This window comes from Oryctolagus cuniculus, unplaced genomic scaffold (genome assembly GCF_964237555.1).
Source record: "Oryctolagus cuniculus unplaced genomic scaffold, mOryCun1.1 SCAFFOLD_43, whole genome shotgun sequence".
NCBI lineage: Eukaryota > Metazoa > Chordata > Mammalia > Lagomorpha > Leporidae > Oryctolagus > Oryctolagus cuniculus.
Genome location: NW_027208207.1, coordinates 928688 through 1072866, shown reverse-complemented (window position 1 = coordinate 1072866; position 144179 = coordinate 928688).

Sequence of the window (144179 nt, the reverse complement as noted above, 5' to 3'; positions counted from 1 at the left end):
GTGCTTTTCTCCAAAAGCACTTTCACGGTGATTTTTGGTTAAATTATCCCCGAAATCCACAACAATTTTTCCTGATACTCCTTGATGAAAATAAAATAATCTGGTGTGTTGTGGCTATCTCAATCCCAGATCTTGCTACAGCCTCTGTGTGTGTTTGTGTTTTATGGACATTCTCTATGGACTTGAAAGTTTTGAATGCATTTTAGCAGGGACTTTTTGTTTTCTCCTGGCAAACGCTAATTGGTTCCACCTGGAGTCAAATCCGCCACACAGTCGAGTTTTCTAGGAAGAAAGCTCCAGAAACCTGAGAAAACATGATATTTCTTTCTGTAAAGATGACATTGGATGCATTTTCCGAACAGGAAGATTGTGCTTTTCACCAAAACCACTTTCACGGTGATTTTTTGGTTACATTTCACTTCAAAACTACAACAATTTGTCCAGATTCTCCTGGATGAAAACAAAACTATCTGGTGTGTTGTGGCTATCTCAATCCCAGATCTTGCTACAGCCTCTGTGTGTTTTTGTGTTTTATGAACATTCTCTATGGACTTGAAAGTTTTGAATGCATTTTAGCATGTAAGTTTTTGTTTTTAGCTGCCAAACGCTAATTGGTTCCACCTGGAGTCAAATCCTCCACTCATTCGAGTTTTCTAGGAAGAAAGCTTCAGAAACCTGAGAAAACATGATATTTGTATTTGTAAACATGACATTGGATGCATTTGCTAAACAGGAAGATTGTGCTTTTCTCTAAAACCTCTTTCACGGTGATTTTTGGTTACATTTCACTTCAAAACTACAACAATTTGTCCAGATACTCCTGGATGAAAACAAAACTATCTGGTGTGTTGTGGCTATCTCAATCCCAGATCTTGCTACAGCCTCTGTGTGTGTTTGTGTTTTCTGGACATTCTCTATGGACTTTACGGTTTTGAATGCATTTTAGCATGTAAGTTCATTGTTTTCTGCTGCCAAACGCTAATTGGTTCCACCTGGAGTCAAATCCTCCACTCATTCGAGTTTTCTAGGAAGAAAGCTCCAGAAACCTGAGAAAACATGATATTTCTTTCTGTAAACATGACATTGGATGCATTTGCCGAAGAGGAAGATTGTGCTTTTCTCCAAAAGCACTTTCACGGTGATTTTTGGTTAAATTATCCCCGAAATCCACAACAATTTGTCCTGATACTCCTTGATGAAAACAAAATTATCTGGTGTGTTGTGGTTATCTCAATCCCAGATCTTGCTACAGCCTCTGTGTGTTTTTGTGTTTTATGAACATTCTCTATGGAATTGAAAGTTTTGAATGCATTTTAGCAGGGCCCTTTTTGTTTTCTCCTGGCAAACGCTAATTGGTTCCACCTGGAGTCAAATCCGCCACACAGTCGAGTTTTCTAGGAAGAAAGCTCCAGAAACCTGAGAAAACATGATATTTCTTTCTGTAAAGATGACATTGGATGCGTTTTCCGAACAGGAAGATTGTGCTTTTCTCTAAAAGCACTTTCACGGTGATTTTTTGGTTACATTTCACTTCAAAACTACAACAATTTGTCCAGATACTCCTGGATGAAAACAAAACTATCTGGTGTGTTGTGGCTATCTCAATCCCAGATCTTGCTACAGCCTCTGTGTGTGTTTGTGTTTTCTGGACATTCTCTATAGACTTGAAAGTTTTGAATGCATTTTAGCATGTAAGTTTTTGTTTTCAGCTGCCAAACGCTAATTGGTTCCACCTGGAGTCAAATACTCCACACTTTCGAGTTTTCTAGGAAGAAAGCTTCAGAAACCTGAGAAAACATGATATTTGTATTTGTAAACATGACATTGGATGCATTTGCCGAACAGGAAGATTGTGCTTTTCTCCAAAAGCACTTTCACGGTGATTTTTTGTTAAATTATCCCCGAAATCCACAACAATTTGTCCTGATACTCCTTGATGAAAACAAAACTATCTGGTGTGTTGTGGCTATCTCAATCCCAGATCTTGCTACAGCCTCTGTGTGTGTTTGTGTTTTATGGACATTCTCTATGGACTTGAAAGTTTTGAATGCATTTTAGCAGGGCCCTTTTTGTTTTCTCCTGGCAAACGCTAATTGGTTCCACCTGGAGTCAAATGCGCCACACAGTCGAGTTTTCTAGGAAGAAAGCTCCAGAAACCTGAGAAAACATGATATTTCTTTCTGTAAACATGACATTGGATGCATTTTCCGAACAGGAAGATTGTGCTTTTCTCCAAAACCACTTTCACGGTGATTTTTTGGTTACATTTCACTTCAAAACTACAACAATTTGTCCAGATACTCCTGGATTAAAACAAAACTATCTGGTGTGTTGTGCCTATCTCAATCCCAGATCTTGCTACAGCCTCTGTGTGTGTTTGTGTTTTCTGGACATTCTCTATGGACTTTACGGTTTTGAATGCATTTTAGCATGTAAATTTTTGTTTTCAGCTGCCAAACGCTAATTGGTGCCACCTGGAGTCAAATCCTCCACACATTCGAGTTTTCTAGGAAGAAAGCTGCAGAAACCTGAGAAAACATGATATTTCTTTGTGTAAACATGGCATTGGATGCATTTGCCAAACAGGAAGATTGTGCTTTTCTCTAAAACCACTTTCACGGTGATTTTTTGGTTAAATTTCTCTTCAAAAGTACAACAATTTGTCCAGATACTCCTGGATGAAAACAAAAATATCTGGTGTGTTATGCCTATCTGAATACCAGATCTTGCTACAGCCTCTGTGTGTGTTTGTGTTTTCTGGACATTCTCTATGGACTTCAAGATTTTGAATGCATTTTAGCAGGACTCTTTTTGTTTTCCGCTGGAAAACGCTAATTGGTTCCACCTGCAGGGAAATACTCCACACATTCGAGTTTTCTAGGAAGAAAGCTTCAGAAACCTGAGAAAACATGATATTTCTTTCTGTAAACATGACATTGGATGCATTTGCCGAACATGAAGATTGTGCTTTTCTCCAAAACCACTTTCACCGTTATTTTTGGGTTAAATTTCACTTCAAAAGTACAACAATTTGTCCAGATACTCCTGGATGAAAACAAAATAAAATGGTGTGTTGTGCCTATCTCAATCCCAGATCTTGCTACAGCCTCTGTGTGTGTTTGTGTTTTCTGGACATTCTCTATGGACTTCAAGATTTTGAATGCATTTTAGCAGGACTCTTTTTGTTTTCTGCTGGAAAACGCTAATTGGTTCCACCTGGAGTCAAATCCTCCACACATTCGAGTTTTCTAGGAAGAAAGCTTCAGAAACCTGAGAAAACATGATATTTCTTTCTGTAAACATGACATAGGATGCAATTGCCGAACAGGAATATTGTGCTTTTCTCCAAAACCACGTTCACGGTGATTTTTTGGTTAAATTTCACTTCAAAACTACAACAATTTGTCCAGATACTCCTGGATGAAAACAAAACTATTTGGTGATATTTAGCTATCTCAATCCCAGATCTTGCTACAGCCTCTGTGTGTGTTTGTGTTTTTTGGAGATTCTCTATGGACTTTAAGGTTTTGAATGCATTTTAGCAGGACTCTTTTTCTTTTCTGCTGGCAAACGCTAATTGGTTCGACCTGGAGTCAAATCCTCCACACATTCGAGTTTTCTAGGAAGAAAGCTCCAGAAACCTGAGAAAACAAGATATTTCTTTCTGAAAACATGGCATTGGATGCATTTGCCAAACAGGAAGATTGTGCTTTTCTCCAAAACCACTTTCACGGTGATTTTTTGGTTAAATTTCACTTCAAAAGTACAACAATTTGTCCAGATACTCCTGGATGAAAACAAAACTATCTGGTGTGTTATGGCTATCTCAATACCAGATCTTGCTACAGCCTCTGTGTGTGTTTGTGTTTTCTTGACATTCTCTATGGACTTCAAGATTTTGAATGCATTTTAGCAGGACTCTTTTTGTTTTCTGCTGGAAAACGCTAATTGGTTCTACCTGGAGTCAAATCCTCCACACATTCGAGTTTTCTAGGAAGAAAGCTTCAGAAACCTGAGAAAACATGATATTTCTTTCTGTAAACATGACATTGGATGCATTTGCCGAACAGGAAGATTGTGCATTTCCCCAAAACCACTTTCACGGTGATTTTTTGGTTAAATTTCACTTCAAAATACAACAATTTGTCCACATACTCCTGGATGAAAACAAAACTATCTGGTGTGTTGTGGCTATCTCAATCCCAGATCTTGCTACAGCCTCTGTGTTTGTTTGTGTTTTCTGGACATTCTCTATGGACTTTACGGTTTGGAATGCATTTTAGCTTGTAAGTTTTTGTTTTTGCTACCAAACGCTAATTGGTTCCCCCTGGAGTCAAATCCTCCACACTTTCGAGTTTTCTAGGAAGAAAGCTCCAGAAACCTGAGAAAACATGATATTTCTTTCTGTAAACATGACATTGGATGCATTTGCCGAACAGGAATATTGTGCTTTTCTCCAAAACCACTTTTACGGTGATTTTTTCGTTAAATTTCACTTCAAAACGACAACAATTTGTCCAGATACTCCTGGATGAAAACAAAACTATCTGGTGATTTTTAGCTATCCCAATCCCAGATCTTGCTACAGCCTCTGTGTGTGTTTGTGTTTTCTGGACATTCTCTATGGACTTTACAGTTTTGTATGCATTTCAGCATGTAAGGTTTTGTTTTTAGCTGCCAAACGCTAATTGGTTCCACCTGGAGTCAAATCCTCCACACATTCGAGTTTTCTAGGAAGAAAGCTTCAGAAACCTGAGAAAACATGATATTTCTTTCTGTAAACATGACATAGGATGCAATTGCCAAACAGGAAGATTGTGCTTTTCTCCAAAACCACTTTCACGGTGATTTTTTGGTTACATTTCACTTCAAAACTACAACAATTTGTCCAGATACTCCTGGATGAAAACAAAACTATCTGGTGAGTTATGGCTATCTCAATCCCAGATCTTGCTACAGCCTCTGTGTGTGTTTGTGTTTTCTGGACATTCTCTATGGACTTTACGGTTTTGAATGCATTTTAGCAGGACCCATTTGTTTTCTGCTGGAAAACGCTAATTGGTTCGACCTGGAGTCAAATCCTCCACACATTCGAGTTTTCTAGGAAGAAAGCTTCAGAAACCTGAGAAAACATGACATTTGTATTTGTTAACTTGACATTGGATGCATTTGACGAACAGGAAGATTGTGCTTTTCTCCAAAACCACTTTCACCGTTATTTTTTGGTTACATTTCACTTCAAAACTACAACAATTTGTCCAGATACTCCTGGATGAAAACAAAACTATCTTGTGATTTTTAGCTGTCTCAATCCCAGATCTTGCTACAGCCTCTGTGTGTGTTTGTGTTTTCTGGACATTCTCTATGGACTTTACGGTTTTGAATGCATTTCAGCATGTAAGTTTTTGTTTTTAGCTGCCAAAAGCTAATTGGTTCCACCTGGAGTCAGATACTCCGCACATTCGAGTTTTCTAGGAAGAAAGCTTCAGAAACCTGAGGAAACATGATATTTCTTTCTGTAAACATGACATTGGATGCCTTTGCCGAACAGGAAGATTGTGCTTTTCTCCAAAACCACTTTCACGATGATTTTTTGGTTGAATTTCACTTCAAAACTACAACAATTTGTCCAGATACTCCCGGATGAAAACAAAACTATCTGGTGTGTTGTGGCTATCTCTATCCGATATCTTGCTAGAGCCTCTGTGATTGTTTGTGTTTTCTGGATATTCTCTATGGACTTTACAGTTTTGAATGCATTTTAGCATATAAGTTTTTGTTTTAGCTGCCAAACATTAATTGGTTCCACCTGGAGTCAAATCCTCCACACATTCGAGTTTTCTAGGAAGAAAGCTTCAGAAACCTGAGAAAACATGATATTTGTATTTGTAAACATGACACTGGAGGCATTTGCCGAACAGGAAGATTGTGCTTTTCTCCAAAACAACTTTCATGGTGATTTTTGGTTAAATTTTACTTCAAAACTACAACAATTTGTCCAGATACTCCTGGATGAAAACAAAACTATCTGGTGTGTTGTGGCTATCTCAATCCCAGATCTTGCTACAGCCTCTGTGTGTGTTTGTGTTTTCTGGACATTCTCTGTGGACTTTACGGTTTTGAATGCATTTTAGCATGTAAGTTTTGTTTTTAGCTGGCAAACGCTAATTGGTTCCACCTGGAGTAAAATCCTCCACACATTCAAGTTTTCTAGGAAGAAAGCTCCAGAAACCTGAGAAAACATGATATTTCTTCTTGTAAACATGACATTGTATGCATTTGCCGAACAGGAAGATTGTGCTTTTCTCCAAAACCACTTTCACGGTGATTTTTTGGTTAAATTTCACTTCAAAACTACAACAATTTGTCCAGATACTCCTGGATGAAAACAAAACTATCTGGTGATTTTTAGCTATCTCAATCCCAGATCTTGCTACAGCCTCTGTGTGTGTTTGTGTTTTCTGGACATTCTCTATGGACTTTACGGTTTTGTATGCATTTCAGCATGTAAGGTTTTGTTTTTAGCTGCCAAACGCTAATTGGTTCGACCTGGAGCCAAATCCTCCACACATTCGAGTTTTCTAGGAAGAATGCTTCAGAAACCTGAGAAAACATGATATTTGTATTTGGAAACATGACATTGGATGCATTTGCCGAACAGGAAGATTGTGCTTTTCTCCAAAACCACTTTCACGGTGATTTTTTGGTTAAATTTCACTTCAAAACTACAACAATTTGTCCAGATACTCCTGGATGAAAACAAAAGTATCTGGTGATTTTTAGCTATCTCAATCCCAGATCTTGCTACAACCTCTGTGTTTGTTTGTGTTTTCTGGACATTCTCCATGGACTTTAAGGTTTTGAATGCATTTTAGCAGGACTCTTTTTGTTTTCTGCTGGCAAACGCTAATTGGTTCGACCTGGAGGCAAATCCTCCACACATTCGAGTTTTCTAGGAAGAAAGCTCCAGAAACCTGAGAAAACATGATATTTCTTTCTGTAAACATGGCATTGGATTCATTTACCAAACTGGAAGATTGTGCTTTTCTCCAAAACCACTTTCACGGTGATTTTTTGGTTACATTTCACTTCAAAACTACAACAATTTGTCCAGATACTCCTGGATGAAAACAAAACTATCTGGTGATTTTTAGCTATCTCAATCCCACATCTTGCTACAGCCTCTGTGTGTGTTTGTGTTTTCTGGACATTCTCTATGGACTTTACAGTTTTGTATGCATTTCAGCATGAAGGTTTTGTTTTTAGCTGCCAAACGCTAATTGGTTCCACCTGGAGACAAATCCTCCACACATTCGAGTTTTCTAGGAAGAAAGCTTCAGAAACCTGAGAAAACATGATATTTCTTTCTGTAAACATGACATTGGATGCATTTGCCGAACAGGAAGATTGTGCTTTTCTCCAAAACCACTTTCACGGTGATTTTTGGGTTAAATTTCACTTCAAAACTACAACAATTTTTCCAGATACTCCTGGATGAAAACAAAACTATCTGGTGATTTTTAGCTATCTCAATCCCAGATCTTGCTACAGCCTCTGTGTGTGTTTGTGTTTTCTTGACATTCGCTATGGACTTTAAGGTTTTGAATGCATTTTAGCATGTAAGTTTTTGTTTTTAGCTGCCAAACGGTAATTGGTTCCACCTGGAGTCAAATCCTCCACACATTCGAGTTTTCTAGGAAGAAAGCTTCAGAAACCTGAGAAAACATGATATTTCTTTCTGTCAACATGACATTGGATGCATTTGCCAAACAGGAAGATTGTGCTTTTCTCCAAAACCACTTTCACGGTGATTTTTTGGTTAAATTTCATTTCAAAGTTCAACAATTTGTCCAGATACTCCTGGATGAAAACAAAACTATCTGGTGATTTTTAGCTATCTCAATCCCACATCTTGCTACAGCCTCTGTGTGTGTTTGTGTTTTCTGGACATTCTCTATGGACTTTACAGTTTTGTATGCATTTCAGCATGTATGGTTTTGTTTTTAGCTGCCAAACGCTAATTGGTTCCACCTGCAGGGAAATACCCAACACATTCGAGGTTTCTAGGAAGAAAGCTTCAGAAACCTGAGAAAACATGATATTTCTTTCTGTAAACATGACATAGGATGCAATTGCCGAACAGGAAGATTGTGCTTTTCTCCAAAACCACTTTCACGGTGATTTTTTGGTTAAATTTCACTTCAAAAGTACAACAATTTGTCCAGATACTCCTGGATGAAAAAAAAAAAACTATCTGGTGTGTTATGGCTATCTCAATACCAGGTCTTGCTACAGCCTCTGTGTGTGTTTGTGTTTTCTGGACATTCTCTATGGACCTTAAGGTTTTGAATGCATTTTAGCAGGACTCTTTTTATTTTGTGCTGGAAAACGCTAATTGGTTCCACCTGGAGTCAAATCCTCCACACATTCGAGTTTTCTAGGAGGAAAGCTCCAGAAACCTGAGAAAACATGATATTTCTTTCTGTAAACATGACATTGGATGCATTTGCCGAACAGGAAGATTGTGCTTTTCTCCAAAACCACTTTCACGGTGATTTTTTGGTTAAATTTCACTTCAAAATACAATTTATCCAGATACTCCTGGATGAAAACAAAACTATCTGGTGTGTTGTGGCTACCTCAATCCCAGATCTTGCTACAGCCTCTGTGTTTGTTTGTGTTTTCTGGACATTCTCTATGGGCTTTACGGATTGGAATGCATTTTAGCTTGTAAGTTTTTGTTTTTGCTACCAAACGCTAATTGGTACCACCTGGAGTCAAATCCTCCACACATTCGAGTTTTCTAGGAAGAAAGCTCCAGAAACCTGAGAAAACATGATATTTCTTTCTGTAAACATGACATTGGATGCATTTGCCGAACAGGAATATTATGCTTTTCTCCAAAACCACTTTCACGGTGATTTTTTGGTTAAATTTCACTTCAAAACTACAACAATTTGTCCAGATACGACTGGAGGACAACAAAGATTTCTGTTGATTTTTAGCTATCTCAATCCCAGATCTTGCTACAGCCTCTGTGTGTGTTTGTGTTTTCTGGACATTCTCTATGGACTTTACAGTTTTGTATGCATTTCAGCATGAAGGTTTTGTTTTTAGCTGCCAAACGCTAATTGGTTCCACCTGGAGACAAATCCTCCACACATTCGAGGTTTCTAGGAAGAAAGCTTCAGAAACCTGAGAAAACATGATATTTCTTTCTGTAAACATGACATTCAATGCATTTGCCTAACATGAAGATTGTGCTTTTCTCCAAAACCACTTTCACTGTGATTTTTTGGCTAAATTTGACTTCAAAGTTCAACAATTTGTCCAGATACTCCTGGATGAAAACAAAGATATCTGGTGATTTTTAGCTATCTCAATCCCAGATCTTGCTACAGCCTCTTTGCGTGATTGTGTTTTCTGGACATTCTCTATGGACTTTAAGGTTTCGAATGCATTTTAGCAGGACTCTTTTTGTTTTCAGCTGGCAAACGCTAATTGGTTCCACCTGGAGTCAAATCCTCCACACATTCGAGTTTTCTAGGAAGAAAGCTTCAGAAACCTGAGAAAACATGATATTTCTTTCTGTAAACATGACATTGGATGCATTTGCCGAACAGGAAGATTGAGCTTTTCTCCAAAACCACTTTTACGGTGATTTTTTCGTTAAATTTCACTTCAAAACTACAACAATTTGTGCAGATACTCCTGGATGAAAACAAAACTATCTGGTGATTTTTAGCTATCTCAATCCCAGATCTTGCTACAGCCTCTGTGTGTGTTTGTGTTTTCTGGACATTCTCTATGGACTTTACAGTTTTGTATGCATTTCAGCATGAAGGTTTTGCTTTTAGCTGCCAAACGCTAATTGGTTCCACCTGGAGACAAATCCTCCACACATTCGAGTTTTCTAGGAAGAAAGCTTCAGAAACCTGAGAAAACATGATATTTCTTTCTGTAAACATGACATTCAATGCATTTGCCGAACATGAAGATTGTGCTTTTCTCCAAAACCACTTTCACGGTGATTTTTTGGCTAAATTTCACTTCAAAGTTCAACAATTTGTCCAGATACTCCTGGATGAAAACAAAGATATCTGGTGATTTTTAGCTACCTCAATCTCAGTTCTTGCTACAGCCTCTGTGTGTGTTTGTGTTTTCTGGACATTCTCTATGGACTTTAAGGTTTTGAATGCATTTTAGCATGTAGGTTTTTGTTTTTAGCTGCCAAACGCTAATTGGTTCCACCTGGAGTCAAATCGTCCACACATTCGAGTTTTCTAGGAAGAAAGCTTCAGAAACCTGAGAAAACATGATATTTCTTTCTGTAAACATGACATTGGATGCATTTGCCAAACAGGAAGATTGTGCTTTTCTCCAAAACCACTTTCACGGTGATTTTTTGGTTAAATTTCACTTCAAAACTACAACAATTTGTCCAGATACTCCTGGATGAAAACAAAACTATTTGGTGATATTTAGCTATCTCAATCCCAGATCTTGCTACAGCCTCTGTGTGTGTTTGTGTTTTCTGGACATTCTCTATGGACTTTAAGGTTTTGAATGCATTTTAGCAGGACCCATTTTGTTTTCTGCTGGCAAACGCTAATTGGTTCCACCTGGTGCCAAATCCTCCACACATTTTAGTTTTCTAGGAAGAAAGATCGATAAACCAGAGAAAACATGATATTTCTTTCTGTAAACATGGCATTGGATGCATTTGCCAAACAGGAAGATTGTGCTTTTCTCCAAAACCACTTTCACGGTGATTTTTTGGTTAAATTTCACTTGAAAACTACAACAATTTGTCCAGATACTCCTGGATGAAAACAAAACTATCTGGTGTGTTATGGCTATCTCAATACCAGATCTTGCTACAGCCTCTGTGTGTGTTTGTGTTTTCTGGACATTCTCTATGGACTTCAAGGTTTTGAATGCATATTAGCAGGACTCTTTTTGTTTTCTGCTGGCAAACGCTAATTGGTTCCACCTGGAGTCAAATCCTCCACACATTCGAGTTTTCTAGGAGGAAAGCTCCAGAAACCTGAGAAAACATGATATTTCTTTCTGTAAACATGACATTGGATGCATTTGCCGAACAGGAAGATTGTGCATTTCCCCATAACCACTTTCACGGTGATTTTTTGGTTATATTTCACTTCAAAATACAATTTGTCCAGATACTCCTGGATGAAAACAAAACTATCTGGTGTGTTGTGCCTATCTCAATCCCAGATCTTGCTACAGCCTCTGTGTGTGTTTGTGTTTTCTGGACATTCTCTATGGACTTTACGGATTGGAATGCATTTTAGCTTGTAAGTTTTTGTTTTTGCTACCAAACGCTAATTGGTTCCACCTGGAGTCAAATCCTCCACGCATTCGAGTTTTCTAGGAAGAAAGCTCCAGAAACCTGAGAAAACATGATATTTCTTTCTGTAAACATGACATTGGATGCATTTGCCGAACAGGAATATTATGCTTTTCTCCAAAACCACTTTCACGGTGATTTTTTGGTTAAATTTCACTTCAAAACTACAACAATTTGTCCAGATACGCCTGGAGGACAACAAAGATTTCTGGTGATTTTTAGCTATCTCAATCCCAGATCTTGCTACAGCCTCTGTGTGTGTTTGTGTTTTCTGGACATTCTCTATGGACTTTACAATTTTGTATGCATTTCAGCATGAAGGTTTTGTTTTTAGCTGCCAAACGCTAATTGGTTCCACCTGGAGACAAATCCTCCACACATTCGAGTTTTCTAGGAAGAAAGCTTCAGAAACCTGAGAAAACATGATATTTCTTTCTGTAAACATGACATTCAATGCATTTGCCGAACATGAAGATTGTGCTTTTCTCCAAAACCACTTTCACGGTGAATTTTTGGCTAAATTTCACTTCAAAGTTCAACAATTTGTCCAGATACTCCTGGATGAAAACAAAGATATCTGGTGATTTTTAGCTATCTCAATCCCAGATCTTGCTACAGCCTCTTTGCGTGATTGTGTTTTCTGGACATTCTCTATGGACTTTAAGGTTTCGAATACATTTTAGCAGGATTCTTTTTGTTTTCTGCTGGCAACCGCTAATTGGTTCCACCTGGAGTCAAATCCTCCACACATTCGAGTTTTCCAGGAAGAAAGCTTCAGAAACCTGAGATAACATGATATTTCTTTCTGTAAACATGACATTGGATGCATTTGCCGAACAGGAAGATTGTGCTTTTCTCCAAAACCACTTTCACCGTGATTTTTGGGTTAAATTTCACTTCAAAACTACAACAATATGTGCAGATACTCCTGGATGAAAACAAAGATACCTGGTGATTTTTAGCTATCTCCATCCCAGATCTTGCTACAGCCTCTGTCTGTGTTTGTGTTTTCTGGACATTCTGTATGGACTTTAAGGTTTTCAACGCATTTTAGCAGGACCCTTTTTGTTTTTAGCTGCCAAACGCTAATTGATTCCACCTGGAGTCAAATCCTCCACACATTCGAGTTTTCTAGGAAGAAAGCTTCAGAAACCTGAGAAAACATGATATTTCTTTCTGTAAACATGACATTGGATGCATTTGCCAAACAGGAAGATTGTGCTTTTCTCCAAAACCACTTTCACGGTGATTTTTTGGTTAAATTTCACTTCAAAACTACAACAATTGGTCCAGATACTCCTGGGTGAAAACAGAACTATCTGGTGTGTTTTGGCTATCTCAATCCCAGATCTTGCTACAGCCTCTGTGTGTGTTTGTGTTTTCTGGACATTCTCTATGGACTTTACGGTTTTGAATGCATTTTAGCATGTAAGTTTTTGTTTTTAGCTGCCAAACGCTAATTGGTTCCACCTGGAGTCAAATCCTCCACACATTCGAGTTTTCTAGGAAGAAAGCTTCAGAAACCTGAGAAAACATGATATTTCTTTCTGTAAACTTGACATTCGACGCATTTGCCGAACAGGAAGATTGTGCTTTTCTCCAAAACCACTTTCACGAGGATTTTTTGGTTAAATTTCATTTCAAAGTTCAACAATTTGTCCAGATACTCCTGGATGAAAACAAAACTATCTGGTGATTTTTAGCTATCTCAATCCCAGATCTTGCTAGAGCCTCTGTGATTGTTTGTGTTTTTTGCATATTCTCTATGGACTTTACAGTTTTGAATGCAGTTTAGCATGTAAGTTTTTGCTTTTAGCTTCCAAACGCTAATTGGTTCGACCTGGAGTCAAATCCGCCATACATTCGAGTTTTCTAGGAAGAAAGCTTCAGAAACCTGAGATAACATGATATTTCTTTCTGTAAACATGACATTGGATGAATTTGCCAAACAAGAAGATTGGGCTTTTCTCCAAAATCACTTTCACGGTGTTTATTTGATTAAATTTCACTTCAAAACTACAACAATTTGTCCAGGTACTCCTGGATGAAAACAAAACTATCTGGTGTGTTGTGGCTATCTCAATCCCAGATCTTGCTACAGCATCTGTGTGTGTTTGTGTTTTCTGGACATTCTCTATGGACTTTACGGTTTTGAATGCATTTCAGCATGTAAGTTTTTGTTTTTAGCTGCCAAACGCTGATTGGTTCCACCTGGAGTCAAATCCTACACACATTCGATTTTTCTAGGAAGAAAGCTTCAGAAACCTGAGAAAACATGATATTTCTTTCTGTAAACATGACATTGGATGCATTTGTCGAACAGTAAGATGGTGCTTTTCTCCAAAACCACTTTCACGGTGATTGTTGGTTAAATTTCACCCAAAATCCACAACAAATTGTCCAGATGCTACTGGATGTCAACAAAACTATCTGGTGTGTTGTGGCTATCTCAATCTCAGATCTTGCTACAGCCTCTGTGTTTGTTTGTGTTTTCTGGACATTCTCTATGGACTTTAAGGTTTTGAATGCAGTTTAGCATGTAAGTTTTTGTTTTTAGCTGCCTAACACTAATTGGTTCCACCTGGAGTCAAATCCTCCACACATTCGAGTTTTCTAGGAAGAAAGCTTCAGAAACCTGAGAAAACATGATATTTCTTTCTGTAAACATGACATTGGATGCATTAGCCCAACAGGAAGATTGTGCTTTTCTCCAAAACCACTTTCACTGTGATTTTTGGTTGAATTTCACCCGAAATCCACAAGAATTTGTCCAGATACTCCAGGATGAAATCAAAACTATCTGGTGATTTTTAGCTATCTCAATCCCAGATTGTGCTACAGCCTCTGTGTTTGTTTGTGTTTTCTGGACATTCTCTATGGACTTTACGGTTTTGAATGCATTTTAGCATGTAAGTTTTTGTTTTTAGCTGCCAAACACTAATTGGTTCCACCTGGAGTCAAATCCTCCACACATTCGAGTTTTCTAGGAAGACAGCTCCAGAAACCTGAGAAAACATGATATTTCTTTCTGTAAACATGACATTGGATGCATTTGCCGAACAGGAAGATTATGCTTTTCCCCAAAACCACTTTCACGGTGATTTTTTGGTTAAATTTCACTACAAAGTACAACAATTCGTCCAGATACTCCTGGATGAAAACAAAACTATCTCTTGTGTTATGGCTATCTCAATCCCAGATCTTGCTACAGCCTCTGTGTTTGTTTGTGTTTTCTGGACATTCTCTATGGACTTTACGGTTTTGAACGTATTTTAGCATGTAAGGTTTTGTTTTATCTGCCAAACGCTAATTGGTTCCACCTGGAGTCAAATCCTCCACACATTCGAGTTTTCTAGGAAGAAAGCTTCAGAAACCTGAGAAAACATGATATTTCTTTCTGTAAACATGACATTGGATGCATTTGCCGAACAGGAAGATTGTGCTTTTCTCCAAAACCACTTTCACGGTGATTTTTGGGTTAAATTTCACTTCAAAACTACAACAATTTGACCAGATACTCCTGGATGAAAGCAAAGATATCTGGTGATTTTTAGCTATCTCAATCCCAGATATTGCTACAGCCTCTGTGTGTGTTTGTGTTTTCTGGACATTCTGTATGGACTTTAAGGTTTTCAACGCATTTTAGCAGGACCCTTTTTGTTTTCTGCTGACAAACGCTAATTGGGTCCACCTGGAGTCAAATCCTCCACACATTCGAGTTTTCTAGGAAGAAAGCTTCAGAAACCTGAGAAAACATGATATTTCTTTCTGTAAACATGACATTGGATGCATTTGCCGAACAGGAAGATTGTGCTTTTCTCCAAAACCACTTTCACGGTGATTTTTTGGTTAAATTTCATTTCAAAGTTCAACAATTTGTCCAGATACTCCCGGATGAAAACAAAACTATCTGGTGATTTTTAGCTATCTCAATCCCAGATCTTGCTAGAGCCTCTGTGATTGTTTGTGTTTTTTGCATATTCTCTATGGACTTTACAGTTTTGAATGCAGCTTAGCATGTAAGTTTTTGCTTTTAGCTTCCAAACGCTAATTGGTTCGACCTGGAGTCAAATCCGCCATACATTTGAGTTTTCTAAGAAGAAAGCTCAGAAACCTGAGAAAACATGATATTTCTTTCTGTAAACATGACATTGGATGCATTTGCCGAACAGGAAGATTGTGCTTTTCTCCAAAACCACTTTCACGGTGATTTTTGGTTAAATTTCACCCGAAATCCACAAGAATTTGTCCAGATACTCCTGGATGAAATCAAAACTATCTGGTGATTTTTAGCTATCTCAATCCCAGATCGTGCTACAGCCTCTGTGTGTGTTTGTGTTTTCTGGACATTCTCTATGGACTTTAAGGTTTTGAATGCATTTTAGCATGTAAGTTTTTGTTTTTAGCTGCCAAACACTAATTGGTTCCACCTGGAGTCAAATCCTCCACACATTCGAGTTTTCTAGGAAGACAGCTCCAGAAACCTGAGAAAACATGATATTTCTTTCTGTAAACATGACATTGGATGAATTTGCCACACAAGAAGATTGTGCTTTTCTCCAAAATCACTTTCACGGTGATTATTTGATTAAATTTCACTTCAAAACTACAACAATTTGTCCAGATACTCCTGGATGAAAACAAAACTATCTGGTGTGTTGTGGCTATCTCAATCCCAGATCTTGCTACAGCATCTGTGTGTGTTTGTGTTTTCTGGACATTCTCTATGGACTTTACGGTTTTGAATGCATTTCAGCATGTAAGTTTTTGTTTTTAGCTGCCAAACGCTGATTGGTTCCACCTGGAGTCAAATCCTACACACATTCGAGTTTTCTAGGAAGAAAGCTTCAGAAACCTGAGAAAACATGATATCTCTTTCTGTAAACATGACATTGGATGCATTTGTCGAACAGTAAGATGGTGCTTTTCTCCAAAACCACTTTCACGGTGATTGTTGGTTAAATTTCACCCAAAATCCACAACAAATTGTCCAGATGCTACTGGATGTCAACAAAACTATCTGGTGTGTTGTGGCTATCTCAATCCCAGATCTTGCTACAGCCTCTGTGTTTGTTTGTGTTTTCTGGACATTCTCTATGGACTTTAAGGTTTTGAATGCAGTTTAGCATGTAAGTTTTTGTTTTTAGCTGCCTAACATTAATTGGTTCCACCTGGAGTCAAATCCTCCACACATTCGAGTTTTCTAGGAAGAAAGCTTCAGAAACCTGAGAAAACATGATATTTCTTTCTGTAAACATGACATTGGATGCATTAGCCCAACAGGAAGATTGTGCTTTTCTCCAAAACCACTTTCACTGTGATTTTTGGTTGAATTTCACCCGAAATCCACAAGAATTTGTCCTGATACTCCAGGATGAAATCAAAACTATCTGGTGATTTTTAGCTAACTCAATCCCAGATCGTGCTACAGCCTCTGTGTTTGTTTGTGTTTTCTGGACATTCTCTATGGACTTTACGGTTTTGAACGTATTTTAGCATGTAAGGTTTTGTTTTATATGCCAAACGCTAATTGGTTCCACCTGGAGTCAAATCCTCCACACATTCGAGTTTTCTAGGAAGAAAGCTTCAGAAACCTGAGAAAACATGATATTTCTTTCTGTAAACATGACATTGGATGCATTTGCCGAACAGGAAGATTGTGCTTTTCTCCAAAACCACTTTCACGGTGATTTTTGGGTTAAATTTCACTTCAAAACTACAACAATTTGACCAGATACTCCTGGATGAAAACAAGATATCTGGTGATTTTTAGCTATCTCAATCCCAGATATTGCTACAGCCTCTGTGTGTGTTTGTGTTTTCTGGACATTCTGTATGGACTTTAAGGTTTTCAACGCATTTTAGCAGGACCCTTTTTGTTTTCTGCTGACAAACGCTAATTGGTTCCACCTGGAGTCAAATCCTCCACACATTCGAGTTTTCTAGGAAGAAAGCTTCAGAAACCTGAGAAAACATGATATTTCTTTCTGTAAACATGACATTGGATGCATTTGCCGAACAGGAAGATTGTGCTTTTCTCCAAAACCACTTTCACGGTGATTTTTGGGTTAAATTTCACTTCAAAACTACAAGAATTTGTCCAGATACTCCTGGATGAAAACAAAGATATCTGGTGATTTGGACATTCTGTATGGACTTTTTTTTTTCTGCATTTGCCGAACAGGAAGATTGTGCTTTTCTCCAAAACCACTTTCACGGTGATTTTTGGTTACATTTCACTTCAAAACTACAACAATTTGTCCAGATACTCCTGGATGAAAACAAAACTATCTGGTGTGTTGTGGATATCTCAATCCCAGATCTTGCTACAGCCTCTGTGTGTGTTTGTGTTTTCTGGACATTCTGTATGGACTTTAAGGTTTTCAACGCATTTTAGCAGGAACCTTTTTGTTTTCTGTTGACAAACGCTAATTGGGTCAACCTGGAGTCAAATCCTCCACACATACGAGTTTTCTAGGAAGAAAGCTTCAGAAACCTGAGAAAACATGATATTTCTTTCTGTAAACATGACATTGGATGCATTTGCCGAACAGGTAGATTGTGCTTTTCTCCAAAACCACTTTCACGGTGATTTTTGGTTAAATTTCACCCGAAATCCACAAGAATTTGTCCAGATACTCCTGGATGAAATCAAAACTATCCGGTGATTTTTAGCTATCTCAATCCCAGATCGTGCTACAGCCCCTGTGTTTGTTTGTGTTTTCTGTACATTCTCTATGGACTTTAAGGTTTTGAATGCATTTTAGCATGTAAGTTTTTGTTTTTAGCTGCCAAACACTAATTGGGTCCACCTGGAGTCAAATCCTCCACACATTCGAGTTTTCTAGGAAGAAAGCTTCAGAAACCTGAGAAAACATGATATTTCTTTCTGTAAACATGACATTGGATGCATTAGTCCAACAGGAAGATTGTGCTTTTCTCCAAAACCACTTTCACTGTGATTTTTGGTTAAATTTCACCCGAAATCCACAACAATTTGTCCAGATACTCCTGGATGAAATCAAAACTATCTGGTGATTTTTAGCTATCTCAATCCCAGATCGTGCTACAGCCTCTGTGTTTGTTTGTGTTTTCTGGACATTCTCTATGGACTTTAAGGTTTTCAACGCATTTTAGCAGGACCCTTTTTGTTTTCTGCTGAAAAACGCTAATTGGGTCCACCTGGAGTCAAATCCTCCACACATTCGAGTTTTCTAGGAAGAAAGCTTCAGAAACCTGAGAAAACATGATATTTCTTTCTGTAAACATGACATTGGATGCATTTTCCGAACAGGCTACAGCCTCTGTGTGTGTTTGTGTTTTCTGGACATTCTCTATGGACTTTACAGTTTTGTATGCATTTCAGCATGAAGGTTTTGTTTTTACCTGCCAAACGCTAATTGGTTCCAACTGGAGACAAATCCTCCACACATTCGAGTTTTCTAGGAAGAAAGCTGCAGAAACCTGAGAAAACATGATATTTGTATTTGTAAACATGACATTGGATGCATTTGCCGAACAGGAAGATTGTGCTTTTCTCCAAAACCACTTTCACGGTGATTTTTGGGTTAAATTTCATTTCAAAACTAAAACAATGTGTCCAGATACTCCTAGATGAAAACAAAGATATCTGGTGATTTTTAGCTATCTCAATCCCAGATCTTGCTACAGCCTCTGTGTGTGTTTGTGTTTTCTGGACATTCTCTATGAACTTTACGGTTTTGAATGCATTTTAGCAGGACCGTTTTTGTTTTCTGCTGGCAAACGCTAATTGGTTCCACCTGGAGTCAAATCCTCCACACATTCGAGTTTTCTAGGAAGAAAGCTTCAGAAACCTGAGAAAACATGATATTTCTTTCTGTAAACATGACATTGGATGCATTTGCCGAACAGGAAGATTGTGCTTTTCTCCAAAACCACTTTCACGGTGATTTTTTGGCTAAATTTCACTTCAAAACTATAACAATTTTTCCAGATACTCCTGGATGAAAACAAAACTATCTGGTGATTTTTAGGTATCTCAATCCCAGATCTTGCTACAGCCTCTGTGTGTGTTTGTGTTTTCTGGACATTCTCTATGGACTTTAAGGTTTTGAATGCATTTTAGCATGTAGGTTTTTGTTTTTAGCTGCCAAACGCTAATTGGTTCCACCTGGAGTCAAATCCTCCACACATTCGAGTTTTCTAGGAAGAAAGCTTCAGAAACCTGAGAAAACATGATATTTCTTTCTGTAAACATGACATTGGATGCATTTGCCGAACAGGAAGATTGTGCTTTTCTCCAAAACCACTTTCACGGTGATTTTTTGGTTAAATTTCACTTCAAAACTACAACAATTTGTCCAGATACTCCTGGATGAAAACAAAAATATCTGGTGATTTTTAGCTATCTCAATCCCAGATCTTGCTACAGCCTCTGTGTGTGTTTGTGTTTTCTGGACATTCTCTATGGACTTTACAGTTTTGTATGCATTTCAGCATGTATGGTTTTGTTTTTAGCTGCCAAACGCTAATTGGTTCCACCTGGAGTCAAATCCTCCACACATTCGAGTTTTCTAGGAAGAAAGCTTCAGAAACCTGAGAAAACATGATATTTCTTTCTGTAAACATGACATAGGATGCAATTGCCGAACAGGAAGATTGTGCTTTTCTCCAAAACCACTTTCACGGTGATTTTTTGGTTAAATTTCACTTCAAAACTACAACAATTTGTCCAGATACTCCTGGATGAAAACAAAACTATTTGGTGATATTTAGCTATCTCAATCCCAGATCTTGCTACAGCCTCTGTGTGTGTTTGTGTTTTCTGGACATTCTCTATGGACTTTACGGTTTTGAATGCATTTTAGCAGGACTCTTTTTGTTTTCTGCTGGCAAACGCTAATTGGTTCCACCTGGAGCCAAATCCTCCACACATTTTAGTTTTCTAGGAAGAAAGATCCAGAAACCAGAGAAAACATGATATTTCTTTCTGTAAACATGGCATTGGATGCATTTGCCAAACAGGAAGATTGTGCTTTTCTCCAAAACCACTTTCACGGTGATTTTTTGGTTAAATTTCACTTCAAAAGTACAACAATTTGTCCAGATACTCCTGGATGAAAACAAAAGTATCTGGTGTGTTATGGCTATCTCAATACCAGATCTTGCTACAGCCTCTGTGTGTGTTTGTGTTTTCTGGACATTCTCTATGGACTTTAAGGTTTTGAATGCATTTTAGCCTGTAAGTTTTTGTTTTTAGCTGCCTAACACTAATTGGTTCCACCTGGAGTCAAATCCTCCACACATTCGAGTTTTGCAGGAAGAAAGCTTCAGAAACCTGAGAAAACATGATATTTCTTTCTGTAAACATGACATTGGATGCATTAGCCCAACAGGAAGATTGTGCTTTTCTCCAAAACCACTTTCACTGTGATTTTTGTTGAATTTCACCCGAAATCCACAAGAATTTGTCCAGATACTCCAGAATGAAATCAAAACTATCTGGTGATTTTTAGCTATCTCAATCCCACATCGTGCTACAGCCTCTGTGTTTGTTTGTGTTTTCTGGACATTCTCTATGGACTTTAAGATTTTGAATGCATTTTAGCATGTAAGTATTTGTTTTTAGCTGCCAAACACTAATTGGTTCCACCTGGAGTCAAATCCTCCACACATTCGAGTTTTCTAGGAAGACAGCTCCAGAAACCTGAGAAAACATGATATTTCTTTCTGTAAACATGGCATTGGATGCATTTGCCAAACAGGAAGATTGTGCTTTTCCCCAAAACCACTTTCACGGTGATTTTTTGGTTAAATTTCACTTCAAAGTGCAAGAATTCGTCCAGATACTCCTGGATGAAAACAAAACTATCTCTTGTGTTATGGCTATCTCAATCCCAGATCTTGCTTCAGCCTCTTTGCGTAATTGTGTTTTCTGGACATTCTCTATGGACTTTAAGGTTTTCAACGCATTTTAGCAGGACCCTTTTTGTTTTCTGCTGAAAAACGCTAATTGGGTCCACCTGGAGTCAAATCCTCCACACATTCGAGTTTTCTAGGAAGAAAGCTTCAGAAACCTGAGAAAACATGATATTTCTTTCTGTAAACATGACATTGGATGCATTTTCCGAACAGGAAGATTGTGCTTTTCTCCAAAACCACTTTCACGGTGATTTTTTGGTTAAATTTCACTTCAAAACTACAACAATTGGTCCAGATACTCCTGCGTGAAAGCAAAACTATCTGGTGTGTTGTGGCTATCTCAATCCCAGATCTTGCTACAGCCTCTGTGTGTGTTTGTGTTTTCTGGACATTCTCTATGGACTTTACGGTTTTGAATGCATTTTAGCATGTAAGTTTTTGTTTTTAGCTGCCAAACGCTAATTGGTTCCACCTGGAGTCAAATCCTCCACACATTCGAGATTTCTAGGAAGAAAGCTTCAGAAACCTGAGAAAACATGATATTTCTTTCTGTAAACATGACATTGGATGCATTTGCCGAACAGGAAGATTGTGCTTTTCTCCAAAACCACTTTCACGCGGATTTTTTGGTTAAATTTCATTTCAAAGTTCAACAATTTGTCCAGATACTCCTGGATGAAAACAAAACTATCTCGTGATTTTTAGCTATCTCAATCCCAGATCTTGCTAGAGCCTCTGTGATTGTTTGTGTTTTTTGCATATTCTCTATGGACTTTAGAGTTTTGAATGCAGTTTAGCATGTAAGTTTTTGCTTTTAGCTTCCAAACGCTAATTGGTTCGACCTGGAGTCAAATCCGCCATACATTTGAGTTTTCTAGGAAGAAAGCTTCAGGAACCTGAGAAAACATGATATTTCTTTCTGTAAACATGACATTGGATGCATTTGCCGAACAGAAAGATGGTGCTTTTCCCCAAAATAACTTTCACAGTGATTTTTGGATAAATTTCACCCGAAATCCACAACAATTTGTCCAGATACTCCTGGATGAAAATAAAACTATCCGGTGTGTTGTAGCTATCTGAATCCCAGATCTTGCTATAGCCTCTGTCTTCGTTTGTGTTTTCTGGACATTCTCTATGGACTTTACAGTTTTGAATGAATTTTAGCATGTAAGGTTTTGTTTTTAGCGGCCAAACGCTAATTGGTTCCACGTGGAGTCAAATCCTCCACACATTCGAGTTTTCTAGGAAGAAAGCTTCAGAATCCTGAGAAAACATGATATTTCTTTCTGTAAACATGACATTGGATGCATTTGCCGAACAGGAAGATTGTGCTTTTCTCCAAAACCACTTTCACGGTTATTTTTTGTTAAATTTCACTTCAGATCCAAAACAATTTGTCCAGATACTCCTGGATGAAAACAAAACTATCTGGTGTGTTGTGGCTATCTCAATCCCAGATCTTGCTACAGCCTCTGTGTGTGTTTGTGTTTTCTGGACATTCTCTATGGACTTTACTGTTTTGAATACATTTTAGCATGTAAGTTTTTGTTTTTAGCTGGCAAACGCTAATTGGTTCCACCTGGAGTCAAATCCTCCACACATTCGAGTTTTCTAGGAAGAAAGCTTCAGAATCCTGAGAAAACATGACGTTTGTATTGTAAACATGACATTGGATGCATTTGACGAACAGGATGATTCTGCTTTTCTCCAAAATCACTTTCACGATGATTTTTGTTAAATTTCACCCGAAATCCACAAGAATTTGTCCAGATACTCCTGGATGAAACAAAAACTCTCCGGTGATTTTTAGCTATCTCAATCCCAGATCGTGCTACAGCCTCTGTGTGTGTTTGTGTTTTCTGGACATTCTCTATGGACTTTACGGTTTTGAATGCATTTTAGCATGTAAGTTTTTGTTTTTAGCTGCCAAACGATAATTGGGTCCACCTGGTGTCAAATCCTCCACACATTCGAGTTTTCTAGGAAGAAAGCTTCAGAAACCTGAGAAAACATGATATTTCTTTCTGTAAACATGACATTGGATGCATTTGCCGAACAGGAAGATTGTGCTTTTCTCCAAAACCACTTTCACGGTGATTTTTGGGTTAAATTTCACTGCAAATCTACAACAATGTGTCCATATACTCCTGGATGAAAACAAAACTATCTGGTGTGTTGTGGCTATCTCAATCCCAGATCTTGCTACAGCCTCTGTGTGTGTTTGTGTTTTCTGGACATTCTCTATGGACTTTACGGTTTTGAATGCATTTTAGCATGTAAGGTTTTGTTTTTAGCTGGCAAACGCTAATTGGTTCCACCTGGAGTCAAATCCTCCACACATTCGAGTTTTCTAGGAAGAAAGCTTCAGAATCCTGAGAAAACATGACGTTTGCAATTGTAAACATGACATTGGATGCATTTGCCGAACAGGAAGATTGTGCATTTCCCCAGAACCACTTTCACGGTGATTTTTGGTTAAATTTCACCCGAAATCCACAACAATTTGTCCAGATACTCCTGGATGAAAACAAAACTCTCTGGTGATTTTTAGCTATCTCAATCCCAGATCGTGCTACAGCCTCTGTGTTTGTTTGTGTTTTCTGGACATTCTCTATGGACTTTACGGTTTTGAATGCATTTTAGCATGTAAGTTTTTGTTTTTAGCTGCCAAACGCTGATTGGTTCCACCTGGAGTCAAATCCTCCACACATTCGAGTTTTCTAGGAAGAAAGCTTCAGAAACCTGAGAAAACATGATATTTCTTTCTGTAAACATGACATTGGATGCATTTGCCGAACAGAAAGATGGTGCTTTTCCCCAAAATAACTTTCACAGTGATTTTTGGATAAATTTCACCCGAAATCCATAACAATTTGTCCAGATACTCCTGGATGAAAACAAAACTATCCGGTGTGTTGTAGCTATCAAAATCCCAGATCTTGCTATAGCCTCTGTGTTCGTTTGTGTTTTCTGGACATTCTCTATGGACTTTACGGTTTTGAATGCATTTTAGCAAGGATCCTTTTTGTTTTCTGCTGGCAAACGCTAATTGGTTCCACCTGGAGTCAAATCCTCCACACATTCGAGTTTTCTAGGGAGAAAGCTTCAGAAACCTGAGAAAACCTGATATTTCTTTCTGTAAACATGACATTGGATGCATTTGCCGAACAGGAAGATTGTGCTTTTCTCCAAAACCACTTTCACGGTTATTTTTTGTTAAATTTCACTTCAGATCCAAAACAATTTGTCCAGATACTCCTGGATGAAAACAAAACTATCTGGTGTGTTGTGGCTATCTCAATCCCAGATCTTGCTACAGCCTCTGTGTGTGTTTGTGTTTTCTGGACATTCTCTATGGACTTTACTGTTTTGAATGCATTTTAGCATGTAAGTTTTTGTTTTTAGCTGGCAAACGCTAATTGGTTCCACCTGGAGTCAAATCCTCCACACATTCGAGTTTTCTAGGAAGAAAGCTTCAGAATCCTGAGAAAACATGACGTTTGTATTGTAAACATGACATTGGATGCATTTGACGAACAGGATGATTCTGCTTTTCTCCAAAATCACTTTCACGGTGATTTTTGTTAAATTTCACCCGAAATCCACAAGAATTTGTCCAGATACTCCTGGATGAAACAAAAACTCTCTGGTGATTTTTAGCTATCTCAATCCCAGATCGTGCTACAGCCTCTGTGTGTGTTTGTGTTTTCTGGACATTCTCTATGGACTTTACGGTTTTGAATGCATTTTAGCATGTAAGTTTTTGTTTTTAGCTGCCAAACGCTAATTGGTTCCACCTGGAGTCAAATCCTCCACACATTCGAGTTTTCTAGGAAGAAAGCTTCAGAAACCTGAGAAAACATGATATTTCTTTCTGTAAACATGACATTGGATGCATTTGCCGAACAGGAAGATTGTGCTTTTCTCCAAAACCACTTTCACGGTGATTTTTGGGTTAAATTTCACTGCAAAACTACAACAATGTGTCCAGATACTCCTGGATGAAAACAAAACTATCTGGTGTGTTGTGGCTATCTCAATCCCAGATCTTGCTACAGCCTCTGTGTGTGTTTGTGTTTTCTGGACATTCTCTATGGACTTTACGGTTTTGAATGCATTTTAGCATGTAAGGTTTTGTTTTTAGCTGCCAAACGCTAATTGGTTCCACCTGGAGTCAAATCCTCCACACATTCGAGTTTTCTAGGAAGAAAGCTTCAGAATCCTGAGAAAACATGAAGTTTGCAATTGTAAACATGACATTGGATGCATTTGACGAACAGGATGATTCTGCTTTTCTCCAAAATCACTTACACGGTGATTTTTGTTAAATTTCACCCGAAATCCACAAGAATTTGTCCAGATACTCCTGGATGAAAACAAAACTCTCTGGTGATTTTTAGCTATCTCAATCCCAGATCGTGCTACAGCCTCTGTGTTTGTTTGTGTTTTCTGGACATTCTCTATGGACTTTACGGTTTTGAATGCATTTTAGCATGTAAGTTTTTGTTTTTAGCAGCCAAACGCTAATTGGTTCCACCTGGAGTCAAATCCTCCACTCATTCGAGTTTTCTAGGAAGAAAGCTTCAGAAACCTGAGAAAACATGATATTTCTTTCTGTAAACATGGCACTGGATGCATTTGCCGAACAGAAAGTTTGTGCTTTTCTCCAAAACAACTTTCACGGTGATTTTTTGGTTAAATTTCACTTCAAAGTTCAACATTTTGTCCAGATACTCCTGGATGAAAACAATACTGTCTGGTATGTCGTGGGTATCTCAATCCCAGATCTTGCTACAGCCTCTGTGTGTGTTTGTGTTTTCTGGACATTCTCTATGGACTTTACGGTTATGAATGCATTTTAGCATGTAAGGTTTTGTTTTTAGCTGCCAAACGCTAATTGGTTCCACCTGGATTCAAATCCTCCACACATTCGAGTTTTCTAGGAAGAAAGCTTCAGAAACCTGAGAAAACATGATATTTGTATTTGGAAACATGACATTGGATGCATTTGACGAACAGGAAGATTGTGCTTTTCTCCAAAATTACTTTCACTGGGTTTTTTGGTTAATTTACACTTCAAATCTACAACAATTTGTCCAGATACTCCTGGATGAAAACAAAACTATCTGGTGTGTTGTGGCTATCTCAATCCCAGATCTTGCTACAGCCTCTGTGTGTGTTTGTGTTTTCTGGACATTCTCTATGGACTTTACGGTTTTGAATGCATTTTAGCATGTAAGTTTTTGTTTTTAGCTGCCAAACGCTAATTGGTTCCACCTGGAGTCAAATCCTCCACACATTCGAGTTTTGTAGGAAGAAAGCTTCAGAATCCTGAGAAAACATGACGTTTGCATTTGTAAACATGACATTGGATGCATTTGACGAACAGGATGATTCTGCTTTTCTCCAAAATCACTTTCACGGTGATTTTTGTTAAATTTCACCCGAAATCCACAAGAATTTGTCTAGATTCTCCTGGATCACAACAAAACTATCTGGTGTGTTGTGGCTATCTCAATCCCAGATCTTGCTACAGCCTCTGTGTGTGTTTGTGTTTTCTGGACATTCTCTATGGAATTTACGGTTTTGAATGCATTTTAGCATGTAAGGTTTTGTTTTTAGCTGCCAAACGCTAATTGGTTCCACCTGGAGTCAAATCCTCCACACATTCGTGTTTTGTAGGAAGAAAGCTTCAGAATCCTGAGAAAACATGACAGTTGCATTTGTAAACATGACATTGGATGCATTTGACGAACAGGATGATTCTGCTTTTCTCCAAAATCACTTTCACGGTGATTTTTGTTAAATTTCACCCGAAATCCACAAGAATTTGTCTAGATTCTCCTGGATCACAACAAAACTATCTGGTGTGTTGTGGCTATCTCAATCCCAGATCTTGCTACAGCCTCTGTGTGTGTTTGTGTTTTCTGGACATTCTCTATGGACTTTACGGTTTTGAATGCATTTTAGCATGTAAGGTTTTGTTTTTAGCTGCCAAACGCTAATTGGTTCCACCTGGAGTCAAATCCTCCACACATTCGAGTTTTGTAGGAAGAAAGCTTCAGAATCCTGAGAAAACATGACGTTTGCATTTGTAAACATGACATTGGATGCATTTGACGAACAGGATGATTCTGCTTTTCTCCAAAATCACTTTCACGGTGATTTTTGTTAAATTCCACCCGAAGTCCACAAGAATTTGTCCAGATACTCCTGGATGAAAACAAAACGCTCTGGTGATTTTTAGCTATCTCAATCCCAGATCGTACTACAGCCTCTGTGTTTGTTTGTGTTTTCTGGACATTCTCTATGGACTTTACGGTTTTGAATGCATTTTAGCATTTAAGTTTTTGTTTTTAGCTGCCAAACGCTGATTGGTTCCACCTGGAGTCAAATCCTCCACACATTCGAGTTTTCTAGGAAGAAAGCTCAAGAAACTTGAGAAAACATGATATTTCTTTCTGTAAACATGACATTGGATGCATTTGCCGAACAGGAAGATTGTGCTTTTCTCCAAAACCACTTTCACGGTGATTTTTTGGTTAAATTTCACTTCAAAACTACAACAATTCGTCCAGAAACTCCTGGATGAAAACAAAACTATCTCTTGTGTGATGGCTATCTCAATCCCAGATCTTGCTACAGCCTCTGTGTGTGTTTGTGTTTTCTGGACATTCTCTATGGACTTTACGGTTTTGAATGCATTTTAGCATGTAAGTTTTTGTTTTTAGCTGCCAAACGCTAATTGGTTCCACCTGGAGTCAAATCCTCCACACATTCGAGTTTTCTTGGAAGAAAGCTCCAGAAACTTGAGAAAACATGATATTTGTATTTGTAAACATGACATTGGATGCATTTGCCGAACAGGAAGATTGTGCTTTTCTCCAAAACCACATTCACGGTGATTTTTGGTTAAATTTCACCTGAAATCCACAACAATTTTTCCAGATACTCCTGGATGAAAACAAAACTATCTGGTGTGTTGTGGCTATCTCAATCCCACATGTTGCTACAGCCTCTGTGTGTGTTTGTGTTTTCTGGACATTCTCTATGGACTTTACGGTTTTGAATGCATTTTAGCATGTAAGTTTTTGTTTTTAGCTGCCAAACGCTAATTGGTTCCACCTGGATTCAAATCCTCCACACATTCGAATTTTCTAGGAAGAAAGCTCCAGAAACCTGAGAAAACATGATATTTCTTTCTGTAAACATGACATTGGATGCATTTGCCGAACAGGAAGATTGTGCTTTTCCCCAAAACCACTTTCACGGTGATTTTTGGTTACATTTCACCCAAAATCCACAACAATTTGTCCAGATACTCCTGGATGAACACAAAACTATCTGGTGATTTTTAGCTATCTCAATCCCAGATCTTGCTACAGCCTCTGTGTTTGTTTGTGTTTTCTGGACATTCTCTATGGTCTTTAAGGTTTTGAATGCATTTTAGCTTGTAATTTTTTTTTTTTTAGCAGCCAAACTATATTTGGTTCCACCTGGAGTCAAATCCTCCACACATTCGGGTGTTCTAGGATGAAAGCTTCAGAAACCTGAGAAAACATGATATTTGTATTTGTAAACATGACATTGGATACATTTGCCAAACAGGAAGATTGTGCTTTTCTCCAAAACCACTTTCACGGTGATTTTTGTTAAATTTCACTTCAAAACTACAACAATTCAAATTTTCTAGGAAGAAAGCTTCATAAACCCCAGAAAACATGATATTTCTTTCTGTAAACATGACATTGGATGCATTTGCCGAACAGGAAGATTGTGCTTTTCTCCAAAACCACTTTCACGGTGATTTTTGGTTAAATTTCACCGGGATACTACAACAATTTGTCCAGATACTCCTGGATGAAAACAAAACTATCTGGTGATTTGCAGCTATCTCACTCCCAGATCTTGCTACAGCCTCTGTGTGTGTTTGTGTTTTCTGTACATTCTCTATGAACTTTACGGTTTTGAATGCATTTTAGCATGTAAGTTTTTGTTTTTAGCAGCCAAACGCTAATTGGTTCCACCTGGAGTCAAATCCTCCACTCATTCGAGTTTTCTAGGAAGAAAGCTCCAGAAACCTGAGAAAACATGATATTTGTTTTTGTAAACATGACATTGGATTCATTTGCTGAACAGGAAGATTGTGCTTTTCTCCAAAACCACTTTCACGGCGATTTTTGGTTAAATTTCACCAAGATACTGCAACATTTTGTCCAGATACTCTGGATGAAAACAAAACTATCTGGTGTGTTGTGGCTATCTTAATCCCAGATCTTGCTATAGTCTCTGTGTTTGTTTGTGTTTTCTGGACATTCTCTATGGACTTTACGGTTTTGAATGCATTTTAGCATGTATGTTTTGTTTTCTTCTGGCCAACGCTAATTGGTTCCACCTGGAGTCAAATCCCCCACACATTGGAGTTTTCTGGGAAGAAAGCTCCAGAAACCTGAGAAAACATGATATTTATATTTGTAAACATGACATTGGATGCATTTGCTGAACAGAAAGATTGTGCTTTTCTCCAAAACCACTTTCACGGTGATTTTTGTTAAATTTCACTTCAAAACTACAACAATTTTCTAGATACTCCTGGAAGAAAACAAAACTATCTGGTGTGTGGTGGCTATCTCAATCCCAGACCTTGCTACAGCCTCTGTGTGTGTTTGTGTTTTCTGGACATTCTCTATGAACTTTACGGTTTTGAATGCATTTTAGCAGGACCGTTTTTGTTTTCTGCTGGCAAACGCTAATTGGTTCCACCTGGAGTCAAATCCTCCACACATTCGAGTTTTCTAGGAAGAAAGCTCCAGAATCCTGAGAAAACATGATATTTGTATTTGTAAACATGACATTGGATTCATTTGCTGAACAGAGAGATTGTGGTTTTCTCCAAACCACTTAAACGGTGATTTTTGGTTAAATTTCACTTCAAAACTACAACAATTTGTTCATATACTGCTGAATGAAAATAAAACTATCTGGTGATTTGTAGCTATCTCAATCCCAGATCTTGCTACAGCCTCTGTGTGTGTTTGTGTTTTCTGGACATTCTCTATGGACTTTAAATTTTTGAATGCGTTTTAGCGGGACCCTTTTTGTTTTCTGCTGGAAAACGCTAATTGGTTCCACCTGGAGTCAAATCCTCCACACATTCGAGTTTTCTAGGAAGAAAGCTCCAGAAACCTGAGAAAATATGATATTTCTTTCCGTAAACCTGACATTGGATTCATTTGCCGAATAGAAAGATTGTGCTTTTCTCCAAAAGCACTTTCAAGGTGATTTTTGGTTAAATTTCACCCGAAATCCACAACAATTTGTCCAGATACTCCTGGATGAAAACTAAACTATCTGGTGATTTGCAGCTATCTCAATCCCAGATCTTGCTACAGCCTCTGTGTGTGTTTGTGTTTTCTGTACATTCTCTATGAACTTTACGGTTTTGAATGCATTTTAGCAGGATCCTTTTTGTTTTCTGCTGGGAAACGCTAATTGGTTCCACCTGGAGTCAAATACTCCACACATTCGAGTTTTCTATGAAGAAAGCTTCAGAAACCTGAGAAAACATGATATTTGTATTCGTAAACATGACATTGGATTCACTTGCTGAACAGGAAGATTGTGCTTTTCTCCAAAACCACTTTCACGGCGATTTTTGGTAAATTTCTCCAAGATACTGCAACATTTTGTCCAGATACTCTGGATGAAAACAAAACTATCTGGTGTGTTGTGGCTACCTTAATCCCAGATCTTGCTATAGTCTCTGTGTTTGTTTGTGTTTTCTGGACATTCTCTATGGACTTTACGGTTTTGAATGCATTTTAGCATGTAAGTTTTTGTTTTCTTCTGGTCAACGCTAATTGGTTCCACCTGGAGTCAAATCCTCCACACATTCGAGTTTTCTAGGAGGAAAGCTCCAGAAACCTGAGAAAACATGATATTTCTTTCTGTAAACATGACATTGGATGCATTTGCTGAACAGAAAGATTGTGCTTTTCTCCAAAACCACTTTCACGGCGATTTTTGGTTAAATTTCACTTCAAAACTACAACAAATTGTCCAGATACTCCTGGATGAAAACAAAACTATCTGGTGATTTGCAGCTATCTCAATCCCAGATCTTGCTACAGCCTCTGTGTGTGTTTGTGTTTTCTGGACATTCTCTATGAAATTTACCGTTTTGAATGCATTTTAGCAGGACCCTTTTTGTTTTCTGCTGGCAAACGCTAATTGGTTCCACCTGGAGTCAAATACTCCACACATTCGAGTTTTCTAGGAGGAAAGCTCCAGAATCCTGAGAAAACATGATATTTGTATTTGTAAACATGACATTGGATACATTGGCTGAACAGAAAGTTTGTGCTTTTCTCCAAAACCACTTTCAAGGTGATTTTTGGTTAAATTTCACCCAAAATCCACAACAATTTGTCCAGATACTCCTGGATGAAAACTAAACTGTCTGGTGATTTTTAGCTATCTCAATCCCAGATCTTCCTACAGCCTCTGTGTGTGTGTTTGGGTTTTCTGGACATTCTCTATGCACTTTACGGTTTTGAATGCATTTTAGCATGTAAGTTTTTGTTTTCAGCTGACAAACGCTAATTGGTTCTACCTGGAGTCAAAACCTCCACACATTCGAGTTTTCTAGGAAGAAAGCTCCAGAATCCTGAGAAAGCATTATATTTGTATTTGTAAACATGACATTTTATTCATTTGCTGAACAGAAAGATTGTGCTTTTCTCCAAAACCACTTTCAAGGTGATTTTTGGTTAAATTTCACCCGGATACTACAACAATTTTTCCAGCTACTCCTGGAAGAAAACAAAACTACCTGGTGATTTTTAGCTATCTCAATCCCAGATGTTGCTACAGCCTCTGTGTGTGTTTGTGTTTTCTGTACATTCTCTATGAACTTTACGGTTTTGAATGCATTTTAGCAGGATCCTTTTTGTTTTCAGCTGGCAAACGCTAATTGGTTCCACCTGGAGTCAAATCCTCCACACATTCGAGTTTGCCAGGAAGAAAGCTCCAGAAACCTGAAAAAACATGATATTTGTATTTGTAAACATGAAATTGGATTCATTTGCTGAACAGGAAGATTGTGCTTTTCTCCAAAACCACTTTCACGGTGATTTTTGGTTAAATTTCACCCGAAATCCACAACAATTTGTCCAGATACTCTGGATGAAAACAAAACTATCTGGTGTGTTGTGCCTATCTCAATCCCAGATCTTGCTATAGCCTCTGTGTGTGTTTATGTTTTCTGGACATTCTCTATGGACTTTACGGTTTTGAATGCATTTTAGCATGTAAGTTTTTGTTTTCAGCTGGCAAACGCTAATTGGTTCCACCTGGAGTCAAATCCTCCACACATTCGAGTTTTCTAGGAAGAAAGCTTCAGAAACCTGAGAAAACATGATATTTGTATTCGTAAACATGACATTGGATTCACTTGCTGAACAGGAAGATTGTGCTTTTATCCAAAACCAGTTTCACGGTGATTTTTTGGTTAAATTTCACTTCAAACTACAACAATTTGTCCATATACTCCTGGATGAAAACAAAACTATCTGGTGATTTTTAGCTATCTCAATCCCAGATCTTGCTACAGCCTCTGAGTGTGTTTGTGTTTTCTGGACATTCTCTATGGACTTTACGGTTTTGAATGCATTTTAGCATGTAAGTTTTTCTTTTCAGCTGGGAAACGCTAATTGGTTCCACCTGGAGTCAAAACCTCCACACATTCGAGTTTTCTAGGAAGAAAGCTCCAGAATCCTGAGAAAACATGATATTTGTATTTGTAAACATGACATTGGATTCATTTGCTGAACAGAAAGATTGTGCTTTTCCCAAAAACCACTTTCACAGTGATTTTTGGTTAAATTTCAACCGGATACTACAACATTTTGTCCAGATACTCTGGATGAAAACAAAACTATCTGGTGATTTTTAGCTATCTCAGTCCCAGATCTTGATACAGCCTCTGTGTGTGTTTGTGTTTTCTGGACATTCTCTATGGACTTTACGGTTTTGAATGCATTTTAGCAGGACCCTGTTTCTTTTCTACTGGCAAACGCTAATTGGTTCCACCTGGAGTCAAATCCTCCACACATTTGAGTTTTCTAGGAAGAAAGCTCCACTAATCTCAGAAAACATGCTATTTGTATTTCTGAACAACATTGGATGCATTTGCTGAAGAGAAAGATTGTGCTTTTCTCCAAAACCACTTTTACCCTTATTTTTTGGTTATATTTCACTTCAAAACTACAACAATTTGTCCAGATACTCCTGGATGAAAGCAAAATTATCTGGTGTGTTGTGGCTATTTCAATCCCAGATCTTGCTACAGCCTCTGTGTGTGTTTGTGTTTTCTGGACATTCTCTATGGACTTTACGGTTTTGAATGCATTTTAGCAGGACCCTTTTTGTTTTCTGCTGACCAACGCTAATTGGTTCCACCTGGAGTCAAATACTCCACACATTCAAGTTTTCTAGGTAGAAAGCTTCAGAAACCTGAGAAAACATGATATTTCTTTCTGTAAAGCTGACATTGGATGCATTTGCCGAACAGGGAGAGTGTGCTTTTCTCCAAAACCAGTTTCAAGGTGATTTTTGGTTAAATTTCACTTCAAAACTGCAACAATTTGTCCAGATATCCCTGGATGAAAACAAAACTATCTGGTGATTTGTAGCTATCTCAATCCCAGATCTTGCTACAGCCTCTGTGTGTGTTTGTGTTTTCTGGACATTCTCTATGGACTTCACGGTTTTGAATGCATTTTAGCAGGACCCTGTTTCTTTTCTGCTGGCAAACGCTAATTGGTTCCACCTGGAGTCAAATCCTCCACACATTCGAGTTTTCTAGGAAGAAAGCTCCAGAAACCTGAGAAAACATGATATTTCTTTCTGTAAACATGACATTGGATGCATTTGCCGAACAGGAAGATTGTGCTTTTCTCCAAAACCTCTTGCACGGTGATTTTTGTTAAATTTCACCCGAAAACTACAACAATTTGTCAAGATTCTCCTGGATGAAAACCAAACTATCGGTGTGTTGTGGCTATCTCAATCCCAGATCTTGCTACAGCCTCTGTGTGTGTTTGTGTTTTCTCGTCATTCTCTGTGGACTTTACGGTTCTGAATGCATTTTAGCATGTAAGTTTTTGTTTATAGCTGCCAAACGCTAATTGGTTCACCTGGAGTCAAATACTCCACACATTCGAGTTTTCTAGGAAGAAAGCTTCAGAAACCTGAGAAAACATGATATTTTTATTTGTAAACATGACATTGGAGGCATTTGCCGAACAGGAAGATGGTGCTTTTCTCCAAAACCACTTTCACGGTGATTTTTGGTTAAATTTAACCCAGAGACTGCAACATATTCTCCAGATACTCTGGATGACAACAAAACTATCTGGTGTGTTATGTCTATCTCAATTCCAGATCTGGCTACAGACTCTGTGTTTGTTTGTGTTTTCTGTACAGTCTCTAAGGACTTTACAGTTTTGAATACATTTTCACATGTAAGTTTTTGTTTTTAGCTGCCAAACGCTAATTGGTTCTACCTGGATTCAAATCCTCCACACGTAAGTTTTTGTTTTTAGCTGCCAAACGCTAATTGGTTCTACCTGGATTCAAATCCTCCACACATTCGAGTTTTCTAGGAAGAAATCTCCAAAAACGAGAGAAAACATCATATTTCTTTCTGTAAACATGACATAGTATGTGTTTGCTAAACAGGAAGATTGTGCTTTTCTCCAAAACCACTTTCACGGTGATTTTTGGTTAAATTTCACCCGAAATCCACAACAATTTGTCCAGATACTCCTGGATGAAAACAAAACTATCTGGTGTGTTGTGTCTATCTCAATCCCAGATCTTGCTACAGCCTCTGTGTATGTTTGTGTTTTCTGGACATTCTCTATGGACTTTACAGTTTTGAATGCATTTTAGCATGTAAGTTTTTGTTTTTGCCTCCAAACGCTAATTGGTTCCACCTGGAGTCAAATCCTCCACACATTCGAGTTTTCTAGGAAGAAAGCTCCAGAAACCTGAGAAAACATGATATTTGTATTTGTAAACATGACATTGGATTCATTTGCTGAAGAGAAAGATTGTGCTTTTCTCCAAAACCACTTTCAAGGCGATTTTTGGTTAAATTTCACCCGGATACTACAACAAATTGTCCAGATACTCCTGGATGAAAACAAAACTATCTGGTGATTTGCAGCTATCTCAATCCCAGATCCTGCTATAGCCTCTGTCTGTGTTTGTGTTTTCTGTACATTCTCTATGAACTTTACGGTTTTGAATGCATTTTAGCAAGACCGTTTTTGTTTTCTGCTGGCAAACGCTAATTGGTTCCACCTGGAGTCAAATCCTCCACACATTCGAGTTTTCTAGGTAGAAAGCTCCAGAAATCTGAGAAAACATGATATTTCTTTCTGGAAACATGACATTGGATGCATTTGCCGAACAGGAAGATTGTGCTTTTCCCCAAAACCACTTTCACGGTGATTTTTTGGTTAAATTTCACCCGAAATCCACAACAACTTGTCCAGATACTCCTGGATGAAAAGAAAACTATCTGGTGATTTTTAGCTATCTCAATCCCAGATCTTGCTACAGCCTCTGTGTGTGTTTGTGTTTTCTGGACATTCTCTATGGACTTTAAATTTTTGAATGCGTTTTAGCAGGACCCTTTTTGTTTTCTGCTGGCAAACGCTAATTGGTTCCACCTGGAGTCAAATCCTCCACAAATTGGAGTTTTCTAGGAAGAAAGCTCCAGAAACCTGCGAAAACATGATATTTCTTTCTGTAAACATGACATTGGATGCAGTTGCCGAACAGGAAGATTGTGCTTTTCTCCAAAACCACTTTCAAGGTGATTTTTGGTTAAATTTCACCCGGATACTACAACAATTTGTCCAGAAACTCCGGGATGAAAACAAAACTATCTGGTGATTTGCAGCTATCTCAATCCCAGATCTTGCTACAGCCTCTGTGTGTGTTTGTGTTTTCTGTACATTCTCTATGAACTTTACGTTTTTGATTGCATTTTAGCAGGACCCTTTTTGTTTTCTGCTGGGAAACGCTAATTGGTTCCACCTGGAGTCAAATACTCCACACATTCGAGTTTTCTATGAAGAAAGCTTCAGAAACCTGAGAAAACATGATATTTGCATTTATAAACATGACATTGGATTCATTTGCTGAACAGGAAGATTGTGCTTTTCTCCAAAACCACTTTCACGGCGATTTTTGGTTAAATTTCTCCAAGATACTGCAACATTTTGTCCAGATACTCTGGATGAAAACAAAACTATCTGGTGCGTTGTGGCTATCTTAATCCCAGATCTTGCTATAGTCTCTGTGTTTGTTTGTGTTTTCTGGACATTCTCTATGGACTTTACGGTTTTCAATGCATTTTAGCATGTAAGTTTTGTTTTCTGCTGGTCAACGCTAATTGGTTCCACCTGGAGTCAAATCCTCCACACATTCGAGTTTTCTAGGAGGAAAGCTCCAGAAACCTGAGAAAACATGATATTTCTTTCTGTAAACATGACATTGGATGCATTTGCTGAACAGAAAGATTGTGCTTTTCTCCAAAACAACTTTCAAGGTGATTTTTGGTTAAATTTCACCCAAAATCCACAACAATTTGTCCAGATACTCCTGGATGAAAACTAAACTGTCTGGTGATTTTTAGCTATCTCAATCCCAGATCTTGCTACAGCCTCTGTGTGTGTGTTTGGGTTTTCTGGACATTCTCTATGCACTTTACGGTTTTCAATGCATTTTAGCATGTAAGTTTTTGTTTTCAGCTGACAAACGCTAATTGGTTCTACCTGGAGTCAAAACCTCCACACATTCGAGGTTTCTAGGAAGAAAGCTCCAGAATCCTGAGAAAGCATGATATTTGTATTTGTAAACATGACATTGGATTCATTTGCTGAACAGAAAGATTGTGCTTTTCTCCAAAACCACTTTCAAGGTGATTTTTGGCTAAATTTCACCCGGATACTACAACAATTTTTCCAGCTATTCCTGGAAGAAAACAAAACTACCTGGTGATTTTTAGCTATCTCAATCCCAGATGTTGCTACAGCCTCTGTGTGTGTTTGTGTTTTCTGTACATTCTCTATGAACTTTACGGTTTTGAATGCATTTTAGCAGGATCCTTTTTGTTTTCTGCTGGCAAACGCTAATTGGTTCCACCTGGAGTCAAATCCTCCACACAGTCGAGTTTGCCAGGAAGAAAGCTCCAGAAACCAGAAAAAACATGATATTTGTATTTGTAAACATGAAATTGGATTCATTTGCTGAACAGGAAGATTGTGCTTTTCTCCAAAACCACTTTCACGGTGATTTTTGGTTAAATTTCACCCGAAATCCACAACAATTTGTCCAGATACTCCTGGATGAAAACAAAACTATCTGGTGTGTTGTGTCTATCTCAATCCCAGATCTTGCTACAGCCTCTGTGTATGTTTGTGTTTTCTGGACATTCTCTATGGACTTTACAGTTTTGAATGCATTTTAGCATGTAAGTTTTTGTTTTTGCCTCCAAACGCTAATTGGTTCCACCTGGAGTCAAATCCTCCACACATTCGAGTTTTCTAGGAAGAAAGCTCCAGAAACCTGAGAAAACATGATATTTGTATTTGTAAACATGACATTGGATTCATTTGCTGAAGAGAAAGATTGTGCTTTTCTCCAAAACCACTTTCAAGGCGATTTTTGGTTAAATTTCACCCGGATACTACAACAAATTGTCCAGATACTCCTGGATGAAAACAAAACTATCTGGTGATTTGCAGCTATCTCAATCCCAGATCCTGCTATAGCCTCTGTCTGTGTTTGTGTTTTCTGTACATTCTCTATGAACTTTACGGTTTTGAATGCATTTTAGCAAGACCGTTTTTGTTTTCTGCTGGCAAACGCTAATTGGTTCCACCTGGAGTCAAATCCTCCACACATTCGAGTTTTCTAGGTAGAAAGCTCCAGAAATCTGAGAAAACATGATATTTCTTTCTGGAAACATGACATTGGATGCATTTGCCGAACAGGAAGATTGTGCTTTTCCCCAAAACCACTTTCACGGTGATTTTTTGGTTAAATTTCACCCGAAATCCACAACAACTTGTCCAGATACTCCTGGATGAAAACAAAACTATCTGGTGATTTTTAGCTATCTCAATCCCAGATCTTGCTACAGCCTCTGTGTGTGTTTGTGTTTTCTGGACATTCTCTATGGACTTTAAATTTTTGAATGCATTTTAGCAGGACCCTTTTTGTTTTCTGCTGGCAAACGCTAATTGGTTCCACCTGGAGTCAAATCCTCCACAAATTGGAGTTTTCTAGGAAGAAAGCTCCAGAAACCTGCGAAAACATGATATTTCTTTCTGTAAACATGACATTGGATGCAGTTGCCGAACAGGAAGATTGTGCTTTTCTCCAAAACCACTTTCACGGTGATTTTTTGGTTAAATTTCACCCGGATACTACAACAATTTGTCCAGAAACTCCGGGATGAAAACAAAACTATCTGGTGATTTGCAGCTATCTCAATCCCAGATCTTGCTACAGCCTCTGTGTGTGTTTGTGTTTTCTGTACATTCTCTATGAACTTTACGTTTTTGAATGCATTTTAGCAGGACCCTTTTTGTTTTCTGCTGGCAAACGCTAATTGGTTCCACCTGGAGTCAAATACTCCACACATTCGAGTTTTCTATGAAGAAAGCTTCAGAAACCTGAGAAAACATGATATTTGCATTTATAAACATGACATTGGATTCATTTGCTGAACAGGAAGATTGTGCTTTTCTCCAAAACCACTTTCACGGCGATTTTTGGTTAAATTTCTCCAAGATACTGCAACATTTTGTCCAGATACTCTGGATGAAAACAAAACTATCTGGTGTGTTGTGGCTATCTTAATCCCAGATCTTGCTATAGTCTCTGTGTTTGTTTGTGTTTTCTGGACATTCTCTATGGACTTTACGGTTTTGAATGCATTTTAGCATGTAAGTTTTGTTTTCTGCTGGTCAACGCTAATTGGTTCCACCTGGAGTCAAATCCTCCACACATTCGAGTTTTCTAGGAGGAAAGCTCCAGAAACCTGAGAAAACATGATATTTCTTTCTGTAAACATGACATTGGATGCATTTGCTGAACAGAAAGATTGTGCTTTTCTCCAAAACAACTTTCAAGGTGATTTTTGGTTAAATTTCACCCAAAATCCACAACAATTTGTCCAGATACTCCTGGATGAAAACTAAACTGTCTGGTGATTTTTAGCTATCTCAATCCCAGATCTTGCTACAGCCTCTGTGTGTGTGTTTGGGTTTTCTGGACATTCTCTATGCACTTTACGGTTTTCAATGCATTTTAGCATGTAAGTTTTTGTTTTCAGCTGACAAACGCTAATTGGTTCTACCTGGAGTCAAAACCTCCACACATTCGAGTTTTCTAGGAAGAAAGCTCCAGAATCCTGAGAAAGCATGATATTTGTATTTGTAAACATGACATTGGATTCATTTGCTGAACAGAAAGATTGTGCTTTTCTCCAAAACCACTTTCAAGGTGATTTTTGGCTAAATTTCACCCGGATACTACAACAATTTTTCCAGCTATTCCTGGAAGAAAACAAAACTACCTGGTGATTTTTAGCTATCTCAATCCCAGATGTTGCTACAGCCTCTGTGTGTGTTTGTGTTTTCTGTACATTCTCTATGAACTTTACGGTTTTGAATGCATTTTAGCAGGATCCTTTTTGTTTTCTGCTGGCAAACGCTAATTGGTTCCACCTGGAGTCAAATCCTCCACACAGTCGAGTTTGCCAGGAAGAAAGCTCCAGAAACCTGAAAAAACATGATATTTGTATTTGTAAACATGAAATTGGATTCATTTGCTGAACAGGAAGATTGTGCTTTTCTCCAAAACCACTTTCACGGTGATTTTTGGTTAAATTTCACCTAGATACTGCAACATATTCTCCAGATACTCTGGATGAAAACAAAACTATCTTTTGTGTTGTGCCTATCTCAATCCCAGATCTTGCTATAGCCTCAGTGTGTGTTTATGTTTTCTGGACATTCTCTATGGACTTTACGGTTTTGAATGCATTTTAGCCGGACCCTGTTTCTTTTCTGCTGGCAAACGCTAATTGGTTCCACCTGGAGTCAAATCCTCCACACATTCGAGTTTTCTAGGAAGAAAGCTCCAGAAACCTGAGAAAACATGATATTTGTATTCGTAAACATGACATTGGATTCATTTGCTGAACAGGAAGATTGTGCTTTTCTCCAAAACCAGTTTCAAGGTGATTTTTGGTTAAATTTCACTTCAAAACTACAACAATTTGTCCATATACTCCTGGATGAAAACAAAACTATCTGGTGATTTTTAGCTATCTCAATCCCAGATCTTGCTATAGCCTCTGTGTGTGTTTGTGTTTTCTGGACATTCTCTATGGACTTTACGGTTTTGAATGCATTTTAGCATGTAACTATTTGTTTTCTGCTGGCAAACGCTAATTGGTTCCACCTGGAGTCAAATCCTCCACACATTCGAGTTTTCTAGGAAGAAAGCTCCAGAAACCTGAGAAAACATGATATTTCATTCTGTAAACATGAGACTGGATGCATTTGCCGAACAGGAAGATTGTGCTTTTCTCCAAAACAGATTTCATGGTGATTTTTGGTTAAATTTCACCCGAAATGCACAACAATTTGTCCAGATACTCCTGGATGAAACTAAACTATCTGGTGATTTTTAGCTATCTCAATCCCAGATCTTGCTACAGCCTCCGTGTGTGTGTTTGTGTTTTCTGGACATTCTCTATGGACTTTACGGTTTTGAATGCATTTTAGCATGTAAGTTTTACTTTTCAGCTGGGAAACGCTAATTGGTTCCACCTGGAGTCAAAACCTCCACACATTCGAGTTTTCTAGGAAGAAAGCTCCAGAATCCTGAGAAAACATGATATTTGTATTTGTAAACATGACATTGGATTCATTTGCTGAACAGAAAGATTGTGCTTTTCCCAAAAACCACTTTAACAGTGAATTTTGGTTAAATTTCAACCGGATACTACAACATTTTGTCCAGATACTCTGGATGAAAACAAAACTATCTGGTGATTTTTAGCTATCTCAATCCCAGATCTTGCTATAGCCTCTGTGTGTGTTTGTGTTTTCTGGACATTCTCTATGGACTTTACGGTTTTGAATGCATTTTAGCATGTAACTATTTGTTTTCTGCTGGCAAACGCTAATTGGTTCCACCTGGAGTCAAATCCTCCACACATTTGAGTTTTCTAGGAAGAAAGCTCCACTAATCTCAGAAAACATGCTATTTGTATTTCTAAACATGACATTGGATGCATTTGCTGAAGAGAAAGATTGTGCTTTTCTCCAAAACCACTTTTACCCTTATTTTTTGGTTAAATTTCACTACAAAACTACAACAATTTGTCCAGATACTCCTGGATGAAAGCAAAACTATCTGGTGTGTTGTGTCTATCTCAATCCCAGATCTTGCTACAGCCTCTGTGTGTGTTTGTGTTTTCTAGACATTTTCTATGGACTTTACGGTTTTGAATGCATTTTAGCAGGACCCTTTTTGTTTTGTGCTGACCAACGCTAATTGGTTCTACCTGGAGTCAAATACTCCACACATTCGAGTTTTCTAGGAAGAAAGCTCCAGAATCCTGAGAAAACATGATATTTGTATTCGTAAACATGACATTGGATGCATTTGCCGAACAGGAAGAGTGTGCTTTTCTCCAAAACCAGTTTCAAGGTGATTTTTGGTTAAATTTCACTTCAAAACTGCAACAATTTGTCCAGATATCCCTGGATGAAAACAAAACTATCTGGTGATTTGTAGCTATCTCAATCCCAGATCTTGCTACAGCCTCTGTGTGTGTTTATGTTTTCTGGACATTCTCTATGGACTTTACGGTTTTGAATGCATTTTAGACGGACCCTGTTTCTTTTCTGCTGGCAAACGCTAATTGGTTCCACCTGGAGTCAAATCCTCCACACATTAGAGTTTTCTAGGAAGAAAGCTCCAGAAACCTGAGAAAACATGATATTTCTTTCCGTAAACATGACATTGGATGCATTTGCCGAACAGGAAGATTGTGCTTTTCTCCAAAACCAGTTGCACGGTGATTTTTGTTAAATTTCACCCGAAATCTACAACAATTTGTCAAGATTCTCCTGGATGAAAACAAAACTATCGGTGTGTTGTGGCTATCTCAATCCCAGATCTTGCTACAGCCTCTGTGTGTGTTTGTGTTTTCTGGTCATTCTCTGTGGACTTTACGGTTCTGAATGCATTTTAGCATGTAAGTTTTTGTTTATAGCTGCCAAACGCTAATTGGTTCACCTGGAGTCAAATCCTCCACACATTCGAGTTTTCTAGGAAGAAAGCTTCAGAAACCTGAGAAAACATGATATTTCTATTTGTAAACATGACATTGGAGGCATTTGCCGAACAGGAAGATTGTGCTTTTCTCCAAAACCACATTCACGGTGATTTTTGGTTAAATTTAACCCAGATACTGCAACATATTCTCCAGATACTCTGGATGACAACAAAACTATCTGGTGTGTTATGTCTATCTCAATCCCAGATCTGGCTACAGACTCTGTGTTTGTTTGTGTTTTCTGTACAGTCTCTAAGGACTTTAAAGTTTTGAATACATTTTCACACATAAGTTTTTGTTTTTAGCTGCCAAACGCTAGTTGGTTCTACCTGGATTCAAATCCTCCACACGTAAGTTTTTGTTTTTAGCTGCCAAACGCTAATTGGTTCTACCTGGATTCAAATCCTCCGCACATTCGAGTTTTCTAGGAAGAAATCTCCAAAAAAAGAGAAAACATCATATTTCTTTCTGTAAACATGACATAGTATGTGTTTGCTGAACAGGAAGATTGTGCTTTTCTCCAAAACCACTTTCACGGTGATTTTTGGTTAAATTTCACCCGAAATCCACAACAATTTGTCCAGATACTCCTGGATGAAAACAAAACTATCTGGTGTGTTGTGTCTATCTCAATCCCAGATCTTGCTACAGCCTCTGTGTATGTTTGTGTTTTCTGGACATTCTCTATGGACTTTACAGTTTTGAATGCATTTTAGCATGTAAGTTTTTGTTTTTGCCTCCAAACCCTAATTGGTTCCACCTGGAGTCAAATCCTCCACACATTCGAGTTTTCTAGGAAGAAAGCTCCAGAAACCTGAGAAAACATGATATTTGTATTTGTAAACATGACATTGGATTCATTTGCTGAAGAGAAAGATTGTGCTTTTCTCCAAAACCACTTTCAAGGCGATTTTTGTTTAAATTTCACCCGGATACTACCACAAATTGTCCAGATACTCCTGGATGAAAACAAAACTATCTGGTGATTTGCAGCTATCTCAATCCCAGATCCTGCTATAGCCTCTGTCTGTGTTTGTGTTTTCTGTACATTCTCTATGAACTTTATGGGTTTGAATGCATTTTAGCAAGACCGTTTTTGTTTTCTGCTGGCAAACGCTAATTGGTTCCACCTGGAGTCAAATCCTCCACACATTCGAGTTTTCTAGGTAGAAAGCTCCAGAAACCTGAGAAAAGATGATATTTGTTTTTGAGAACATGACATTGGATGCATTTGCCGAACAGGAAGATTGTGCTTTTCTCCAAAACCACTTTCACGGTGATTTTTGGTTAAATTTCACCCAGATACTGCAACATTTTGTCCACATACTCTGGATGAAAACAAATCTATCTGGTGTGTTGTGTCTATCTCAATCCCAGATCTTGTTATACTCTCTGTGTGTGTTTGTGTTTTCTGGACATTTTCTATGGACTTTACGGTTTTGAATGCATTTTAGCATGTAAGTTTTTGTTTTCTGCTGGCCAACGCTAATTGGTTCCACCTGGAGTCAAATCCTTCAACACTTTCAAGTTTTCTAGGTAGAAAGCATCAGAATCCTGAGAAAACATGATATTTCTTTCTGTAAACCTGACATTGGATGCATTTGCCGAACAGGAAGATTGTGCTTTTCCCCAAAACCACTTTCACGGTGATTTTTGGTTAAATTTCACCTGAAATCCACAACAATTTGTCCAGATACTCCTGCATGAAAACAAAACTATCTGGTGTGTTTTGGCTATCTCAATCCCAGATCTTGCTACAGCCTCTGTGTTTGTTTCTGTTTTCTGGACATTCTCTATGGACTTTACGGTTTTGAATGCATTTTAGCATGTGAGGTTTTGTTTTCAGCTGCCAAAAGCTAATTGGTTGCACCTGGAGTCAAATCCTCCACACATTCCAGTTTTCAAGGAAGAAAGCTCCAGAAACCTGTGAAAGCATGATATTTCTTTCTGTAAACATGACATTGGATGCATTTGCCGAACAGGAAGATTGTGCTTTTCTCCAAAACCACTTTCACGGTGATTTTTGGTTAAATTTAACCCAGATACTGCAACACATTCTCCAGATACTCTGGATGACAACAAAACTATCTGGTGTGTTATGTCTATCTCAATTCCAGATCTGGCTACAGACTCTGTGTTTGTTTGTGTTTTCTGTACAGTCTCTAAGGACTTTACAGTTTTGAATACATTTTCACATGTAAGTTTTTGTTTTTAGCTGCCAAACGCTAATTGGTTCTACCTGGATTCAAATCCTCCACACATTCGAGTTTTCTAGGAAGAAATCTCCAAAAACGAGAGAAAACATCATATTTCTTTCTGTAAACATGACATAGTATGTGTTTGCTGAACAGGAAGATTGTGCTTTTCTCGAAAAGCACTTTCACGGTGATTTTTGGTTAAATTTCACCCGAAATCCACAACAATTTGTCCAGATACTCCTGGATGAAAACAAAACTATCTGGTGTGTTGTGGATATCTCAATCCCAGATCTTGCTACAGCCTCTGTGTACGTTTGTGTTTTCTGGACATTCTCTATGGACTTTACAGTTTTGAATGCATTTTAGCATGTAAGTTTTTGTTTTTGCCTCCAAACGCTAATTGGTTCCACCTGGAGTCAAATCCTCCACACATTCGAGTTTTCTAGGAAGAAAGCTCCAGAAACCTGAGAAAACATGGTATTTGTATTTGTAAACATGACATTGGATTCATTTGCTGAAGAGAAAGATTGTGCTTTTCTCAAAAACCACTTTCAAGGCGATTTTTGGTTAAATTTCACCCGGATACTGCAACAAATTGTCCAGATACTCCTGGATGAAAACAAAACTATCTGGTGATTTGTAGCTATCTCAATCCCAGATCCTGCTATAGCCTCTGTCTGTGTTTGTGTTTTCTGTACATTCTCTATGAACTTTACGGTTTTGAATGCATTTTAGCAAGACCAATTTTGTTTTCTGCTGGCAAACGCTAATTGGTTCCACCTGGAGTCAAATCCTCCACACATTCGAGTTTTCTAGGTAGGAAGCTCCAGAAACCTGAGAAAAGATGATATTTGTTTTTGAGAACATGACATTGGATGCATTTGCCGAACAGGAAGATTGTGCTTTTCTCCAAAACCACTTTCACGGTGATTTTTGGTTAAATTTCACCCAGATACTGCAACATTTTGTCCACATATTCTGGATGAAAACAAAACTATCTGGTGTGTTGTGTCTATCTCAATCCCAGTTCTTGTTATACTCTCTGTGTGTGTTTGTGTTTTCTGGACATTTTCTATGGACTTTACGGTTTTGAATGCATTTTAGCATGTAAGCTTTTGTTTTCTGCTGGCCAACGCTAATTGGTTCCACCTGTAGTCAAATCCTTCAACACATTCAAGTTTTCTAGGTAGAAAGCATCAGAAACCTGAGAAAACATGATATTTCTTTCTGTAAACCTGACATTGGATGCATTTGCCGAACAGGAAGATTGTGCTTTTCCACAAAACCACTTTCACGGTGATTTTTGGTTAAATTTCACCTGAAATCCATAACAATTTGTCCAGATACTCCTGGATGAAAACAAAACTATCTGGTGATTTGTAGTTATCTCATTCCCAGAACTTGCTACAGCCTCTGTGTGTGTGTTTGTGTTTTCTGGACATTCTCTATGGACTTTACGGTTTTGAATGCATTTTAGCATGTAAGTTTTTCTTTTCAGCTGGGAAACGCTAATTGGTTCCACCTGGAGTCAAAACCTCCACACATTCGAGTTTTCTAGGAAGAAAGCTCCAGAATCCTGAGAAAACATGATATTTGTATTTGTAAACATGACATTGGATTCATTTGCCGAACAGGAAGATTGTGTTTTTCCCCAAAACCACTTTCACGGTGATTTTTGGTTAAATTTCACCTGAAATCCACAACATTTTGTCCAGATACTCTGGATGAAAACAAAACTATCTGGTGATTTTTAGCTATCTCAATCCCAGATCTTGCTATAGCCTCTGTGTGTGTTTGTGTTTTCTGGACATTCTCTATGGACTTTACGGTTTTGAATGCATTTTAGCATGTAACTTTTTGTTTTCTGCTGGCAAACGCTAATTGGTTCCACCTGGAGTCAAATCCTCCACACATTTGAGTTTTCTAGGAAGAAAGCTCCACTAATCTCAGAAAACATGCTATTTGTATTTCTAAACACGACATTGGATGCATTTGCTGAAGAGAAAGATTGTGCTTTTCTCCAAAACCACTTTTACCCTTATTTTTTGGTTAAATTTCACTTCAAAACTACAACAATTTGTACAGATACTCCTGGATGAAAGCAAAACTATCTGGTGTGTTGTGGCTATCTCAATCCCAGATCTTGCTACAGCCTCTGTGTGTGTTTGTGTTTTCTGGACATTCTCTATGGACTTTACGGTTTTGAATGCATTTTAGCCGGACCCTGTTTCTTTTCTGCTGGCAAACGCTAATTGGTTCCACCTGGAGTCAAATCCTCCACACATTCGAGTTTTCTAGGAAGAAAGCTCCAGAAACCTGAGAAAACATGATATTTCTTTCCGTAAACATGACATTGGATGCATTTTCCGAACAGGAAGATTGTGCTTTTCTCCAAAACCACTTTCACGGTGATTTTTGGGTTAAATTTCACCCGAAATCTACAACAATTTGTCAAGATTCTCCTGGATGAAAACAAAACTATCTGGTGTGTTGTGGCTATCTCAATCCCAGATCTTGCTACAGCCTCTGTGTGTGTTTGTGTTTTCTGGTCATTCTCTATTGACTTTACGGTTCTGAATGCATTTTAGCATGTAAGTTTTTGTTTATAGCTGCCAAACGCTAATTGGTTCACCTGGAGTCAAATCCTCCACACATTCGAGTTTTCTAGGAAGAAAGCTTCAGAAACCTGAGAAAACATGATATTTCTATTTGTAAACATGACATTGGAGGCATTTGCCGAACAGGAAGATTGTGCTTTTCTCCAAAACCACTTTCACGGTGATTTTTGGTTAAATTTAACCCAGATACTGCAACATATTCTCCAGATACTCTGGATGACAACAAAACTATCTGGTGTGTTATGTCTATCTCAATTCCAGATCTGGCTACAGACTCTGTGTTTTTTTGTGTTTTCTGTACAGTCTCTAAGGACTTTACAGTTTTGAATACATTTTCACATGTAAGTTTTTGTTTTTAGCTGCCAAACGCTAATTGGTTCTACCTGGATTCAAATCCTCCACACATTCGAGTTTTCTAGGAAGAAATCTCCAAAAACGAGAGAAAACATCATATTTCTTTCTGTAAACATGACATAGTATGTGTTTGCTGAACAGGAAGATTGTGCTTTTCTCGAAAAGCACTTTCACGGTGATTTTTGGTTAAATTTCACCCGAAATCCACAACAATTTGTCCAGATACTCCTGGATGAAAACAAAACTATCTGGTGTGTTGTGTCTATCTCAATCCCAGATCTTGCTACAGCCTCTGTGTATGTTTGTGTTTTCTGGACATTCTCTATGGACTTTACAGTTTTGAATGCATTTTAGCATGTAAGTTTTTGTTTTTGCCTCCAAACGCTAATTGGTTCCACCTGGAGTCAAATCCTCCACACATTCGAGTTTTCTAGGAAGAAAGCTCCAGAAACCTGAGAAAACATGATATTTGTATTTGTAAACATGACATTGGATTCATTTGCTGAAGAGAAAGATTGTGCTTTTCTCCAAAACCACTTTCAAGGCGATTTTTGGTTAAATTTCACCCGGATACTACAACAAATTGTCCAGATACTCCTGGATGAAAACAAAACTATCTGGTGATTTGTAGCTATCTCAATCCCAGATCCTGCTATAGCCTCTGTCTGTGTTTGTGTTTTCTGTACATTCTCTATGAACTTTACGGTTTTGAATGCATTTTAGCAAGACCTTTTTTGTTTTCTGCTGGCAAACGCTAATTGGTTCCACCTGGAGTCAAATCCTCCACACATTCGAGTTTTCTAGGAAGAAAGCTCCAGAAACCTGAGAAAACATGGTATTTGTATTTCTAAAGATGACATTGGATTCATTTGCCAAACAGGAAGATTGTGCTGTTCTCCAAAACCACTTTCACGGTGAGTTTTTGGTTAAATTTTACTTCAAAAGTACAACAATTTGTCCAGATACTCTGGATGAAAACAAAACTATCTGGTGATTTTTAGCTATCTAAATCCCAGATCTTGCTATAGCCTCTGTGTTTGTTTGTGTTTTCTGGGCATTCTCTATGGACTTTACGGTTTTGAATGCATTTTAGCATATAAGTTTTTGTTTTCTGCTGGCAAACGCTAATTGGTTCCACCTGGAATAAAATCCTCCACACATTCGAGTTTTCTAGGAAGAAAGCTCCAGGAACCTGAGAAAACATGATATTTCTTTCTGAAAACATGACATTGGATGCATTTGCCAAACAGGAAGATTGTGCTTTTCTCCAAAACCACTTTCACGGTGATTTTTGGTTAAATTTCACCCGAAATCCACAACAATTTGTCCAGATACTCCTGGATGAAAACAAAATTATCTGGTGATTTGCAGCTATCTCAATCCCAGATCTTGCTACAGCCTCTGTGTGTGTTTGTGTTTTCTGGACATTCTCTATGGACTTTACGGTTTTGAATGCATTTTAGCATGTAGGTTTTGTTTTCTGCTGGCAAACGCTAATTGGTTCCACCTGGAGTCAAATCCTCCACACATTCGAGTTTTCTAGGAAGAAAGCTCCAGAAACCTGAGAAAACATGATATTTGTATTTGTAAACATGACATTGGATTCATTTGCTGAACAGGAAGATTGTGCTTTTCTCCAAAACCAGTTTCAAGGTGATTTTTGGTTAAATTTCACCCAGATACTGCAGCATATTCTCCAGATACTCTGGATGAAAACAAAGCTCTCTGGAGTGTTGTGGCTATCTCAATCCCAGATCTTGCTATAGCCTCTGTGTGTGTTTATGTTTTCTGGACATTCTCTATGGACTTTACGGTTTTGAATGCATTTAAGCTGGACCCTTTTTTTTTTCAGCTGGCAAACGCTAATTGGTTCCACATGGATTCAAATCCTCCACACATTCGAGTTTTCTAGGAAGAAAGCTTCAGAAACCTGAGAAAACATGATATTTCTTTACGTAAACATGACATTGGATGCATTTGCCGAACAGGAAGATTGTGCTTTTCTCCAAAACCACTTGCACGGTGATTTTTGTTAAATTTCACCCGAAAATAAAAACAATTTCTTCAGATACTCCTGGATGAAAACAAAACTATCTGGTGTGTTGTGGCTATCTCAATCCCAGATCTTGCTATAGCCTCTGTGTGTGTGTTTGTGTTTTCTGGACATTCTCTATGGACTTTACAGTTTTGAATGCATTTTATCATGTAAGTTTTTGCTTTCAGCTGGCAAACGCTAATTGGTTCCACCTGGAGTCAAATCCTCCACACATTCGAGTTTTCTAGGAAGAAAGCTCCAGAATCCTCAGAAAACATATTTCTTTCTGGAAACATGACATTGGATTCATTTGCCGAACAGAAAGATTGTGCTTTTCTCCAAAACCACTTTCAAGGTGATTTTTGGTTAAATTCACCCGGATACTACAACAATTTGTCCAGATACTCCTGGATGAAAACAAAACTATCTGGCGTGTTGTGGCTATCTCAGTCCCAGATCTTGTTACAGCCTCTGTGTGTGTTTGTGTTTTCTGTACATTCTCTATGAACTTTAAGGTTTTGAATGCATTTAAGCAGGACCCTTTTTGTTTTCTGCTGGCAAACGCTAATTGGTTCCACCTGGAGTCAAATCCTCCACACATTCGAGTTTTCTAGGAAGAAAGCTCCAGAAACCAGAGAAAACATGATATTTGTTTTTGAGAAAATGACATTGGATTCATTTGTTGAACACGAAGATTGTGCTTTTCTCCAAAACCACTTTCACGGTGATTTTTGGTTAAATTTCACCCGGATACTACAACATTTTGTCCAGATACTCTGGATGTAAACAAAACTATCTGGTGATTTTTAGCTATCTCAATCCCAGTTCTTGCTACAGCCTCTGTGTGTGTTTGTGTTTTCTGGACATTCTCTATTGACTTTACGGTTTTGAATGCATTTTTCCGTGTAAGTTTTTGTTTTTAGCTGCCAAACGCTAATTGGTTCCACCTGGAGTCAAATCCTCCACACATTCGAGTTTTCTAGGAAGAAAGCTCCGGAACACTGAGAAAACATGATATTTCTTTCTGTAAACATGACATTGGATTCATTTGCTGAACAGGAAGATTGTGCTTTTCTCCAAACCACTTTCACGGTGATTTTTGGTTAAATTTCACTTCAAAACTACAACAATTTGTCCAGATACTCCTTGATAAAAACAAAACTATCTGGTGATTTGTAGCTATTTCAATCCCAGATCTTGCTACAGCCTCTGTGTGTGTGTTTGTGTTTTCTGGACATTCTCTATGGACTTTACGGTTTTGAATGCATTTTAGCATGTAGGTTTTGTTTTTAGCTGCCAAACGCTAATTGGTTCCACCTGGAGTCAAATCCTCCACACATTCGAGTTTTCTAGGAAGAAAGCTCCAGAATCCTGAGAAAACATGATATTTCTTTCCGTAAACATGACATTGGATGCATTTGCCGAACAGGAAGATTGTGCTTTTCTCCAAAACCTCTTGCACAGTGATTTTTGTTAAATTTCACCCAAAATCCACAACAATTTCTTCAGATACTCCTGGATGAAAACAAAACTATCTGGTGTGTTTTGGCTATCTCAATCCCAGATCTTGCTACAGCCTCTGTGTGTGTGTTTGTGTTTTCTGGACATTCTCTATGGACTTTACGGTTTTGAATGCATTTTAGCAGGACCCTTTTTGTTTTCTGCTGGCAAACGCTAATTGGTTCCACCTGGAGTCAAATCCTCCACACATTCGAGTTTTCTAGGAAGAAAGCTTCAGAAACCTGAGAAAATATGATATTTCTGTTTGTAAACATGACTTTGGATTCATTTGCTGAACAGAAAGATTGTGCTTTTCTCCAAAACCACTTTCACGGTGATTTTTGGTTAAATTTCACTTCAAAACTACAACAATTTTCCAGATTCTCCTTGATGAAAACAAAACTATCTGGTGTGTTGTGTCTATCTCAATCCCAGGTCTTGCTACAGCCTCTGTGTGTGTTTGTGTTTTCTGGACATTCTCTATGAACTTTACGGTTTTGAATGCATTTCACGCGGACCCTTTTTGTTTTCTGCTGGCAAACGCTAATTGGTTCCACCTGGAGTCAAATCCTCCACACATTCGAGTTTTCGAGGAAGAAAGCTCCAGGAACCTGAGAAAACATAATATTTCTTTCTATAAACATGACATTGGATGCATTTGCCGAACAGGAAGATTGTGCTTTTCTCCCAAACCACTTTCACGGTGATTTTTAGTTAAATTTCACGTGAAATCCACAACAATTTGTCCATATACTGCTGGATGAAAACAAAATTATCTGGTGATTTTTAGCTATCTCAATCCCAGATCTTGCTATAGCCTCTGTGTGTGTTTGTGTTTTCTGGACATTCTCTATGGACTTTACGGTTTTGAATGCATTTTAGCAGGACCCTTTTTGTTTTCTGCTGGCAAACGCTAATTGGTTCCACCTGGAGTCAAATCCTCCACACATTCGAGTTTTCTAGGAAGAAAGCTCCAGAAACCTGAGAAAACATGTTATTTGTTTTTGAGAACATGACATTGGATTCATTTGCTGAACAGGAAGATTGTGCTTTTCTCCAAAACCACTTTCACTGTGATTTTGGTTAAATTTCATCCGAAATCCACAATAAATTGTCCAGATACTCCTGGATGAAAATAAAACTATCTGGTGATTTTTAGCTATCTCAATCACAGACCTTGCTACAGCCTCTATGTGTGTTTGTGTTTTCTGGACATTCTCTATGGACTTTAATATTTTGAATGCATTTTAGCCGGACCCTTTTTGTTTTCAGCTACCAAACGCTAATTGGTTCCACCTGGAGTCAAATCCTCCACACATTCGAGTTTTCTAGGAAGACAGCTTCAGAAACCTGAGAAAACATGATATTTCTTTCTGTAAACATGACATTGGATGCATTTGCCAAACAGGAAGATTGTGCTTTTCTCCAAAACCACTTTCACGGTGATTTTTTGGTTAAATTTCACCCGAAACCCACAACAATTTGTCCAGCTACTCCTGGATGAAAACAAAACTATCTGGTGTGTGGTGGCTATCTCAATCCCAGTTCTTGCTGTAGCCTCTGTGTGTGTTTATGTTTTCTGGACATTCTCAATGGACTTTACGGTTTTGAATGCATTTTAGCAAGTAAGTTTTTCTTTTCAGCTGGCAAACGCTAATTGGTTCCACCTGGAGTCAAATCCTCCACACATTCGAGTTTTCTAGGAAGAAAGCTTCAGAAACCTGAGAAAACATGATATTTGTATTTGTAAACATGACATTGGATTCATTTACTGAACAGAAAGATTGTGCTTTTCTCCAAAACCACTTTCACGGTGATTTTTGGTTAAATTTCACTTCAAAACTACAACAATTTGTCCATATACTCCTGGATGAAAATAAAACTATCTGGTGATTTTTAGCTATCTCAATCCCAGATCTTGCACAGCCTCTGTGTGTGTTTGTGTTTTCTGGACATTCTCTATGAAATTTACGGTTTTGAATGCATTTTAGCAGGACCCTATTTGTTTTCTGCTAGCAAACGCTAATTGGTTCCACCTGGAGTCAAATCCTCCACACATTCGAGTTTTCTAGGAAGAAAGCTCCAGAATCCTGAGAAAACATGATATTTGTATTTGTAAACATGACATTGGATTCATTTGCTGAACAGAAAGATTGTGCTTTTCTCCAAAACCACTTTCACGGTGATTTTTGGTTAAATTTCACTTCAAAACTACAACAATTTGTCCATATACTGCTGGATGAAAACAAAGATATCTGGTGATTTTTAGCTATCTCAATCCCAGATCTTGCTACAGCCTCTGTGTGTGTTTGTGTTTTCTGGACATTCTCTATGGACTTTAAATTTTTGAATGCGTTTTAGCGGGACCCTTTTTGTTTTCTGCTGGCAAACGCTAATTGGTTCCACCTGGAGTCAAATGCTCCACACATTGGAGTTTTCTAGGAAGAAAGCTCCAGAAACCTGCGAAAACATGATATTTCTTTCTGTAAACATGACATTGGATGCAGTTGCCGTACAGGAAGATTGTGCTTTTCTCCAAAACCACTTTCACGGTGATTTTTGTTAAATTTCACCCGAAATCCACAACAATTTGTCCAGATACTCCTTGATGAAAACAAAACTATCTGGTGATTTGTAGCTATCTCAATCCCAGATCTTGCTACAGCTTCTGTGTGTGTGTTTGTGTTTTCTGGACATTCTCTATGGACTTTACGGTTTTGAATGCATTTTAGCATGTAATTTTTTTTTTCAGCTGGCAAACGCTAATTGGTTCCACCTGGAGTCAAATACTCCACACATTCGAGTTTTCTAGGAAGAAAGCTCCAGAAACCTGAGAAAACATGATATTTGTATTTATATACATGACATTGTATTCATTTGCTGAACAGGAAGATTGTGCTTTTCTGCAAAACTACTTTCACGGCGATTTTTGGTTAAATTTCACCCAGACACTGCAACATTTTGTCCAGATACTCTGGATGAAAACAAAACTATCTGGTGTGTTGTGGCTATCTTAATCCAAGATCTTACTATAGCCTCTGTGTGTGTTTGTGTTTTCTGGACATTCTCTATGGATTTAACGGTTTTGAATGCATTTTAGCATGTAACTTTTGTTTTCTGCTGGGCAACGCTAATTGGTTCCACCTGGAGTCAAATACTCCACACATTCGAGTTTTCTAGGAAGAAAGCTTCAGAAACCTGAGAAAATATGATATTTATATTTGTAAACATGACTTTGGATTCATTTGCTGTACAGAAAGATTGTGCTTTTCTCCAAAACCACTTTCACGGTGATTTTTGGTTAAATTTCACTTCAAAACTACAACAATTTTCCAGATTCTCCTTGATGAAAACAAAACTATCTGGTGTGTTGTGTCTATCTCAATCCCAGATCTTGCTACAGCCTCTGTGTGTGTTTGTGTTTTCTGGACATTCTCTATGAACTTTACGGTTTTGAATGCATTTTAGCAGGACCCTTTTTGTTTTCTGCTGGCAAACTCTAATTGGTTCCACCTGGAGTCAAATACTCCACACATTCGAGTTTTCTAGGAAGAAAGCTCCAGAATCCTGAGAAAACATGATATTTGTATTTGTAAACATGACATTGGATTCATTTGCTGAACAGAAAGATTGTGCTTTTCTCCAAAACCACTTTCACGGTGATTTTTGGTTAAATTTCACCCGGATACTACAACATTTTGTCCAGATACTCTGGATGAAAACAAAACTATGTGGTGATTTTTAGCTATCTCAATCCCAGATCTTGCTACAGCCTCTGTGTGTGTTTGTGTTTTCTGGACATTCTCTATGGACTTTACGGTTTTGAATGCATTTTTCCGTGTAAGTTTTTGTTTTTAGCTGCCAAACGCTAATTGGTTCCACCTGGAGTCAAATCCTCCACACATTCGAGTTTTCTAGGAAGAAAGCTCCAGAATCCTGAGAAAACATGATATTTGTATTTGTAAACATGGCATTGGATTCATTGGCTGAACAGAAAGATTGTGCTTTTTTCCAAAACCACTTTCAAGGTGATTTTTGGTTAAATTTCACCCGAAATCCACAACAATTTGTCCAGATACTCCTGGATGAATACTAAACTATCTGGTGATTTTTAGCTATCTCAATGCCAGATCTTGCTACAGCCTCTGTGTGTGTGTTTGTGTTTTCTGGACATTCTCTAAGAACTTTACGGTTTTGAATGCATTTAAGCATGTAAGTTTTTCTTTTCAGCTGGCAAACTCTAATTGGTTCCAGCTGGAGTCAAATCCTCCACACATTCGAGTTTTCTAGGAAGAAGCTTCAGAAACCTGAGAAAACATGATATTTCTTTCTGTAAACATGACATTGGATGCATTTGCCGAACAGGAAGATAGTGCTTTTCTCCAAAACCACTTTCACGGTGATTTTTGGTTAAATTTCACCCGAAATCCACAACAATTTGTCCAGATACTCCATGATGACAATAAAACTATCTGGTAATTTTTAGCTATCTCAATCCCAGATCTTGCTACAGCCTCTGTGTGTGTTTGTGTTTTTTGGACATTCTCAATGGACTTTAAGTTTTGAAATGCATTTTAGCAGGACCCTTTTTGTTTTCTGCTGGCAAACGCTAATTGGATCCACCTGGTGTCAAATCCTGCACACATTCGAGTTTTCTGGGAAGAAAGCTCCAGAAACATGAGAAAGCATGATATTTCTTTCTGTAAACATGACTTTGGATGCATTTGCCGAACAAGAAGATTGTGCTTTTTTCCAAAACCACTTTCACGGTGATTTTTTGGTTAAATTTCACTTTAAAACTACAACAATTTGTCCAGATACTCCTGGATGGAAACAAAACTATCTGGTGTGTTGTGGCTATCTCAATCCCAGATCTTGCTACAGCCTCTGTGTGTGTTTGTGTTTTCTGGACATTCTCTATGGACTTTACGGTTTTGAATGCATTTTAGCATGTAAGTTTTTGTTTACAGCTCCCAAACGCTAATTGGTTCCACCTGGAGTCAATTACTCCACACATTCAAGTTTTCTAGGAAGAAAGCTCCAGAATCCTGAGAAAACATGATATTTGTATTTGTTAACATGGCATTGGAATCATTTGCTGAACAGAAAGATTTTGCTTTTCTCAAAAACCACTTTCACGGTGGTTTTTGGTTAAATTTCACTCGAAATCCACAACAATTTGTCCAGGTACTCCTGGACGAAAACAAAACTATCTGGTGATTGTTAGCTCTCTTAATCCCAGATCTTACTACAGCCTCTGTGTTTGTTTGTTTTTTCTGGACATTCTCTATGGACTTTATGGTTTTCAATGCATTTTACCAAGTAAGTTTTTGTTTTTAGCTGCCAAACGCTAATTGGTTCCACCTGGAGTCAAATCCTCCACACATTTGAGTTTTCTAGGATGAAAGCTCCAGAAACCTGAGAAAACATGATATTTCTTTCTGTAAACATGACTTTGGATGCATGTGCCGAACAGGAAGATTGTGCTTTTCACCAAAACCACTTTCACGGTGATTTTTCGGTTAAATTTCACTTCAAAACTACAACGTTTTGTTCAGATACTCTGAATGAAAACAAAACTAACTGGTGATTTGTAGCTATCTCAATCCCAGATCTTGCTACAGCCTCTGTGTTTGTTTGTGTATTTTCGAAATTCTCTATGGACTTTACGGTTTTGAATGCATGTTTTTAGCATGTAATTTTTCGTTTTCAGCTGCCAAAGGCTAATTGGTTCCAGCTTGAGTAAAATCCTCCACACATTCGAGTTTTCTAGGAAGAAAGCTTCAGAAACCTGAGAAAACATGATATTTCTTTCTGTAAACATGACATTGGATGCATTTGCCGAACAAAGATATCTGGTGATTTGTAGCTATCTCAATCCCAGATCTTGCTACAGCCTCTGTGTGTGTTTGTGTTTTCTGGATATCCTCTATGGACTTTACGGTTTTGAATGCATTTTCGCAGGATGCTTTTTGTTTTCTGCTGGCAAACGATAATTGGTTCCACCTGGAGTCAAATACTCCACACATTCAAGTTTTCTAGGAAGAAAGCTTCAGAAACCTGAGAAAACATGATATTTCTTTCTGTAAACATGACATTGGATGCATTTGCCGAACAGGAAGATTGTGCTTTTCTCCAAAACTACTTTCATGGTGATTTTTGGTTACATTTCACCTGAAATCCACAGCAATTTGTCCAGATACTCCAGGATGAAAACAAAACTATCTGGTGATTTGTAGCTATCTCAAACACAGATCTTGCTACAGCCTATGTGTGTGTTTCTGTTTTCTGGACATTCTCTATGGACTTTACGGTTTTGAATGCATTTTAGGAGGACCCTTTTTGTTTTCTGCTGGCAAACGCTAATTGGTTCCACCTGGATTCAAATCCTCCACACATTCGAGCTTTCTAGGAAGAAAGCTTCTGAAACCTGAGAAAACATGATATTTCTTTCTCTAAACATGACATTGGATTAAGTTGCTGAACAGGAAGATTGTTCTTTTCTACAAAACCACATTCTCGGGGATTTTTGTTAAATTTCACCCGAAATCCACAACAATTTGTCCAGATACTCCTGGATGAAAACAAAGCTATCTGGTGATTTTTAGCTATCTCAATCCCAGATCTTGCTACAGCCTCAGTGTGTGTTTGTGTTTTGTGTTTTCTGGACATTCTCTATGGACTTTACAGTTTTGAATGCATTTAAGCATGTATTTTTTGTTTTTAGCTGCCAAAGACTAATTGGTTCCACCTGGAGTCAAATCCTCGACACATTCGAGTTTTCTAGGAAGAAAGATCCAGAAACCTGAGAAAGCATGATATTTCTTTCTGTAAACATGACATTGGATGCATTTGCTGAATAGAAAGATTGTGCTTTTCTCCAAAACCACTTTCAAGGTGATTTTTTGGTTAAATTTCACCCGAAATCCGCAACAATTTGTCCAGACACTCCTGGATGAAAACAAAACTATCTGGTAATTTTTAGCTATCTCAATCCCAGATCTTGCTACAGCCTCTGTCTTTGTATTTTCTGGACATTCTCTATGGAATTTGCGGTTTTGAATGCATTTTAGCATGTAAGTTTTTGTTTTCAGCTCCCAAACGCTAATTGGATCCACCTGGAGTCAATTACTCCACACATTCAAGTTTTCTAGGAAGAAAGCTCCAGAAAGCTGAGAAAACATGATATTTGTATTTGTAAACATGGCATTGGATTCATTTGCTGAACAGAAAGATTGTGCTTTTCTCCAAAACTACTTTCATGGTGATTTTTGGTTAAATTTCACCCAAAATCCACAACAATTTGTCCAGGTACTCCTGGATGAAATCAAACTATCTGGTGATTGTTAGCTATCTCAATCCCAGTTCTTGCTGTAGCCTCTGTGTGTGTTTGTGTTTTCTGGACATTCTCTATGGACTTTACGGTTTTGAATGCATTTTAGCATGTAAGTTTTTGTTTTTAGCTGCCAAACGCTAATTGGTTCCACCTGGAGTCAAATCCTCCACACATTTGAGTTTTCTAGGATGAAAGCTCCAGTAACCTGAGAAAACATGATATTTGTATTTGTAAACATGACATTGGATTCACTTGCTGAACAGAAAATTTGTGCTTTTCTCAAAAACCACTTAGACGTTGATTTTTGGTTAAATTTCACTTTAAAACTACAAGAATTTGTCCAGATACTCCTGGATGGAAACAAAACTATCTGATGTGTTGTGGCTATCTCAATGCCAGATCTTGCTACAGCCTCTGTGTGTGTTTGTGTTTTCTGGACAATCTCTATGGACTTTACGGTTTTGAATTCATTTTAGCATGTAAGTTTTTGTTTTCAGCACCCAAACGCTAATTGGGTCCACCTGGAGTCAATTTCTCAACTCATTCAAGTTTTCTAGGAAGAAAGCTCCTGAAAGCCGAGAAAACATCATATTTTTATTTGTAAACATGGCATTGGATTAATTTGTGAACAGAAAGATTTTGCTTTTCTCCAAAACCACTTTCACGGTGATTTTTGGTTAAATTTCACCCGAAATCCACAACAATTTGTCCAGGTACTCCTGGATGAAATCAAACTATCTGGTGATTGTTAGCTATCTCAATCCCAGATCTTGCTATAGCCTCTGTGTTCGTTTGAGTTTTCTGGACATTCTCTATGGACTTTACGGTTTTGAATGCATTTTAGGAGGACCCTTTTTGTTTTCTGCTGGCAAACGCTAATTGGTTCCACCTGGAGTCAAATCCTCCACACATTCGAGTTTTCTAGGAAGAAAGCTCCAGAAACCTGAGAAAACATGATATTTGTATTTGTAAACATGACATTGGATTCATTATCTGAACGGAAAGTTTGTTCTTTTCTCCAAAACCACTTTCAAGGTGATTTTTGGTTAAATTTCACCCGGATACAAAATCATTTTGTCCAGATGCTCTGGATGAAAACAAAAATATCTGGTGTTTTGTGGCTATCTCAATCCCTGATCTTGCTACAGCCTCTGTGTGTGTTTGTGTTTTCTGGACATTCTCTATGGACTTTAAGGTTTGAAATGCATTTTAGTAGGACCCTTTTTGTTTTCTGCTGGCAAACGCTAACTGGTTCCACCTGGAGTCAAATGCTCCACACATTCGAGTTTTCTAGGAAAAAAGCTCCCGAAACCTGAGAAAACATGATATTTCTTTCTGTAAACATGACATTGGATGCATTTGCCGAACAGGAAGATTGTGCTTTTCTCCAAAACCTCTTGCACGGTGATTTTGGTTAAATTTCACCCAAAATCCACAACAATTTGTCCAGATACTCCTGGATGAAAACAAAACTATCTGGTGTGTTGTGGCTATCTCAATCCCAGATCTTGCTACAGCCTCTGTGTGTGTTTGTGTTTTCTGGACATTCTCTATGGACTTTACGGTTTTGAATGCATTTTAGCATGTAAGTTTTTGTTTTTAGCTGCACATGCGAGTTTTCTAGCAAGAAAGCTTCAGAAACCTGAGAAAACATGATATTTCTTTCTGTAAACATGACATTGAATGCATTTGCCGAACAGGAAGATTGTGCTTTTCTCCAAAACCACTTTCAAGGTGATTGTTGGTTAAATTTCTCCCAAAATCCACAACAATTTGTCCAGATACTCCTGGATGAAAACAAAACTATCTGGTGTATTGTGGCTATCTCAATCCCAGATCTTGCAACAGCCTCTGTGTTTGTTTGTGTTTTCTGGACATTCTCTATGGACTTTACAGTTTTGAATGCATTTTAGCAGGACCCTTTTGTTTTCTGCTGACAAACGCCAATTGGTCCCACCTGCAGTCAAATCCTCCACACATTCGAGTTTTCTAGGAAGAAAGCCTCAGAAACCTGAGTAAACATGATAGTTGTATTTGTAAACATGACATTGGATTCATTTGCAGAACAGAAAGATTGTGCTTTTCTCCAAACCCACTTTCACGGTGATTTTAGGTTAAATTCCACTTCAAAACTGCAACAATTTTTCCAGATACTCCTTGATGAAAATAAAATTATCTCATAATTTTTAGCTATCTCAATCCCATATCTTGCTACAGCCTCTGTGTGTGTTTGTGTTTTCTGGACATTCTCTATGGACTTTACGGTTTTGAATGCATTTTAGCAGGACCCTTTTGTTTTCTGCTGACAAACGCTAATTGGTCCCACCTGCAGTCAAATCCTCCACACATTCGAGTTTTCTAGGAAGAAAGCTTCAGAAACCTGAGAAAACATGATATTTCTTTCTGTAAAATGACATTGGATGCATTTTCCGAACAGGAAGATTGTGCTTTTCCCCAAAACCACTTTCACGGTAAATTTTTGGTTAAATTTCAACAGGATACTACAATATTTTGTCAAGATACTCTGGATGAAAACAAAACTATCTTGTGTGTTGTGGCTATCTCAATCCCAGATCTTGCTACAGCCTCTGTGTGTGTTTGTGTTTTCTGGACATTCTCTATTGACTTGAAAGTTTTGAATGCATTTTAGCAGGACCCTTTTTGCTTTCTGCTGGCAAACGCTAATTGGTTCCACCTGGAGTGAAATCCTCTGCACATTCAAGTTTTCTAGGAAGAAAGCTCCAGAAACCTGAGAAAACATGACATTTCTTTCAGTAAACATGACATTGGATGCATTTGCCGAACAGGAAGATTTTGCTTTTCTCCAAAACCACCTGAACCGTGATTTTTGGTTAAATTTCACCCAAAATCCACAACAATTTGTCCAGATAATCCTGGATGACAATAAAAATATCTGGTAATTTTTAGCGTTTGGCAGCTAAAAACGAAAACTTACATGCTAAAATGCATTCAAAACCGTAAATTCCATAGAGAATGTCCAGAAAACACAAACACACACAGAGGCTGTAGCAAGATCTGTGATTGAGACAGCCACAGCACACCAGATAGTTTTCTTTTCATCCAGGAGTATCTGGACAAATTGTTGTGGATTTCGGGTGAAATTTAACCAAAAATCACCGTGACAGTGGTTTTGGGGAAAAGCACAATCTTCCTGTTTGGCAAATGCATCCAATGTCATGTTTACAGAAAGAAATATCATGTTTTCTCGGGTTTCTGAAGCTTTCTTCCTAGAAAACTCGAATGTGTGGAGGATTTGACTGCAGGTGGTACCAATTAGCGTTTGTCAGCAGAAAACAAAAAGGGTCCTGCTAAAATGCAATCCAAACCGTAAAGTCCATAGAGAATGTCCAGAAAACACAAACACACACAGAGGCTGTAGCAAGATCTTGGAATGAGATAGATAAAAAACATCAGAAAATTTTATTTTCATCAAGGATTATCTGGACAAATTGTTGCAGTTTTGAATTGGAATTTAACCAAAAATCACCGTGAAAGTGGTTTTGGAGAAAAGCACAATCTTCCTGTTCAGCAAATGTATCCAATGTCATGTTTACAAATACAAATATCATGTTTACTCAGGTTTCTGAGGCTTTCTTCCTAGAAAACTCGAATGTGTGGAGGATTTGACTCCAGGTGGAAGCAATTAACGTTTGGCAGCCAAAAAAAGGGTCCTGAAAAATGCATTCAAAACCACCATGAAATGGTTATGAGGAAAGCACAATCTTTCTGTTCAGCAAATGAATTCAATGCCATGTTCACAAATACAAATATCATGTTTTCTCATGTTTCTGGAGCTTTCTTCCTAGAAAACTGAATATGTGGAGTATTTGTCTCCAGGTGGAACCAATTGGTGTTTTCCAGCCGAAAACAAAAATGGTCCTGCTAAAATGCATTGAAAACCGTAAAGTCCATAGAGAATGTCCAGAAAACATAAACAAACACAAAGGCTGTAGCAAGATCTGGGATTGTGATAACTAAAAAGCACCAGATAGTTTTGTTTTCATCCAGGAGTATCTGGACAAATTGTTGTGGATTTCGGGTGAAATTTAACCAAAAAATCACCCTGAAAGTGGTTTTGGAGAAAAGCACAATCTTCCTGTTCGGCAAATGCATTCAATGTCATGTTTACAGAAAGAAATATCATGTTTTCTCAGGTTTCTGAAGATTTCTTCCCAGAAAACTCGAATGTGCAGCGAAAAACAAAAACTTGCATGCTAAAATGCATTCAAAACCGTAAAATTCATAGAGAATGTCCTGAAAACACAAACAAACACAGAGGCTGTAGCAAGATCTGGGATTGAGATAGCTAAAAATCACCAGATAGTTTTGTTTTCGTCCAGGAGTATCTGGAAAAATTGTTGTGGAATTCGGGTGAAATTTAAACAAAAATCACCGTGAAAGTGGTTTTGAAGAAAGGCACAATCTTCCTGTTCGGCAAATGCATCCAATGTCATGCTTACAGAAAGAAATATCATGTTTTCTCAGGTTTCTGAAGCTTTCTTCCTAGAAAACTCGAATGTGTGGAGTATTTGACTCCAGGTGGAACCAATTAGCGTTTGCCAGCAGAAAACAAAAAGGGTCCTGCTAAAATGCATTCAAAACCGTAAAGTCCATAGAGAATGTCCAGGAAACACAAACACACACAGAGGTTGTAGCAAGATCTGGGATTGAGATAGACACAACACACCAGATAGTTTTGTTTTCATCCAGGAGTATCTGGACATATTGTTGTGGATTTCAGGTGAAATTTAACCAAAAATCACCATGAAAGGGGTTTGGAGAAAAGCACAATCTTCCTGTTCGGCAAATGCATCCAATGCCATGTTTACAGAAAGAAATATCATGTTTTCTCAGGTTTCTGAAGCTTTCTTCCTGGAAAACTCGAATGTGTGGAGGATTTGACTCCAGGTGGAACCAATTAGCGTTTGGCAGCTAAAAACAAAACCTTACATGCTAAAATGCATTCAAAACCGTAAAGTCCATAGAGAATGTCCAGAAAACACAAACACACACAGAGGCTGTAGCAAGATCTGGGATTGAGATAGCCACAACACATCAGAGAGTTTTGTTTTAATCCAGGAGTATCTGGACAAATTTTGGTAGTATCCGGGTGAAGTTTAACCAAAAATCACCGTGAAAGTGGTTTTGGAGAAAAGCACAATCTTCCTCTTCTTTAAATGAATCCAATGTCATGTTTACAAATACAAATATCATGTTTTCTCAGGTTTCTGGAGCTTTCATTCTAGAAAACTCGAATGTGTGGAGTATTTGACTCCAGGGGGAACCAATTAGCGTTTTACAGCTAAAAACAAAAACTTACATGCTAAAATGCATTGAAAACCGTAAAGTCCATAGAGAATGTCCAGAAAACAATAGCACACGCATAGGCTGTAGAAAGATCTTGGATTGAGATAGCTAAAAATCATCAGAATTTTATTTTCAGCAAGGAGTATCTGGACATATTGTTGCAGTTTTGAAGTGGAATTTAACCAAAAATCACCGTGAAAGTGGTTTTGGAGAAAAGCACAATCTTTCTGTTCAGCAAATGAATCCAATGTCATGTTTACAAATACAAATATCATGTTTACTCAGGTTTCTGAAGCTTTCTTCCTAGAAAACTTGAATGTGTGGAGGATTTGACTCCAGGTGGAACCAATTAGCGTTTGGCAGCAGAAAACACAAACTTACATGCTAAAATGCATTCAAAACCGTAAAGTCCATAGAGAATGTCCAGAAAACACAAACACACACAGAGGCTGTAGCAAGATCTGGGATTGAGATAGCCACAACACACCAGATAGTTTTGTTTTCATCCAGGAGTATCTGGACAAATTGTTGTGGATTTCGGGTGAAATTTAACCAAAAATCACCGTGAAAGTGGTTTGGAGAAAAGCACAATCTTTCTGTTCAGCAAATGAATCCAATGTCATGTTTACAAATACAAGTATCATGTTTTCTCAGGTTTCTGAAGCTTTCTTCCTAGAAAACTCGAATGTGTGGAGGATTTGACTCCAGGTGGAAGCAATTAACGTTTGGCAGCCAAAAAAGGGTCCTGAAAAATGCATTCAAAACCACCATGAAATGGTTATGAGGAAAGCACAATCTTTCTGTTCAGCAAATGAATTCAATGCCATGTTCACCAATACAAATATCATGTTTTCTCACGTTTCTGGAGCTTTCTTCCTAGAAAACTGAATATGTGGAGTATTTGTCTCCAGGTGGAACCAATTAGCGTTTGCCAGCAGAAAACAAAAATGGTCCTGCTAAAATGCATTGAAAACCGTAAAGTCCATAGAGAATATCCAGAAAACATAAACAAACACAGATGCTGTAGCAGGATCTGTGATTGAGATAGCTAAAAATAACCAGATAGTTTTGTTTTCATCCAAGAGTATCTGGACAAATTGTTGTGGATTTCGGTTGAAATTTAACCAAAAATCACCGTAAAAGTCGTTTTGGGGAAAAGCAGAATCTTCCTGTTCGGCAAATGCATCCAATGTCATGTTTACAGAAAGAAATATCATGTTTTCTCAGGTTTCTGAAGCTTTCTTCCTAGAAAACTCGAATGTGTGGAGGATTTGACTCCAGGTGGAACCAATTAACGTTTGCCAGCAGAAAACAAAAAGGGTCCTGAAAAATGCATTCAAAACCGTAAAGTCCATAGAGAATGTCCAGAAAACACAAACACACACAGAGGCTGTAGCAAGATCTGGGATTGAGATAGCTAAAAGTCAGCAGATATCTTTGTTTTCATCCAGGAGTATCTGGACAAATTGTTGTAGTTTTGAAGTGAAATTTAACCAAAAAATCACCGTGAAAGTGGTTTTGGAAAAAAGCACAATCTTTCTGTTCAGCAAATGAATTCAATGCCATGTTTACAAATACAAATATCATGTTTTTTCAGGTTACTGGAGCTTCCTTCCTAGAAAGCTCGAATGTGTGGAGGATTTGACTCCAGGTTGAACCAATTAGCGTTTGCCATCTGAAAACAAAAATTTACATGCTAAAATGCATTCAAAAACGTAAAGTCCATAGAGAATGTCCAGAAAACAGAAACAAACACAGATGCTGTAGCAGGATCTGGGATTGAGATAGCTAAAAATAACCAGATAGTTTTGTTTTCATCCAAGAGTATCTGGACAAATTGTTGTGGATTTCGGGTGAAATTTAACCAAAAATCACCGTGAAAGTCGTTTTGGGGAAAAGCAGAATCTTCCTGTTCGGCAAATGCATCCAATGTCATGTTTACAGAAAGAAATATCATGTTTTCTCAGGTTTCTGAAGCTTTCTTCCTAGAAAACTCGAATGTGTGGAGGATTTGACTCCAGGTGGAACCAATTATCGTTTGCCAGCAGAAAACAAAAAGGGTCCTGCTAAAATGCATTCAAAACCTTAAAGTCCACAGAGAATGTCCAGGAAACACAAACACACACAGAGGCTGTAGCAAGATCTGGGATTGAGATAGCCACAACACACCAGATAGTTTTGTTTTCATTCAGAGTTTCTGGACAAAATGTTGTAGTATCCGGGTGAACTTTAACCAAAAAATCACCGTGAAATTGGTTTTGGAGAAAAGCACTATCTTTCTGTTCGGCAAATGAATCCAATGTCATGTTTACAAATAAAAATATCATGTTTTCTGAGGTTTCTGGAGCTTTCTTCCTAGAAAACTCGAATGTGTGGAGGATTTGACTCCAGGTGGAACCAATTAGCGTTTGCCAGCAGAAAACAAAAAGGGTCCTGCTAAAATGCATTCAAAACCGTAAAGTCCATAGAGAACGTCCAGGAAACACAAACACACACAGAGGCTGTAGCAAGATCTGGGATTGAGATAGCTAAAAATCACCAGATAGTTTTGTTTTCATCCAGGAGTATCTGGACAAATTGTTGTGGTTTTGAAGTGAAATTTATCCAAAAAATCACCGTGAAAGTGGCTTTGGAGAAAAGCACAAGCTTTCTGTTCAGCAAATGAATCCAATCTCATGTTTACAAATACAAATATCATGTTTTCTCAGGTTTCTGCAGCTTTCTTCCTGGAAAACTCGAATGTGTGGAGGATTTGACTCCAGGTGGAACCAATTAGCGTTTGGCAGCAGAAAACAAAAACTTATGCTAAAATGCATTCAAAACTGTAAAGTCCATAGAGAATGTCCAGAAAACACAAACACACACAGAGACTGTAGCAAGATCTGGGATTCAGATAGCCACAACACACCAGATAGTTTTGTTTTCATCCAGGAGTATCTGGACAAATTGTTGTGGATTTCGGGTGAAATTTAACCAAAAATCACCGTGAAAGTGGTTTGGAGAAAAGCACAATCTTTCTGTTCAGCAAATGAATCCAATGTCATGTTTACAAATACAAGTATCATGTTTTCTCAGGTTTCTGAAGCTTTCTTCCTAGAAAACTCGAATGTGTGGAGGATTTGACTCCAGGTGGAAGCAATTATCGTTTGGCAGCCAAAAAAGGGTCCTGAAAAATGCATTCAAAACCACCATGAAATGGTTATGAGGAAAGCACAATCTTTCTGTTCAGCAAATGAATTCAATGCCATGTTCACCAATACAAATATCATGTTTTCTCACGTTTCTGGAGCTTTCTTCCTAGAAAACTGAATATGTGGAGTATTTGTCTCCAGGTGGAACCAATTAGCGTTTGCCAGCAGAAAACAAAAATGGTCCTGCTAAAATGCATTGAAAACCGTAAAGTCCATAGAGAATATCCAGAAAACATAAACAAACACAGATGCTGTAGCAGGATCTGTGATTGAGATAGCTAAAAATAACCAGATAGTTTTGTTTTCATCCAAGAGTATCTGGACAAATTGTTGTGGATTTCGGTTGAAATTTAACCAAAAATCACCGTAAAAGTCGTTTTGGGGAAAAGCAGAATCTTCCTGTTCGGCAAATGCATCCAATGTCATGTTTACAGAAAGAAATATCATGTTTTCTCAGGTTTCTGAAGCTTTCTTCCTAGAAAACTCGAATGTGTGGAGGATTTGACTCCAGGTGGAACCAATTAACGTTTGCCAGCAGAAAACAAAAAGGGTCCTGAAAAATGCATTCAAAACCGTAAAGTCCATAGAGAATGTCCAGAAAACACAAACACACACAGAGGCTGTAGCAAGATCTGGGATTGAGATAGCTAAAAGTCAGCAGATATCTTTGTTTTCATCCAGGAGTATCTGGACAAATTGTTGTAGTTTTGAAGTGAAATTTAACCAAAAAATCACCGTGAAAGTGGTTTTGGAAAAAAGCACAATCTTTCTGTTCAGCAAATGAATTCAATGCCATGTTTACAAATACAAATATCATGTTTTTTCAGGTTACTGGAGCTTCCTTCCTAGAAAGCTCGAATGTGTGGAGGATTTGACTCCAGGTTGAACCAATTAGCGTTTGCCATCTGAAAACAAAAATTTACATGCTAAAATGCATTCAAAAACGTAAAGTCCATAGAGAATGTCCAGAAAACAGAAACAAACACAGATGCTGTAGCAGGATCTGGGATTGAGATAGCTAAAAATAACCAGATAGTTTTGTTTTCATCCAAGAGTATCTGGACAAATTGTTGTGGATTTCGGGTGAAATTTAACCAAAAATCACCGTGAAAGTCGTTTTGGGGAAAAGCAGAATCTTCCTGTTCGGCAAATGCATCCAATGTCATGTTTACAGAAAGAAATATCATGTTTTCTCAGGTTTCTGAAGCTTTCTTCCTAGAAAACTCGAATGTGTGGAGGATTTGACTCCAGGTGGAACCAATTATCGTTTGCCAGCAGAAAACAAAAAGGGTCCTGCTAAAATGCATTCAAAACCTTAAAGTCCACAGAGAATGTCCAGAAAACACAAACACACACAGAGGCTGTAGCAAGATCTGGGATTGAGATAGCCACAACACACCAGATAGTTTTGTTTTCATTCAGAGTTTCTGGACAAAATGTTGTAGTATCCGGGTGAACTTTAACCAAAAAATCACCGTGAAATTGGTTTTGGAGAAAAGCACTATCTTTCTGTTCGGCAAATGAATCCAATGTCATGTTTACAAATAAAAATATCATGTTTTCTGAGGTTTCTGGAGCTTTCTTCCTAGAAAACTCGAATGTGTGGAGGATTTGACTCCAGGTGGAACCAATTAGCGTTTGCCAGCAGAAAACAAAAAGGGTCCTGCTAAAATGCATTCAAAACCGTAAAGTCCATAGAGAACGTCCAGGAAACACAAACACACACAGAGGCTGTAGCAAGATCTGGGATTGAGATAGCTAAAAATCACCAGATAGTTTTGTTTTCATCCAGGAGTATCTGGACAAATTGTTGTGGTTTTGAAGTGAAATTTATCCAAAAAATCACCGTGAAAGTGGCTTTGGAGAAAAGCACAAGCTTTCTGTTCAGCAAATGAATCCAATCTCATGTTTACAAATACAAATATCATGTTTTCTCAGGTTTCTGCAGCTTTCTTCCTGGAAAACTCGAATGTGTGGAGGATTTGACTCCAGGTGGAACCAATTAGCGTTTGGCAGCAGAAAACAAAAACTTATGCTAAAATGCATTCAAAACTGTAAAGTCCATAGAGAATGTCCAGAAAACACAAACACACACAGAGACTGTAGCAAGATCTGGGATTCAGATAGCCACAACACACCAGATAGTTTTGTTTTCATCCAGGAGTATCTGGACAAATTGTTGTGGATTTCGGGTGAAATGTAACCAAAAATCACCGTGAAAGTGGTTTTGCAGAAAAGCACAATCTTCCTGTTCGGCAAATGCATCCAATATCATGTTTACAGAAAGAAATATCATGTTTTCTCGGGTTTCTCTAGCTTTCTTCCTAGAAAACTCGAATGTGTGGAGTATTTGACTCCGGGTGGAAACAATTAGCGTTTGCCAGTAGAAAACAAAAACTTATATGCTAAAATGCATTCAAAACCGTAAAGTCCATAGAGAATATCCAGAAAACACAAACACACACAGAGGCTGTAGCAAGATCTGGGATTGAGATAGCTAAAAATCCACAGATAGTTTTATTGTCATCATGGAGTATCTGGACAGATTGTTGTAGTTTTGAAGTTAAATTTAACCAAAAATCACCGTGAAAGTGGGTTTGGAGAAAAGCACAATCTTCCTGTTCGGCAAATGCATCCAATGTCATGTTTACAGAAAGAAATATCATGTTTTCTCAGGTTTCTGAAGCTTTCTTCCTAGAAAACTCGAATGTGTGGAGGATTTGACTCCAGGTGGAACCAGTTAGCGTTTGGCAGCTAAAAACAAAAGCTTACATGCTAAAATGCATTCAAAACCGTAAAGTCCGCAGAGAATGTCCAGAAAACACAAACATACACAGAGGCTGTAGCAAGATCTGGGTTTGAGATAGCTAAAATTCACCAGATATCTTTGTTTTCATCCAGGAGTATCTGGACAAATTTTTGCAGTTTTGAAGTGAAATTTAACCAAAAAATCACCGTAAAAGTGGTTTTGGGAAAAAGCACAATCTTCCGGTTTGGCAAATGCATCCAATGTCATGTTTACAGAAAGAAATATCATGTTTTCTCAGGTTTTTGAAGCTTTCTTCCTAGAAAAATCGAATGTATGGAGGATTTCACTCCAGGTGGAACCAATTAGCGTTTAGCAGCTAAAAACAAAAACTTACGTGCTAAAATGCATTCAAAACTTTCAAGTCCATAGAGAATGTCCAGAAAACACAAACACACACAGAGGCTGTAGCAAGATCTGGGATTGAGATAGCCACAACACACCAAATAGTTATGTTTTCATCCAGGAGTATCTGGACAAATTGTGGATTTCGGGTGAAATTTAACAAAAATCACCGTGAAAGTGGTTTTGCAGAAAAGCACAATCTTCCGGTTCGGCAAATGCATCCAATATCATGTTTACAGAAAGAAATATCATGTTTTCTCAGGTTTCTGAAGCTTTCTTCCTAGAAAACTCGAATGTGTGGAGGATTTGACTCCAGGTGGAACCAATTATCGTTTGCCAGCAGAAAACAAAAAGGGTCCTGCTAAAATGCATTCAAAACCTTAAAGTCCACAGAGAATGTCCAGAAAACACAAACACACACAGAGGCTGTAGCAAGATCTGGGATTGAGATAGCCACAACACACCAGATAGTTTTGTTTTCATCCAGAGTTTCTGGACAAAATGTTGTAGTGTCCGGGTGAACTATAACCAAAAAATCACCGTGAAATTGGTTTTGGAGAAAAGCACTATCTTTCTGTTCGGCAAATGAATCCAATGTCATGTTTACAAATAAAAATATCATGTTTTCTGAGGTTTCTGGAGCTTTCTTCCTAGAAAACTCGAATGTGTGGAGGATTTGACTCCAGGTGGAACCAATTAGCGTTTGCCAGCAGAAAACAAAAAGGGTCCTGCTAAAATGCATTCAAAACCGTAAAGTCCATAGAGAACGTCCAGGAAACACAAACACACACAGAGGCTGTAGCAAGATCTGGGATTGAGATAGCTAAAAATCACCAGATAGTTTTGTTTTCATCCAGGAGTATCTGGACAAATTGTTGTGGTTTTGAAGTGAAATTTATCCAAAAAATCACCGTGAAAGTGGCTTTGGAGAAAAGCACAAGCTTTCTGTTCAGCAAATGAATCCAATCTCATGTTTACAAATACAAATATCATGTTTTCTCAGGTTTCTGCAGCTTTCTTCCTGGAAAACTCGAATGTGTGGAGGATTTGACTCCAGGTGGAACCAATTAGCGTTTGGCAGCAGAAAACAAAAACTTATGCTAAAATGCATTCAAAACCGTAAAGTCCATAGAGAATGTCCAGAAAACACAAACACACACAGAGACTGTAGCAAGATCTGGGATTCAGATAGCCACAACACACCAGATAGTTTTGTTTTCATCCAGGAGTATCTGGACAAATTGTTGTGGATTTCGGGTGAAATGTAACCAAAAATCACCGTGAAAGTGGTTTTGCAGAAAAGCACAATCTTCCGGTTCGGCAAATGCATCCAATATCATGTTTACAGAAAGAAATATCATGTTTTCTCGGGTTTCTCTAGCTTTCTTCCTAGAAAACTCGAATGTGTGGAGTATTTGACTCCGGGTGGAAACAATTAGCGTTTGCCAGTAGAAAACAAAAACTTATATGCTAAAATGCATTCAAAACCGTAAAGTCCATAGAGAATATCCAGAAAACACAAACAAAGAGAGAGGCTGTAGCAAGATCTGGGATTGAGATAGCTAAAAATCCACAGATAGTTTTGTTTTCCTCAAGGAGTATCTGGACAAATTGTTGTAGTTTTGAAGTTAAATTTAACCAAAAATCACCGTGAAAGTGGGTTTGGAGAAAAGCACAATCTTACTGTTCAGCAAATGAATCCAATGTCATGTTTACAAATACAAATATCATGTTTTCTGAGGTTTCTGGGGCTTTCTTGCTAGAAAACTCGAATGTGTGGAGGATTTGACTCCAGGTGGAACCAATTAGTGTTTGGCAGCTAAAAACAAAAACATACATGCGAAAATGCATTCAAAACCGTAAAGTCCATAGAGAATGTCCAGAAAACACAAACACACACAGAGTCTGTAATAAGACCTGGGATTGAGATAGCTGCAAATCACCAGATAGTTTTGTTTTCATCCAGGAGTATCTGGACAAATTGTTGTGGACTTCGGGTGAAATTTAACCAAAATCACCCTGAAAGTGGTGTTGGAGAAATGCACAATCTTCCTGTTCGGCAACTGCATCCAATGTCATGTTTATAGAAAGAAATATCATGTTTTCTCAGGTTTCTGAAGCTTTCTTCCCAGAAAACTCGAATGTGTGCAGGAATTGACTCCAGGTGGAACCAATTAGCTTCACCAGCAAAAATAAAAAGGGTCCTGCTAAAATGCATGCAAAACCGTAAAGTCCATAGAGAATGTCCAGAAATTACAAACAAACACAGAGGCTGTAGCAAGATCTGGGATTGAGATAGCCACAACACACCAGATAGTTTTGTTTTCATCCAGGACTATCTGGACAAGTTGTTGTAGTTTTGAAGTGAAATTTAACTAAAAATCACCGTGAGAGTCGTTTTGGAAAAAAGCACAATCTTCCTGTTCAGCAAATGAATCCAATGTCATGTTTACAAATACAAATATCATGTTTTCTCAGGTTTCTGGAGCTTTCTTCCTAGAAAACTCGTATGTGTGGAAGATTTGACTCCAGGTGGAACCAATTAGCGTTTGGCAGCAGAAAACAAAAACTTATGCTAAAATACATTCAAAACTGTAAAGTCCATAGAGAATGTCCAGAAAACACAAACACACACAGAGACTGTAGCAAGATCTGGGATTGAGATAGACACAACACAACAGATAGTTTTGTTTTCATCCAGGAGTATCTGGACAAATTGTTCTGCATTTCGGGTGAAATGTAACCAAAAATCACCGAGAAAGTGGTTTTGGAGAAAAGCACAATTTTCCTGTTCGGCAAATGCATCCAATGTCATGTTTACAGAAAAAAATAGCATGTTTTCTGAGGTTCCTGGAGTTTCTTCCTAGAAAACTCGAATGTGTGGAAGATTTGACTCCAGGTGGAACCAATTAGTGTTTGGCAGCTAAAAACAAAAACTTACATTGGAAAATGCATTCAAAACCGTAAAGTCCATAGAGAATGTCCAGAAAACACAAACAAACACAGAGGCTGTAGCAAGATCTGGGATTGATTTAGCTAAAAATCACCAGATAGTTTTGTTTTCATCCAGGAGTATCTGGACAAATTGTTGTAGTTTCGAAGTGAAATTTTACCAAAAAAAACACCGTAAAAGTGATTTTGCGGAAAAGCAAAATCTTCCTGTTCAGCAAATGCATCCAATGTCATGTTTACAGAAAGAAATATCATGTTTTCTCAGGTTTCTGGAGCTTTCTTCCTAGAAAACTCGAATGTGTGGAGGATTTGACTCCAGGTGCAACCAATTAGCGTTTGGCAGCTAAAAACAAAAACTTACATGCTAAAATTCATTCAAAACCGTAAAGTCCATAGAGAATATGCAGAAAACACAAACACACACAGAGGCTGTAGCAAGATCTGGGATTGAGATAGCTAAAAATCACCAGATAATTTTGTTTTCATCCAGGAGTATCTGGACAAATTGTTGTAGTTTTGAAGTGAAATTTAACCAAAAAATCACCGTGAACGTGGTTTTGGAGAAAAGCACAATCTTCCTGTTCGGCAAATGCATCCAATGTCATGTTTACAGAAAGAAATATCATGTTTTCTCAGGTTTCTGAAGCTTTCTTCCTAGAAAAATCGAATGAGTGGAGGATTTGACTCCAGGTGGAACCAATTAGCGTTTGGCAGGTAAAAACAAAAACTTACATGCTAAAGTGCATTCAAAACCGTAAAGTGCATAGAGAATGTACAGAAAACACAAACAAACAGAGAGGCTGTAGCAAGATCTGGGATTGAGATAGCCGCAACACACCAGATAGTTTTGTTTTCATCCAGGAGTATCTGGAAAAATTGTTGTAGTTTTGAAGTGAAATTTAACCAAAAAATCACCGTGAAAGTGGTTTTGGAGAAAAGCACAATCTTCCTGTTCGGCAAATGCATCCAATGTCATTGATACAGAATGAAATATCATTTTTTCTCAGGTTTCTGAAGCTTTCTTCCTAGAAAACTCGAATGTGTGGAGGATCTGACTCCAGGTGGAACCAATTAGCGTTTGCCAGCAAAAAACAAATGGGTCCTGCTAAAATGCATTCTAAACCGTAAAGTCCATAGAGAATGTCCAGAAAATACAAACAAACACAGAGGCTGTAGCAATATCTGGGATTGAGATAGCCACAACATACCAGATATTTTTGTTTTCATCCAGGAGCATCTGGAAAAATTGTTGTAGTTTTGAAGTGAAATTTAACCAAAAAATCACCGTGAACGTGGTTTTGGAGAAAAGCACAATCTTCCTGTTCGGCAAATGCATCCAATGTCATGTTTACAGAAAGAAATATCATGTTTTCTCAGGTTTCTGAAGCTTTCTTCCTAGAAAACTCGAATGAGTGGAGGATTTGACTCCAGGTGGAACCAATTAGCGTTTGGCAGGTAAAAACAAAAACTTACATGCTAAAGTGCATTCAAAACCGTAAAGTGCATAGAGAATGTCCAGAAAACAGAAACAAAGAGAGAGGCTGTAGCAAGATCTGGGATTGAGATAGCCACAACACACCAGATAGTTTTGTTTTCATCCAGCAGTATCTGGACAAATTGTTGTAGTTTTGAAGTGAAATTTAACCAAAAAATCACCGTGAAAGTGGTTTTGGGGAAAAGCACAATCTTCCTGTTCGGCAAATGCATCCAATGTCATGTTTACAGAAAGAAATATCTGGGATTGAGATAGCTAAAAATCATCAGATATCTTTGTTTTCATCCAGGAGTATCTGGACAAATTTTTGTGGATTTCGGGTGAAATTTAACCAAAAAATCACCGTGAAAGTGGTTTTGGAGAAAAGCACAATCTTCCTGTTCAGAAAATGCATCCATGTCATGTTTACAGAAAGAAATATCATGTTTTCTCAGGTTTCTGAAGCTTTCTTCCTAGAAAACTCGAATGTGTGGAGGATTTGACTCCAGGTGGCACCAATTGGCGTTTGGCAGCTAAAAACAAAAACTTACATGCTAAAGTGCATTCAAAACCGTAAAGTCCATAGAGAATGTCCAGAAAACACAAACAAACACAGAGGCTGTAGCAAGATCTGGGATTGATAGCCACAACCCACCAGATAATTTTGTTTTCATCCAGGAGTATCTGGACAAATTGTTGTAGTTTTGAAGTGAAATTTAACCAAAAAATCACCATGAAAGTGGTTTTGGAGAAAAGCACAATCTTCCTGTTCGGCAAATGCATCCAATGTCATTGATACAGAATGAAATATCATGTTTTCTCAGGTTTCTGAAGCTTTCTTCCTAGAAAACTCGAATGTGTGGAGGATCTGACTCCAGGTGGAACCAATTAGCGTTTGCCAGCAAAAAACAAATGGGTCCTGCTAAAATGCATTCGAAACCTTAAAGTCCATAGAGAATGTCCAGAAAACACAAACAAACACAGAGGCTGTAGCAAGATCTGGGATTGAGATAGCCACAACACACCAGATAGTTTTGTTTTCATCCAGGAGTATCTGGAAAAATTGTTGTAGTTTTGAAGTGAAATTTAACCAAAAAATCACCGTGAAAGTGGTTTTGGAGAAAAGCACAATCTTCCTGTTCGGCAAATGCATCCAATGTCATGTTTACAGAAAGAAATATCACGTTTTCTCAGGTTTCTGAAGCTTTCTTCCTAGAAAACTCGAAAGTGTGGAGGATTTGAAACCAGGTGGAACCAATTAGTGTATGGCAGCTAAAAACAAAAACTTATATGCAAAAATGCATTCAAAACTGTAAAGCACATAGAGAATGTCCAGAAAACACAATCAAACACAGAGGCTGTAGCAAGATCTGGGATTGAGATAGCCACAACACACCAGATAGTTTTGTTGTCATCCAGGAGTATCTGGACAAATTGTTGTGGATTTCGGGTGAAATTTAACCAAAAATCACCGTGAAAGTGGTTTTGGAGAAAAGCACAATCTTCCTGTTCGGCAAAAGCATCCAATCTCATGTTTAAAAATCAAATGTCATCTTTTCTCAGGTTTCTGAAGCTTTCTTCCTAGAAAACTCGAATGTGTGGGGGATTTGACTCCAGGTGGAACCAATTAGCGTTTCACAGCTAAAAACAAAAACTTACATGCTAAAATGCATTCAAAACCGTAAAGTCCATATAGATAATGTCCAGAAAAAACAAACACACAAAGAGGCTGTAGCAAGATCTGGGCTTGAGATAGCCAGAACACACCAGATAATTTTGTTTTCATCCAGGAGTATCTGGAAAAATTGTTGTGGATTTTGGGTGAAATTTAACCAAAAATCACCGTGAAAGTGGTTTTGGAGAAAAGCACAATCTGCCTGTTCGGCAAATGCATCCAATGTCATGTTTACAGAAAGAAATATCATGTTTTCTCAGGTTTCTGGAGCGTTCTTCCAAGAAAACTCTAATGTCTGGAGGAGTTGACTACAGGTGGAACCAATTAGTGTTTGGCAGCTAAAAACAAAACCTTACATGCAAAAATGCATACAAAACCGTAAAGTCCATAGAGAATGTCCTGAAAACACCAACACACACAGAGGCTGTAGCAAGATCTGGGATTGAGATAGCCACAACACACCAGATAGTTTTGTTTTCATCCAGGAGTATCTGGACAAATTGTTGTGGATTTTGGGTGAAATTTAACCAAAAATCACCGTGAAAGTGGTTTTGGAGAAAAGCACAATCTTCATGTTCGGCAAATGCATCCAATGTCATGTTTACAGAAAAAAATAGCATGTTTTCTCAGGTTTCTGGAGCTTTCTTACTAGAAAACTCGAATGTGTGGAGAACTTGACTCCAGGTGTAACCAATTAGCGTTTGGCAGCTAAAAACAAAACCTTACATGCTAAAATGCATTCAAAACCGTAAAGTCCATAGAGAATGTCCAGAAAACACAAACAGACACAGAGGCTGTAGCAAGATCTGGGATTGAGATAGCTAAAAATCACCAGATAGTTTTCTGTTCATCCAGGAGTATCTGGACAAATTGTTGTAGTTTTGAAGTGAAATTTAACCAAAATATCACCGTGGAAGTGGTTTTGGAGCAAAGGACAATCTTGCTGTTCGGCAAATGCATCCAATGTCATGTTGACAAATCAAATGTCATGTTTTCTCAGATTTCTGAAGCTTTCTTCCTAGAAAACTCGAATGTGTGGATGATTTGACTCCAGGTGGTACCAATTAGCGTTTGCCAGCAGAAAACAAAAACTTATATGCTAAAATGCATTCATAACCGGAAAGTCTATAGAGAATGTCCAGAAAACACAAACACACACAGAGGCTGTAGCAAGATCTGGGATTCAGATAGCCACAACACACCAGATAATTTTGTTTATATCCAGGAGTATCTGGACAATTTATTGTTGATTTTGGGTGAAATTTAACCAAAAATCACCGTGAAAGTGGTTTTGGAGAAAAGCACAATCTTCCTGTTCGGCAAATGCATCCAATGTCATGTTTACAGAAAGAAATATCATGTTTTCTCAGGTTTCTGAAGCTTTCTTCCTAGAAAACTCGAAAGTGTGGAGGATTTACTCCAGGTGGAACCAATTAGTGTATGGCAGGTAAAAACAAAAACTTACATGCTAAAATGCATTCAAAACCGTAAAGTCCATAGCGAATGTCCAGAAAACACAAACAGACACAGAGGCTGTAGCAAGATCTGGGATTGAGATAGCCACAACCCACCAGATAGTTTTGTTTTCATCCAGGAGTATCTGGACAAATTGTTGTAGTTTTGAAGTGAAATTTAACCAAAAAATCACCATGAAAGTGGTTTTGGAGAAAAGCACAATCTTCCTGTTCGGCAAATGCATCCAATGTCATGTTTACAAATCCAAATGTCATGTTTTCTCACGTTTCTGGAGCTTTCTTCCTAGAAAACTCGAATGTGTGGAGGAATTGACTCCAGGTGGAACCAATTAGCGTTTGCCAGCAGAAAACAAAAACTTATATGCTAAAATGCATTCAAAACCTTGAAGTCCATAGAGAATGTCCAGAAAACACAAACACACACAGAGGCTGTAGCAAGATCTGGGATTGAGATAGCCACAACACATCAGATAATTTTGTTTACATCCAGGAGTATCTGGACAATTTGTTGTGGATTTTGGGTGAAATTTAACCAAAAATCACCGTGAAAGTGGTTTTGGAGAAAAGCACAATCTTCCTGTTCGGCAAATGCATCCAATGTCATGTTTACAAATACAAATGTCATGTTTTCTCAGGTTTCTGAAGCTTTCTTCCTAGAAAACTCGAATGTGTGGAGGATTTGACTCCAGGTGGAACCAATTAGCGTTTGGCAGCTAAAAACAAAAACTTTCAGGCTAAAATGCATTGAAAACCGGAAAGTCCATAGAGAATGTCCAGAAAACAGAAACAAACACAGAGGCTGTAGCAAGATCTGGGATTGAGATAGCCACAACACACCAGATAGTTTTGTTTTCATCCAGGAGTATCTGGACAAATTGTTGTAGTTTTGAAGTGAAATGTAAGCAAAAAATCACCGTGAACGTGGTTTTGAAGAAAAGCACAATTTTCCTGTTTGGCAAATGCAACCAATGTCATGTTTATAGAAATAAATATCATGTTTTCTCAGGTTTCTGGAGCTTTCTTCCTAGAAAACTCGAATGTGTGGAGGATTTGACTCCAGGTGGAACCAATTAGCGTTTGGCAGCTAAAAACAAAAACTTACATGCTAAAATGCATTCAAAATTTTCAAGTCCATAGAGAGTGTCCAGAAAATACAAACACACACAGAGGCTGTAGCAAGTTCTGGGATTGACATAGCCACAACACACCAGATAGTTTTGTTTTCATCCAGGAGTATCTGGAGAAATTGTTGTAGTTTTGAAGTGAAATTTAACCAAAAATCACCGTGAACGTGGTTTTGAAGAAAAGCACAATCTTCCTGTTCAGCAAAAGCATCCAATGTCATGTTTACAAATACAAATATCATGTTTTCTCAGGTTTCTGGAGCTTTCTTCCAAAAAATCTCGAATGTGTGGAGGATTTGACTCCAGGTGGAACCAATTAGCGTTTGGCAGCTAAAAACAAAAACTTACATGCTAAAATGCATTCAAAAATTTCAAGTCCATAGAGAATGTCCAGAAAACACAAAGAAACACAGAGGCTGTAGCAAGATCTGGGATTGAGATAGCCACAACACACCAGATAGTTTTGTTTTCATCCAGGAGTATCTGGACAAATTGTTGTAGTTTTGAAGTGAAATGTAAGCAAAAAATCACCGTGAATGCCGTTTTGGAGATAAGCACAATCTTCCTGTTTGGCAAATGCATCCAATGTCATGTTTACAAATCAAATGTCATGTTTTCTCAAGTTTCTGAAGCTTTCTTCCTAGAAAATTCGAGTGTGGAGGATTTGACTCCAGGTGGAACCAATCAGCGTTTGGCAGCTAAAAACAAAACCATACATGCTAAAATGCATTCAAAACCGTAAAGTCCATAGAGAATGTCCAGAAAACAAAAACAAACACAGAGGCTGTAGCACGATCTGGGATTGAGATAGCCAAAAATCACCAGATAGTTTTGTTTTCATCCAGGAGTATCTGGACAAAATGTTGTGGATTTCGGGTGAAATTTAACCAAAAAATCACCGTGAAAGTTGTTTTGGAGAAAGCACAATCTGCATGTTTGGCAAATGCATCCAATGTCATGTTTACAGAAAGAAATATCATGTTTTCTCAAGTTTCTGAAGCTTTCTTCCTAGAAAACTCGAATGTGTGGAGGATTTGACTCCAGGTGGAACCAATTAGCGTTTGCCAGCAGAAAACAAATGGGTCCTGCTAAAATGCATTCGAAACCTTAAAGTCCATAGAGAATGTCCTGAAAACACAAACAAACACAGAGGGTGTAGCTAGATCTGTGATTGAGATAGCCACAACACACCAGAGATTTTTGTTTTCATCCAGGAGTATCTGGAAAATTGTTGTAGTTTTGAAGTGAAATTTAACCAAAAAATCACCGTGAAAGTGATTTTGGGGAAAAGAACAATCTTCCTGTTCGTCAAATGCATCCAATGTCATGTTTACAGAAAGAAATATCATGTTTTCTGAGGTTTCTGAAGCCTTTTTCCTAGAAAACTCGAATGAGTTGAGGATTTGACTCCAGGTGGAACCAATTAGCGTTTTGCATCTAAAAACAAAAACTTACATGCTACAATGATTTCAAAACCTTAAAATCCATAGAGAATGTCCAGAAAACACAAATACAGAGGCAGTAGCAAGATCTGGGATTGAGATAGCTAAAAATCACCAGATAGTTTTGTTTTCACCCAGGAGAATCTGGACAAATTGTTGTAGTTTTGAAGTGAAATTTAACCAAAAAATCACGGTGAACGTGGTTTTGAAGAAAAGCACAATCTTCCTGTTCAGCAAAAGCATCCAATGTCATGCTTACAAATACAAATATCATGTTTTCTCAGGTTTCTGGAGCTTTCTTACTAGAAAACTCGAATGTGTGGAGGATTTGACTCCAGGTGGAAACAATTAGCGTTTGGCAGCTAAAAACAAAACCTTACATGCTGAAATGCATTCAAAACCGTAAAGTCCATAGAGATTGTCCAGAAAACACAAACACACACAGAAGCCGTAGAAAGATCTGGGACTGAGATAGCCACAACACACCAGATAGTTTTATTTTCATCCAGGAGTACTGGACAAATTGTTGTACTTTGAAGTCAAATTAACCAAAAAATCACCGTGAAAGTGGTTTTGGGGAAAAGCACAATCTTCCTGTTCGGCAAATGCATCCTATGTCATGTTTACAGAAAGAAATGACATGTTTTCTCAGGTTTCTGAAGCTTTCTTCCTAGAAAACTTGAATGTGTGGAGGATTTGACTCCAGGTGGAACCAATTAGCGTTTGCCAGCAGAAAACAAAAAGGGTCCTGCTAAAACGCATTCAAAACCGTAAACTCCATAGAGAATATCCAGAAAACACAAACACACACAGACGCTGTAGCAAGCTCTGGGATTGAGATAGTTAAAAATCACCAGATATCTTTGTTTTCATCCTGGAGTATCTGGACAAATTGTTGTAGTTTTGAAGTAAAATTTAACCAAAAAATCACCGTGAAAGTGGTTTTGGAGAAAAGCACATTCTTCCTGTTCGGCAAATGCATCCAATGTCATGTTTACAGAAAGAAATATCATGTTTTCTCAGGTTTCTGAAGCTTTCTTCCTAGAAAACTCGAATGAGTGGAGGATTTGACTCCAGGTGGAACCAATTAGCGTTTGGCAGCTAAAAACAAAAACTTACTTGGTAAAATGCATTCAAAACCGTAAAGTCCACAGAGAATGTCCAGAAAACACAAACACACACAGAGGCTGTAGCAAGATCTGGGATTGAGATTGCTACAAATCAACAGATAGTTTTGTTTTCATCCAGGAGTATCTGGACAAATTATTGTAGTTTTGAAGTGAAGTTTAACCAAAAATTCACGGTGAAAGTGGTTTTGGTGTAAAGCATAATCTTCCTGTTAGGCAAATGCATCCAATGTCATGTTTACAGAAAGAAATATCATGTTTTCTCAGTTTTCTGAATCTTTCTTGCTAGAAAAATTGAATGAGTGGAGGATTTGACTCCAGGTGGAACCAATTAGCGTTTGGCAGCTAAAAACAAAACCTTACATGGTAAAATGCATTCAAAACTGTAAGTCCATAGAGAAAGTCCAGAAAACACAAACACACACAGAGGCTCTAGCAAGCTCTGGGATTGAGATAGCCACAACACACCAGATAGTTCTGTTTTCATCCAGGAGTATCTGGACAAATTGTTGTAGTTTTGAAGTGAAATTTAACCAAAAAATCACGGTGAAACTGGTTTTGGGAAAAGCACAATCTTCCTATTCGGCAAATGCATCCAATGTCATGTTTACAGAAAGAAATATCATGTTTTCTCAGGTTTCTGAAGCTTTCTTCCTAGAAAAATCGAATGTGTGGAGGATTTGACTCCAGGTGGAACCAATAAGCGTTTGGCAGCTAAAAGCAAAAAGGGTCCTGCTAAAATGCATTCAAAACCTTAAAGTCGATAGAGAATGTCCAGAAAACACAAACACACACAGAGGCTGTAGCAAGATCTGGGATTGAGATAGCCACAACACACCAGATAGTTTTGTTTTCATCCAGGAGTATTTGGACAAATTGTTGTCGTTTTGAAGTGAAATTTAACCAAAAATCACCGTGAAGTGGTTTTGGGGAAAAGCACAATCTTCCTGTTCGGCAAATGCATCCAATGTCATGTTTACAGAAAGAAATATCATGTTTTCTCAGGTTTCTGAAGCTTTCTTCCTAGAAAACTAGAATGTGTGGAGGATTTGACTGCAGATGGAACCAATTAGCGTTTGGCAGCTAAAAAGAGAAACTTGCATGCTAAAATGAATTCAAAACCTTAAACTCCATACAGAATGTGCAGGAAACACAAACACAGAGGCTGTAGCAAGATCTGGGATTCAGATAGCCACAACACACCAGATAGATTTGTTTTCATCCAGGAGTATCTGGACAAATTTTTTTAGTTTAGAAGTGAAATTTAACAAAAATCACCGTGAAAGTGGTTTTGGAGAAAAGCACAATCTTCCTGTTCGGCAAATGCATCCAATGTCATGTTTACAGAAAGAAATATCATGTTTTCTCAGGTTTCTGAAGCTTTCTTCCTAGAAAACTCGAATGAGTGGAGGATTTGACTCCAGGTGGAACCAATTAGCGTTTGGCATGTAAAAACAAAAACTTACTTGGTAAAATGCATTCAAAACCGTAAATTCCATAGAGAATGTCCAGAAAACACAAACACACACAGAGGCTGTAGCAAGATCTGGGATTGAGATAGCCACAACACACCAGATAGTTTTGTTTTCATCCAGGAGTATCTGGACAAATTGTTGTAGTTTTGAAGTGAAATTTACCCAAAAAATCACCGTGAAAGTGGTTTTGGGAAAAGCACAATCTTCCTATTCGGCAAATGCATTCAATGACATGTTTACAGAAAGAAATATCATGTTTTCTCAGGTTTCTGAAGCTTTCTTCCTAGAAAACTCGAATGTGTGGAGGATTTGACTCCAGGTGGAACCAATTAGCGTTTTCCAGCAGAAAACAAAAAGGGTCCTTGCTAAAATGCATTCAAAACCTTAAAGTCCATAGAGAATGACCAGAAAACACAAACACACACAGAGGCTGTAGCAAGATCTGGGATTGAGATAGCTACAAATCAACAGATAGTTTTGTTTTCATCCAGGAGTATCTGGACAAATTGTTGTAGTTTTGAAGTGAAAGTTAACCAAAAAATCACCGTGAAAGTGGTTTTGGGAAAAGCACAATCTTCCTATTCGGCAAATGCATGCAATGTCATGTTTACAGAAAGAAATATCATGTTTTCTCAGGTTTCTGAAGCTTTCTTCCTAGAAAACTCGAATGTGTGGAGGATTTGAATCCAGGTGGAACCAATTAGCGTTTGGCAGCTAAAAACAAAACTTTACATGCTAAAATGCATTCAAAACTTTCAAGTCCATAGAGAGTGTCCAGAAAACACAAACACACACAGAGGCTGTAGCAAGATCTTGGATTGAGATAGCCACAACACACCAGGTAGTTTTGTTTTCATCCAGGAATACTGGACAAATTGTTGTACTTTGAAGTGAAATTAACCAAAAAATCACCGTGAAAGGGGTTTTGGGGAAAAGCACAATCTTCCTGTTCGGCAAATGCACCAATGTCATGTTTACAGAAAGAAATGACATGTTTTCTCAGGTTTCTGGAGCTTTCTTCCTAGAAAACTTGAATGTGTGGAGGATTTGACTCCAGGTGTAACCAATTAGCGTTTGGCAGCAGAAAAAAAAAAGGGTCCTGCTAAAACGCATTCAAAACCGTAAATTCCATAGAGAATGTCCAGAAAACACAAACACACACAGAGGCTGTAGCAAGATCTGGGATTGAGATAGCTAAAAATCACCAGATATCTTTGTTTTCATCCAGGAGTATCTGGAAAATTGTTGTAGTTTTGAAGTGAAATTTAACCAAAAAATCACCGTGAAAGTGATTTTGGGGAAAAGAACAATCTTCCTGTTCGTCAAATGCATCCAATGTCATGTTTACAGAAAGAAATATCATGTTTTCTGAGGTTTCTGAAGCCTTTTTCCTAGAAAACTCGAATGAGTTGAGGATTTGACTCCAGGTGGAACCAATTAGCGTTTTGCATCTAAAAACAAAAACTTACATGCTACAATGATTTCAAAACCTTAAAATCCATAGAGAATGTCCAGAAAACACAAATACAGAGGCAGTAGCAAGATCTGGGATTGAGATAGCTAAAAATCACCAGATAGTTTTGTTTTCACCCAGGAGAATCTGGACAAATTGTTGTAGTTTTGAAGTGAAATTTAACCAAAAAATCACGGTGAACGTGGTTTTGAAGAAAAGCACAATCTTCCTGTTCAGCAAAAGCATCCAATGTCATGCTTACAAATACAAATATCATGTTTTCTCAGGTTTCTGGAGCTTTCTTACTAGAAAACTCGAATGTGTGGAGGATTTGACTCCAGGTGGAAACAATTAGCGTTTGGCAGCTAAAAACAAAACCTTACATGCTGAAATGCATTCAAAACCGTAAAGTCCATAGAGATTGTCCAGAAAACACAAACACACACAGAAGCCGTAGAAAGATCTGGGACTGAGATAGCCACAACACACCAGATAGTTTTATTTTCATCCAGGAGTACTGGACAAATTGTTGTACTTTGAAGTCAAATTAACCAAAAAATCACCGTGAAAGTGGTTTTGGGGAAAAGCACAATCTTCCTGTTCGGCAAATGCATCCTATGTCATGTTTACAGAAAGAAATGACATGTTTTCTCAGGTTTCTGAAGCTTTCTTCCTAGAAAACTTGAATGTGTGGAGGATTTGACTCCAGGTGGAACCAATTAGCGTTTGCCAGCAGAAAACAAAAAGGGTCCTGCTAAAACGCATTCAAAACCGTAAACTCCATAGAGAATATCCAGAAAACACAAACACACACAGACGCTGTAGCAAGCTCTGGGATTGAGATAGTTAAAAATCACCAGATATCTTTGTTTTCATCCTGGAGTATCTGGACAAATTGTTGTAGTTTTGAAGTAAAATTTAACCAAAAAATCACCGTGAAAGTGGTTTTGGAGAAAAGCACATTCTTCCTGTTCGGCAAATGCATCCAATGTCATGTTTACAGAAAGAAATATCATGTTTTCTCAGGTTTCTGAAGCTTTCTTCCTAGAAAACTCGAATGAGTGGAGGATTTGACTCCAGGTGGAACCAATTAGCGTTTGGCAGCTAAAAACAAAAACTTACTTGGTAAAATGCATTCAAAACCGTAAAGTCCACAGAGAATGTCCAGAAAACACAAACACACACAGAGGCTGTAGCAAGATCTGGGATTGAGATTGCTACAAATCAACAGATAGTTTTGTTTTCATCCAGGAGTATCTGGACAAATTATTGTAGTTTTGAAGTGAAGTTTAACCAAAAATTCACGGTGAAAGTGGTTTTGGTGTAAAGCATAATCTTCCTGTTAGGCAAATGCATCCAATGTCATGTTTACAGAAAGAAATATCATGTTTTCTCAGTTTTCTGAATCTTTCTTGCTAGAAAAATTGAATGAGTGGAGGATTTGACTCCAGGTGGAACCAATTAGCGTTTGGCAGCTAAAAACAAAACCTTACATGGTAAAATGCATTCAAAACTGTAAGTCCATAGAGAAAGTCCAGAAAACACAAACACACACAGAGGCTCTAGCAAGCTCTGGGATTGAGATAGCCACAACACACCAGATAGTTCTGTTTTCATCCAGGAGTATCTGGACAAATTGTTGTAGTTTTGAAGTGAAATTTAACCAAAAAATCACGGTGAAACTGGTTTTGGGAAAAGCACAATCTTCCTATTCGGCAAATGCATCCAATGTCATGTTTACAGAAAGAAATATCATGTTTTCTCAGGTTTCTGAAGCTTTCTTCCTAGAAAAATCGAATGTGTGGAGGATTTGACTCCAGGTGGAACCAATAAGCGTTTGGCAGCTAAAAGCAAAAAGGGTCCTGCTAAAATGCATTCAAAACCTTAAAGTCGATAGAGAATGTCCAGAAAACACAAACACACACAGAGGCTGTAGCAAGATCTGGGATTGAGATAGCCACAACACACCAGATAGTTTTGTTTTCATCCAGGAGTATTTGGACAAATTGTTGTCGTTTTGAAGTGAAATTTAACCAAAAATCACCGTGAAGTGGTTTTGGGGAAAAGCACCATCTTCCTGTTCGGCAAATGCATCCAATGTCATGTTTACAGAAAGAAATATCATGTTTTCTCAGGTTTCTGAAGCTTTCTTCCTAGAAAACTAGAATGTGTGGAGGATTTGACTGCAGATGGAACCAATTAGCGTTTGGCAGCTAAAAAGAGAAACTTGCATGCTAAAATGAATTCAAAACCTTAAACTCCATACAGAATGTGCAGGAAACACAAACACAGAGGCTGTAGCAAGATCTGGGATTCAGATAGCCACAACACACCAGATAGATTTGTTTTCATCCAGGAGTATCTGGACAAATTTTTTTAGTTTAGAAGTGAAATTTAACAAAAATCACCGTGAAAGTGGTTTTGGAGAAAAGCACAATCTTCCTGTTCGGCAAATGCATCCAATGTCATGTTTACAGAAAGAAATATCATGTTTTCTCAGGTTTCTGAAGCTTTCTTCCTAGAAAACTCGAATGAGTGGAGGATTTGACTCCAGGTGGAACCAATTAGCGTTTGGCATGTAAAAACAAAAACTTACTTGGTAAAATGCATTCAAAATCGTAAATTCCATAGAGAATGTCCAGAAAACACAAACACACACAGAGGCTGTAGCAAGATCTGGGATTGAGATAGCCACAACACACCAGATAGTTTTGTTTTCATCCAGGAGTATCTGGACAAATTGTTGTAGTTTTGAAGTGAAATTTACCCAAAAAATCACCGTGAAAGTGGTTTTGGGAAAAGCACAATCTTCCTATTCGGCAAATGCATTCAATGACATGTTTACAGAAAGAAATATCATGTTTTCTCAGGTTTCTGAAGCTTTCTTCCTAGAAAACTCGAATGTGTGGAGGATTTGACTCCAGGTGGAACCAATTAGCGTTTTCCAGCAGAAAACAAAAAGGGTCCTTGCTAAAATGCATTCAAAACCTTAAAGTCCATAGAGAATGACCAGAAAACACAAACACACACAGAGGCTGTAGCAAGATCTGGGATTGAGATAGCTACAAATCAACAGATAGTTTTGTTTTCATCCAGGAGTATCTGGACAAATTGTTGTAGTTTTGAAGTGAAAGTTAACCAAAAAATCACCGTGAAAGTGGTTTTGGGAAAAGCACAATCTTCCTATTCGGCAAATGCATGCAATGTCATGTTTACAGAAAGAAATATCATGTTTTCTCAGGTTTCTGAAGCTTTCTTCCTAGAAAACTCGAATGTGTGGAGGATTTGAATCCAGGTGGAACCAATTAGCGTTTGGCAGCTAAAAACAAAACTTTACATGCTAAAATGCATTCAAAACTTTCAAGTCCATAGAGAGTGTCCAGAAAACACAAACACACACAGAGGCTGTAGCAAGATCTTGGATTGAGATAGCCACAACACACCAGGTAGTTTTGTTTTCATCCAGGAATACTGGACAAATTGTTGTACTTTGAAGTGAAATTAACCAAAAAATCACCGTGAAAGGGGTTTTGGGGAAAAGCACAATCTTCCTGTTCGGCAAATGCACCAATGTCATGTTTACAGAAAGAAATGACATGTTTTCTCATGTTTCTGGAGCTTTCTTCCTAGAAAACTTGAATGTGTGGAGGATTTGACTCCAGGTGTAACCAATTAGCGTTTGGCAGCAGAAAACAAAAAGGGTCCTGCTAAAACGCATTCAAAACCGTAAATTCCATAGAGAATGTCCAGAAAACACAAACACACACAGAGGCTGTAGCAAGATCTGGGATTGAGATAGCTAAAAATCACCAGATATCTTTGTTTTCATCCAGGAGTATCTGGACAAATTGTTGTAGTTTTGAAGTGAAATTTACCCAAAAAATCACCGTGAAAGTGGTTTTGGGAAAAGCACAATCTTCCTATTGGTTAAATGCATCCAATGTCATGTTTACAAAAAGAAATATCATGTTTTCTCAGGTTTCTGAAGCTTTCTTCCTAGAAAACTCGAATGTGTGGAGGATTTGACTCCAGGTGGAACCAATTAGCGTTTGGCAGCTAAAAACAAAACTTTACATGCTAAAATGCATTCAAAACCGTAAAGTCCATAGAGAATGTCCAGAAAACACAAACACACACAGAAGCTGTAGCAAGATCTGGGATTGAGATAGCTAAAAATCACCAGATACTTTTGTTTTCATCCAGGAGTATCTGGACAAATTGTTGTAGTTTTGAAGTGAAATTTAACCAAAAATTCACGTTAAAGTGGTTTTGGAGAAAAGCACAATCTTCCTGTTTGGCAAATGCATCCAATGTCATGTTTATAGAAAGAAATATCATGTTTTCTCAGGTTTCTGAAGCTTTCTTCCTAGAAAACTCGAATGTCTGGAGGATTTGACTCCAGCTGGAACCAATTAGCGTTTGGTAGCTAAAAACAAAAACTTACTTGGTAAAATACATTCAAAACCATAAAGGCCATAGAGAAGGTCCAGAAAACACAAACACACACAGAGGCTGTAGCAAGATCTGGGATTGAGATAGCCACAACACACCAGATAGTTTTGTTTTCATCCAGGAGTATCTGGACAAATTGTTGTAGTTTTGAAGTGAAAGTTAACCAAAAAATCACCGTGAAAGTGGTTTTGGAGTAAAGCACAATCTTCCTGTTCGGCAAATGCATGCAATGTCATGTTTACAGAAAGAAATATCATGTTTTCTCAGTTTTCTGAATCTTTCTTCCTAGAAAAATCGAATGAGTGGAGGATTTGACTCCAGGTGGAACCAATTAGCGTTTGGCAGCTAAAAACAAAACCTTACATGGTAAAATGCATTCAAAACTGTAAGTCCATAGAGAATGTCCACAAAACACAAACACACACAGAGGCTGTAGCAAGATCTGGGATTGAGATAGCCACAACACACCAGATAGTTTTGTTATCATCCAGGAGTATCTGGACAAATTGTTGTAGTTTTGAAGTGAAATTTAACCAAAATATCACCGTGGAAGTGGTTTTGGGGAAAAGCACAATCTTCCTGTTCGGCAAATGCATCCAATGTCATGTTTACAGAAAGAAATATCATGTGTTCTCAGGTTTCTGAAGCTTTCTTCCTAGAAAACTCGAATGTGTGGAGGATTTGACTCCAGGTGGAACCAATTAGCGTTTGGCAGCTAAAAAGAAAAACTTACATGCTGAAATGCATTCAAAACCGTAAAGTCCATAGAGAATGTCCAGAAAACACAAACACACACAGAGGCTGTAGCAAGATCTGGGACTGAGATAGCTAAAAATCACCAGATATCTTTGTTTTCATCCAGGAGTATCTGGACAAATTGTTGTAGATTTGAAGTGAAATTTAACCAAAAAATCACCGTGAAAGTGGTTTTGGGGAAAAGCACAATCTTCCTGTTCGGCAAATGCATCCAATGTCATTTTTACAAATACAAATGTCATGTTTTCTCAGGTTTCTGAAGCTTTCTTCCTAGAAAACTCGAATGTTTTGAGGATTTGACTCCAGGTGGAAACAATTAGCGTTTGCCAGTTAAAAACAAAACCTTACGTGCTAAAATGCATTCAAAACCGTAAAGTCCATAGAGAATGTCCAGAAAACACAAACACACACAGAGGCTGTAGCAAAATCTCGGATTGAGATAGCTAAAAATCACCAGATATCTTTGTTTTCATCCAGGAGTATCTGGACAAATTGTTATAGTTTGAAGTAAAATTTAACCAAAAATCACCGTTAAAGTGGTTTTGGGGAAAAGCACAATGTTCCTGTTTGGCAAATGCATCCAATGTCATGTTTACAGAAAGAAATATCATGTTTTCTCAGGTTTCTGGAGCTTTCTTCCTAGAAAACTGGAATGTGTGGAGGATTTGACTCCAGGTGGAACCAATCAGCGTTTGGCAGCTAAAAACAAAACCTTACATGCTGAAAGCATTCAAAACCGTAAAGTCCATAGAGAATGTCCAGAAAACACAAACACACCCAGAGGCTGTAGCAAGATCTGGGACTGAGATAGCCACAACACACCAGATAGTTTTGTTTTCATCCAGGAGTATCTGGAAAAATTGTTGTCGTTTTGCAGTGAAATGTAACCAAAAAATCACCGTGAACGCCGTTTTGGAGAAAGGCACAATCTTCCTGTTCAGCAAAAGCATCCAATGTCATGCTTACAAATACAAATATCATGTTTTCTCAGGTTTCTGCAGCTTTCTACCTAGAAAACTCGAATGTGTGGAGGATTTGACTCCAGGTGGAACCAATTTGGGTTTGGCAGCTAAAAACAAAACCTTACATGCTAAAATGCATTCAAAACCGTAAAGTCCCTAGAGAATGTACAGAAAACACAAGCACAGAGAGGCTGTAGCAAGATCTGGGATTGAGATAGCCACAACACACCAGATAGTTTTGTTTTCATCCAGGAGTATCTGGACAAATTGTTGTGGATTTGGGGTGTAATTCAACCAAAAAATCACCGTGAAAGTGGTTTTGGAGAAAAGCACAATCTTCCTGTTCGACAAATGCATCCAATGTCATGTTTACAAATCAAATGTCATGTTTTCTCAGGTTTCTGAAGCTTTCTTCCTAGAAAACTCGAATGTGTGGAGGATTTGACTCCAGGTGGAACCAATTAGCGTTTGCCAGCAGAAAACAAAACCTTACATGCTAAAATGCATTCAAAACCGTAAAGTCCATAGAGAATGTCCAGAAAACACAAACATACACAGAGGCTGTAGCAAGATCTGGGATTGAGATAGCTACAAATCACCAGATAGTTTTGTTTAAGTCCAGGAGTATCTGGATAAATTGTTGTAGTTTTGAAGTGAAATGTAACCAAAAAATCACCGTGAACGCCGTTTTGGAGAAAAGCACAATCTTCCTGTTCGACAAATGCATCCAATGTCATGTTTACAGAAAGAAATATCATGTTTTCTCAGGTTTCTGAAGCTTTCTTCCTAGAAAACTCGAATGAGTGGAGGATTTGACTCCAGGTGGAACCAATTAGCGTTTGGCAGCTAAAAACAAAAACTTACTTGGTAAAATGCATTCAAAACCGTAAAGTCCACAGAGAATGTCCAGAAAACACAAACACACACAGAGGCTGTAGCAAGATCTGGGATTGAGATTGCTACAAATCAACAGATAGTTTTGTTTTCATCCAGGAGTATCTGGACAAATTATTGTAGTTTTGAAGTGAAGTTTAACCAAAAATTCACGGTGAAAGTGGTTTTGGTGTAAAGCATAATCTTCCTGTTAAGCAAATGCATCCAATGTCATGTTTACAGAAAGAAATATCATGTTTTCTCAGTTTTCTGAATCTTTCTTGCTAGAAAAATTGAATGAGTGGAGGATTTGACTCCAGGTGGAACCAATTAGCGTTTGGCAGCTAAAAACAAAACCTTACATGGTAAAATGCATTCAAAACTGTAAGTCCATAGAGAAAGTCCAGAAAACACAAACACACACAGAGGCTCTAGCAAGCTCTGGGATTGAGATAGCCACAACACACCAGATAGTTCTGTTTTCATCCAGGAGTATCTGGACAAATTGTTGTAGTTTTGAAGTGAAATTTAACCAAAAAATCACGGTGAAACTGGTTTTGGGAAAAGCACAATCTTCCTATTCGGCAAATGCATCCAATGTCATGTTTACAGAAAGAAATATCATGTTTTCTCAGGTTTCTGAAGCTTTCTTCCTAGAAAAATCGAATGTGTGGAGGATTTGACTCCAGGTGGAACCAATAAGCGTTTGGCAGCTAAAAGCAAAAAGGGTCCTGCTAAAATGCATTCAAAACCTTAAAGTCGATAGAGAATGTCCAGAAAACACAAACACACACAGAGGCTGTAGCAAGATCTGGGATTGAGATAGCCACAACACACCAGATAGTTTTGTTTTCATCCAGGAGTATTTTGACAAATTGTTGTCGTTTTGAAGTGAAATTTAACCAAAAATCACCGTGAAGTGGTTTTGGGGAAAAGCACCATCTTCCTGTTCGGCAAATGCATCCAATGTCATGTTTACAGAAAGAAATATCATGTTTTCTCAGGTTTCTGAAGCTTTCTTCCTAGAAAACTAGAATGTGTGGAGGATTTGACTGCAGATGGAACCAATTAGCGTTTGGCAGCTAAAAAGAGAAACTTGCATGCTAAAATGAATTCAAAACCTTAAACTCCATACAGAATGTGCAGGAAACACAAACACAGAGGCTGTAGCAAGATCTGGGATTCAGATAGCCACAACACACCAGATAGATTTGTTTTCATCCAGGAGTATCTGGACAAATTTTTTTAGTTTAGAAGTGAAATTTAACAAAAATCACCGTGAAAGTGGTTTTGGAGAAAAGCACAATCTTCCTGTTCGGCAAATGCATCCAATGTCATGTTTACAGAAAGAAATATCATGTTTTCTCAGGTTTCTGAAGCTTTCTTCCTAGAAAACTCGAATGAGTGGAGGATTTGACTCCAGGTGGAACCAATTAGCGTTTGGCATGTAAAAACAAAAACTTACTTGGTAAAATGCATTCAAAACCGTAAATTCCATAGAGAATGTCCAGAAAACACAAACACACACAGAGGCTGTAGCAAGATCTGGGATTGAGATAGCCACAACACACCAGATAGTTTTGTTTTCATCCAGGAGTATCTGGACAAATTGTTGTTGTTTTGAAGTGAAATTTACCCAAAAAATCACCGTGAAAGTGGTTTTGGGAAAAGCACAATCTTCCTATTCGGCAAATGCATTCAATGACATGTTTACAGAAAGAAATATCATGTTTTCTCAGGTTTCTGAAGCTTTCTTCCTAGAAAACTCGAATGTGTGGAGGATTTGACTCCAGGTGGAACCAATTAGCGTTTTCCAGCAGAAAACAAAAAGGGTCCTTGCTAAAATGCATTCAAAACCTTAAAGTCCATAGAGAATGACCAGAAAACACAAACACACACAGAGGCTGTAGCAAGATCTGGGATTGAGATAGCTACAAATCAACAGATAGTTTTGTTTTCATCCAGGAGTATCTGGACAAATTGTTGTAGTTTTGAAGTGAAAGTTAACCAAAAAATCACCGTGAAAGTGGTTTTGGGAAAAGCACAATCTTCCTATTCGGCAAATGCATGCAATGTCATGTTTACAGAAAGAAATATCATGTTTTCTCAGGTTTCTGAAGCTTTCTTCCTAGAAAACTCGAATGTGTGGAGGATTTGAATCCAGGTGGAACCAATTAGTGTTTGGCAGCTAAAAACAAAACTTTACATGCTAAAATGCATTCAAAACTTTCAAGTCCATAGAGAGTGTCCAGAAAACACAAACACACACAGAGGCTGTAGCAAGATCTTGGATTGAGATAGCCACAACACACCAGGTAGTTTTGTTTTCATCCAGGAATACTGGACAAATTGTTGTACTTTGAAGTGAAATTAACCAAAAAATCACCGTGAAAGGGGTTTTGGGGAAAAGCACAATCTTCCTGTTCGGCAAATGCACCAATGTCATGTTTACAGAAAGAAATGACATGTTTTCTCAGGTTTCTGGAGCTTTCTTCCTAGAAAACTTGAATGTGTGGAGGATTTGACTCCAGGTGTAACCAATTAGCGTTTGGCAGCAGAAAACAAAAAGGGTCCTGCTAAAACGCATTCAAAACCGTAAATTCCATAGAGAAAGTCCAGAAAACACAAACACACACAGAGGCTGTAGCAAGATCTGGGATTGAGATAGCCACAACACACCAGATAGTTTTGTTTTCATCCAGGAGTATCTGGAGAAAATGTTGTGGATTGCGGGTGAAATTAACCAAAACATCACCGTGAAAGTTGTTTTGGAGAAAGCACAATCTGCCTGTTTGGCAAATGCATCCAATGTCATGTTTACAGAAAGAAATATCATGTTTTCTCAGGTTTCTGAAGCTTTCTTTCTAGAAAACTCGAATGTGTGGAGGATTTGACTCCAGGTGGAACCAATTAGCGTTTGCCAGCAGAAAACAAATGGGTCCTGCTAAAATGTATTCGAAACCTGAAAGTCCATAGAGAATGTCCTGAAAACACAAACAAACACAGAGGCTGTAGCAAGATCTGGGATTGCGATAGCCACAACACACCAGAGAATTTTGTTTTCATCCAGGACTATCTGGACAAATTGTTGTAGTTTTGAAGTGAAATTTAACCAAAAAATCACCGTGAAAGTGATTTTGGGGAAAAGAACAATCTTCCTGTTCGTCAAATGCATCCAATGTCATGTTTACAGAAAGAAATATCATGTTTTCTGAGGTTTCTGAAGCCTTCTTCCTAGAAAACTCGAATGTATGGAGGATTTGACTCCAGGTGGAACCAATTAGCGTTTTGCATCTATAAACAAAAACTTACATGCTACAATGATTTAAAAACCTTAAAATCCATAGAGAATGTCCAGAAAACACAAATACAGAGGCACTAGCAAGATCTGGGATTGAGATAGCTACAAATCACCAGATAGTTTTGTTTTCATCCAGGAGAATCTGGACAAATTGTTGTAGTTTTGAAGTGAAATTTAACCAAAAAATCACGGTGAACGTGGTTTTGAAGAAAAGCACAATCTTCCTGTTCAGCAAAAGCATCCAATGTCATGCTTACAAATACAAATATCATGTTTTCTCAGGTTTCTGGAGCTTTCTTCCTAGAAAACTCGAATGTGTGGAGGATTTGACTCCAGGTGGAACCAATTAGCGTTTGGCAGCTAAAAACAAAAACTTACATGCTAAAATGCATTCAAAACCGTAAATTCCTTAGAGATTGTCCAGAAAACACAAACACACACAGAGGCTGTAGCAAGATCTGGGACTGAGATAGCCACAACACACCAGATAGTTTTGTTTTCATCCAGGAGTATCTGGACAAATTGTTGTAGTTTTGAAGTGAAATTTAACCAAAAAATCACCGTGAAAGTGGTTTTGGGGAAAAGCACAATCTTCCTGTTCGGCAAATGCATGCAATGTCATGTTTACAAATACAAATGTCATGTTTTCTCAGGTTTCTGAAGCTTTCTTCCTAGAAAACTAGAATGTGTGGAGGATTTGACTCCAAGTGGAACCAATTAGCGTTTGCCAGCAGAAAACAAAAATGGTCCTGCTAAAATGCATTCAAAACCGTAAAGTCCATAGAGAATGTCCAGAAAACACAAACACACACAGAGGCTGTAGCAAGATCTCGGAATGAGATAGCTAAAAATCACCAGATATCTTTGTTTTCATCCAGGAGTATCTGGACAAATTCTTGTAGTTTGAAGTAAAATTTAACCAAAAATCACCGTGAAAGTGGTTTTGGAGAAAAGCACAATATTCCTGTTTGGCAAATGCATCCAATGTCATGTTTACAGAAAGAAATATCATGTTTTCTCAGGTTTCTGGAGCTTTCTTCCTAGAAAACTCGAATGTGTGGAGGATTTGACTCCAGGTGGAACCAATAAGCGTTTGGCAGCTAAATACAAAACCTTACATGCTAAAATGCATTCAAAACTTTCAAGTCCATAGAGAATGTCCAGAAAACACAAACACAGAGGCTGTAGCAAGATCTGGGATTGAGATAGGTAAAGATCACCAGATAGTTTTGTGTTCATCCAGGAGTATCTGGACAAATTGTTGTGGATTTTCGGTGATATTTAACAAGAATCACCGTGAACGTGGTTTTGGGGAAAAGCACAACCTTCCTGTTCGGCAAATTCATCCAATGTCATGATTACAAATACAAATATCATGTTTTCTAAGGTTTCTGAAGCTTTCTTCCTAGAAAACTCGAATGTGTGGCGGATTTGATTCCAGGTGGAACCAATTAGCGTATGGAAGCTAAAAACAAAAACTTACATGCTAAAATGCATTCAAAACCGTAAAGTCCATAGAGAATGTCCAGAAAACAGAAACACACACAGAGGCTGTAGCAAGATCTGGGACTGAGATAGCCACAACACACCAGATAGTTTTGTTTTCATCCAGGAGTATCTGGACCAATTGTTGTAGTTTTGCAGTGAAATGTAAGCAAAAAATCACCGTGAACGCCGTTTTGGAGAAAAGCACAATCTTCCTGTTCGGCAAATGCATCCAATGTCATCTTTACAGAAAGAAATATCATGTTTTCTCAGGTTTCTGGAGCTTTCTTCCTAGAAAACTCGAATGTGTGGAGGATTTGACTCCAGGTGGAACCAATTAGCGTTTGCCAGCTGAAAACAAAACCTTACATGCTAAAATGCATTCAAAACTGTAAAGTCCATAGAGAATGTCCAGAAAACACAAACACAGAGGCTGTAGCAAGATCTGGGATTGAGATAGCTAAAAATCACCAGATAGTTTTGTTTTCATCCAGGAGTATCTGGACAAATTGTTGAAGTTTGGAAGTGAAATTTAACCAAAAAATCACGGTGAACGTGGTTTTGAAGAAAAGCACAATTTTCCTGTTCGGCAAATGCATCCAATGTCATGTTTACAGAAAGAAATATCATGTTTTCTCAGGTTTCTGAGCTTTCTTCCTAGAAAACTCGAATGTGTGGAGGATTTGACTCCAGGTGGAACCAATTACCGTTTGCCAGCAGAAAACAAAAAGAGTCCTGCTAAAATGCATTCAAAAACTTAAAGTCCATAGAGAATGTCCAGAAAACACAAACACACACAGAGGCTGTAGCAAGATCTGGGATTGAGATAGCTAAAAATCACCAGATAGTTTTGTTTTCATCCAGGAGTATCTGGACAAATTGTTGTAGTTTTGAAGTGAAATTTAACCAAAAAATCACCGTGAAAGTGGTTTTGGAGAAAAGCACAATCTTCCTGTTCAGCAAATGCATCCAATGTCATGTTTACAGAAAGAAATATCATGTTTTCTCAGGTTTCTGGAGCTTTCTTCTTAGAAAACTCGAATGTGTGGAGGATTTGCCTCCAGGTGGAACCAATTAGCGTTTGGCAGCTAAAAACAAAAACTTAGATGCTAAAATGCATTCAAAACCGTAAAGTCCATAGAGAATGTCCAGAAAACACAAACACACACAGAGGCTGTAGCAAGATCTGGGATTGAGATAGCCACAACACACCAGATAGTTTTGTTTTCATCCAGGAGTATCTGGAGAAAATGTTGTGGATTGCGGGTGAAATTAACCAAAACATCACCGTGAAAGTTGTTTTGGAGAAAGCACAATCTGCCTGTTTGGCAAATGCATCCAATGTCATGTTTACAGAAAGAAATATCATGTTTTCTCAGGTTTCTGAAGCTTTCTTTCTAGAAAACTCGAATGTGTGGAGGATTTGACTCCAGGTGGAACCAATTAGCGTTTGCCAGCAGAAAACAAATGGGTCCTGCTAAAATGTATTCGAAAAATGAAAGTCCATAGAGAATGTCCTGAAAACACAAACAAACACAGAGGCTGTAGCAAGATCTGGGATTGCGATAGCCACAACACACCAGAGAATTTTGTTTTCATCCAGGACTATCTGGACAAATTGTTGTAGTTTTGAAGTGAAATTTAACCAAAAAATCACCGTGAAAGTGATTTTGGGGAAAAGAACAATCTTCCTGTTCGTCAAATGCATCCAATGTCATGTTTACAGAAAGAAATATCATGTTTTCTGAGGTTTCTGAAGCCTTCTTCCTAGAAAACTCGAATGTATGGAGGAATTGACTCCAGGTGGAACCAATTAGCGTTTTGCATCTATAAACAAAAACTTACATGCTACAATGATTTAAAAACCTTAAAATCCATAGAGAATGTCCAGAAAACACAAATACAGAGGCACTAGCAAGATCTGGGTTTGAGATAGCCACAACACACCAGATAGTTTTGTTTTCATCCAGGAGAATCTGGACAAATTGTTGTAGTTTTGAAGTGAAATTTAACCAAAAAATCACGGTGAACGTGGTTTTGAAGAAAAGCACAATCTTCCTGTTCAGCAAAAGCATCCAATGTCATGCTTACAAATACAAATATCATGTTTTCTCAGGTTTCTGGAGCTTTCTTCCTAGAAAACTCGAATGTGTGGAGGATTTGACTCCAGGTGGAACCAATTAGCGTTTGGCAGCTAAAAACAAAAACTTACATGCTAAAATGCATTCAAAACCGTAAATTCCTTAGAGATTGTCCAGAAAACACAAACACACACAGAGGCTGTAGCAAGATCTGGGACTGAGATAGCCACAACACACCAGATAGTTTTGTTTTCATCCAGGAGTATCTGGACAAATTGTTGTGGATTTCGGGTGAAATTTAACAAAAATCACCGTGAAAGTGGTTTTGGAGAAAAGCACAGTCTTCCTGTTCGGCAAATGCATCCAATGTCATGTTTACAGAAAGAAATATCATGTTTTCTCAGGTTTCTGGAGCTTTCTTCGTAGAAAACTCGAATGTGTGGAGGATTTGACTGCAGGTGGAACCGATTAGCGTTTGGCAGCTAAAAACAAAAACTTAAATGCTAAAATGCATTCATAACTTTCAAGTCAATAGAGAATGTCCAGAAAAAACAAATAAACACAGAGGCTGTAGCAAGATCTGGGATTGAGATAGCCACAACACACCTGATCGTTTTGTTTTCATCCAGGGGTATCTGGACAAATCGTTGTAGTTATGAAGAAAAATTTAATCAAAAAATCACCGTGAAAGTGGTTTTGGAGAAAAGCACAATCTTCCTGTTTGGCAAATGCATCCAATGTCATGTTTACAAATGCAAATGTCATGTTTTCTCAGGTTTCTGAAGCTTTCTTCCCAGAAAACTCGAATGTGTGGAGGATTTGACTCCAGGTGAAACCAATTAGCATTTGGCAGCTAAAAACAAAAACTTACATGCTAAAATGCATTCAAAACCGTAAACTCCATAGAGAATATCCAGAAAACACAAACACACACAGAGACTGTCGCAAGATCTGGGATTGAGATAGCTACAAATCACCAGAGAGTTTTGTTTTCATCCAGGAGAATCTGGACAAATTGTTGTAGTTTTGAAATGAAATTTAACCAAAAAATCACGGTGAACGTGGTTTTGAAGAAAAGCACAATCTTCCTGTTCAGCAAAAGCATCCAATGTCATGCTTACAAATACAAATATCATGTTTTCTCAGGTTTCTGGAGCTTTCTTCCTAGAAAACTCGAATGTGTGGAGGATTTGACTCCAGGTGGAACCAATTAGCGTTTGGCAGCTAAAAACAAAAACTTACATGCTAAAATGCATTCAAAACCGTAAATTCCTTAGAGATTGTCCAGAAAACACAAACACACACAGAGGCTGTAGCAAGATCTGGGACTGAGATAGCCACAACACACCAGATAGTTTTGTTTTCATCCAGGAGTATCTGGACAAATTGTTGTAGTTTTGAAGTGAAATTTAACCAAAAAATCACCGTGAAAGTGGTTTTGGGGAAAAGCACAATCTTCCTGTTCGGCAAATGCATGCAATGTCATGTTTACAAATACAAATGTCATGTTTTCTCAGGTTTCTGAAGCTTTCTTCCTAGAAAACTAGAATGTGTGGAGGATTTGACTCCAAGTGGACCCAATTAGCCTTTGCCAGCAGAAAACAAAAATGGTCCTGCTAAAATGCATTCAAAACCGTAAAGTCCATAGAGAATGTCCAGAAAACACAAACACACACAGAGGCTGTAGCAAGATCTCGGAATGAGATAGCTAAAAATCACCAGATATCTTTGTTTTCATCCAGGAGTATCTGGACAAATTCTTGTAGTTTGAAGTAAAATTTAACCAAAAATCACCGTGAAAGTGGTTTTGGAGAAAAGCACAATATTCCTGTTTGGCAAATGCATCCAATGTCATGTTTACAGAAAGAAATATCATGTTTTCTCAGGTTTCTGGAGCTTTCTTCCTAGAAAACTCGAATGTGTGGAGGATTTGACTCCAGGTGGAACCAATCAGCGTTTGGCAGCTAAAAACAAAACCTTACATGCTAAAATGCATTCAAAACTTTCAAGTCCATAGAGAATGTCCAGAAAACACAAACACAGAGGCTGTAGCAAGATCTGGGATTGAGATAGGTAAAGATCACCAGATAGTTTTGTGTTCATCCAGGAGTATCTGGACAAATTGTTGTGGATTTTCGGTGATATTTAACAAGAATCACCGTGAACGTGGTTTTGGGGAAAAGCACAATCTTCCTGTTCGGCAAATTCATCCAATGTCATGATTACAAATACAAATATCATGTTTTCTAAGGTTTCTGAAGCTTTCTTCCTAGAAAACTCGAATGTGTGGCGGATTTGATTCCAGGTGGAACCAATTAGCGTATGGAAGCTAAAAACAAAAACTTACATGCTAAAATGCATTCAAAACCGTAAAGTCCATAGAGAATGTCCAGAAAACAGAAACACACACAGAGGCTGTAGCAAGATCTGGGACTGAGATAGCCACAACACACCAGATAGTTTTGTTTTCATCCAGGAGTATCTGGACCAATTGTTGTAGTTTTGCAGTGAAATGTAAGCAAAAAATCACCGTGAACGCCGTTTTGGAGAAAAGCACAATCTTCCTGTTCGGCAAATGCATCCAATGTCATCTTTACAGAAAGAAATATCATGTTTTCTCAGGTTTCTGGAGCTTTCTTCCTAGAAAACTCGAATGTGTGGAGGATTTGACTCCAGGTGGAACCAATTAGCGTTTGGCAGCTAAAAACAAAACCTTACATGCTAAAATGCATTCAAAACTGTAAAGTCCATAGAGAATGTCCAGAAAACACAAACACAGAGGCTGTAGCAAGATCTGGGATTGAGATAGCTAAAAATCACCAGATAGTTTTGTTTTCATCCAGGAGTATCTGGACAAATTGTTGAAGTTTGGAAGTGAAATTTAACCAAAAAATCACGGTGAACGTGGTTTTGAAGAAAAGCACAATTTTCCTGTTCGGCAAATGCATCCAATGTCATGTTTACAGAAAGAAATATCATGTTTTCTCAGGTTTCTGAGCTTTCTTCCTAGAAAACTCGAATGTGTGGAGGATTTGACTCCATGTGGAACCAATTAGCGTTTGCCAGCAGAAAACAAAAAGAGTCCTGCTAAAATGCATTCAAAAACTTAAAGTCCATAGAGAATGTCCAGAAAACACAAACACACACAGAGGCTGTAGCAAGATCTGGGATTGAGATAGCTAAAAATCACCAGATAGTTTTGTTTTCATCCAGGAGTATCTGGACAAATTGTTGTAGTTTTGAAGTGAAATTTAACCAAAAAATCACCGTGAAAGTGGTTTTGGAGAAAAGCACAATCTTCCTGTTCAGCAAATGCATCCAATGTCATGTTTACAGAAAGAAATATCATGTTTTCTCAGGTTTCTGGAGCTTTCTTCTTAGAAAACTCGAATGTGTGGAGGATTTGCCTCCAGGTGGAACCAATTAGCGTTTGGCAGCTAAAAACAAAAACTTAGATGCTAAAATGCATTCAAAACCGTAAAGTCCATAGAGAATGTCCAGAAAACACAAACACACACAGAGGCTGTAGCAAGATCTGGGATTGAGATAGCCACAACACACCAGATAGTTTTGTTTTCATCCAGGAGTATCTGGAGAAAATGTTGTGGATTGCGGGTGAAATTAACCAAAACATCACCGTGAAAGTTGTTTTGGAGAAAGCACAATCTGCCTGTTTGGCAAATGCATCCAATGTCATGTTTACAGAAAGAAATATCATGTTTTCTCAGGTTTCTGAAGCTTTCTTTCTAGAAAACTCGAATGTGTGGAGGATTTGACTCCAGGTGGAACCAATTAGCGTTTGCCAGCAGAAAACAAATGGGTCCTGCTAAAATGTATTCGAAAAATGAAAGTCCATAGAGAATGTCCTGAAAACACAAACAAACACAGAGGCTGTAGCAAGATCTGGGATTGCGATAGCCACAACACACCAGAGAATTTTGTTTTCATCCAGGACTATCTGGACAAATTGTTGTAGTTTTGAAGTGAAATTTAACCAAAAAATCACCGTGAAAGTGATTTTGGGGAAAAGAACAATCTTCCTGTTCGTCAAATGCATCCAATGTCATGTTTACAGAAAGAAATATCATGTTTTCTGAGGTTTCTGAAGCCTTCTTCCTAGAAAACTCGAATGTATGGAGGATTTGACTCCAGGTGGAACCAATTAGCGTTTTGCATCTAAAAACAAAAACTTACATGCTACAATGATTTCAAAACCTTAAAATCCATAGAGAATGTCCAGAAAACACAAACACACACAGAGGCTGTAGCAAGATCTGGGATTGAGATAGCCACAACACACCAGATAGTTTTGTTTTCATCCAGGAGAATCTGGACAAATTGTTGTAGTTTTGAAGTGAAATTTAACCAAAAAATCACGGTGAACGTGGTTTTGAAGAAAAGCACAATCTTCCTGTTCAGCAAAAGCATCCAATGTCATGCTTACAAATACAAATATCATGTTTTCTCAGGTTTCTGGAGCTTTCTTCCTAGAAAACTCGAATGTGTGGAGGATTTGACTCCAGGTGGAACCAATTAGCGTTTGGCAGCTAAAAACAAAACCTTACATGCTAAAATGCATTCAAAACCGTAAATTCCTTAGAGATTGTCCAGAAAACACAAACACACACAGAGGCTGTAGCAAGATCTGGGACTGAGATAGCCACAACACACCAGATAGTTTTGTTTTCATCCAGGAGTATCTGGACAAATTGTTGTGGATTTCGGGTGAAATTTAACAAAAATCACCGTGAAAGTGGTTTTGGAGAAAAGCACAGTCTTCCTGTTCGGCAAATGCATCCAATGTCATGTTTACAGAAAGAAATATCATGTTTTCTCAGGTTTCTGGAGCTTTCTTCGTAGAAAACTCGAATGTGTGGAGGATTTGACTGCAGGTGGAACCGATTAGCGTTTGGCAGCTAAAAACAAAAACTTAAATGCTAAAATGCATTCATAACTTTCAAGTCAATAGAGAATGTCCAGAAAAAACAAATAAACACAGAGGCTGTAGCAAGATCTGGGATTGAGATAGCCACAACACACCAGATCGTTTTGTTTTCATCCAGGGGTATCTGGACAAATCGTTGTAGTTATGAAGAAAAATTTAATCAAAAAATCACCGTGAAAGTGGTTTTGGAGAAAAGCACAATCTTCCTGTTTGGCAAATGCATCCAATGTCATGTTTACAAATGCAAATGTCATGTTTTCTCAGGTTTCTGAAGCTTTCTTCCCAGAAAACTCGAATGTGTGGAGGATTTGACTCCAGGTGAAACCAATTAGCATTTGGCAGCTAAAAACAAAAACTTACATGCTAAAATGCATTCAAAACCATAAACTCCATAGAGAATATCCAGAAAACACAAACACACACAGAGACTGTCGCAAGATCTGGGATTGAGATAGCTAAAAATCACCAGAGAGTTTTGTTTTCATCCAGGAGTATCTGGACAAATTGTTGTAGTTTTGAAATGAAATTTAACCAAAAAATCACCGTGAAAGTGGTTTTGGGGAAAAGCACAATCTTCCTCTTCGGCAAATGCATCCAATGTCATGTTTACAGAAAGAAATATCATGTTTTCTCAGGTTTCTGAAGCTTTCTTCCTAGAAAACTAGAATGTGTGGAGGATTTGACTGCAGATGGAACCAATTAGCGTTTGGTAGCTAAAAACAAAAACTTACATGCTAAAATGCATTCAAAACCGTAAAGTCCATAGAGAATGTCCAGAAAACACAAACACACACAGAGGCTGTAGCAAGATCTGGGATTGCGATAGCCAAAACACACCAGATAGTTTTGTTTTCATCCAGGAGTATCTGGACAAATTGTTGTGGATTTCGGGTGAAATTTAACAAAAATCACCGTGAAAGTGGTTTTGGAGAAAAGCACAGTCTTCCTGTTTGGCAAATGCATCCAATGTCATATTTACAGAAAGAAATATCATGTTTTCTCAGGTTTCTGGAGCTTTCTTCATAGAAAACTCGAATGTGTGGAGGATTTGACTGCAGGTGGAACCGATTAGCGATTGGCAGCTAAAAACAAAAACTTAAATGCTAAAATGCATTCATAACTTTCAAGTCAATAGAGAATGTCCAGCAAAAACAAATAAACACAGAGACTGTAGCAAGATCTGGGATTGAGATAGCCACAACACACCAGATAATTTTGTTTTCATCCAGGAGTATCTGGACAAATTGTTGTAGTTTTGAAGTAAAATTTAATCAAAAAATCACCGTGAAAGTGGTTTTGGAGAAAAGCACAATCTTCCTGTTTGGCAAATGCATCCAATGTCATGTTTACAAATGGAAATGTCATGTTTTCTCAGGTTTCTGAAGCTTTCTTCCTAGAAAACTCGAATGTGTGGAGGATTTGACTCCAGGTGAAACCAATTAGCCTTTGGTAGCTAAAAACAAAAACTTACATGCTAAAATGCATTCTAAACTGTAAATTACTTAGAGAATGTCCAGAAAACACAAACACACACAGAGGCTGTAGCAAGATATGGGATTGAGATAGCCACAACACACCAGATAGTTTTGTTTTCATCCAGGAATATCTGGAGAAATTGTTGTGGATTTCGTGTGAAATTTAACAAAAATCACCGTGAAAGTGGTTTTGGAGAAAAGCACAATCTTCCTGTTCGGCAAATGCATCCAATGTCATGTTTACAGAAAGAAATATCATGTTTTCTCAGGTTTCTGGAGCTTTCTTCCTAGAAAACTCGAATGTGTGGAGGGCTTGACTGCAGGTGGAACCAATTAGCGTTTGGCAGCTAAAAACCAAAACTTACATGCTAAAATGCATTCGAAACCTTAAATTCCATAGAGAATGTCCAGAAAACACAAACACACACAGAGGCTGTAGCAAGATCTGGGATTGAGATAGCCGCAACACACCAGATAGTTTTGTTTTCATCCAGGAGTACTGGACAAATTGTTGTTCTTTGAAGTCAAATTTAACCAAAAAATCACCGTGAAAGTGGTTTTGGGGAAAAGCACCATCTTCCTGTTGGGCAAATGCATCCAATGTCATGTTTACAGAAAGAAATATCATGTTTTCTCAGGTTTCTGGAGATTTCTTCATAGAAAACTCGAATGTGTGGAGGATTTGACTCCAGGTGGAACCAATTAGCGTTGGCAGCTAAAAACTAAAACTTACATGCTAAAATGCATTCAAAACCGTAAAGTCCACAGAGAATGTCTAGAAAACACAAAAACACACAGAGGCTGAAGCAAGATCTTGGATTGAGATAGCTAAAAATCACCAGATATCTTTGTTTTCATCCAGGAGTATCTGGACAAATTGTTGTCGTTTTGAAGTGAAGTTTAAACAAAAAATCACCGTGAAAGTGGTTTTGGAGTAAAGCACAATCTTCCTGTAAGGCAAATGCATCCAATGTCATGTTTACAGAAAGAAATATCATGTTTTCTCAGGTTTCTGGAGCTTTCTTCCTAGAAAACTCGAATGTGTGGAGGATTTGACTCCAGGTGGAACCAATTAGCGTTTGGCAGTAAAAACAAAACTTTACATGCTAAAATGCATTCAAAACCGTAAAGTCCATAGAGAATGTCCAGAAAACACAAACACACACAGAGGCTGTAGCAAGATCTGGGATTGAGATAGCCAAAACACACCAGATTGTTTTGTTTTCATCCAGGAGTATCTGGAAAAATTGTTGTGGATTTCGGGTGAAATTTAACAAAAATCACCGTGAAAGTGGTTTTGGAGAAAAGCACAATCTTCCTGTTCGGCAAATGCATCCAATGTCATATTTACAGAAAGAAATATCATGTTTTCTCAGGTTTCTGGAGCTTTCTTCATACAAAACTCGAATGTGTGGAGGATTTGACTGCAGGTGGAACCGATTAGCGTTTGGCAGCTAAAAACAAAAACTTAAATGCTAAAATGCATTCATAACTTTCAAGTCAATAGAGAATGTCCAGAAAAAACAAATAAACACAGAGGCTGTAGCAAGATCTGGGATTGAGATAGCCACAACACACCAGATAATTTTGTTTTCATCCAGGAGTATCTGGATAAATTGTTGTAGTTTTGAAGTAAAATTTAATCAAAAAATCACCGTGAAAGTGGTTTTGGAGAAAAGCACAATCTTCCTGTTTGGCAAATGCATCCAATGTCATGTTTACAAATGCAAATGTCATGTTTTCTCAGGTTTCTAAAGCTTTCTTCCTAGAAAACTCGAATGTGTGGAGGATTTGACTCCAGGTGAAACCAATTAGCATTTGGCAGCTAAAAACAAAAACTTACATGCTAAAATGCATTCTAAACTGTAAATTACTTAGAGAATGTCCAGAAAACACAAACACACACAGAGGCTGTAGGAAGATCTGGGATTGAGATAGCCACAACACACCAGATAGTTTTGTTTTCATCCAGGAGTACTGGACAAATTGTTGTTCTTTGAAGTCAAATTTAACCAAAAAATCACCGTGAAAGTGGTTTTGGGGAAAAGCACCATCTTCCTGTTCGGTAAATGCATCCAATGTCATGTTTAAAGAAAGAAATAACATGTTTTCTCAGGTTTCTGAAACTTTCTTCCTAGAAAATTCGAATGTTTGGAGGATTTGACTCCAGGTGGAACCAATTAGCCTTTGGCAGCTAAAAACAAAAACTTACATGCTAAAATGCATTCCAAACCGTAAACTCCATAGAGAATATCCAGAAAACAGAAACACACACAGAGGCTGTAGCAAGATCTGGGATTGAGATAGCTAAAAATCACCAGATATCTTTGTTTTCATCCAGGAGTATCTGGACAAATTGTTGTAGTTTTGAAGTGAAATTTAACCAAAAAATCACCGTGAAAGTGGTTTTGGGGAAAAGCACAATCTTCCTGTTCGGCAAATGCATCCAATGTCATGTTTACAGAAAGAAATATCATGTTTTCTCAGGTTTCTGAAGCTTTCTTCCTAGAAAACTCGAATGTGTGGAGGATTTGACTCCAGGTGGAACCGATTAGCGTTTGGCAGCTAAAAACAAAACTTTACATGCTAAAATGCATTCAAAACCGTAAAGTCCATAGCGAATGTCCAGAATACACAAACACACACAGAGGCTGTAGCAAGATCTGGGATTGCGATAGCCAAAACACACCAGATATTTTTGTTTTCATCCAGGATATCTGGACAAATTGTTGTGGATTTCGGGTGAAATTTAACAAAAATCACCGTGAAAGTGGTTTTGGAGAAAAGCACAGTCTTCCTGTTCGGCAAATGCATCCAATGTCATGTTTACAGAAAGAAATATCATGTTTTCTCAGGTTTCTGGAGCTTTCTTCATAGAAAACTCGAATGTGTGGAGGATTTGACTGCAGGTGGAACCGATTAGCGTTTGGCAGCTAAAAACAAAAACTTAAATGCTAAAATGCATTCATAACTTTCAAGTCAATAGAGAATGTCCAGAAAAAAACAAATAAATACAGAGGCTGTAGCAAGATCAGGGATTGAGATAGCCACAACACACCAGATAGTTTTGTTTTCATCCAGGAGTATCTGGACAAATTGTTGTCGTTTTGAAGTAAAATTTAATCAAAAAATCACCGTGAAAGTGGTTTTGGAGAAAAGCACAATCTTCCTGTTCGGCAAATGCATCCAATGTCATGTTTACAAATGCAAATGTCATGTTTTCTCAGGTTTCTGAAGCTTTCTTCCTAGAAAACTCGAATGTGTGGAGGATTTGACTCCAGGTGGAACCAATTAGCGTTTGGCAGCTAAAAATAAAAACTTACATGCTAAAATGCATTCAAAACCGTAAAGTCCTTAGAGAATGTCCAGAAAACACATACACACACAGAGGCTGTAGCAAGATCTCGGATTGAGATAGCCACAACACACCAGATAGTTTTGTTTTCATCCAGGAATATCTGGAGAAATTGTTGTGGATTTCGTGTGAAATTTAACAAAAATCACCGTGAAAGTGGTTTTGGAGAAAAGCACAATCTTCCTGTTCAGCAAATGCATCCAATGTCATGTTTACAGAAAGAAATATCATGTTTTCTCAGGTTTCTGAAGCTTTCTTCCTAGAAAACTCGAATGTGTGGAGGATTTGACTCCAGGTGGAACCAATTAGCGTTGGCAGCTAAAAACTAAAACTTACATGCTAAAATGCATTCAAAACCATAAAGTCCACAGAGAATGTCCAGAAAACACAAACACACACAGAGGCTGAAGCAAAATCTCGGATTGAGATAGCTAAAAATCACCAGATATCTTTGTTTTCATCCAGGAGTATCTGGACAAATTGTTGTCGTTTTGAAGTTAGTTTAAACAAAAAATCACGGTGAAAGTGGTTTTGGAGTAAAGCACAATCTTCCTGTAAGGCAAATGCATCCAATGTCATGTTTACATAAAGAAATATCATGTTTTCTCAGGTTTCTGAAGCTTTCTTCCTAGATAACTCGAATGAGTGGAGGATTTGACTCCAGGTGGAACCAATTAGCCTTTGGCAGCTAAAAACAAAACTTTACATGCTAAAATGCATTCCAAACCGTAAAGTCCATAGAGAATGTCCAGAAAACAAAAACACACACAGAGGCTGTAGCAAGATCTGGGATTGAGATAGCCACAACACACCAGATAGTTTTGTTTTCATCCAGGATTATCTGGACAAATTGTTGTAGTTTTGAAGTGAAATTTAACCAAAAAATCACCGTGAAAGTGGTTTTGGAGAAAAGCACAATCTTCCTATTCGTCAAATGCATCCAATGTCATGTTTACAGAAAGAAATATCATGTTTTCTCAGGTTTCTGAAGCTTTCTTCCTAGAAAACTCGAATGTGTGGAGGATTTGACTCCAGGTGGAACTAATTAGCGTTTGGCAGCTAAAAACAAAAACTTACTTGGTAAAATGCATTCAAAACCGTAAAGTCCATAGAGAAGGTCCAGAAAACACAAACACACACAGAGGCTGTAGCAAGATCTGGGATTGAGATAGCCAGAACACACCAGATAGTTTTGTTTTCATCCAGGAGTACTGGACAAATTGATGTACTTTGAAGTCAAATTAACCAAAAAATCACCGTGAAAGGGGTTTTGGGGAAAAGCACAATCTTCCTTGTCGGCAAATGCATCCAATGTCATGTTTACAGAAAGAAATGACATGTTTTCTCAGGTTTCTGAAGCTTTCTTCCTCGAAAACTTGAATGTGTGGAGGATTTGACTCCATGTGGAACCAATTAGCGTTTGCCAGCAGAAAACAAAAAGGGTCCTGCTAAAACGCATTCAAAACCGTAAATTCCATAGAGAATGTCCAGAAAACACAAACACACACAGAGGCTGTCGCAAGCTCTGGGATTGAGATAGCTAAAAATCACCAGATATCTTTGTTTTCATCCTGGAGTATCTGGACAAATTGTTGTAGTTTTGAAGTGAAATTTAACCAAAAAATCACCGTGAAAGTGGTTTTGGAGAAAAGCACATTCTTCCTGTTTGGTAAATGCATCCAATGTCATGTTTACAGAAAGAAATATCATGTTTTCTCAGGTTTCTGAAGCTTTCTTCCTAGAAAACTCGAATGTGTGGAGGATTTGACTCCAGGTGGAACCGATTAGCGTTTGGCAGCTAAAAACAAAAACTTACATGCTAAAATGCATTCAAAACCGTAAAGTCCATAGCGAATGTCCAGAAAACACAAACACATACAGAGGCTGTAGCAAGATCTGGGATTGAGATAGCCAAAACACACCAGATAGTTTTGTTTTCATCCAGGAGTATCTGGACAAATTGTTGTGGATTTCGGGTGAAATTTAACAAAAATCACCGTGAAAGTGGTTTTGGAGAAAAGCACAGTCTTCCTGTTTGGAGAATGCATCCAATGTCATGTTTACAGAAAGAAATATCATGTTTTCTCAGGTTTCTGAAGCTTTCTTCATAGAAAACTCGAATGTGTGGAGGATTTGACTGCAGGTGGAACCGATTAGCGTTTGGCAGCTAAAAACAAAAACTTAAATGCTAAAATGCATTCATAACTTTCAAGTCAATAGAGAATGTCCAGAAAAAACAAATAAATACAGAGGCTGTAGCAAGATCTGGGATTGAGATAGCCACAACACACCAGATAGTTTTGTTTTCATCCAGGAGTATCTGGACAAATTGTTGTAGTTTTGAAGTAAAATTTAATCAAAAAATCACCGTGAAAGTGGTTTTGCAGAAAAGCACAATCTTCCTGTTCGGCAAATGCATCCAATGTCATGTTTACAAATGCAAATGTCATATTTTCTCAGGTTTCTGAAGCTTTCTTCCTAGAAAACTCGAATGTGTGGAGGATTTGACTCCAGGTGGAACCAATTAGCGTTTGGCAGCTAAAAACAAAACTTTACATGCTAAAATGCATTCAAAACCGTAAAGTCCATAGAGAATGTCCTGAAAACACAAACAAACACAGAGGCTGTAGCAAGATCTGGGATTGAGATAGCCACAACACACCAGAGAATTTTGTTTTCATCCAGGACTATCTGGACAAATTGTTGTAGTTTTGAAGTGAAATTTAACCAAAAAATCACCGTGAAAGTGATTTTGGGGAAAAGAACAATCTTCCTGTTCGTCAAATGCATCCAATGTCATGTTTACAGAAAGAAATATCATGTTTTCTGAGGTTTCTGAAGCCTTCTTCCTAGAAAACTCGAATGTATGGAGGATTTGACTCCAGGTGGAACCAATTAGCGTTTTGCATCTAAAAACAAAAACTTACATGCTACAATGATTTCAAAACCTTAAAATCCATAGAGAATGTCCACAAAACACAAATACAGAGGCACTAGCAAGATCTGGGATTGAGATAGCTACAAATCACCACATAGTTTTGTTTTCATCCAGGAGAATCTGGACAAATTGTTGTAGTTTTGAAGTGAAATTTAACCAAAAAATCACGGTGAACGTGGTTTTGAAGAAAAGCACAATCTTCCTGTTCAGCAAAAGCATCCAATGTCATGCTTACAAATACAAATATCATGTTTTCTCAGGTTTCTGGAGCTTTCTTCCTAGAAAACTCGAATGTGTGGAGGATTTGACTCCAGGTGGAACCAATTAGCGTTTGGCAGCTAAAAACAAAAGCTTACATGCTAAAATGCATTCAAAACCGTAAATTCCTTAGAGATTGTCCAGAAAACACAAACACACACAGAGGCTGTAGCAAGATCTGGTACTGAGATAGCCACAACACACCAGATAGTTTTGTTTTCATCCAGGAGTATCTGGACAAATTGTTGTAGTTTTGAAGTGAAATTTAACCAAAAAATCACCGTGAAAGTGGTTTAGGGAAAAGCACAATCTTCCTGTTCGGCAAATGCATCCAATGTCATGTTTACAAATACAAATGTCATGTTTTCTCAGGTTTCTGAAGCTTTCTTCCTAGAAAACTAGAATGTGTGGAGGATTTGACTCCAAGTGGAACCAATTAGCGTTTGCCAGCAGAAAACAAAAATGGTCCTGCTAAAATGCATTCAAAACCCTAAAGTCCATAGAGAATGTCCAGAAAACACAAACACACACAGAGGCTATAGCAAGATCTCGGAATGAGATAGCTAAAAATCACCAGATATCTTTGTTTTCATCCAGGAGTATCTGGACAAATTCTTGTAGTTTGAAGTAAAATTTAACCAAAAATCACCGTGAAAGTGGTTTTGGAGAAAAGCACAATATTCCTGTTTGGCAAATGCATCCAATGTCATGTTTACAGAAAGAAATATCATGTTTTCTCAGGTTTGTGGAGCTTTCTTCCTAGAAAACTCGAATGTGTGGCGGATTTGATTCCAGGTGGAACCAATTAGCGTATGGAAGCTAAAAAGAAAAACTTACATGCTAAAATGCATTCAAAACCGTAAAGTCCATAGAGAATGTCCAGAAAACACAAACACACACAGAGGCTGTAGCAAGATCTGGGACTGAGATAGCCACAACACACCAGATAGTTTTGTTTTCATCCAGGAGTATCTGGACCAATTGTTGTAGTTTTGCAGTGAAATGTAAGCAAAAAATCACCGTGAACGCCGTTTTGGAGAAAAGCACAATCTTCCTGTTCGGCAAATGCATCCAATGTCATCTTTACAGAAAGAAATATCATGTTTTCTCAGGTTTCTGGAGCTTTCTTCCTAGAAAACTCGAATGTGTGGAGGATTTGACTCCAGGTGGAACCAATTAGCGTTTGGCAGCTAAAAACAAAACCTTACATGCTAAAATGCATTCAAAACAGTAAAGTCCATAGAGAATGTCCAGAAAACACAAACACAGAGGCTGTAGCAAGATCTGGGATAGAGATAGCTAAAAATCACTAGATAGTTTTGTTTTCATCCAGGAGTATCTGGACAAATTGTTGAAGTTTGGAAGTGAAATTTAACCAAAAAATCACGGTGAACGTGGTTTTGAAGAAAAGCACAATTTTCCTGTTCGGCAAATGCATCCAATGTCATGTTTACAGAAAGAAATATCATGTTTTCTCAGGTTTCTGAGCTTTCTTCCTAGAAATCTCGAATGTGTGGAGGATTTGACTCCAGGTGGAACCAATTAGCGTTTGCCAGCAGAAAACAAAAAGAGTCCTGCTAAAATGCATTCAAAACCTTAAAGTCCATAGAGAATGTCCAGAAAACACAAACAAACACAGAGGCTGTAGCAAGATCTGGGATTGAGACAGCTAAAAATCACCAGATAGTTTTGTTTTCATCCAGGAGTATCTGGACAAATTGTTGTAGTTTTGAAGTGAAATTTAACCAAAAAATCACCGTGAAAGTGGTTTGGGGGAAAATCACAATCTTCCTGTTCGGCAAATGCATCCAATGTCATGTTTACAGAAAGAAATATCATGTTTTCTAAGGTTTCTGAAGCTTTCATCCTAGAAAACTCGAATGTATGGAGGATTTGACTCCAGGTGGAACCGATTAGCGTTTGGCAGCTAAAAACAAAAACTTACATGCTAAAATGCATTCAAAACCGTAAAGTCCATAGAGAATGTCCAGAAAACACAAACACACACAGAGGCTGTAGCAAGATCTGGGATTGAGATAGCCAAAACACACCAGATAGTTTTGTTTTCATCCAGGAGTATCTGGACAAATTGTTGTGGATTTCGGGTGAAATTTAACAAAAATCACCGTGAAAGTGGTTTTGGAGAAAAGCACAGTCTTCCTGTTCGGCAAATGCATCCAATGTCATGTTTACAGAAAGAAATATCATGTTTTCTCAGGTTTCTGGAGCTTTCTTCGTAGAAAACTCGAATGTGTGGAGGATTTGACTGCAGGTGGAACCGATTAGCGTTTGGCAGCTAAAAACAAAAACTTAAATGCTAAAATGCATTCATAACTTTCAAGTCAATAGAGAATGTCCAGAAAAAACAAATAAACACAGAGGCTGTAGCAAGATCTGGGATTGAGATAGCCACAACACACCAGATCGTTTTGTTTTCATCCAGGGGTATCTGGACAAATCCTTGTAGTTTTGAAGTAAAATTTAATCAAAAAATCACCGTGAAAGTGGTTTTGGAGAAAAGCACAATCTTCCTGTTTGGCAAATGCATCCAATGTCATGTTTACAAATGCAAATGTCATGTTTTCTCAGGTTTCTGAAGCTTTCTTCCTAGAAAACTCGAATGTGTGGAGGATTTGACTCCAGGTGAAACCAATTAGCATTTGGCAGCTAAAAACAAAAACTTACATGCTAAAATGCATTCAAAACCGTAAACTCCATAGAGAATATCCAGAAAACACAAACACACACAGAGGCTGTAGCAAGATCTGGGATTGAGATAGCTAAAAATCACCAGATAGTTTTGTTTTCATCCAGGAGTATCTGGACAAATTGTTGTAGTTTTGAAGTGAAATTTAACCAAAAAATCACCGTGAAAGTGGTTTGGGGGAAAAGCACAATCTTCCTGTTCGGCAAATGCATCCAATGTCATGTTTACAGAAAGAAATATCATGTTTTCTCAGGTTTCTGAAGCTTTCTTCCTAGAAAACTCGAATGTATGGTGGATTTGACTCCAGGTGGAACTGATTAGCGTTTGGCAACTAAAAACAAAAACTTACATGCTAAAATGCATTCAAAACCGTAAAGTCCATAGAGAATGTCCAGAAAACACAAACACACACAGAGGCTGTAGCAAGATCTGGGATTGCGATAGCCAAAACACACCAGATAGTTTTGTTTTCATCCAGGAGTATCTGGACAAATTGTTGTGGATTTCGGGTGAAATTTAACAAAAATCACCGTGAAAGTGGTTTTGGAGAAAAGCACAGTCTTCCTGTTCGGCAAATGCATCCAATGTCATATTTACAGAAAGAAATATCATGTTTTCTCAGGTTTCTGGAGCTTTCTTCATAGAAAACTCGAATGTGTGGAGGATTTGACTGCAGGTGGAACCGATTAGCGTTTGGCAGCTAAAAACAAAAACTTAAATGCTAAAATGCATTCATAACTTTCAAGTCAATAGAGAATGTCCAGAAAAAACAAATAAACACAGAGGCTGTAGCAAGATCTGGGATTGAGATAGCCACAACACACCAGATAGTTTTGTTTTCATCCAGGAGTATCTGGACAAATTGTTGTAGTTTTGAAGTAAAATTTAATCAAAAAATCACCGTGAAAGTGGTTTTGGAGAAAAGCACAATCTTCCTGTTTGGCAAATGCATCCAATGTCATGTTTACAAATGCAAATGTCATGTTTTCTCAGGTTTCTGAAGCTTTCTTCCTAGAAAACTCGAATGTGTGGAGGATTTGACTCCAGGTGAAACCAATTAGCATTTGGTAGCTAAAAACAAAAACTTACATGCTAAAATGCATTCTAAACTGTAAATTACTTAGAGAATGTCTAGAAAACACAAACACACACAGAGGCTGTAGCAAGATCTGCGATTGAGATAGCCACAACACACCAGATAGTTTTGTTTTCATCCAGGAATATCTGGAGAAATTGTTGTGGATTTCATGTGAAATTTAACAAAAATCACCGTGAAAGTGGTTTTGGAAAAAGCACAATCTTCCTGTTCGGCAAATGCATCCAATGTCATGTTTACAGAAAGAAATATCATGTTTTCTCAGGTTTCTGGAGCTTTCTTCCTAGAAAACTCGAATGTGTGGAGGACTTGACTGCAGGTGGAACCAATTAGCGTTTGGCAGCTAAAAACCAAAACTTACATGCTAAAATGCATTCGAAACCTTAAATTAAATAGAGAATGTACAGAAAACACAAACACACACAGAGGCTGTAGCAAGATCTGGGATTGAGATAGCCGCAACACACCAGATAGTTTTGTTTTCATCCAGGAGTACTGGACAAATTGTTGTTCTTTGAAGTCAAATTTAACCAAAAAATCACCGTGAAAGTGGTTTTGGGGAAAAGCACCATCTTCCTGTTCGGTAAATGCATCCAATGTCATGTTTACAGAAAGAAATATCCTGTTTTCTCAGGTTTCTGGAGATTTCTTCCTAGAAAACTCGAATGTGTGGATTTGACTCCATGTGGAACCAATTAGCGTTTGCCAGCAGAAAACAAAAAGGGTCCTGCTAAAACGCATTGAAAACCGTAAATTCCATAGAGAATGTCCAGAGAACACAAACACACACAGAGGCTGTAGCAAGCTCTGGGATTGAGATAGCTAAAAATCACCAGATATCTTTGTTTTCATCCTGGAGTATCTGGACAAATTTTTGTAGTTTTGAAGTGAAATTTAACCAAAAAATCACCGTGAAAGTGGTTTTGGAGAAAAGCACAATCTTCCTGTTCGGCAAATGCATCCAATGTCATGTTTACAAATGCAAATGTCATGTTTTCTCAGGTTTCTGAAGCTTTCTTCCTAGAAAACTCGAATGTGTGGAGGATTTGACTCCAGGTGAAACCAATTAGCGTTTGGCAGCTAAAAATAAAAACTTACATGCTAAAATGCATTCTAAACTGTAAATTCCTTAGAGAATGTCCAGAAAACACATACACACACAGAGGCTGTAGCAAGATCTCGGATTGAGATAGCCACAACACACCAGATAGTTTTGTTTTCATCCAGGAATATCTGGAGAAATTGTTGTGGATTTCGTGTGAAATTTAACAAAAATCACCGTGAAAAGCACAATCTTCCTGTTCAACAAATGCATCCAATGTCATGTTTACAGAAAAAAATATCATGTTTTCTCAGGTTTCTGAAGCTTTCTTCCTAGAAAACTCGAATGTGTGGAGGATTTGACTCCAGGTGGAACCAATTAGCGTTGGCACCTAAAAACTAAAACTTACATGCTAAAATGCATTCAAAACCATAAAGTCCACAGAGAATGTCCAGAAAACACAAACACACACAGAGGCTGAAGCAAAATCTCGGATTGAGATAGCTAAAAATCACCAGATATCTTTGTTTTCATCCAGGAGTATCTGGACAAATTGTTGTCGTTTTGAAGTTAGTTTAAACAAAAAATCACGGTGGAAGTGGTTTTGGAGTAAAGCACAATCTTCCTGTAAGGCAAATGCATCCAATGTCATGTTTACATAAAGAAATATCATGTTTTCTCAGGTTTCTGAAGCTTTCTTCCTAGAAAACTCGAATGAGTGGAGGATTTGACTCCAGGTGGAACCAATTAGGCTTTGGCAGCTAAAAACAAAACTTTACATGCTAAAATGCATTCCAAACCGTAAAGTCCATAGAGAATGTCCAGAAAACACAAACACACACAGAGGCTGTAGCAAGATCTGGGATTGAGATAGCCACAACACACCAGATAGTTTTGTTTTCATCCAGGAGTATCTGGACAAATTGTTGTAGTTTTGAAGTAAAATTTAATCAAAAAATCACCGTGAAAGTGGTTTTGCAGAAAAGCACAATCTTCCTGTTCGGCAAATGCATCCAATGTCATGTTTACAAATGCAAATGTCATATTTTCTCAGGTTTCTGAAGCTTTCTTCCTAGAAAACTCGAATGTGTGGAGGATTTGACTCCAGGTGGAACCAATTAGCGTTTGGCAGCTAAAAACAAAACTTTACATGCTAAAATGCATTCAAAACCGTAAAGTCCATAGAGAGTGTCCAGAAAACACAAACACACACAGAGGCTGTAGCAAGCTCTGGGACTGAGATAGCTAAAAATCACCAGATATCTTTGTTTCATCCTGGAGTATCTGGACAAATTGTTGTAGTTTTGAAGTGAAATTAACCAAAAAATCACCCTGAAAGGGGTTTTGGGGAAAAGCACAATCTTCCTGTTCGGCAAATGCATCCAATGTCATGTTTACAGAAAGAAATATCATGTTTTCTCAGGTTTCTGGAGCTTTCTTCGTAGAAAACTCGAATGTGTGGAGGATTTGACTGCAGATGGAACCGATTAGCGTTTGGCAGCTAAAAACAAAAACTTAAATGCTAAAATGCATTCATAACTTTCAAGTCAATAGAGAATGTCCAGAAAAAACAAATAAACACAGAGGCTGTAGCAAGATCTGCGATTGAGATAGCCACAACACACCAGATCGTTTTGTTTTCATCCAGGGGTATCTGGACAAATCGTTGTAGTTTTGAAGTAAAATTTAATCAAAAAATCACCGTGAAAGTGGTTTTGGAGAAAAGCACAATCTTCCTGTTTGGCAAATGCATCCAATGTCATGTTTACAAATGCAAATGTCATGTTTTCTCAGGTTTCTGAAGCTTTCTTCCTAGAAAACTAGAATGTGTGGCGGATTTGACTCCAGGTGGAACCAATTAGCGTTTGCAAGCTAAAAACAAAACCTTACATGCCAAAATGCATTCAAAACCGTAAAGTCCATAGAGAATGTCCAGAAAACACAAAGACACACAGAGGCTGTAGGAAGATCTTGGATTGAGATAGCCACAACACACCGGATAGTTTTGTTTTCATCCAGGAGTACTGGACAAATTGTTGTACTTTGAAGTCAAATTAACGAAAAATCACCGTGAAAGTGGTTTTGGAGAAAAGCACAATCTTCCTGTTCGGCAAATGCATCCAATGTCATGTTTACAGAAAGAAATGACATGTTTTCTCAGGTTTCTGAAGATTTCTGCCTAGAAAACTTGAATGTGTGGAGGATTTGACTCCATGTGGAACCAATTAGTGTTTGCCAGCAGAAAACAAAAAGGGTCCTGCTAAAACGCATTCAAAACCGTAAATTCCATAGAGAATGTCCAGAAAACACAAACACACACAGAGGCTGTAGCAAGCTCTGGGATTGAGATAGCCACAGAACACCAGATAGATTTGTTTTCATGCAGGAGTATCTGGACAAATTGTTGTAGTTTTGAAGTGAAATTTAACCGAAAAATCACCGTGAAAGTGGTTTTGGAGAAAAGCACATTCTTCCTGTTCGGCAAATGCATGCAATGTCATGTTTACAGAAAGAAATATCATGTTTTCTCAGGTTTCTGAAGCTTTCTTCCTAGAAAAATCGAATGAGTGGAGGATTTGACTCCAGGTGGAACCAATTAGCGTTTGGCAGCTAAAAACAAATCCTTACATGGTAAAATGCATTCAAAACTGTAAGTCCATAGAGAATGTCCAGAAAACACAAACACACACAGAGGCTTTAGCAATATCTGGGATGTAGATAGCCACAACACACCAGATAGTTTTGTTTTCATCCAGGAGTATCTGGACAAATTGTTGTAGTTTTAAAGTGAAATTTAACCAAAAAATCACCGTGAAAGTGGTTTTGGGGAAAAGCACAATCTTCCTGTTCGGCAAATGCATCCAATGTCATGTTTACAGAAAGAAATATCATGTTTTCTCAGGTTTCTGAAGCTTTCTTCCTAGAAAACTCGAATGTGTGGAGGATTTGACTCCAGGTGGAACCAATTCGCGTTTGCCAGCTAAAAACAGAAACTTACATGCTAAAATGAATTCAAAACCTTAAACTCCATAGAAAATGTGCAGGAAATACAAACACAGAGGCTGTAGCAAGATCTGGGATTGAGATAGCCACAACACACCAGATAGTTTTGTTTTCATCCAGGATTATCTGGACAAAATGTTGTAGTTTTGAAGTGAAATTTAACCAAAAAATCACCGTGAAAGTGGTTTTGGAGAAAAGCACAATCTTCCTGTTCGGCAAATGCATCCAATGTCATGTTTACAGAAAGAAATATCCTGTTTTCTCACGTTTCTGAAGCTTTCTTCCTAGAAAACTCAAATGTGTGGACGATTTGACTCCAGGTGGAACCAATTAGCGTTTGGCAGCTAAAAACAAAAACTTACTTGGTAAAATGCATTCAAACCGTAAAGTCCATAGAGAATGTCCAGAAAACACAAACAGACACAGAGGCTGTAGCAAGATCTGGGATTGAGATAGCCACAACACACCAGATAGTTTTGTTTTCATCCAGGAGTATCTGGACAAATTGTTGTAGTTTTGAAGTGAAATTTAACCAAAAAATCACCGTGAAAGTGGTTTTGGAGAAAAGCACAATCTTCCTGTTCGGCAAATGCATCCAATGTCATGTTTACAGAAAGAAATATCATGTTTTCTCAGGTTTCTGGAGCTTTCTTCGTAGAAAACTCGAATGTGTGGAGGATTTGACTGCAGATGGAACCGATTAGCGTTTGGCAGCTAAAAACAAAAACTTAAATGCTAAAATGCATTCATAACTTTCAAGTCAATAGAGAATGTCCAGAAAAAACAAATAAACACAGAGGCTGTAGCAAGATCTGCGATTGAGATAGCCACAACACACCAGATCGTTTTGTTTTCATCCAGGGGTATCTGGACAAATCGTTGTAGTTTTGAAGTAAAATTTAATCAAAAAATCACCGTGAAAGTGGTTTTGGAGAAAAGCACAATCTTCCTGTTTGGCAAATGCATCCAATGTCATGTTTACAAATGCAAATGTCATGTTTTCTCAGGTTTCTGAAGCTTTCTTCCTAGAAAACTCGAATGTGTGGAGGATTTGACTCCAGGTGAAACCAATTAGCATTTGGCAGCTAAAAACAAAAACTTACATGCTAAAATGCATTCAAAACCGTAAACTCCATAGAGAATATCCAGAAAACACAAACACACACAGAGGCTGTAGCAAGATCTGGGATTGAGATAGCTAAAAATCACCAGATAGTTTTGTTTTCATCCAGGAGTATCTGGACAAATTGTTGTAGTTTTGAAGTGAAATGTAACCAAAAAATCACCGTGAAAGTGGTTTGGGGGAAAAGCACAATCTTCCTGTTCGGCAAATGCATCCAATGTCATGTTTACAGAAAGAAATATCATGTTTTCTCAGGTTTCTGAAGCTTTCTTCCTAGAAAACTCGAATGTATGGTGGATTTGACTCCAGGTGGAACTGATTAGCGTTTGGCAACTAAAAACAAAAACTTACATGCTAAAATGCATTCAAAACCGTAAAGTCCATAGAGAATGTCCAGAAAACACAAACACACACAGAGGCTGTAGCAAGATCTGGGATTGCGATAGCCAAAACACACCAGATAGTTTTGTTTTCATCCAGGAGTATCTGGACAAATTGTTGTGGATTTCGGGTGAAATTTAACAAAAATCACCGTGAAAGTGGTTTTGGAGAAAAGCACAGTCTTCCTGTTCGGCAAATGCATCCAATGTCATATTTACAGAAAGATATATCATGTTTTCTCAGGTTTCTGGAGCTTTCTTCATAGAAAACTCGAATGTGTGGAGGATTTGACTGCAGGTGGAACCGATTAGCGTTTGGCAGCTAAAAACAAAAACTTAAATGCTAAAATGCATTCATAACTTTCAAGTCAATAGAGAATGTCCAGAAAAAACAAATAAACACAGAGGCTGTAGCAAGATCTGGGATTGAGATAGCCACAACACACCAGATAGTTTTGTTTTCATCCAGGAGTATCTGGACAAATTGTTGTAGTTTTGAAGTAAAATTTAATCAAAAAATCACCGTGAAAGTGGTTTTGGAGAAAAGCACAATCTTCCTGTTTGGCAAATGCATCCAATGTCATGTTTACAAATGCAAATGTCATGTTTTCTCAGGTTTCTGAAGCTTTCTTCCTAGAAAACTCGAATGTGTGGAGGATTTGACTCCAGGTGAAACCAATTAGCATTTGGTAGCTAAAAACAAAAACTTACATGCTAAAATGCATTCTAAACTGTAAATTACTTAGAGAATGTCCAGAAAACACAAACACACACAGAGGCTGTAGCAAGATCTGCGATTGAGATAGCCACAACACACCAGATAGTTTTGTTTTCATCCAGGAATATCTGGAGAAATTGTTGTGGATTTCGTGTGAAATTTAACAAAAATCACCGTGAAAGTGGTTTTGGAGAAAAGCACAATCTTCCTGTTCGGCAAATGCATCCAATGTCATGTTTACAGAAAGAAATATCATGTTTTCTCAGGTTTCTGGAGCTTTCTTCCTAGAAAACTCGAATGTGTGGAGGACTTGACTGCAGGTGGAACCAATTAGCGTTTGGCAGCTAAAAACCAAAACTTACATGCTAAAATGCATTCGAAACCTTAAATTAAATAGAGAATGTACAGAAAACACAAACACACACAGAGGCTGTAGCAAGATCTGGGATTGAGATAGCCGCAACACACCAGATAGTTTTGTTTTCATCCAGGAGTACTGGACAAATTGTTGTTCTTTGAAGTCAAATTTAACCAAAAAATCACCGTGAAAGTGGTTTTGGGGAAAAGCACCATCTTCCTGTTCGGTAAATGCATCCAATGTCATGTTTACAGAAAGAAATATCCTGTTTTCTCAGGTTTCTGGAGATTTCTTCCTAGAAAACTCGAATGTGTGGATTTGACTCCATGTGGAACCAATTAGCGTTTGCCAGCAGAAAACAAAAAGGGTCCTGCTAAAACGCATTGAAAACCGTAAATTCCATAGAGAATGTCCAGAGAACACAAACACACACAGAGGCTGTAGCAAGCTCTGGGATTGAGATAGCTAAAAATCACCAGATAGTTTTGTTTTCATCCTGGAGTATCTGGACAAATTGTTGTAGTTTTGAAGTGAAATTTAACCAAAAAATCACCGTGAAAGTGGTTTTGGAGAAAAGCACATTCTTCCTGTTTGGTAAATGCATCCAATGTCATGTTTACAAATGCAAATGTCATGTTTTCTCAGGTTTCTGAAGCTTTCTTCCTAGAAAACTCGAATGTGTGGAGGATTTGATTCCAGGTGAAACCAATTAGCATTTGGCAGCTAAAAACAAAAACTTACATGCTAAAATGCATTCAAAACCGTAAAGTCCATAGAGAATGTCCAGAAAACACAAACACACACAGAGGCTGTAGCAAGATCTGGGATTGCGATAGCCAAAACACACCAGATAGTTTTGTTTTCATCCAGGAGTATCTGGACAAATTGTTGTGGATTTCGGGTGAAATTTAACAAAAATCACCGTGAAAGTGGTTTTGGAGAAAAGCACAGTCTTCCTGTTCGGCAAATGCATCCAATGTCATATTTACAGAAAGATATATCATGTTTTCTCAGGTTTCTGGAGCTTTCTTCATAGAAAACTCGAATGTGTGGAGGATTTGACTGCAGGTGGAACCGATTAGCGTTTGGCAGCTAAAAACAAAAACTTAAATGCTAAAATGCATTCATAACTTTCAAGTCAATAGAGAATGTCCAGAAAAAACAAATAAACACAGAGGCTGTAGCAAGATCTGGGATTGAGATAGCCACAACACACCAGATAGTTTTGTTTTCATCCAGGAGTATCTGGACAAATTGTTGTAGTTTTGAAGTAAAATTTAATCAAAAAATCACCGTGAAAGTGGTTTTGGAGAAAAGCACAATCTTCCTGTTTGGCAAATGCATCCAATGTCATGTTTACAAATGCAAATGTCATGTTTTCTCAGGTTTCTGAAGCTTTCTTCCTAGAAAACTCGAATGTGTGGAGGATTTGACTCCAGGTGAAACCAATTAGCATTTGGTAGCTAAAAACAAAAACTTACATGCTAAAATGCATTCTAAACTGTAAATTACTTAGAGAATGTCCAGAAAACACAAACACACACAGAGGCTGTAGCAAGATCTGCGATTGAGATAGCCACAACACACCAGATAGTTTTGTTTTCATCCAGGAATATCTGGAGAAATTGTTGTGGATTTCGTGTGAAATTTAACAAAAATCACCGTGAAAGTGGTTTTGGAGAAAAGCACAATCTTCCTGTTCGGCAAATGCATCCAATGTCATGTTTACAGAAAGAAATATCATGTTTTCTCAGGTTTCTGGAGCTTTCTTCCTAGAAAACTCGAATGTGTGGAGGACTTGACTGCAGGTGGAACCAATTAGCGTTTGGCAGCTAAAAACCAAAACTTACATGCTAAAATGCATTCGAAACCTTAAATTAAATAGAGAATGTACAGAAAACACAAACACACACACAGGCTGTAGCAAGATCTGGGATTGAGATAGCCGCAACACACCAGATAGTTTTGTTTTCATCCAGGAGTACTGGACAAATTGTTGTTCTTTGAAGTCAAATTTAACCAAAAAATCACCGTGAAAGTGGTTTTGGGGAAAAGCACCATCTTCCTGTTCGGTAAATGCATCCAATGTCATGTTTACAGAAAGAAATATCCTGTTTTCTCAGGTTTCTGGAGATTTCTTCCTAGAAAACTCGAATGTGTGGATTTGACTCCATGTGGAACCAATTAGCGTTTGCCAGCAGAAAACAAAAAGGGTCCTGCTAAAACGCATTGAAAACCGTAAATTCCATAGAGAATGTCCAGAGAACACAAACACACACAGAGGCTGTAGCAAGCTCTGGGATTGAGATAGCTAAAAATCACCAGATAGTTTTGTTTTCATCCTGGAGTATCTGGACAAATTGTTGTAGTTTTGAAGTGAAATTTAACCAAAAAATCACCGTGAAAGTGGTTTTGGAGAAAAGCACATTCTTCCTGTTTGGTAAATGCATCCAATGTCATGTTTACAAATGCAAATGTCATGTTTTCTCAGGTTTCTGAAGCTTTCTTCCTAGAAAACTCGAATGTGTGGAGGATTTGATTCCAGGTGAAACCAATTAGCATTTGGCAGCTAAAAACAAAAACTTACATGCTAAAATGCATTCAAAACCGTAAACTCCATAGAGAATATCCAGAAAACACAAACACACACAGAGGCTGTAGCAAGATCTGGGATTGAGATAGCCACAACACACCAGATATCTTTGTTTTCATCCAGGAGTATCTGGACAAATTGTTGTAGTTTTGAAGTGAAATTTAACCAAAAAATCACCGTGAAAGTGATTTTGGGGAAAAGCACAATCTTCCTGTTCGGCAAATGCACCCAATGTCATGTTTACAGAAAGAAATATCATGTTTTCTCAGGTTTCTGAATCTTTCTTCCTAGAAAACTCGAATGTGTGGAGGATTTGACTCCAGGTGGAACCGATTAGCGTTTGGCAGCTAAAAACAAAAACTTACATGCTAAAATGCATTCAAAACCGTAAAGTCCATAGCGAATGTCCAGAAAACACAAACACAAACAGAGGCTGTAGCAAGATCTGGGATTGAGATAGCCAAAACACACCAGATAGTTTTGTTTTCATCCAGCAGTATCTGGACAAATTGTTGTGGATTTCGGGTGAAATTTAACAAAAATCACCGTGAAAGTGGTTTTGGAGAAAAGCACAGTCTTCCTGTTCGGCAAATGCATCCAATGTCATGTTTACAGAAAGAAATATCATGTTTTCTCAGGTTTCTGGAGCTTTCTTCATAGAAAACTCGAATGTGTGGAGGATTTGACTGCAGGTGGAACCGATTAGCGTTTGGCAGCTAAAAACAAAAACTTAAATGCTAAAATGCATTCATAACTTTCAAGTCAATAGAGAATGTCCAGAAAAAACAAATAAATACAGAGGCTGTAGCAAGATCTGGGATTGAGATAGCCACAACACACCAGATAGTTTTGTTTTCATCCAGGAGTATCTGGACAAATTGTTGTAGTTTTGAAGTAAAATTTAATCAAAAAATCACCGTGAAAGTGGTTTTGCAGAAAAGCACAATCTTCCTGTTCGGCAAATGCATCCAATGTCATGTTTACAAATGCAAATGTCATATTTTCTCAGGTTTCTGAAGCTTTCTTCCTAGAAAACTCGAATGTGTGGAGGATTTGACTCCAGGTGGAACCAATTAGCGTTTGGCAGCTAAAAACAAAACTTTACATGCTAAAATGCATTCAAAACCGTAAAGTCCATAGAGAATGTCCAGAAAACACAAACAAACACAGAGGCTGTAGCAAGATCTGGGATTGAGATAGCCACAACACACCAGATATCTTTGTTTTCATCCAGGAGTATCTGGACAAATTGTTGTAGTTTTGAAGTGAAATTTAACCAAAAAATCACAGTGAAAGTGGTTTTGGAGAAAAGCACAATCTTCCTGTTCGGCAAATGCATCCAATGTCATGTTTACAAATGCAAATCTCATGTTTTCTCAGGTTTCTGAAGCTTTCTTCCTAGAAAACTCGAACGTGTGGAGGATTTGACTCCAGGTGAAACCAATTAGCGTTTGGCAGCTAAAAATAAAAACTTACATGCTAAAATGCATTCTAAACTGTAAATTCCTTAGAGAATGTCCAGAAAACACATACACACACAGAGGCTGTAGCAAGATCTCGGATTGAGATAGCCACAACACACCAGATAGTTTTGTTTTCATCCAGGAATATCTGGAGAAATTGTTGTGGATTTCGTGTGAAATTTAACAAAAATCACCGTGAAAAGCACAATCTTCCTGTTCAACAAATGCATCCAATGTCATGTTTACAGAAAAAAATATCATGTTTTCTCAGGTTTCTGAAGCTTTCTTCCTAGAAAACTCGAATGTGTGGAGGATTTGACTCCAGGTGGAACCAATTAGCGTTGGCACCTAAAAACTAAAACTTACATGCTAAAATGCATTCAAAACCATAAAGTCCACAGAGAATGTCTAGAAAACACAAACACACACAGAGGCTGAAGCAAAATCTCGGATTGAGATAGCTAAAAATCACCAGATATCTTTGTTTTCATCCAGGAGTATCTGGACAAATTGTTGTCGTTTTGAAGTTAGTTTAAACAAAAAATCACGGTGGAAGTGGTTTTGGAGTAAAGCACAATCTTCCTGTAAGGCAAATGCATCCAATGTCATGTTTACATAAAGAAATATCATGTTTTCTCAGGTTTCTGAAGCTTTCTTCCTAGAAAACTCGAATGAGTGGAGGATTTGACTCCAGGTGGAACCAATTAGCCTTTGGCAGCTAAAAACAAAACTTTACATGCTAAAATGCATTCCAAACCGTAAAGTCCATAGAGAATGTCCAGAAAACACAAACACACACAGAGGCTGTAGCAAGATCTGGGATTGAGATAGCCACAACACACCAGATAGTTTTGTTTTCATCCAGGAGTACTGGACAAATTGATGTACTTTGAAGTCAAATTAACCAAAAAATCACCGTGAAAGGGGTTTTGGGGAAAAGCACAATCTTCCTGTTCGGCAAATGCATCCAATGTCATGTTTACAGAAAGAAATGACATGTTTTCTCAGGTTTCTGAAGCTTTCTTCCTCGAAAACTTGAATGTGTGGAGGATTTGACTCCATGTGGAACCAATTAGCGTTTGCCAGCAGAAAACAAAAAGGGTCCTGCTAAAACGCATTCAAAACCGTAAATTCCATAGAGAATGTCCAGAAAACACAAACACACACAGAGGCTGTCGCAAGCTCTGGGATTGAGATAGCTAAAAATCACCAGATATCTTTGTTTTCATCCTGGAGTATCTGGAAAAATTGTTGTAGTTTTGAAGTGAAATTTAACCAAAAATCATTGTGAAAGTGGTTTTGGGGAAAAGCACAATCTTCCTGTTCGGCAAATGCACCCAATGTCATGTTTACAGAAAGAAATATCATGTTTTCTCAGGTTTCTGAATCTTTCTTCCTAGAAAACTCGAATGTGTGGAGGATTTGACTCCAGGTGGAACCGATTAGCGTTTGGCAGCTAAAAACAAAAACTTACATGCTAAAATGCATTCAAAACCGTAAAGTCCATAGCGAATGTCCAGAAAACACAAACACAAACAGAGGCTGTAGCAAGATCTGGGATTGAGATAGCCAAAACACACCAGATAGTTTTGTTTTCATCCAGCAGTATCTGGACAAATTGTTGTGGATTTCGGGTGAAATTTAACAAAAATCACCGTGAAAGTGGTTTTGGAGAAAAGCACAGTCTTCCTGTTCGGCAAATGCATCCAATGTCATGTTTACAGAAAGAAATATCATGTTTTCTCAGGTTTCTGGAGCTTTCTTCCTAGAAAACTCGAATGTGTGGAGGATTTGACTGCAGGTGGAACCGATTAGCGTTTGGCAGCTAAAAACAAAAACTTAAATGCTAAAATGCATTCATAACTTTCAAGTCAATAGAAAATGTCCAGAAAAAAACAAATAAATACAGAGGCTGTAGCAAGATCTGGGATTGAGATAGCCACAACACACCAGATAGTTTTGTTTTCATCCAGGAGTATCTGGACAAATTGTTGTAGTTTTGAAGTAAAATTTAATCAAAAAATCACCGTGAAAGTGGTTTTGCAGAAAAGCACAATCTTCCTGTTCGGCAAATGCATCCAATGTCATGTTTACAGAAAGAAATGACATGTTTTCTCAGGTTTCTGAAGCTTTCTTCCTAGAAAACTCGAATGTGTGGAGGATTTTACTCCATGTGGAACCAATTAGCGTTTGCCAGCAGAAAACAAAAAGGGTCCTGCTAAAACGCATTGAAAACCGTAAATTCCATAGAGAATGTCCAGAGAACACAAACACACACAGAGGCTGTAGCAAGCTCTGGGATTGAGATAGCTAAAAATCACCAGATATCTTTGTTTTCATCCAGGAGTATCTGGACAAATTTTTTTAGTTTAGAAGTGAAATTTAACAAAAATCACGGTGAAAGTGGTTTTGGAGAAAAGCCCAATCTTCCTGTTCGGCAAATGCATCCAATGTCATGTTTACAGAAGGAAATATTATGTTTTCTCAGGTTTCTGAAGCTTTCTTCCTAGAAAACTCGAATGTGTGGAGGATTTGACTCCAGGTGGAACCAATTAGCGTTTTCCAGCAGAAAACAAAAAGGGTCCTTGCTAAAATGCATTCAAAACCGTAAAGTCCATAGAGAATGTCCAGAAAACACAAACACACACAGAGGCTTTAGCAAGATCTGGGATTGAGATAGCCACAACACTCCAGATAGTTTTGTTTTCATCCAGGAGTATCTGGACAAATTGTTGTAGTTTTGAAGTGAAATGTAAGCAAAAAATCACCGTGAACGTGGTTTTGAAGAAAAGCACAATTTTCCTGTTCTGCAAATGCAACCAATGTCATGTTTACAGAAAGAAATATCATGTTTTCTCAGGTTTCTGAAGCTTTCTTCCTAGAAAACTCGAATGTGTGTCGGATTTGATTCCAGGTGGAACCAATTAGCGTTTGGCAGCTAAAAACAAAAACTTACATGCTAAAATGCATTCAAAACCGTAAAGTCCATGAAGAATGTCCAGAAAACACAAACACAGAGGCTGTAGCAAGATCTGGGATTGAGATAGCTAAAAATCACCAGATAGTTTTGTTTTCATCAAGGAGTATCTGGACAAATTGTTGTAGTTTTGAAGTGAAATTTAACCAAAAAATCACCGTGAACGTGGTTTTGAAGAAAAGCACAATCTTCCTGTTCAGCAAAAGCATCCAATGTCATGTTTACAAATACAAATATCATGTTTTCTCAGTTTTCTGGAGCTTTCTTCCTAGAAAACTCGAATGTGTGGAGGATTTGACTCCAGGTGGAACCAATTAGCGTTTGGCAGCTAAAAATAAAACCTTACATACTAAAATGCATTCAAAACCGTAAAGTCCATAGCGAATGTCCAGAAAACACAAACACACTGAGGCTGTAGCAAGATCTGGGATTGAGATAGCCACAACACACCAGATAGTTTTGTTTTCATCCAGGAGTATCTGGACAAATTGTTGTGGATTTTGGGTGATATTTAACAAAAATCACCGTGAACGTGGTTTTGCCCAAAAGCACAATCTTCCTGTTCGGCCAGTGCATCCAATGTCATGATTACAAATACAAATATCATGTTTTCTCAGGTTTCTGAAGCTTTCTTCCTAGAAAACTCGAATGTGTGTCGGATTTGATTCCAGGTGGAACCAATTAGCGTATGGCAGCTAAAAACAAAAACTTACATGCTAAAATGCATTCAAAACTTTCAAGTCCATAGAGAATTCCAGATAACACAAACAAACACAGAGGCTGTAGCAAGATCTGGGATTGAGATAGCCACAACACACCAGATAGTTTTGTTTTCATCCAGGAGTATCTGGACAAATTGTTGTAGTTTTGCAGTGAAATTTAACCAAAAAATCACGGTGAAAGTGGTTTTGGAGAAAAGCACAATCTTCCTGTTCGGCAATTGCATCCAATGTCATGTTTACGAAAGAAATATCATGTTTTCTCAGGTTTCTGGAGCTTTCTTCCTAGAAAACTCGAATGTGTGGAGGATTTGACTCCAGGTGGAACCAATTAGCGTTTGGCAGCTAAAAACAAAACCTTACATGCTAAAATGCATTCAAAACTGTAAAGTCCATAGAGAATGTCCAGAAAACACAAACACACACAGAGGCTGTAGCAAGATCTGGGATTGAGATAGCCACAACACACCAGATAGTTTTGTTTTCATCCAGGAGTATCTGGACAAATTGTAGTAGTTTCGAAGTGAAATTTAACCAAAAAATCACCGTGAAAGTGGTTTTGGAGAAAAGCACAATTTTCCTGTTTGGCAAATGCATCCAATGTCATGTTTGCAGAAAGAAATATCATGTTTTCTCAGGTTTCTGAAGCTTTCTTCCTAGAAAACTCGAATGTGTGGAGGATTTGACTCCAGGTGGAACCAATTAGCGTTTGCCAGCAGAAAACAAATGGGTCCTGCTAAAATGCATTCAAAACCTTAAAGTCCATAGAGAATGTCCAGAAAACACAAACACACACAGAGGCTGTAGCAATATCTATGTTTGAGATAGCTACAAATCAGTAGATAGTTTTGTTTTCATCCAGAAGAATCTGGACAAATTGTTGTAGTTTTGAAGTGAAATTTAACCAAAAAATCACGGTGAACGTGGTTTTGAAGAAAAGCACAATCTTCCTGTTCAGCAAAAGCATCCAATGTCATGCTTACAAACACAAATATCATGTTTTCTCAGGTTTCTGGAGCTTTCTTCCTTGAAAACTCGAATGTGTGGAGGATTTGACTCCAGGTGGAAACAATTAGCGTTTGGCAGGTAAAAACAAAACCTTACGTGCTAAAATGCATTCAAAACCGTAAAGTCCATAGAGATTGTCCAGAAAACACAAACACACATAGAGGCTGTAGCAAGATCTGGGATTGAGATAGCTAAATATCACCAGATATCTTTGTTTTCATCCAGGAGTATCTGGACAAATTGTTGTCGTTTTGAAGTGAAATTTAACCAAAAAATCACCGTGAAAGTGGTTTTGGGGAAAAGCACAATCTTCCTGTTTGGCAAATGCATGCAATGTCATGTTTACAAATACAAATATCATGTTTTCTCAGGTTTCTGGAGCTTTCTTCCTAGAAAACTCGAATGTGTGGAGGATTTGACTCCAGGTGGAACCAATTAGCGTTTGCCAGCAGAAAACAAATGGGTCCTGCTAAAATGCATTCAAAACGGTAAAGTCCATAGAGAATGTCCAGAAAACAAAAACAAACACAGAGGCTGTAGCACGATCTGGGATTGAGATAGCTACAAATCAGCAGATAGTTTTGTTTTCATCCAGGAGTATCTGGACAAGTTGTTGTGGATTTCGGGTGAAATTTAACCAAAAAATCACCGTGAACGTGGTTTTGGAGAAAAGCACAATCTTCCTGTTCGGCAAATGCATCCAATGTCATGCTTACAGAAAGAAATATCATGTTTTCTCAGGTTTCTGGAGCTTTCTTCCTAGAAAACTCGAATGTGTGGAGGATTTGACTCCAGGTGGAACCAATTTGTGTTTGACAGCTAAAAACAAAACCTTACATGCTAAAATACATTCAAAACTGTAAAGTCCATAGAGATTGTCCAGAAAACACAAACACACACAGAGGCTGTAGCAAGATCTGGGACTGAGATAGCCACAACACACCAGATAGTTTTGTTTTCATCCAGGAGTATCTGGACAAATTGTTGTAGTTTTGAAGTGAAATTTAACCAAAAAATCACCGTGAAATTGGTTTTGGGGAAAAGCACAATCTTCCTGTTCGGCAAATGCATCCAATGTCATGTTTAAAAATACAAATGTCATGTTTTCTCAGGTTTCTGAAGCTTTCTTCCTAGAAAACTCGAATGTGTGGAGGATTTGACTCCAAGTGGAACCAATTAGCGTTTGCCAGCAGAAAACAAAAATGGTCCTGCTAAAATGCAATCTAAACCGTAATGTCCATAGAGAATGTCCAGAAAACACAAACAGACACAGAGGCTGTAGCAAGATCTGGGATTGAGATAGCCACAACACACCAGATAGTTTTGTTTTCATCCAGGAGTATCTGGACAAATGGTTGTAGTTTTGAAGTGAAATTTAACCAGAAATCAAAGTGAAAGTGGTTTTTTAGAAAAGCACAATCTTGCTGTTCGTCAAATGCATCCAATGTCATGTTTACAGAAAGAAATATCGTGTTTTCTCAGGTTTCTGAAGCTTTCTTCCTAGAAAACTCGAATGTATGGAGGATTTGACTCCAGGTGGAACCAATTAGCGTTTGGCAGCTAAAAACAAAAACTTACTTGGTAAAATGCATTCAAAACCGTAAGTCCATAGAGAATGTCCAGAAAACACAAACAGACACAGAGGCTGTAGCAAGATCTGGGACTGAGGTAGCCACAAAACACCAGATAGTTTTGTTTTCATCCAGGAGTACTGGACAAATTGTTGTACTTTGAAGTCAAATTAACCAAAAAATCACCGTGAAAGGCTTTTGTGGAAAAGCACAATCTTCCTGTTCGGCAAATGCATCCAATGTCATGTTTACAGAAAGAAATGACATGTTTTCTCAGGTTTCTGAAGATTTCTTCCTAGAAAACTTGAATGTGTAGAGGATTTGACTCCAGGTGGAACCAATTAGCGTTTGCCAGCAGAAAACAAAAAGGGTCCTGCTAAAACGCATTCAAAACCGTAAATTCCATAGAGAATGTCCAGAAAACACAAACACACACAGAGGCTGTAGCAAGCTCTGGGATTGAGATAGCCACAGAACACCAGATAGATTTGTTTTCATCAAGGAGTATCTGGACAAATTGTTGTAGTTTTGAAGTGAAATTTAACCGAAAAATCACCGTGAAAGTGGTTTTGGAGAAAAGCACATTCTTCCTGTTCGGCAAATGCATCCAATGTCATGTTTACAGAAAGAAATATCATGTTTTCTCAGGTTTCTGAAGCTTTCTTCCTAGAAAAATCGAATGAGTGGGGGATTTGACTCCAGGTGGAACCAATTAGCGTTTGGCAGCTAAAAACAAATCCTTACATGGTAAAATGCATTCAAAACTGTAAGTCCATAGAGAATGTCCAGAAAACACAAACACACACAGAGGCTGTCGCAAGCTCTGGGATTGAGATAGCTAAAAATCACCAGATATCTTTGTTTTCATCCTGGAGTATCTGGACAAATTGTTGTAGTTTTGAAGTGAAATTTAACCAAAAATCATTGTGAAAGTGGTTTTGGGGAAAAGCACAGTCTTCCTGTTCGGCAAATGCATCCAATGTCATGTTTACAGAAAGAAATATCATGTTTTCTCAGGTTTCTGGAGCTTTCTTCCTAGAAAACTCGAATGTGTGGAGGATTTGACTGCAGGTAGAACCGATTAGCGTTTGGCAGCTAAAAACAAAAACTTAAATGCTAAAATGCATTCATAACTTTCAAGTCAATAGAAAATGTCCAGAAAAAACAAATAAATACAGAGGCTGTAGCAAGATCTGGGATTGAGATAGCCACAACACACCAGATAGTTTTGTTTTCATTCAGGAGTATCTGGACAAATTGTTGTAGTTTTGAAGTAAAATTTAATCAAAAAATCACCGTGAAAGTGGTTTTGCAGAAAAGCACAATCTTCCTGTTCGGCAAATGCATCCAATGTCATGTTTACAAATGCAAATGTCATATTTTCTCAGGTTTCTGAAGCTTTCTTCCTAGAAAACTCGAATGTGTGGAGGATTTGACTCCAGGTGGAACCAATTAGCGTTTGGCAGCTAAAAACAAAACTTTACATGCTAAAATGCATTCAAAACCGTAAAGTCCATAGAGAGTGTCCAGAAAACACAAACACACACAGAGGCTGTAGCAAGCTCTGGGACTGAGATAGCTAAAAATCACCAGATATCTTTGTTTCATCCTGGAGTATCTGGACAAATTGTTGTAGTTTTGAAGTGAAATTAACCAAAAAATCACCGTGAAAGGGGTTTTGGGGAAAAGCACAATCTTCCTGTTCGGCAAATGCATCCAATGTCATGTTTACAGAAAGAAATGACATGTTTTCTCAGGTTTCTGAAGCTTTCTTCCTAGAAAACTCGAATGTGTGGAGGATTTTACTCCATGTGGAACCAATTAGCGTTTGCCAGCAGAAAACAAAAAGGGTCCTGCTAAAACGCATTGAAAACCGTAAATTCCATAGAGAATGTCCAGAGAACACAAACACACACAGAGGCTGTAGCAAGCTCTGGGATTGAGATAGCTAAAAATCACCAGATATCTTTGTTTTCATCCAGGAGTATCTGGACAAATTTTTTTAGTTTAGAAGTGAAATTTAACAAAAATCAAGGTGAAAGTGGTTTTGAAGAAAAGCCCAATCTTCCTGTTCGGCAAATGCATCCAATGTCATGTTTACAGAAGGAAATATTATGTTTTCTCAGGTTTCTGAAGCTTTCTTCCTAGAAAACTCGAATGTGTGGAGGATTTGACTTCAGGTGGAACCAATTAGCGTTTGCAAGCTAAAAACAAAACCTTACATGCCAAAATGCATTCAAAACCGTAAAGTCCATAGAGAATGTCCAGAGAACACAAAGACACACAGAGGCTGTAGGAAGATCTGGGATTGAGATAGCCACAACACACCGGATAGTTTTGTTTTCATCCAGGAGTACTGGACAAATTGTTGTACTTTGAAGTCAAATTAACGAAAAATCACCGTGAAAGTGGTTTTGGAGAAAAGCACAATCTTCCTGTTCGGCAAATGCATCCAATGTCATGTTTACAGAAAGAAATGACATGTTTTCTCAGGTTTCTGAAGCTTTCTGCCTAGAAAACTTGAATGTGTGGAGGATTTGACTCCATGTGGAACCAATTAGTGTTTGCCAGCAGAAAACAAAAAGGGTCCTGCTAAAACGCATTCAAAACCGTAAATTCCATAGAGAATGTCCAGAAAACACAAACAGACACAGAGGCTGTAGCAAGATCTGGGATTGAGATATCCACAACACACCAGATAGTTTTGTTTTCATCCAGGAGTACTGGACAAATTGTTGTACTTTGAAGTCAAATTAACCAAAAAATCACCGTGAAAGGCTTTTGTGGAAAAGCACAATCTTCCTGTTCGGCAAATGCATCCAATGTCATGTTTACAGAAAGAAATGACATGTTTTCTCAGGTTTCTGAAGATTTCTTCCTAGAAAACTTGAATGTGTAGAGGATTTGACTCCAGGTGGAACCAATTAGCGTTTGCCAGCAGAAAACAAAAAGGGTCCTGCTAAAACGCATTCAAAACCGTAAATTCCATAGGGAATGTCCAGAAAACACAAACACACACAGAGGCTGTAGCAAGCTCTGGGATTGAGATAGCCACAGAACACCAGATAGATTTGTTTTCATGCAGGAGTATCTGGACAAATTGTTGTAGTTTTGAAGTGAAATTTAACCGAAAAATCACCGTGAAAGTGGTTTTGGAGAAAAGCACATTCTTCCTGTTCGGCAAATGCTTTCAATGTCATGTTTACAGAAAGAAATATCATGTTTTCTCAGGTTTCTGAAGCTTTCTTCCTAGAAAAATCGAATGAGTGGAGGATTTGACTCCAGGTGGAACCAATTAGCGTTTGGCAGCTAAAAACAAATCCTTACATGGTAAAATGCATTCAAAACTGTAAGTCCATAGAGAATGTCCAGAAAACACAAACACACACAGAGGCTTTAGCAATATCTGGGATGTAGATAGCCACAACACACCAGATAGTTTTGTTTTCATCCCGGAGTATCTGGACAAATTGTTGTAGTTTTAAAGTGAAATTTAACCAAAAAATCACCGTGAAAGTGGTTTTGGGGAAAAGCACAATCTTCCTGTTCGGCAAATGCATCCAATGTCATGTTTACAGAAAGAAATATCATGTTTTCTCAGGTTTCTGAAGCTTTCTTCCTAGAAAACTCGAATGTGTGGAGGATTTGACTCCAGGTGGAACCAATTCGCGTTTGCCAGCTAAAAACAGAAACTTACATGCTAAAATGAATTCAAAACCTTAAACTCCATAGAAAATGTGCAGGAAATACAAACACAGAGGCTGTAGCAAGATCTGGGATTGAGATAGCCACAACACACCAGATAGTTTTGTTTTCATCCAGGATTATCTGGACAAAATGTTGTAGTTTTGAAGTGAAATTTAACCAAAAAATCACCGTGAAAGTGGTTTTGGAGAAAAGCACAATCTTCCTGTTCGGCAAATGCATCCAATGTCATGTTTACAGAAAGAAATATCCTGTTTTCTCAGGTTTCTGAAGCTTTCTTCCTAGAAAACTCAAATGTGTGGACGATTTGACTCCAGGTGGAACCAATTAGCGTTTGGCAGCTAAAAACAAAAACTTACTTGGTAAAATGCATTCAAAACCGTAAAGTCCATAGAGAATGTCCAGAAAACACAAACAGACACAGAGGCTGTAGCAAGATCTGGGATTGAGATAGCCACAACACACCAGATAGTTTTGTTTTCATCCAGGAGTATCTGGACAAATTGTTGTAGTTTTGAAGTGAAATTTAACCAAAAAATCACCGTGAAAGTGGTTTTGGAGAAAAGCACAATCTTCCTGTTCGGCAAATGCATCCAATGTCATGTTTACAGAAAGAAATATCCTGTTTTCTCACGTTTCTGAAGCTTTCTTCCTAGAAAACTCGAATTTGTGGAGGATTTGACTCCAGGTGGAACCAATTAGCGTTTGGCAGCTAAAAACAAAAACTTACATGCTAAAATGAATTCACAACCTTAAACTCCATAGAGAATGTGCAGGAAACACAAACACAGAGGCTGTAGCAAGATCTGGGATTGAGATAGCCACAATACACCAGATAGATTTGTTTTCATCCAGGAGTATCTGGACAAATTTTTTTAGTTTAGAAGTGAAATTTAACAAAAATCACGGTGAAAGTGGTTTTGGAGAAAAGCCCAATCTTCCTGTTCGGCAAATGCATCCAATGTCATGTTTACAGAAGGAAATATTATGTTTTCTCAGGTTTCTGAAGCTTTCTTCCTAGAAAACTCGAATGTGTGGAGGATTTGACTTCAGGTGGAATCAATTAGCGTTTGCCAGCTAAAAACAAAACCTTACATGCCAAAATGCATTCAAAACTGTAAAGTCCATAGAGAATGTCCAGAAAATACAAAGACACACAGAGGCTGTAGGAAGATCTGGGATTGAGATAGCCACAACACACCGGATAGTTTTGTTTTCATCCAGGAGTACTGGACAAATTGTTGTACTTTGAAGTCAAATTAACGAAAAAATCACCGTGAAAGTGGTTTTGGAGAAAAGCACAATCTTCCTGTTCGGCAAATGCATCCAATGTCATGTTTACAGAAAGAAATATCATGTTTTCTCAGGTTTCTGAAGCTTTCTTCCTAGAAAACTTGAATGTGTGGAGGATTTGACTCCAGGTGGAACCAATTAGCGTTTGCCAGCAGAAAACAAAAAGGGTCCTGCTAAAACGCATTCAAAACCGTGAATTCCATAGAGAATGTCCAGAAAACACAAACACACACAGAGGCTGTAGTAAGATCTGGGATTGAGATAGCCACAACACACCAGATAGATTTGTTTTCATCCAGGAGTATCTGGACAAATTTTTTTAGTTTAGAAGTGAAATTTAACAAAAATCACGGTGAAAGTGGTTTTGGAGAAAAGCACAATCTTCCTGTTCGGCAAATGCATCCAATGTCATGTTTACAGAAGGAAATATTATGTTTTCTCAGGTTTCTGAAGCTTTCTTCCTAGAAAACTCGAATTTGTGGAGGATTTGACTCCAGGTGGAACCAATTAGCGTTTGCCAGCTAAAAACAAAACCTTACATGCTAAAATGCATTCAAAACCGTAAAGTCCATAGAGAATGGCCAGAAAACACAAACAGACACAGAGGCTGTAGCAAGATCTGGGAATGAGATAGCCACAACACACCAGATAGTTTTGTTTTCATCCAGGAGTACTGGACAAATTGTTGTACTTTGAAGTCAAATTAACCAAATAATCACAATGAAAGGCTTTTGTGGAAAAGCACAATCTTCCTGTTCGGCAAATGCATCCAATGTCATGTTTACAGAAAGAAATGACATGTTTTCTCAGGTTTCTGAAGCTTTCTTCCTAGAAAACTTGAATGTGTGGAGGATTTGACTCCAGGTGGAACCAATTAGCGTTTGGCAGCTAAAAACAAAACTTTACGTGCTAAAATGCATTCAAAACCGTAAAGTCCATAGAGAATGGACAGAAAACACAAACACACACAGAGGCTGTAGCAAGATCTGGGATTGAGATAGCCACAACACACCAGATAGTTTTGTTTTCATCCAGGAGTACTGGACAAATTGTTGTACTTTGAAGTCAAATTAACCAAAAAATCACAATGAAAGGCTTTTGTGGAAAAGCACAATCTTCCTGTTCGGCAAATGCATCCAATGTCATGTTTACAGAAAGAAATGACATGTTTTCTCAGGTTTCTGAAGCTTTCTTCCTAGAAAACTTGAATGTGTGGAGGATTTGACTCCAGGTGGAACCAATTAGCGTTTGCCAGCAGAAAACAAAAAGGGTCCTGCTAAAACGCATTCAAAACCGTGAATTCCATAGAGAATGTCCAGAAAACACAAACACACACAGAGGCTGTAGCAAGATCTGGGATTGAGATAGCCACAACACACCAGATAGTTTTGTTTTCATCCAGGAGTATCTGGACAAATTGTTGTAGTTTTGAAGTGAAATTTAACCAAAAAATCAACGTGAAAGTGGTTTTGGGAAAAGCACAATCTTCCTATTCGCCAAATGCATCCAATGTCATGTTTACAGAAAGAAATATCATGTTTTCTCAGGTTTCTGAAGCTTTCTTCCTAGAAAACTCGAATGTGGGGAGGATTTGACTCCAGGTGGAACCAATTAGCGTTTTCCAGCAGAAAACAAAAAGGGTCCTTGCTAAAATGCATTCAAAACCGTAAAGTCCATAGAGAATGTCCAGAAAACACAAACACACACAGAGGCTTTAGCAAGATCTGGGATTGAGATAGCCACAACACTCCAGATAGTTTTGTTTTCATCCAGGAGTATCTGGACAAATTGTTGTAGTTTTGAAGTGAAATGTAAGCAAAAAATCACCGTGAACGTGGTTTTGAAGAAAAGCACAATTTTCCTGTTTGGCAAATGCAACCAATGTCATGTTTACAGAAAGAAATATCATGTTTTCTCAGGTTTCTGAAGCTTTCTTCCTAGAAAACTCGAATGTGTGGAGGATTTGACTCCAGGTGGAACCAATTAGCGTTTGGCAGCTAAAAACAAAAACTTACATGCTAAAATGCATTCAATACCGTAAAGTCCATGAAGAATGTCCAGAAAACACAAACACAGAGGCTGTAGCAAGATCTGGGATTGAGATAGCTAAAAATCACCAGATAGTTTTGTTTTCATCAAGGAGTATCTGGACAAATTGTTGTAGTTTGGAAGTGAAATTTAACCAAAAAATCACCGTGAACGTGGTTTTGAAGAAAAGCACAATCTTCCTGTTCAGCAAAAGCATCCAATGTCATGTTTACAAATACAAATATCATGTTTTCTCAGTTTTCTGGAGCTTTCTTCCTAGAAAACTCGAATGTGTGGAGGATTTGACTCCAGGTGGAACCAATTAGCGTTTGGCAGGTAAAAATAAAACCTTACATACTAAAATGCATTCAAAACCGTAAAGTCCATAGCGAATGTCCAGAAAACACAAACACACTGAGGCTGTAGCAAGATCTGGGATTGAGATAGCCACAACACACCAGATAGTTTTGTTTTCATCCAGGAGTATCTGGACAAATTGTTGTGGATTTTGGGTGATATTTAACAAAAATCACCGTGAACGTGGTTTTGCCCAAAAGCACAATCTTCCTGTTCGGCCAGTGCATCCAATGTCATGATTACAAATACAAATATCATGTTTTCTCAGGTTTCTGAAGCTTTCTTCCTAGAAAACTCGAATGTGTGTCGGATTTGATTCCAGGTGGAACCAATTAGCTTATGGCAGCTAAAAACAAAAACTTACATGCTAAATTGCATTCAAAACTTTCAAGTCCATAGAGAATGTCCAGATAACACAAACAAACACAGAGGCTGTAGCAAGATCTGGGATTGAGATAGCCACAACACACCAGATAGTTTTGTTTTCATCCAGGAGTATCTGGACAAATTGTTGTAGTTTTGCAGTGAAATTTAACCAAAAAATCACGGTGAAAGTGGTTTTGGAGAAAAGCACAATCTTCCTGTTCGGCAATTGCATCCAATGTCATGTTTACGAAAGAAATATCATGTTTTCTCAGGTTTCTGGAGCTTTCTTCCTAGAAAACTCGAATGTGTGGAGGATTTGACTCCAGGTGGAACCAATTAGCGTTTGGCAGCTAAAAACAAAACCTTACATGCTAAAATGCATTCAAAACTGTAAAGTCCATAGAGAATGTCCAGAAAACACAAACACACACAGAGGCTGTAGCAAGATCTATGTTTGAGATAGCTAAAAATCACCAGATAGTTTTGTTTTCATCCAGGAGTATCTGGACAAATTGTAGTAGTTTCGAAGTGAAATTTAACCAAAAAATCACCGTGAAAGTGGTTTTGGAGAATAGCACAATCTTCCTGTTCGGCAAATGCATCCAATGTCATGTTTACAGAAAGAAATATCATGTTTTCTCAGGTTTCTGAAGCTTTCTTCCTAGAAAACTCGAATGTGTGGAGGATTTGACTCCAGGTGGAACCAATTCGCGTTTGCCAGCTAAAAACAGAAACTTACATGCTAAAATGAATTCAAAACCTTAAACTCCATAGAAAATGTGCAGGAAATACAAACACAGAGGCTGTAGCAAGATCTGGGATTGAGATAGCCACAACACACCAGATAGTTTTGTTTTCATCCAGGAGTATCTGGACAAATTGTTGTAGTTTTGAAGTGAAATTTAACCAAAAAATCACCGTGAAAGTGATTTTGGGGAAAAGCACAATCTTCCTGTTCGGCAAATGCACCCAATGTCATGTTTACAGAAAGAAATATCCTGTTTTCTCACGTTTCTGAAGCTTTCTTCCTAGAAAACTCAAATGTGTGGACGATTTGACTCCAGGTGGAACCAATTAGCGTTTGGCAGCTAAAAACAAAAACTTACTTGGTAAAATGCATTCAAAACCGTAAAGTCCATAGAGAATGTCCAGAAAACACAAACAGACACAGAGGCTGTAGCAAGATCTGGGATTGAGATAGCCACAACACACCAGATAGTTTTGTTTTCATCCAGGAGTATCTGGACAAATTGTTGTAGTTTTGAAGTGAAATTTAACCAAAAAATCACCGTGAAAGTGGTTTTGGAGAAAAGCACAATCTTCCTGTTCGGCAAATGCATCCAATGTCATGTTTACAGAAAGAAATATCCTGTTTTCTCACGTTTCTGAAGCTTTCTTCCTAGAAAACTCGAATTTGTGGAGGATTTGACTCCAGGTGGAACCAATTAGCGTTTGGCAGCTAAAAACAAAAACTTACATGCTAAAATGAATTCACAACCTTAAACTCCATAGAGAATGTGCAGGAAACACAAACACAGAGGCTGTAGCAAGATCTGGGATTGAGATAGCCACAATACACCAGATAGATTTGTTTTCATCCAGGAGTATCTGGACAAATTTTTTTAGTTTAGAAGTGAAATTTAACAAAAATCACGGTGAAAGTGGTTTTGGAGAAAAGCCCAATCTTCCTGTCCGGCAAATGCATCCAATGTCATGTTTACAGAAGGAAATATTATGTTTTCTCAGGTTTCTGAAGCTTTCTTCCTAGAAAACTCGAATGTGTGGAGGATTTGACTTCAGGTGGAATCAATTAGCGTTTGCCAGCTAAAAACAAAACCTTACATGCCAAAATGCATTCAAAACCGTAAAGTCCATAGAGAATGTCCAGAAAATACAAAGACACACAGAGGCTGTAGGAAGATCTGGGATTGAGATAGCCACAACACACCGGATAGTTTTGTTTTCATCCAGGAGTACTGGACAAATTGTTGTACTTTGAAGTCAAATTAACGAAAAAATCACCGTGAAAGTGGTTTTGGAGAAAAGCACAATCTTCCTGTTCGGCAAATGCATCCAATGTCATGTTTACAGAAAGAAATGACATGTTTTCTCAGGTTTCTGAAGCTTTCTTCCTAGAAAACTTGAATGTGTGGAGGATTTGACTCCAGGTGGAACCAATTAGCGTTTGCCAGCAGAAAACAAAAAGGGTCCTGCTAAAACGCATTCAAAACCGTGAATTCCATAGAGAATGTCCAGAAAACACAAACACACACAGAGGCTGTAGTAAGATCTGGGATTGAGATAGCCACAACACACCAGATAGATTTGTTTTCATCCAGGAGTATCTGGACAAATTTTTTTAGTTTAGAAGTGAAATTTAATCCAAAAATCACCGTGAAAGTGGTTTTGGAGAAAAGCACAATCTTCCTGTTCGGCAAATGCATCCAATGTCATGTTTACAGAAGGAAATATTATGTTTTCTCAGGTTTCTGAAGCTTTCTTCCTAGAAAACTCGAATTTGTGGAGGATTTGACTCCAGGTGGAACCAATTAGCATTTGCCAGCTAAAAACAAAACCTTACATGCTAAAATGCATTCAAAACCGTAAAGTCCATAGAGAATGGCCAGAAAACACAAACAGACACAGAGGCTGTAGCAAGATCTGGGATTGAGATAGCCACAACACACCAGATAGTTTTGTTTTCATCCAGGAGTATCTGGACAAATTGTTGTAGTTTTGAAGTGAAATTTAACCAAAAAATCACCGTGAAAGTGGTTTTGGAGAAAAGCACAATCTTCCTGTTCGGCAAATGCATCCAATGTCATGTTTACAGAAAGAAATATCCTGTTTTCTCACGTTTCTGAAGCTTTCTTCCTAGAAAACTCGAATTTGTGGAGGATTTGACTCCAGGTGGAACCAATTAGCGTTTGGCAGCTAAAAACAAAAACTTACATGCTAAAATGAATTCACAACCTTAAACTCCATAGAGAATGTGCAGGAAACACAAACACAGAGGCTGTAGCAAGATCTGGGATTGAGATAGCCACAATACACCAGATAGATTTGTTTTCATCCAGGAGTATCTGGACAAATTTTTTTAGTTTAGAAGTGAAATTTAACAAAAATCACGGTGAAAGTGGTTTTGGAGAAAAGCCCAATCTTCCTGTCCGGCAAATGCATCCAATGTCATGTTTACAGAAGGAAATATTATGTTTTCTCAGGTTTCTGAAGCTTTCTTCCTAGAAAACTCGAATGTGTGGAGGATTTGACTTCAGGTGGAATCAATTAGCGTTTGCCAGCTAAAAACAAAAAGGGTCCTGCTAAAACGCATTCAAAACCGTGAATTCCATAGAGAATGTCCAGAAAACACAAACAGACACAGAGGCTGTAGCAAGATCTGGGATTGAGATAGCCACAACACACCAGATAGTTTTGTTTTCATCCAGGAGTACTGGACAAATTGTTGTACTTTGAAGTCAAATTAACCAAATAATCACAATGAAAGGCTTTTGTGGAAAAGCACAATCTTCCTGTTCGGCAAATGCATCCAATGTCATGTTTACAGAAAGAAATGACATGTTTTCTCAGGTTTCTGAAGCTTTCTTCCTAGAAAACTTGAATGTGTGGAGGATTTGACTCCAGGTGGAACCAATTAGCGTTTGGCAGCTAAAAACAAAACCTTACATGCTAAAATGCATTCAAAACCGTAAAGTCCATAGAGAATGGACAGAAAACACAAACACACACAGAGGCTGTAGCAAGATCTGGGATTGAGATAGCCACAACACACCAGATAGTTTTGTTTTCATCCAGGAGTACTGGACAAATTGTTGTACTTTGAAGTCAAATTAACCAAAAAATCACAATGAAAGGCTTTTGTGGAAAAGCACAATCTTCCTGTTCGGCAAATGCATCCAATGTCATGTTTACAGAAAGAAATGACATGTTTTCTCAGGTTTCTGAAGCTTTCTTCCTAGAAAACTTGAATGTGTGGAGGATTTGACTCCAGGTGGAACCAATTAGCGTTTGCCAGCAGAAAACAAAAAGGGTCCTGCTAAAACGCATTCAAAACCGTGAATTCCATAGAGAATGTCCAGAAAACACAAACACACACAGAGCCTGTAGCAAGATCTGGGATTGAGATAGCCACAACACACCAGATAGTTTTGT